Here is a 127,002-nt window from a genome sequence, read left to right on the forward strand (position 1 = left end):
CCACAGGAGGTAGTTGTGGAAGTCAGTTATCTGTGCCTATATGAATATGATAACCCTATACCACAGATAAAAGTAAAGCTTCCAACAGTATGGGGGGTCAGCGGGGAAGGCTTGGGACAATGGGAGTTTTTCACAGCTTAAAGATGCAGCATGTTTTCTTTATTGAGGTGATTTGGATAAAACTGGAGTGATGAATTGCTCATAAAACAATAAACCCCAAGATATGCTAAATGTTTTTGAAAAAGTCCTATTTCAAAACCATTGTTAGATTACTAGGTATCACATGGAAGGAACCCTTGTTTGTTTATGTGGACCAGTAATCAACCTGTGAGTCCTCAAACACATATCTAACAGTTAAGCCAGTTCTTACTATATTGTATCCAAGAATATGCATGTCAAGTTAGATTTTTAGAGTAGGAGGATGTCCCCAAACAATAAGCCATGTACTGTCAAATGATTAGCACTTGGGCTGTCTAGTCAGATTTCTGGGTTCTTCCTTGCTCTGCTACTTACTAGCTGGGTGACCTAGAGCAAGTTATCTGCCTTTATTAATTTTCAGTTTCCTTTTCTCCAGAATGTAATTAATATTAGTACTTAACATCACAGATGTGTGGTGAGACCTGTAAGGACCTCTTTTATATTTTTATATTTTAGCAAGAGGCTTTCATTAAAGTTAAACTGTCCCTGCTCCCCCTCCCCCAGGGGATTCACTTAAAAACAAGTCCCAGAAACCAGCTCCAGGTAACAAAGCCCAGATACAAGGGTGGGTCAGGCCAGGTGGAGACATCGATCAGTGGGGGGCTGCATACTGTCTCCCTAGCTACCAAGGAGTATGGGCCCCTGCCCTTTGAGAGCCTTTTTGGGGCCAGTCCTAATCAAGGTTCAAATATCTACTAGGGTAAATTGTAATTCAATTGGTCACCTAGCATCACTGTGGAGTTTCCTGTGTGTGTTACAATCTCACTGGCCACATGTGCATGGCCAGGCCCGAATGCATGGCCTTTGCCCTTAAAAGCTAGTCTGTGAAACAGAGAAGGGCTGCCCTGTCTTGTAAGAGGTGCGTCCCCGAACGTTCGGTTAGATTCTTGATGCCTGGCACGAAATAAAGCTTTGCTTGACCTTTGCTTTATATCAGTCTCGCTTCTTTAATCACGGACCTATTATTGGGACATAACAAGACCTAAATGAGATAATCGTGTAAAGTTCACAGCACAGTGCCAGCAGAGAATACGTATGTAATACAGATTAGCAGTTATTAATAGCTATTACTTTGGGAGCCCCTTCTGTATCCTTATTACTAACCACTGGAGGATGATGGTGGGAGGGTTATCCAATAGTCCCAGTAGTCCAAGAGTGTTCTCAAAGACCAATGTGTATCATGGGACCTAGAGAGTCAGGTTTGTTCACTGCTTTAATTGTAGGTACCCCAAAGATGCAGCTTCATGAACATCCATGTTCTGGGGTTGGTCTCAAGGTTGGCCATGAGTGAAACTGTGTGGCCATCTCTGATGGTAAGCCCAAGAAAGCTGAACTAAGCTTGCACCAGGCAGAACTCCATGTTCCTCACAGAACTGCTCCAAAATTGCCATAGATTTGAGAAGCACCTCAGTTTTAGGTTTGGAAAGGCATGCAGCAATGTAATGGGAATACATTTCACAGTCATACACATTCATGCATGCAAAATGGAAATAATTTACTTATAATTCAACTTACTTTAGCTCTGGAGTCCTTATTGTACAGATAATGGAAAACCCAACTCTGTAATACAAAGTAATGTTGGTAAATTCTATTTTAAACTCAATCTTTTTTGGACGAATGGTCAAATTAGTATTTTTTCCTTTCATCTTTTTCTGTCACTTTTTAGTAGTCATTTAAGATCTGGATGATCCTATTCCTGGGTAGTCTATCACTCTGACTTTGGGGGAGAGTAATATGTTTTGCAGTCATTAGCAAACCACCCAGTGGCTTCTACTGAAAGGAAAAATCTATTTCCCGTGCAGTGGCTGCCTATTCCCACTATAACCATGCCAAACTGTGTCTCCTTGGCTTATCAGTTATCAGGGCTTCACAAATCACTCTATATCCTGTCCCACTGGCTTGGTTTTCAGTCATTTTGTCTTCCTACTGGGGTCATGAAAATTTTTTCCTCCTTGATTTTTTTTTTCCTTTTTTTTTTACCTCCTTGATTTTTAAAAATTTAAAAATTCTTGGGGTACCTGGGTGGCTCAGTGGGTTAAAGCCTCTGCCTTTGGCTCAAGTCACAATCTCAGGGTCCTGGGATCGAGCCCCGCATCGGGCTCTCTGCTCAGAAGGGAGCCTGCTTCCTCCTCTCTCTCTCTGCCTGCTTCTCTGTCTGCTTCTTTGCCTGCTTCTCTGCCTACTTGTGATCTCTGTCTGTCAAATAAATAAAATCTTTAGGAAAAAAAATTTTTAAATTCTGGTAAAATATATATTACATAAAAATTTCCATTTTAACCACTTTAAAGTGTACAGTTGATTGGCATTATTGTTCATATTCCCATTTTTTAAAAGATTTTACTTATTTATTTAGAGAGTGCAGGGCAAGTGGGAGGAGGGGAAGAGGAAAATAGAGAGAGAGAGACTCTCAAGCAGACTCTGCGCTGAGTGCAGAGCCTGACCTGGTGATCAGTCTCATGACCCTGAGATCATGACCTGAGTAGAAATCAAGAGTCGATGCTTAACCTACTGAGCCACCCAGATGCCCCTCATATTCTCATTTTTCTGCAACTATCACCATAATCCATCTCCAAAACCTTTTCATCATCTTCACTAAAACCCAATACCTACAAAACTGTCCATTCTCCCTTTGTCCAAGCCCCTGGTGATCACTATTCTACTGTCTCTGAATTTGACTATTCTAAATATGCCATACAAATGGAATGATACAGTATTTGTCCTTTGGCATCTTATTTCACTTAACATAATGTTTTATAGGTTCGATCCTATTGTAGCATGCATCAGAACTGTATTCCTTTTTAAGGCTAAATAATATTTCATTGTGTGTATATATAACACATTTCACTTACATGGTCACTTATCAATAGATCTTTGTGTTGCTTCTATCTTCTGGCTATTGAGAGTAATCCCACTATGAACATAATTATAAAAATGCATGTTTGAGTTTCTGCTTTTAATTCTCTGGGGTATAAGCTACAAGTGAAATCGATGGATCAAATGATAAGTGTGTTTGCTTTTTTGAGGAGCTATCATACTCTGACATAGGAACTTTCATAGGTTCTTTCACACTCTGCAGGGGTGTGAAGCTGCCTCAAGCCCAGCTACCTGGTGACCTCACTTAGCAATTGTTCTTCCTCAGTTCAGAGTCTCTAGCTCTCCTAGAGACTAAGTCTTCACTACAAAGTGTGCCATCTCATCAGGCAACATTCTGGGGAGTTTGATACTGGTTCTCCTACTCTGACAGCCCCCTAAATCTCATTGGAATAGCTAGCTGATGAGTTTCTTCAATATCCCTCTTGGGACTCAGTCTAAAAAGTGTTAAGGATAGAAACTACGCCCATAAAGACAAGTTCCTTTCATGTCTTCCCCAATTCTCTTTCTCCTGCCAAGTCCTGGAAATCTTGCTTTCTTTTGGCCAGGAAAACTACTCTTCCAGAATCCTATATTGTTCCAAAATCTGATAATTATGGTATAAACTTTGTATTTGGATTTTGGCTCTTGGTTTTCAAAGACAAGCTTCTGAACTTAAAAATACTTTCACTCTCAAACAGCCCAACTATTGGAATTTAAAAGTCTGTGCTTGCAAGCCTTTTTCTCTGCTATCAATTTCAACAGCCTACTTTAGAATTCAAGGCCAAGAAATTGACTTTTTGTTCTTAACTGTATAGACCAACCCCTCTAGATCAGTACTTTCAGAAGCTTTGCTGCAATAGCTTGTTCAAGAAAGCTAGGAAGAGGGTAGCTTATTCAAGAAAGCACAAGGGCAAAAGGAAAACAATCTTCACTATCTCGAAATATTTGACAGCTGTTCCCTTGGCTGTACCACATGTTGTGGATACAAAGTGTGTTACTTAGTTCCTGGGGTATGACACCAGGCAGCCAGAGAAGAGCCTGAGACGATTTCTCAAAATCAAAGTATAAGAGAACATGAGAGAGCTCTGAATGCCAAAAGCTCAGAATAACAGAATATTCATGCATCCTGGGATGGGGATTCTAACTAGGCAAATGCCAGGATCCTAGGCAAATACCACTGGCATCGAGAGCTGGTTCTGGTGACTGACTGTGACACACTCTCTACGGGTTGGCTAAATCACAAGGGCCAGAAACAGGGTAGTGAACTACGTTATATCCTAAAGTGTTCCTGGTATCTCTATATATAACATCCTAGTTTGAAAGTCCCCCTAAAGGGACTCAGCAGAACATACTTTCGATGTACTTATCCTTTGATTATCTAAAAGTACTTATTAGTAGGTTATTATTTAGGAATGAATTTTCTCAATAGATTGTGTGTGTGTGTGTGTGTGAGAGAGAGAGAGAGAGAGAGAGTGATTGATTGATTGATTGATTGGTTTTAGGCACAATTTGCTTTACTTCTTTATTAAACATACCAAGGAACAACCATAAAGGCCAGTCCTGAATCCCACAGTCACAAGCATAGAAAAGAACCATTGCTAAAGGTTAACAAAAGTTGATTATACAAGGCACTCTGATTTGATTTTCAGGGTTTGCTGAAGTCTAGTCTTTATCCTTGCCCTTACCTTGTTGTGGTGTCGGCTTGGTCACATAGTTTCAGTGTTCAAGTTCCTTCAGTTGCAAAATGAGGTTAATTATAAGGACCAGCCTCACTCCCAAAGTGATTTGTTGTTGTTGCCTATTTCAATTAGCAAGTCTTTTAGCACTAAGAAATATCAATATAAACCATCTATATTCTTTACTGGTAATTGTACGGGTTGGGATGCAAATATCACATATCTGAAGGTTTGACAAAAAGGAACCATGTAAGGGTCATTCTTCTTCAACCAATGCTAGTTCATAAGAAATAAGTGTTTCTGTCTATATACTCTAGATACTTAGATATTTCTCCACGAATGCCCTTCTAGGAAAATAAAAATCTTAAATCTCAGGACCCCAGAAATGCAAATTAAGTTCATTATCTTTATAATTTTAGCCTTTGCCATCCTTGTAATGTCTTCTATGGCTTTGGTGAATCCTACCAGGCTCTTTGTTTCCAAACTCTCCATGTTTGCAGAAAACAGGTCATAGGAACAGGGACTATTTTTTCCAAGCAGATGGAGATACATAATCTTTTTAAAGTTAATGGGCACTCATGTGAATGTCCCATGACATGTGATTTTAGAATAGCCAATTACTCCCTGGCCTTCAGACAATGTTCACTTAGCACCAGTTTTTGTCATCTGAAGGTTCACTGGATAACCAACAAACACAAGAGGGAAAGGACCATTATGTGGCAGCACACTACTAGAGCTTCTATGTACCTGATCTCGTTTATTTACACAATGACCCTACTTTGCTTTTGAAGAATGCAATATTAGAGTTTAAGATTAATATTAGAGTTTAAGAACCTTCTTCCTATGACCACACAACTATGAACTGACAGAACCAGCATTCAGACTCAGACCTGTATGACTCCAAGCCCAGGTTCTTCCTGAGGTAATATATGAAAACTATTCATAACAGTCCCTGATTTATAGTAAGTCCCATGTAAATTCCAGATATTCTTTAAGTCATTATTACAGATTACAGTGTTTCTCAAGAGTGCCCCCTCTTCCTCCTGACAATGATTCCCATGTGCTGGGACAAATGTGGAGATACTACTTGAAGATGACTTCATTCTGTAGGGGAAGAAAATTTTTACCTTCTTCTTTTCTAGGTTCTTTGGATTATCTAATAATTAAATCTATATAAGACAGATTAACAGGAGAAGAAGAAATTTAATTTTGCACATACAGAAGCCCCAGAGATATATAAGACTCAAGGGGGAGTAGAGCAGTTGAGGCTAATATGCTATCCTGAGTGAAGGAATAGGGTAGGGACCTGGGGCTTCAGAGAGAAGGAGGGTAATTCCCAGGAGAATAATAAGATATGTTTGGTAATTAGATGTTTGCCCTGCCCTACAGATAAGTCTTTTAGATAAAAAGTTATCTCTGGTAGAAAGGAACCCTCACAAACCGTCAGTGGGAATGTAAATTGGTGTAGCCATTGTGGAAGCCCGTATGGGCACTTGGCTGGCTCAGTCAGTGGAGCATGCAACTCTTGATCTTGGAGTTGTGGATTCGAGCCCCATGTTGGGTGTAGACATTACTTAAAAATAAGATCACAGTACCTGACTGGCTCAGTCAGTCAAGTATGCAACTCTCAATCCCTAGCTGATGGGTTCAAACCTCATGTTGGACATGGACCCTATTTAAAAATTAAAAGAAAAAAAAATTAAAAATAGAAATATGATACAATCCAGTAATTCCACTACTGAGTATTTACTCAAAGAAAATTAAAATACTAATTCAAAAATACATGCATCCTATGTTTACTGAAGCATTATTTATAATAGCCAAAATATGGAAATAACCTAAGTGCTCACGGACAGATGAATGGATATAGGAGATGTGGAGGAGAGTGAGATCTTGCTGTTTGCAATAACATGGATGGACACAGAGGATATTACATTAAGTGAAGTAAGTCAGAAAAGAAAGACAAAAACCATTTTTCACTTATATGTGGAATCTGCAATACAATAAATTAACAAGTAAAAAATCAGCAACAGACCCATAAATACAAAGAGCAAACTGATGATTGCCAGAGGGGAGAGTTGGGGGAATTGTGCAAAATGGGTAACGGGGAGTGGAAGATAAAAGCTTCCAGTTATGGAATGAATAAGTCACAGAGATGAAAGGTAGAGCACAAGGAATATGGTCAATGATATTTTAATAGTGTTGTATGGGGACAGATGGTGATCATAGTGTATACAGTTGTTGAATCACTATGTTGTACACTTAAAACTAATGTAACATTACATATTCTTCAATTAAAAAAAAAAAAAAGAATACATTAGGAGCACCTGGGCAGCTCAGTGGGTTAAAGCCTCTGCCTTCAGCTCAGGTCATGATCCCAGGGTACTGGGATCAGGCCCCAAATCGGGCTCTCTGCTCATCGGGGAGCCTACTTCCCCATCTCTCTCTGCCTGCCTCTCTGCCTACTTGTGATCTGTCAAATAAATAAATAAAATCTTAAAAAAAAAAAAAAAAGAATATGTTTTTAAAAAAGTTATCTCTGGTAATAGCTCTTTTTCTGGGCCAGTCCCCTTTTCTAAATTCTTTTAGGTATTTGAGAGGCAAAGGTTTTTCTTGAGTCTTCTGGATCTTAGTTGACTTCAGCTCAAAATAATCCACATTTTTATTATTTTGTGGCACATTCTGGTCCCCTTCAATTCCCAGATCCCATTCATACAAGGAACTTGAGAACAAGTATTTGTCCAATTTATAGGCGAGGACACCCCGTTTCCCACCTAAAAAGCCAATTTTTAAAGGTTGTTTGAAAGTACACTTTCCTCTGATCATCTGGCCTCCCTCTGACCTTTCTGTCAGTTTTGAAGTTGAAGACGTTTTTCTGAAGTCCCCAGAGGGCACTGGGCTGGCTGTCACAGGTTTACCTCTTTCTTCAACTTTATGAAAACATGATTATGTCTTGTGACATGCACAGTGTGTACATCTATAGCATTCACCATGGATACACAAATTTATGAATAAGGCAGACTTGTTCTCGCTTTGCTTGGGGGACATATGAAAAGCCATGTGAGTGCCACATAGGATAGACTCAAGAGTACTTTCACCACAAAAAAGAAATGGTGATTATGTGACCCGAGGGAGGGATTAGCTAATGCTTCAGTGTTAATCATATTGCAGTACATAAATCAGCATTTTGTTCACCTTTAACATATATAATAGTATGTCAACTATATCTCAGTTAAAAAAAGAATCAAGAGTACTTTATTAATCTACAAGCTATTCTGCATGAATTTTATGTAATTTTGGATTAACATTCTAATACTGTTGACTTTTTACACATCAAACAGGGGACATAAAGTTCCCTCTCTAAAGGAAAATAGGAAATACAGACTAACCTTTTACATAAATGCTGTACCTCCAGCAGCCATACTGGGAACTCAGAACTTTTGTTGGGACTCAAAACTACATCTGTTTTGCTACTAAGTATAGAGAGCATTTGAAGTTCAACTATGTGTGAAGCTGGTTTTAATATTTTATTCACTTCATATTCTTATAGATAAAAATGAGAAAAGGGGGATGTTAAATTGAAGGAAACATCAGAAAACCTTAATGGAAAGTGGGTTGAGGAAGGAAACTGAGAAAGTAGATACTGAGAGAATTTCTCTAGAACTCCATTATTCACTTGCAAAATCCTGAATATGTTTATACAAAATGTAGTTTAAAATCAGGATGACTGTATTCCTTGGTTTGCCTGGGACAAACTCTCTTTCTGTTGTCATGGTATGGTTATTCATTTGCTTCTTTCATTCTCAAAAGTGTTAGATTTAGACAGTAAATTATGATAACTTTATTTATAATCTAATCTCCCAAGTTCCAGTTTCATGTCAATGTAGTATTTTCTAACTATCGAGGATTACATTTCAACAAGTCAAAATTTGTATTTACGTCTAATCCTTTCTCACACACAGGTGATTACATAAATGCCAGCACCGCTCTGAAGAGTTTCTGGCAAACATTCCTCAATTAGCTGAGTTAGTGGAAGTTAAATAGCTTTGGCAGAACTTGGAGAGTTCTACTAAACATACAGCCCTATTGATGAAATTTTAGAATATAAGCAAGGTCCCAAGCTGACGACCAAAAAAGAATTCTTATGACATCTCTGGTGCAAAAAGGTGACGGGGGACACAGGGACAGGACGCAGGCGCAGGAGAGTTGCTGAAAGAGGGTTGTGAGGGTTGGCTGATTATGTACTACTAGGTTGGGGCAGGTAAGGGAAAAGGGAGGTTTCGAAAGAACTTTCATAGGCCTTGCCCCTGTCAAGTTAAGGTTGTTCCTCCCCTCTAGCAAGGCATTGATATTAAGACAGCTGGGAGATTCCTGGAAGAATGTCTGGCCCGTCCCACCCCAGAGTGGGGGGTGGGGGGAGGTTGCAGGGGATCAGCTTCTGCTTTGTCTTCTGCTAGCCTTCTGTTCCCTCATCACTATCATATAAAATGTTCTGTTTCCTTAGGTAGTCATATGATACCAAAGTCAAATTATGTAGAGGGCTATTTAGAACTGTTTTTCTTTTCCTTTTTAGGTCTTGCCGTCTGTCGTCACACCTCACTGGTTGAGATAGGATGGTATAAAAATTAAGAATATTCTGTGAAATAGATGTGTCTGCTGGAATAGAGTGGTACTAGATCAGAGCTCAATGACACAACATAGCTCTGCAGTAAAAAAAAAAAAAAAAAAAAAACCTCAGTAGTAGTACACAGACTGCTTCAGCAATCCTTACTAGACAAGGCCTACCTGCCTGCCTGGTATCAGCCTCTTAGTGTTATGTGGTCCTTACAAAGCAATTAAATCTTAACAGCATTCACACTTTAATCTAAGGTAGTTTTACCAAATGGCCCGATCAAATTATTGTTGGCTAACAGGAACCTCAGCACATATAAAAAAAATCATGGGGTGATTATATTACAATGTTCTTTAAAGTCTCTCAATTCCGGATTTAGTGGAAGTCTCCATAATTATAGGAAATAAGTAATAGGTCACCTAAAGTCTATAGAAGCATTGTTTTCTTAGTTTTTCATAACCAGGGTTTTGGATTATTTTCAGATTTGGATTATTTCAGAAATTACACAAGGAGTGTGCTGCTAAGATTCTACACTGAATTCTAATACATGGGTTTTTCCCCCACACCTAGCAACTTCTGATACCAGCTGGGTGTCCCACAACTTAATTCTGACACTATCTACCCAGAAGATAGCCTCAGATCCCATACATTAAGGGCTCAATCCTACAAGACTGCTCCCCAACACGTCCCCACCACACCCACTATGGACACCCATCTCAAGTACAGGTGGTCACCTATACTTCTGACCAGCTGGGAGATTCCAAAGTCCTATCTTTAATTTCCATTAATTTGCCAGAGTGGCTCACAGAAGTTAGAGAAACATTTTACTTACTACATGACCAGTTTATTATAAAAGGAAGTAACTCAGCAACAGCCAAATTGAAGAAATGCATAGCGTAAGGTAAGGAAAAAGGGACACTCAGCTTCCATCCTCTCTCTAAACATACCACCCTCCCACAACCCCCATGGGCTCACCAACCTGGAAGCTATCTGAACCCTCTCCTTTGGGGCTTTTATGGAAGGTTCATTACATAGTCATGATTGATTAAATCATCAGCTACCCATGACTGAACTTGACTGCCTGCCCCCTCTCCCCTCCCCAGAGGTGGGGGAGGACTAAACTAAAAGTTCCAACCCTCAAATCACAAGGTTGGTTCAAGGAGCAACCAGCCCTAGCCTTAGGTGCTTTCCAAAAGTTCCCTCATTAACATAATAAAAGACACGATCTCTTTCTCCACAGTTAATTCCGAGGGTTTAAGGAGTCCTATGCTGCAGTGGCTCAGTTTGTTAACCATCGGCTTTGACTCAGGTAATGATCTCAAAGTCCTGGGATCCGAGTTTGGTGTCAGGCTCCTGCTCAGTGGGCTTCTCCCTCTCCCTCAAACCCTCCTCCCTGCTTATGCTCTCTCTCTTCAAATGAATAAATTAAATATTTAAAAAAAAAAAAGAGTCCTAAACCAGGAACCAAAAGGAAGACCAAATATTTATTTCTTATTATAAGTCACAGTATCTCAGTTTCATTCTTTCTGTGATATTTTGCAAGGATATTTAGTATATATTTCCTTTGAGGAGAGATATACTCTTCCCAACTTTCTCTCATCGCAGGCATCATTATATGCACTGACAATCCAATTAATTTTTTTCATTGCATTTTTCAATACTCTCCTTACACTCACAGATGTCTGCACCTTGGTACCACTGATAATTTCCCCAAGGCTGCAATATACTCACTTTGCCACTTAAGTTAGAAGCAACGCATAATTTGTATTAAAAAAATACAGAAAAGAAGAAATGACATGAATATGAACGGGGGGAAGTCAAAAGAAAGAAGATGAGGACCAGGAGTAGGAAAAACACATGTTTTAAGAAGAGGAATAAGAAAAGAAAACATTGGGGAGGAAAGGGGCAAGATGAGAAGCCGGAAAATAAGAGCCTGTCCTCAATAAGATTTGAGGGAATAATGGGGCTCCTGGGTGGCTCAGTCCATTAAGCATCTGCCCTCAGCTCAGGTCATGATCCCAGGGTTTTGGAATAGAGCCCTGGATTGGGCTTCTTGCTCAGGGGGTAGTCTGCTTCTCCCCCCCACCCCCCACCCCCGGCTTCGTGTGCTCTCCCTCTCTCTCTCTTTCTCACTCAAATAAATAAATAAAACCCTTAAAAAAAAAAGTTCTCATCACAAAAAAAAAAAAAAAAAATTTGTGACTCTGTGTGGTGATGGATGTTAACTACACTTACTGAGGTGATTATTTCACAAGGTATACATATATTGAATCATTATGGTGTCTGGCTGAAATGAATATAATATTACATGTCAATTATATAACAATAAGAAATTACAGGTACACAAACCATAAGACCCAGCCATTCACTCCTAGGTGTTTATCCAAGATAAGTGAAAACACACCCACACCAAGACTTGTACACAAACATTCACAGCAGCTTTATTTGCAGTAGTTGCTAAATAACCTAAGTGTGCATCAACAGGTGAGAAAAAATTCTGAGGTATCTTTATTTTTTATTGAGATATAATTGACATGGAGTATTCCATAAGTTTAGGGTGCGCAATGTGTTGATTTGATATGTATATCTTACAACATGATTACCGCCATAGCTTTACTCAAACCTCCATCACATCACATAATTATTATTTCTTTTTTGTATTGAGAACATTATAGATCTAGTCTCTTAGCAGTTTTGAAGTATATAATATAGTACTGTTAACTATAATCACTATGCTATGCATTAGATCTCCAAAATTTATCTACTAGTTGTATTGGTAGCAGACGAAGAAAGCTAGTGAAACAAATGTTAAGTGAATGGACTCATATTTAAATGTTAAGTGAATGGACGCACTCTCTGACTTTGGCCAGCCCTCCCCTCCTCTGGTGGTGTCAGCAGAGCACACTTTCGGGTTGCAGATCCAGGATATGTGCAGATGACAATTCCTTCTTACTCAATTTCATGAGGCTACACAAGAAAGAGTTAACCTCGTTAAGAGCACCCAAAGCAATGTTGCATTAACTAGAAGAAAAAGTACAGAGAACATAATAGGATGCAAATAGATTTGTGAGGAAATTTTATATGTCTTTTGGTTACTTTTTTTTTTTTTTTACTCCATCTATTATAACAGAAATTCGTGGAAGCAAACAAATCAAATTATAAATTAAAGAACAAAGTCCTGCTAAGTTAAATGAGAGCACTCAGGCTAAATATAGTTATTGCAGTTGAAATCTTTTTCTCTAAAATCATAGGCAGCTAAGCTCTAAAGTAAAATATTCTAAGTTAGGTAGCTATTACAGGGGGTATCCTCTATTTCTCTGGCTTCATGTCCCCATGCAGTATTTCAGCTAGAATAATACTCCTGGCCTGTCTCTTCGCCTCTCACATAACCGTAGGAAGAACGACTGACTTGATGAGCACTTTTGACTAGAACATTAATAAACATATTAGCATCTTCTAGACTCCCTAAACAGAAAGTTAACACTAATCTGTTTTTACTATGGGTAAAAAGCTAGCGCCTTCCATAGAGGCCTGAGGTTGCCCAACGTTGCCTATAAAAGGATAAGGAAGTTTGATTTTAAGGTGAAATATTAAAGAAGTCTAGTCTAGACATAAAAACATGCCCTCCAATACAGCTTTCTTTTTTTTTAAGATTTTATTTATTTATTTAAAAGATTTTATTTATTTAATTGACAGATAGAGATCACAAGCAGGCAGAGAGACAGGCAGAGAGAGAGGGGGAAGCTAAGCAGAGAGCCTGATCCGGGCTCCATCCCAGAATCCTGAGATCATGACCTGAGCCAAAGGCAGAGGCTTAACCCACTGAGCCACCCAGGTGCCCCAAGATTTTATTTATTTATTTGACAAACAGAGAGGTCACAAGTAGGCAGAGAAGCAGGCAGAGAGAAAGGGGGAAGCAGGCTCCCCGCTGAGCAGAGAGCGTGACTTGGGGCTGGATCCCAGGACCCTGGAATAATGACCTGAGCCGAAGGCAGAGGCTTTAACCTACTGAGGCACCCACGAACACCTCCAATACAGCTTTCATAGTAATTAGCTAACAATTCTTATTTCCAGTTTTGATCTGTGTATATTTCTCAATGGATTCTTTCAATATTTTATATGTCTGGCTTCCAAAACACAGAAATAAATTGACTCTGTCTCCAGGGTTCACAGTTTGGTGGGGAAGACAAGTTAACTAGCATTTATAGAACAGTATGATAAGTCTGTAATAGAGGTAAATACAAGGTATTATGGCAGTATACAAGGCAGCAGCTTCTTACCCTCAGGTAGGGAGGGGTCAGAGAAAAAGAAACATAAGTAAGCTGAATTGAGTCTTTAAAGAGAGGTAGGAGTTTACCAGATGGAGAAGAAAATGTTCCAGGGAGAGATGATCAAACAAGGTAGTAAAGTGGGATAATATCAGGAGAAAAAAATGCTATGAAATATTTAAAGATTTACTTATTATTTAGATGTAAATCATCAGAGGCTCATGTCTTAATATATCAAATTATCTTTGCATTCCTAAAATAAAATCTATTTCGGTCATGCTAACTTTTAAAATGCTGTTGTATTCAATTTGTTAATGTTTTATTTAGGATTTCTGCATTTATTTCATTATTAATTGGCATATTGCTTTTTTCTTCTGCTATTCCTCACTAATTTGGTTTCATATTTGTTAGCCTTGTATCATGAGTTATAAAGTTTTCCATCTTTTTAAAGTTCTGTAAATAATGTTGTTCCTAAAGTTCTGATAGAATCCATCTTTTAAAACATCTTGACATAGGGGTGCCTGGTGGCTGACTGGGTTAAGCACCCGACTTAACTTCAGCTCAGGTCATGATCTCAGGGTCATGAGACTGAGCCCCACATCCGGCTCCAGGCTCAGTGTAAAGTCTGCTCAAGATTCTCTCTTTCCTTTTCCCTTTGCTCCTCCCCCTGCTCTCTCTCCCTCTCTCAAATAAATAAATAAATAAATAAATAAATAAAATCTTAAGAAAAAAATCTTGACCTGGTGCCTTTTCAGAGGTAAACCTTTGGTTTACATTTCCCATTTCTTCTATTGATCAGTTCGTTTTCTGCCTCTTGTTGTATCGATTTTCATAATTCATACTTATTAAATAATACCCAATGTTGTCAAAATTTTCACTTTATTGATAGGTTAAACTTTGAGTATTGTAATTTTTAAACTTCTTGGATATTTACATGCATCTGTTAATTCCTTTTTTTTCTTTTTTGTATTTTCAGCTGTTTTCTCTTCCCTCAGTTTTGCAAGAGGACTGTTTGTCCTGTTAGCATTTTCTTTTTTAAGATTTTATTTATTTGGGCGCCTGGGTGGCTCAGTGGGTTAAAGCCTCTGCCTTCTGCTCAGGTCATGATCCCAGGGTTCTGGGATGGAGTCCCACATCGGGCTCTCTGCTCAGCAGGGACCCTGCTTCCTCCTCTCTCTCTGCCTGCCTCTCTGCCTACTTGTGATCTTTGTCTGTCAAATAAATAAATAAAATCTTTTAAAAAAAAATATTTTATTTATTTATTTGATAGACAGACACAGCGAGAGAGGGAGCACAAGCAGGGGGAGTAGCAGAGGGAGAAAGAGACTTCCCACTGAGCAGGGAGCCTGATGAGAAGCTTCATGCAGGGCTCCATCCCAGGACTCTGGGATCATGACCTGAGCCACCAAGGTACCCTGTCCTGTTAGTATTTTCAATGGACTAGCTGTTGATCTTATTTATCTTACTTGACCTTTCAAATGCATCATACACACATTTTCTTTTTCATCACTTTTCATCACTCTAAGTGACATAAAATTCTTTAAAAAGAAGTTATAAGAATAGATAGTAATTCACAGGAAAGGGGAGCCCTCTGGAGGTTGAAATTTCAAAGTTTAGTGCTTATTGAGATTGCCCTCCATAATCAAAATTAATAAAATGGCCACCAATAAGAAGAGAGTGGGGGGGAAAAACCCATTTTTAACAACACTACATAAAACACAAATATATTTAATAAGAAACATGTAGTGCATATATATATATATATATATATATATATATATATATATACTATATAATCATGTAATCATAGGTAGTACTCATAGGGCACTTATTACGTGCCAGGTACTGTTTTAAGCACTTTAGATATATTAATCCATTCAATCTTCATGATAACTCTGCAAGGTACCCCATATTATAGAAGGGGGAGGTAAAGAACAAGTACACAAAGGTGAATGAATAGTTTACATGGCTAGTAACAGCATAGGTGAGTTTGGAACCCAGACAGCTGATTCTTGCATATATGAACTAAAGCACTATGCTCTATTAAAGTGTATACACACACACACACACACACACACACACACACACAGAAATTGTAAAATTGGGCACCTGGGTGGCTCAGTTGGATAAGCATCTGCCTTTGGCTCGGGTCATGATTCCAGGGTCCTGGGATCCAGCCCGAGTTGGGCTCCCTGCTCAGTGTGGAGCCTGTTTCCCCCACTCCCTCTGCTGCTCCCCCTCCTTGTGTTCTCTCTGTTAAGTAAATAAATAAAATCTTTGGGGGGAAAAAACCAAACTGGGTGTCTGGGTGGCTCAGTCGGTTAAGTGCCTGCCCTTGGCTCAGGTCATGATACCCTAGTCCCAGAGTCTCTCTCTCTCACAGAAATAAATAAAATCTTTAAAAAATACATATTTTAAAAAGAAATTGTAGGGACACCTGGGTGGCTTGGTTGGTTGAGTGGCTGCCTTCGGCTCGAGTCATGGTTCCAGAGTCCTGGGATCAAGGCCTGAGTCAAGCACCCTGCTTGGCAGAAAGCCTGCTTCTCTCTCTCTGCCTGCCCCTCTGCTTACCTGTGCTCTCTCTGTCAAATAAATAAATAAAATCTTTAAAAAAAAGAAATAATAAAATTATTGGGGAAGATGACAAAAGACTTGAGTAAATGAAAAACCATATTAGGTTCTATGATTCTAAAGATTGTCTATTAAAATCAGTCAATTCTCTCAAATTAATCTATCACTTCTATTTCATCTTAATCAGAATCCCAGTAAAAGAAAATGTGGGATGTTGGCAAAATATTTCCTGTACTTTTTTTAAAGAATAAAACTTAGAGGGGTGCCTGGCTGGCTCAGTCAGAGGAGCAGACAGCTCTTGGTCTCAGGGTCATGAGTTCAAGCCCCACACTGGGTACAGAGACTACTTAAATAAATCCATAAATAAATAAGCTTTTAAAAAACAGAATAAACCCTAAAGGGTAGGCACAAATTGTTTCTTTTTTTTTTTTAAAGGAGAGTAGTGGAGCCACCTGGATGGCTCAGTCAGTTAAGTGTTCAACTCTTTTTTTTTTTTTTAAGATTTTATTTATTTATTTGACAGACAGAGATTACAAGTAGCAGAGAGGCAGGCAGAGAGAGAGAGGGGAAAGCAGGCTCCCTGACGAGCAGAGAGCCCAATGCGGAGCTCGATCTCAGGACCCTGGGATCATGACCTGAGCTGAAGGCAGAGGCTTTAATCCACTGAGCCACCCAGGTGCCCCAAACGTTCAACTCTTGACTTTGGCTTAGGTCATGATCTTGCAGGCATGAGATGAAGTGCCAAGACGGGCTCTCTGTGCTCAGTGTGGAGTCGGCTTGTCCCTCTCCCTCTACTCCTCCTCCCACTTGTTCACTCTCTCTCCCTCAAATAAGTAAACAAAATATTTTTTTAAAAAATTAAAAATAGGGACGCCTGGGTGGCTCAGTGGGTTAAAGCCTCTGCCTTCAGCTCAGGTCATGATCTCAGGGTTCTGGGATCCATCCCCACATCGGGCTCTCTGCTCAGCAGGGAGCCTGCTTCTCCCTTCCCTCTCTGTCTGCCTCTCTGCCTACTTGTGATCTCTGTCAAATAAATAAATAATCTTTTGAAAAAAATTAAAAATAAAAAAAAATAAGAGTAGTGGATGAGACTGCTGCCCAGAAATTAAAACTTTAATCATTAAAAGATTATGGATAAATAAATAAATAAAGCTCAGGAGTAAACCATCAATAGAATAAATTACAAATCTGGAAAGTTTAGTTTCCATATAGAATAATCTGTGTATGGACATATATGTCCATTTTTTTAAAAAAAAATCTTTATAAATAAATAAATTACATCTTTATCATTTTATTTATTTATTTGACAGAGAGAGACACAGCAAGAGAAGGAACACAAACACAGGGTGTGGGAGAGAGAGAGAAGCAGGCTTCCTGCCAAGAAGGGAGCCTGATACAGGGCTCAATCCCAGGACCCCGGCATCATGACCTGAGCAGAAGACAGATGCTTAACCATCTGGGCCACCCAAGTGCCTCTAAGGATGTAATTTAAATCAGAAGGGAAAAATTAATAAATAACTCACTAAACTATGTAAGAAAATATTAAATTATAAACTTATTTTATGCCTTACACACATACATAGAAACACATATGTGAAGAAGCACACACACATGCACAGACACATAATCCCAGAGATTCTAAATGTAAAGAATGACATGATAAAAACAGTAGAAGAATACATATTGGAGTATCTGTAGAGTTCTTGGGATAGAGGTGACTTTTCTAAACATGATCCAAAAAGTAGAGACAATAAGGAAAGAGAATGATCAATTTGGCTATGAAAAATGAAAAACAAAAACTGAAAAATCACTCTCAATTTTCTTCCTACCTACTGATTTTAAATAACATAAAACCTTGTTTGTTGAAGGTGTGTGGCACGGATGTTCTTAAGTGGATAATAATACAGCTTGAACCTAATGTTGCCTAAGATATTTGATCAGAATGGGAGGGTTGTTTTCCTTCTACCTAAATACTATGTGTGAGGATGAGTCACATCCAAAAGTGCTGTTATTCTTGGTGGCCCATGAACCTCTTATGACTTTCAACCTCAAAGAATATGTTCTTAACAGACTTTTACTCATTCATTCAGCTCATATTCAATAACTACTATGACCAAGGTATAGAGCTAGGATATTCTGGGGGACCAAAATTCTGAAGCCCTACATAGTATAGTAGGAAGAACCCTCAATTAGAGACAGAACTCTTGAGTTAGATCTTGGGTCATATTGGAATATTTCTGCCCTTTGGCAGGTCACTTGATTTCCCTGAGCCTCAGTTTTCTTATCTGTTAGTAAAGTAGACTTTGGAGAATTACTATGAAGATTAGAACCAAACAAGCAAACAAACTTGTATTGAGCTCTTGTTTTTTACCAGGTTCTTAACATATTTGCAAGAGTGCTTATAAAATTCTACAGAAAAATATGTTACTATCACAATGAGTTCCCTGTTCTAAAGGAGGTAAAAATAGAGAGAGGGCAAAAAAAAGCATATACAGGGGCGCCTGGGTGGCTCAGTGGGTTAAGCCACTGCCTTCGGCTCAGGTCATGATCTCAGGGTCCTGGGATCGAGTCCTGCATCGGGCTCTCTGCTCAGCAGGGAGCCTGCTTCCTTCTCTCTCTCTGCCTGACTCTCTGCCTACTTGTAATCTCTCTCTGTCAAATAATAAATAAATAAAATCTTAAAAAAAAAAAAGCATATACATGCTTTATAATGTCAACATTTGTAAGTGAGAAAAACACCACTAGGGGAGGGGGGAGGATAAGATCTGAGATTATGGAACTCGGCTGGGAAGCTTGAACTGGGCTTGAAAGTGGTTGGGTATTTGGAACTTACGAGATGTATGAGAAGGATAATATAGAAGGTATGTATGAAAGAGAGCAAAGAGAAGGATAAAAAGCAAAGAGTGTGCACAGAACAGCAGTATTTTAACATGAATATAAAGTGGATGTAGGTTGGCAGTACCTGGAAAAAGTGTGAAGCCAGATCAGAGAGAGACCTGAAGGCCAAACTCGGCAGTCTGGACTCAGTGCCCTGGGGAATAAAGAGTTGTGTAAAATGTACACAAAGATTTTGGCATAAGACTGATTTGGATTTGAATTGGCTCCTCACATCCTAGCTATAGAGTTTTGAGCAAGACACTCAACCTCTCTAAGCCTCAGTTTCTCATCTATATGATGGAGATACTAATACTAACTTAAGTTCCAAGCACTGTATCTTGTGAATAAAAAATGCGTGATGTGACGTAGTCATTGTGATAGGCACTGGTTGACTACTGAAGGACTCTGAAGAGAGTAGCTGACATAAATCCTACAGCACAAAATGCAGACTAGATGAAAGGCTGGGAGAACAGTTAGAAAATTACAGGAGTCCTAGGGGATACAGATAAGTTGAAAAAAACAGAAGGATCAAAATAAGAGTTTTAAAGAATATTATAAGATAGAATATAATTAAGTACTTTTTAGACACAGAGAGAACCCATTGTAGGGGAAAGCATGAAGATACATGAGAGGAAATAACCTGTGAACTAAATTTCTGGAGCTGGTGAGTGGGGATGAGATAAAGAATTCAGAGAAAGCTACTCTCCTGGATTTCTTTTTCTTTTTCTTTTTTAAATTTTATTTATTTATTTGACAGAGAGAGAGAGAGAGGGATCACAAGTAGGCAGAGCAGCAGGCAGAGAGAGGGGGAAGCAGGCTCCTCACTGAGCAGAGAGCCAGATTCAGGGCTCCATCCCAGGACCCTGAGATCATGACCTGAGCCGAAGGCAGAGGCTTAACCCACTGAGCCACCCAGGCACCCTCTCTGCTTGATTTCTTATCTGTTTTATTCTGTGATATAGAATGCATTCTTGTCAGCAGCATAAATAATTTGGAAAATAGGGTAGGGTGTAAATACTGGAAAAGATTAGTCTTGGAAAGAAAGAAGATTATTTATCCACAGAAAGAAGTAAGGAAATGCCAAATGAGACTATATGGACATTTTGATATAAAAAGAGGAAAGTGAAAGAACACAGTTTCTCACTCAAGAAGGCAAAGTCACTTCTGGGGAATGGGTTAAGTTGTATATATATGACTAGAAGAGTGTGAATATAGTTTAGTCTTTAATCACCTAAGATCAGGATTTCTCAGCCTTCATACTATGGATATTTTGGGCTAGATAATTCTTACTTAAGGGTGGTGGTAGACTTTCCTCTTAATTTTAGGATATTCATAGCAGGATCCTGGCCTTTGCTAATTAGATGCCAGTAGCAACACTTCCTTCAGTTATGACAACCAAAAATGTCTCCAGATACGTCCAAATGCCCTCTAAGAGGCAAAATCACCTCAAATGAGAACCACTGGTCTAGCTGTTGGAATATGATAAGGGGCCTAAAGATAGGGACATTGTCTTGAGACTCCTTCCTCTTTCGCACATTCAGAGCATTGCTGGTATATATAAACTCTCTCTCTCTCTCATATATATATATATAATGATTTTATATATATATATATAATGATTTTATATATAAAATGAAGGAAAATAATGATTGACAATCAGCATTGAAGGACTTGCTGAAGTTGCATAACATATATTTGTAGTAGAACCAATAAATCTGATATTATGGTTTTATTGTTTTCTCCCCAAATTACAGAGAGTCCAGGTGCAGAACAGATGGGAGAAATCAGGAAGCTAGAAGCCTAAAGAGAAAGATATTTAAAAGAGAAGGTGCTCTATGGTTGTGATGAGCAATGGGTGTTATATGCAACTAATGAATCATTGAACAATACGTCAAAAACTAATGATGCACTATAAGCTGGCTAACTGAACATAATGACAAATAAATAAAAAGCAGCTTATAAAAATAAATAAATAAAAAGAGAAGGTGCTTGATAGGGTTAGATATTATTGTTTCAGGGTACTTTTTTTCTTTTTTATGGTAAGAGACAATACAAGTTGCTAATCTACTAAGTTTGTACATACCAAGCACATAGTAGGTGCTCAAAAATTATTTTTTAAATTAATTTACATTGTGAGGTATGAGACTGGGTCTAAATTCAAAATATGAAATTGTGAGAATCGTTGTTTATGAAATAACATTAAGACTTCTTTTGGAAAGGGGCGCCTGGGTGGCTCAGCTGATTCAGTGTCTGCCTTTGGCTCAGTTAATGATTCCAGGGTCCTGGGATTCAGTCCCTCACTGGGCTCTCTGAACAGCAGGGAGTCTGCTTTTCCCTCTGTCTCTCCCCTTGCTCGTTCTCTCTATCTCTCTCTAGTAAAAATAAATTTAAAAAATTTTTTTAAAAGATTTCTTTTGGAGAGAAAAAGAGAAATAGTTTTCCCATCTTGTATAAGCATGATATTGGCTACCCTGCATATTGGTGATTTGTTACAACTTACAGTTTGAATATGCAGTTTAGACCTCAGGAAGTTATTTATTTTATAAGTTGGTTCATCTTCCATTAGGTACACAGTGGTGCTGTTATGCTTTTGTGCTTCAAACAGCTAGATTTCCCATAGGTGTGGTTAATCTGATGAAATTCTAAATGAGATATTTATTCATTTATTCTGTATCTCTGCAACTTACTTGTTAAAACAATAAAGCATTATTTCCTTTAAGTTCCCATAACTCTTATGACATTAATTTCCTCAGGGAATAACTAGTTTTTATGTAAGTATCTTATTTCCCCTGCCACATTGACAGAGTAGAATCATTTGCTCTCCTCAACTAGCATAGATCCTTGTGCATAACACGTGCTCAAAAATAATTGATGGATTGGGGCACCTGGATGGCTTAGTCGATGAAGAATCCAACTCTTGATTGCAGTTCAGGTCGTAATTTCAGGGACATGAGATCCAGCCCTGTGTTGGGCTTTACGCTGGGCGTGGAGCCTGCTTAGGATTCTCTCTCTCCCTCTTCCTCTGTCCCACTCCCATAAAGAAATTGATGGATACATCCATGAGTGAACAATTACACCTCACCGGGTGGAAGTCCAAAGACCTATATTCCTATCCCACCTATTAATTTTTGGCAAATGCCTTAATTTCACTGGACCATAAAATATGAGAGGCGTTAGGGTAAATGTTACCCAGGGAAATACTAAAGCATAGAGCTAGCCCTTCCATTTTTCAGAAGGAAAAGGATACAAGTAAAACTGCTTATTCAAGCCTAAGGCTTCTTTAGGGGAACAGAGTCAAGTCTAAACATGGATAATGTTCCTAGCCAGAAGCTTAGCTTAAATGAATTTTTCAATGTGTGTAAAAGATTTTATATATATATATATATATATATATATATATATATATATGGCATGAGATGACTCATAATCAGCAAAATGTGTAGGGGTTCAACATGTGAAAAGAGAAAAATAATCGTGTTTATAGAGACAGATGTTGCAAAAATAGGCTACAATAACATGTGGCTTCTGTATTTGAAAACAAGATAAACTATATAAATAGTATATTTGTGAAAATTTCTTTACATGCTGATGCTACCACAGCTTGTTTCTAGCATTATTATCTAGTTTAATTAGATTAAATATGTTGTGCCAAAATGTTTGCTCTCAATCTATTGATGTAAAATAGTTCGTTACTGATCAAAAGATAGTATGTAAGACTACACCCATAAATTAGACACCACAAGACAAGTTACTTATGCAACACATTTGTGCAATATTATTTCATTCCACATATCCAGATTTTCTGCATAATCTGGTTCAGACGAATCTGCAACTCCGTCTCAAATTGATTATCCATCATATTTATGCCATGTCTTCTTTGGCTGATGTATGTGTATGCATGTGTAATATTTCATACACATTAATTCTTCTGCAAAAACACTGAAAACCTACATTTAATAGAAAATGCAAAAAAGTTTTTGATTATTTCAAAATGACCTAGTGCCAAATTTCAAGGAGTGAATTAAGTATTTATTTTAGAACTTACTCTAGATAAGGTATTGTGCTAGTATATACAAAGTGTGTAAATGTAATTAAGACGTGGTCCATGGCCCCTGATCTCAAGAATACAGGTAGGAGATGAAGGCATGAACAAAACATTATAATGTAAAGCATGAAAACTACCCAAAGTGGGACACTGAGAATGTTAGAGTGCCAAAAATGTGACAACTAATTCTAAGATTATCAGTGGGAAGAGGAAACAATTGAACTGAACCCTGTAGAAAAAACAGGTCTTCAATATGTAATCAGAATACAAATAAAACAGCAGGAACAAAGACTTGGAAGTCGAAGGATCTGGGAGATGTTCAAGGAATGGCTAATGGTTCAGGGTTCCAAAGTAAATGGGGCAAAATAATTGTTCCATGCAAAGAAATTCAGATTTCATCTGATATGTGATAAATTACGAAGTTTGGGCAGGGAAATGATAGTTTCGGTTAGTTGTTTTAGAAATATCATCCTGGCAACAATACACAGAATTGTCTGAAGAAAAGAAAAATGAAAAAGACGAATAACATCAGACTAGGATTCATGAGCTTCTCAAAGGCTAAGATCTGTTTTATTTTTGCATCTTTAGTACCTAATATTGTGCCTGGCACAAAGTATGTTCTCAGTAAACATTAAACATTATTACTCTGTCCTCAACAGCATAGCATGTGAATACAACAATGAAGCTTAATATTATTATAAGGGATTTCCACGAGTATATGGAATTGATCTGGATAGTAGAGGGTTTTTCCAACTTCCTTTATGGCTCCTCAGCTTAGTTTATATTAAAGTGTGTTTAGGGGCACCTGGGTGGCTCAGTTGGTTAAGCACCTGACTTGGTTTTGGCACTGATCATAATCTCAGTGTTGTAAGATCAAGCCCTGCATTGGGCTCTGTACTCAGCATGGAGTCTGTTTGGTTTTCTTTCTCCCTTTTCCTCTGCCCTTCCCCATGTGTGCTCTTTCATTCTATCTCTTTCTCTCTCAAATAAATAAATAAATAAATAAATAAAATCTTTATATTCAAGTGTGTTTAAATTCACTTCTACCTGGATATGAAATAATAATAACAAATAATGGTAAACTAAAATTTATACAGCAAACTAATTGTTCTAAGAGTCTTCTCATATGCATAATTGAGAAATGATGCAGAAACATTATCTACTGAGAAAAAACACAGACGACTTAGATGTACAGGTAAAACTCACTCTAAATATATAAACAAAACTACTTTTAAAAATTTCCAAAGATAATCAGAAGGAAAATCTTTGTAAAAAACATGGCAGACCAAGAACAAATGTTCCTTTTAAACTGTATATGGCCCTTGGGTGCCTGGGTGGCTCAGTGGGTTAAAACCTCTGCTTTCGGCTCAGGTCATGATCTCAGGGTCCTGGGATTGAGCCCCGCATCGGGCTCTCTGCTTGGTGGGGAGCCTGCTTCCTCCTCTCTCTCTGCCTGCCTCTCTGACTACTTGTGATCTCTGTCTGTCAAATAAATAAATAAATAATATAGTTAATAAATAAATAAACTGTATATGGCCCAGCTAAAAGCATGGACTCTGAACCAGACTACCTGGGTTTGCAATATACTTTCTAGCTGTTTAATCTTGGGTAAGACACTTAAGTTCTCAATGGCCCAGTATTCTTACCTATCAACTGGGTTTTATAATATAGTATCTAGTTTATAAGTAGTTGCAAAGTGTTTAGAATAGTGCTTGGCACATAGTAAGTGGTCAATAAAAGTTAGGTATTTTTAAAGTATTATTCTTAAAGTAGCAGAAATATTATATTTCTCAAAGTCTGTTTTTTCCTCCTTATTTTAATAATAGAATCTCCAAGTTGTAACTATGCATATGACTGTCCAGAATAAACAATGAATCTTCTAGGCTTTACTACTGCTGAGACTGACCAGGTGTCTAGGGCCTAACCAATGAGATGTAAGCAGAAGTGTCATGTGGCAGCTAATGAGAACCTTCCTTGAAAGACAGCTAGATACTTACCAGATACTCACAATTAAATAACATGGGGGCGCCTGGGTGGCTCAGTGGGTTAAACCTCTGTCTTTGGCTCGGGTCATTGTCTCAGGGTCCTGGGATTGAGCTCCGCATCACACTCTCTGCTCAGCAGGGAGCCTGCTTCCCTCTCTCGCTCTGCCTGCCTCTCTGCCTACTTGTGATCTCTTTCTGTCAAATAAATAAATAAAATCTGTAAAAAAAAATTTTTTTTTAATTAAATAACACGAAGCTGCTAAGTGTTGGTAAGGACACAAAACAATAGTAATCTAAAACATAGCTGGTGGGAGTGTTAATTAGTACAATCACTTTGGAAAACAGTTTGCCATTATTGAAAAAATGTGATGATATGCATAATCAATAATCCAGAAATTCATTCCTAAAATTATGTTCCAGAAAAATGTACATGTATATTGGGATATATGTACAAGAATATTGATAGAAGCACTATTTGCAATTTGTAATAATCCAAAGGTAGATTTGGATAGAACAGAATGGATAAATAGAATGGATAAATAGAGGTATATTTATACGATGGTGTATTCAGCAATGAAACTGAATTAACATACATACATACAATGTCATTCACTGAATAGAAACAAGAACCAAACTAACACAAACAGCAATATTTAAAAATAAGCAAAACTATATCATTTAGAAAGTATACTTGGGTGAAACTAAACAAAAGCAAAGCAGTGATTACCATAAAGTCAGGATTATAGTAATCTCTAGGTCTAGAGGGAGACTTCCTCAAGGGAGAGTTGTGATTAGAAAAGGAAACACAGCTTCTCAAATTCTGTAATGCTCTGTTTCTTTGAGTGGAGGTTGCATAGATGTTTCTTTAAAATAATTTTTTAAGCTATAGATTGTCTTTAGCATTTTTCTATATGAACATTATATTTCACAATTTTAATTACAGATATATAAAGAAATATTGTGCTCTTGGCCTCTCGTCTTTTTCATTCCTTGCTCCACCTTGCTGCCTGAAACATAAACACTGCCACCTGAGACCAAGGACCACAGCACAGGAATATCAGAGTAATGAGCTTGATAGTTAAGTCCCTGGGGACTCTGTGGGGCACAGCTGCCATATCAGACCTGAATCTTTTACTTCTGTACCTCATTTACAGGACAGAGAAATAAATTTTATATTGCTTGGAAATTTTCTGTTATCTACACAGTCAAATCTGATATTAACTAATGTACCTATATACAAGATCTTCAAGAGACAACCTACTGAATAGAAAAATCACCTGATCTTGTACATACAGACACACAGACACACACACACACAAAATTAGGCAATTAATGGGATTCATGGAAGAAGAAATCCAAAGACCTCAAGGGCATCTAAAAAGTGTTTAGTCTCAGCAGTAATGAGGAAAATGTAAATTAAAACCATAATGAGATGTATTTTTCATGTGTCAGACCAGAAAATAAAAGAAAAAATATTCATTTCTGTTGAGTACTCAAGAAAATGATCCATCTCAGGCACTGTTAACATAAATCACTACAATTTTTTTTAAAGATTTTATTTATTTATTTGACAGACAGAGAACACAAGTAGGCAGAGAGGCAGGCAGTGGGGGGGGAAGCCAGGCTCCCTGCTGAGCAGAAAGCCCGACTCGGGCAATGATCCCAGGACCCTGAGACCATGACCTGAGCCAAAGGCAGAGGCTTAACCTACTGAGACACCCAGGTGCTCCAAATCACTACAAATTTTTGAAAGGTAAATTGGCACTATCAAATTTGAAACACTTTTACCACTTAAGGCAGCAAAGCAACACAAATCTATAACATAGGAATAACAGCAATAATATTCAAAACTCTACGTCTAAGAATTCCTATTGCAGCATTATTTGTCAAGATAAAAAAAAACCCAAAAAACCCTGAAAACAGTCTGCTAAAGCCATCAGTAGCAGAATGTCTACTTCTGCATAAGCAGAATTTATAGCATATTTTCACTATGAAATAATATGCAGCTGTTAAAATTAGTTAAATCTATATATTTTTAACTGGAAGGTTGTTCATGATGTATGTTTAGTGAAGGAGGATGAAAAATAAGTCACCCATTTTTATATAACTGGCCAAACTGTTTTGTGTGTGCATGTCCATATAAATTTGTATGAACGTACAAGAAGGTATGAAAAGATATACCCCTGGGTGGAGGGATGGGGTAACTGAGTGATGGGCATTAAGGAGGGCACTTGATAAAGCGAACACTAGGTGTTACATGCAGCTGATATATCACTAAATAATAATTTAATATATCTGAAATAATATATATATAAAATATAATCTGAAATAATAATTTAATATAATATACGTTAATTAATTGATTTTAAATTTTAAATTTTAATTTAATTTTAAATTAATTTTTAAAAAAATTTTTTAAATTAAAAAACTAATTTTAAAAAATTTTTACTTTTTAAAAGATACACCCAGATTGTTAACATCGGTTATCGGGGAATAAGTTTCATAATAGAGATTACATTTTCTTAATTCATTTTAGAATGGTTTTGCCCATTACAATTAGTATGAGTACAATGAGTGTTACTTTTGTAATTTTTACCAAATTAATTTAAAATTAGTTTTAATAAAAGGTATACATCCAAGGATACATAGCAATGTACCTCAATGACAGATGAACATCTTTATGTTGATTACCGCCAAACATTAAATACGTATCGGTGAAGCAAACTGCACACACCTGCACAAAATTTAATGAAGTCAGTCACTTGGGAGAGTAACGTGGCTTATCCACTGATGTTTCATAATTACTATTTTGTTAGTAATTAACTGGAAAAACACCCATGTGTTACTAAAATAAATAAACGCATGTTACTTCTTGCAATATTCTGGGGAGAAATTTAATGCCAAGTTAGGTCATGGAAAGAAAGACAGGAGTTAAGAAATACAGCGACAATTCTTCCTGGTCAGGTGGGTCTAGTAATTCCTAAATGAGCGTGTTTGTGAAGGGGTGGCTATCAATCAACGTGTACGATCTGCGTGTCCCAATTCTAGCTATCTTGCTGCCCCTCCTCAAATGCTCTTCTGCCATCAAGGCACAGCCAACACCTAGCCAGATACCTGAATCAGGCTGGCCTCCTCCCTTTCCCTTTCTTGTCTCCCTGCATCTGATGCCTCAATCCTGTTTTACGTCAGGAAAGCTTCTGCCCCTGCCTGTCCTCTGCTCCTTTCCCGTTTGGCCAGGATTAGCTTATAACATCAGAAGTCCAGACTCCCCGGCCTGGTCTTCCCTGCCTTTCGTACCGGCTCCTTCCGGGCTTCCCTCCACCTTCTCCGCTGTCACTCGCCACTCGATGCGGCAAAAGTTCCGCTCACCAACTAGGACCCCGACAGCCTAGGCACTGGGCAACCGCAGGCGGAAGTGCTAGGAGCCCGAGGGGCGGGGCCTGGCCAGGCTGGCCAATGCCTGCGCTGAGCCCAGGGCCGGAGGTCACATGCTCAGGAGGCGGGAATTTTCCCAGGCGGAGACGGGTCGGTGGCGATATTCCCTTCAGTAGCAACCCTGAGAGGGTGAAGAGAGGAGAGAGGGAAGGTGTTCTTGAGCAGAGGAGAAGAAAAGGTCAGGATGGGGTTAGAGTATGGCGGCTCCAAAATTTCTGGAAAATACCTTTGTGAGGCACGGTTGATGTGGCTCTGTGAGGACAAGACCCCAGAGCCAGGGCCCACGTAACCTAATGTGGCGAGAATAGAGGTGAAGGGCACAGAAAAGCCAGTGGTATTTCAACCCACTAACAAGTTGTACAGATTAAAAAAATACGAGAAAATGTGTGAACCTTGCCTCCTCTGGGATATTACATGGCTAAAGTGTGGTTTTTAGGTCAAGGAGTGAGGAAAGGAAGACATCTCCGTATGCCTTAGCCCTGTGAGAGGAGACAGAAAGCCAGCCCTACAATTCATATTCACTCGTATATGTCTTAAATAATCTTGGAAATAATATTCCATTATATATACCTACACTTGAAACATGTAAAACTTTCATCTCAATAACACTTCAGTAAAACTCGGTGGAAAAAAATCTTCTGCCTTCCTTCTCTGGTCTTTTGCCTAAGAGCCTAACCTAATTATTGATACGCATTTCCATTTTGGCCCCAGTCAGGAGGTAGCACAAGAGAAATAAAATCTTTAGAAACAGGTAAGGAAAATTATTTCAGGAATTGGAATTCCTGATTGATTGTTTTAATATGTTATTTTATTTTAAAGATTTTATTTATTTATTTGACAGAGAGAGATCACAAGCAGGCAGAGAGGCAGGCAGGGAGAGGGGGAAGCAGGCTCCCCGCTGAGCAGAGAGCCAGATGCGGGGCTTGATCCCAGGACCCTGAGATCATGACCTGAGCCGAAGGCAGAGGCTTAAACTACTGAGCCACCTAGGTGCCCCGAGTGTTTGACTATTTTAAAAATAACTTCTCTTTAGCCATGATGTTGCTTGTTTTCTTCCCTTTGACTTTAGAAATAAGGCCAATTGATCTCTTCCTGTCCATCCACTATTTTAAAATGGAGTCAAATACCTGTAATGCAATGAAGTAAAGTTGAGAGGTGAGAGGAATTCTATGAGTATATATGATGTATAGTATCTTATTTAAGTACTGTAGGTTCAGCATGAATTTAGATGATTAATTTCAATACAGCAGTAATTATTGTTTAAGATAGTTGAGAGTGATGAATCTGAAGCTAGTAGAAATACAGGCTTCACAAGAAAGGAAAATTTAAGATGAACGCTGAGAATGACTGAATGGATTAACTAAGATTGGTTGTTTTAAACTTTTTGAAATGACTTCTAGAATGAAGCACATCAGATAATGTTTTTTTGAAAGCACAATATCAAGAAATGGAAATTCTAAATTAATATTTGCCTCAAAGATCAGTGAACACTGTATGGAAAAGGTATGGAAGTACAGTGAATGGAAAATATTTCCAGAGAAGCAATCACCAGTAAGAAAATGTTATGTTGACATTGTTGAATTAAGAGTGGAAGAGGGCACCCACGCTATGTACTCCCCACATCTGTTGATAAAACATCCGTTGATACCACAGAACCTAATAATACTAAAAATATTTCAGGTATATTAAAAATAATTCAGATAGCTTACTGGGTTTGTTTTAATTGGAAAGCTTATTGTAATATCCACAATGTCTTCTGATTCATTAATCAGATAAAGTAATTATATTCCATAACCAGTTTGCTCTTAGTTTTTTTAATACAGTAATTGAGTAGTTAAGAATGTTCTCTTGATGATAACTGAAAATAGGAATAGATCCATAGCTAATTAATGTAGATGAACTCTTAAGGTCTTCTGGTACTGTACCTTCACCCTAGATAAAGAAACAGGTAAACTTCAAACAAATTTAAAATAATAATGAAACTAAGGCAAAGCCATTCAGATTAAAGTTCATTTCACCTACTAAAAACTTACTGACAAACTACTATATGAAGACTTCTGGCTTACATCTGAATTACCCAAAACATTTTAAGTAATTGATCAAAATGCTAAGAACTACCTGATACACTGATTATATTCTAGAGTGACTCTTATAAGCTGTAATTGCTCTGGTTCTCACATAAATGAGAACCATCTTGGATTCTCAGCATTCTAAAATTTACCTACCGCTTCATTGGATGAATTTGTTTATTTACCAATAATAATGTACCCATTGACCTAGGAATACTATGTCTTAGTGGCTTTATTCCAAATGGGCTATTAGGGAATTCTAACTTCAGCCTTTTAATTAAAAAAACAAATTTTTTTTTTTTTAAGTAAACTCTACTCCCAACAGGGGCTTGAACTCATGACCCCAAGAACAAGAGTCACATGTTCTTCCAACTGAGCCAGTTAGGCACCCCCCTGGGCTTTTTATTTTTTAAAAGACTAAAATTTCCCAGATTCTTCTCCCCTGCTTCAGCACAGTTTTACTTGTGGTTATTCTATTTCAAGACCACTTAAGAAATACGGTTGTCCTGAGAAAACCACTGTACAATTCTTTCAAATTCCTGCCTCTTTTGCAACAAAATGATCACAGAATATGTACTTTAATCCACCAGCCAGAGTTGTGTGGATTAAATAATATATGAACATATATGAAAATTAGATGAATGATTTTATATCAACATACATTATTTTCATATTAGATTTAAATCATAGTAATAACTATTATTTTTATAGTTAGCTTTTTTTAAATCACTCAGTGCCTTCTTAAAAATGAATGAACCAAAGTTTTGTGATTAAGAATGGTTTTCTTCTCCTTGTTTTGCTATTTTACTAACATTTAATTTTGATTTTTATATTTCCAGATCCTGAAATTTGTACCACTTTCAAAGAAAGAAGACATGTTTTCAACATTCAAATATTGTGCAATAGACTATTTATATGAGGTAGCGTGTTACTGAATCACTAACTACTAAGAATTATGATATGAAAAGTACTATCTGCATTCACTACATGATTATGATAATTTTGCAGTCCTTAGATTAATCCTTAATCTAATTACTTTGGGATTTATTTAAAATTTCTTCCCACTTCCAGTATACCTTAAAAATGCCACTTTTGGAAGGAAATTATTGGCAATGTATTGTGAATTGAAGCTGTCAGCAGAAAAAAAAATGGAAATTTGGCATATTTAGGCTGCTTTTGTATCAATATTCTTGAGTGATCGTCCTTGAAAAGAGTGGGGGAGGGGGAAGTAGTCCCGGTTATCTTTATGAGGAAATAACAGTAATAGCATGTATTGACCACTTGCTATGGGCCAGATACTTTGCTCTTTTTTTTTTTTAAAGATTTTATTTATTTATTTGACAGAGAGAGATCACAGTAGGAGAGAGGAAGGGAGGAGATCACAGAGAGAGAGGAAGGGAAGCAGGCCCCCTGCTGAGCAGAGAGCCCGATGCGGGACTTGATCCCAGAACCCTGAGATCATGACCTGAGCCAAAGGCAGTGGCTTAACCCACTGAGCCACCCAGGTGCCCCTACTTTGCTCTTTTGATGGATTATATCTTTTGATCATTTGCTCTCTTAATGGGTTATGCCATTTGATCATCATGACTACTCCAAGAGCTAGATTTTACAATTTTACAGGTTCAGAAACTGATGTCTAGAGATCTTAAACAGCTTATAAAAGCCTGAGGTTCAAGTCTAGTACATTGTTAAGAAACTAATTGGAGTAGTCATCATACAATAAATCATTGTTCTTATAATCTTAATTGAGAAGGTAAATTTTTATTTTCTTTATAACCTTGACCTTTTTACCAGGAAAAAAAATTATTCCAATGTAACTAAAACTGTTACATTTTATAGGAAATAAGAAAGACATTTAGACATCTTCAGGTTTTATTATTTCTTCATAACTGTGGGAGGTAAACGTGTTATTATAACATTTACATGGTAGGGAATCAGAAGTCATTGTTAACCAGATATATTTATGAATATATTGGCCACTTCAAAATTAATCTGTATTCAAACATCCTTAAACTTTTATCCTTGCCTATATTATCTTAGTTTCTCACTGGTGGATCACATCCCATGATATAGTACAAATATGATACTGACTGATGGCATTTCTCACAAAAGTTGTAGAATTCTGTAAAGTTCATGGAAACAGTATTGAGGAGCCACTCAACAGGTAAAGCTACAGTCAAATGAAGACCTTGCAACATTAGATTAGTTACAGAGAAGAGGAAGAGGATGATTTGCATATTAAAGGAGTCAGAGATGCCTTGGAATATTTTGGTTAAATATTTTTTAAAAATATCTTCTTTATAATCAAAGATTAGGCAATGACTAATATCCATATCATTACATAATACAGTTTATGGGAGAATTTTGACAAAAAACCAGTTATGGTTATGAGCTAATTATAACCAAAATTTTATTAGCTACAAAATTCAATTTCTGTAGCTTTGTTTCTTTTTTTTTTTTAGACAAAGTATTAATCAAGCTTTTTTTCTGTTTTGCAATGAACTTTTGGTCCTCATTTTATATAAATTACTTTAACTCTTCTTTCTTTGTACCATTTATTCTTGGATAATTAAGACCTTTTATTTAATATGATTAACACCAAAAAAAAATAATATGATTAACACCTTCAGCAGACAAAGAACTCTTGGGAAGTAATGCAAGAAACTATGATTTGTCCAAATACATAGAATAATGAATTTTGTGGGAAGTTGAGAGTTACTGAGGAAAAGCTTCGTAGCAGAGATATTGCTTAAGATGGGCCTTGAAAGAGAAATAGGATTTTTTTTAAAAAGATTTTATTTATTTATTTGACAGACAGAGATCACAAGTAGGCAGAGAGGCAGGCAGAGAGAGAGGGAGGAAGCAGGCTCCCTGCTGAGCAGAACGACGACGTGGAGCTGGATCCCAGACCCTGGGACCATGACCTGAGCTGATGGCAGAGGCTTTAACCCACTGAGCCACCCAGGTGCCCCAATAAATAGGATTTTTTTGGATAAATAGGATTGTGATAATCTGAGAAGAATAGTGGGACATTTTTCAGAGGCACACCAAAGACGATGAGGTTAAAGAAATAGTTTTATTTGTTGATTTTTTTTCAAGTCAGAAATGTATTTGCTGGTTGTCACTAGTGCAACATAGAAACAAAATTAAGACAGCCATATTATACTGTTAAGAGAAAAAAACATATTGCTAAATGGCATACTGTATAAATGATGTGATCTCATTTGTGTCAAACATACACACACACACACACACACATTTAGCCTAGCCTAGAAAAGGAAGTCTCTGGAAAATATGCCAAACTCTTACTTAAATTACTAGGGATCTTGACTTTCTCAGTTATGTGTTCTGTGTTATTTTATGTTTTATAATGAGTAGGTATTACCTTTAAATAAAAATGATATGAATTTAAAAGAATAAAGAATTTTATTATTTTGAATACTGTTAATTGCATCTGATAAATATTTTTAAAGATTTTATAATCTTACTTTCTTACATAGAATATAGTTAGAAAGAAGTTTTGCAGAGATGCTTTATTGCTTCGAGTCCCTTCATGTTTATATCAAGATGGAAATTATTATGCAGGAGTTATTGATAATAAGTTTAGGAGGCCATGGATGAGAGGTATGTTTTACTTTTAATTCTCAAAAATCTATTTTATTTTTTTATTTTTTATTTTTTTTTAAATTTTTAAAAATATTTATTTATTTATTTATTTGACAGAGAGAGAGATCACAAGTAGGCAGAGAGGCAGGCAGAGAGGAGGAAACAGGCTCCCTGCTGAGCAGAGAGCCCAACGTGGGACTCGATCCCAGGACCCTGAGATCATGACCTGAGCCGAAGGCAGTGGCTTAACCCACTGAGCCACCCAGGCGTCCCTCAAAAATCTATTTTAAAAGTGATGTGAGAGTTTAGCATAGTAAATTAAGAAAATGTGCTTTTTTTAACTAGTAAAACTGCATTGCATTTATTCATATCAGAACTCCAAGGGGTGCCTGGGTAGCTCAGTCAGTTTAAGCTTCTGCCTTTGGCTCATCTCTGGTCATGATCCCGGAGTCCGAGAACTGAGCCCTGCCTTGGGCTCCTTGCTCAGCAGGGAGTCTGCTTTTCTCCCTCTGAGCTTCCCCTTCTTGTGTGTGCGCTTGCACACGCTCTCTCTCTCTCTCAAATAAATAAATAAAATCTTAAAAACAAAAAAGAACTCCAAGAAGGTTAAAAATTAATATTTTTATGACAGAATTTAGGTGACAAAGTAGGGAATTGGGAAGCTTATGCTAGATATGAATAGAACAAATAAAAGATATGTAGATGATGAAGTCTTAAAATATTCTAGCACTGTAAACATTTGTTGTATTGTAATAAGATCTTGCTCAACTGTAGGAGGGCTACTTTAAAATGTTATGATATACTGCATATAAAATTATGTTTAAATGTATATGTACAAAATATTATCTTTTGCTCTTATCATGTTGTAGATTTAAGAAAGAGATAGCTTCAAAGAGAAAGAAAGATAGAAAGAAAGAGGTAGCTTCCATAGAGGATTCAAGTCAGTTAACATTTCTTTAGCATGTATTATGTACCAGGTACTGTTATAGGTGCTAAGGATGGTACTAATAAGACAGAAGTAGTTCCTTCCCTCCATGGGTTTTCAGACTGGTAAAAAGACTGCTGCAAAAAACCCATTAAATGTATAAGCTAATGTCTGGTATTAATAAATGTGTAGAGAAGACACAATAGGGTAATGTGATAAAAGATTTAGTAGGGAGCACTATTTCCTAAGATGCTTAGGGAAGGAGCTGGACATATGAGTTGGCATGATCTGAATGATGAGAAGGCAACAACAATAAGATAATGGAGGAGAAAGCTTTCAAGCAAATGCAGAGTTTCTGACTCTGGAAATGATGAGAAGGCAACAACAATAAGATAATGGAGGAGAAAGCTTTCAAGCAAATGCAGAGTTTCTGACTCTGGAATAAACTTGATGAGTTTTAGGACCAGATAATTAGGCCACCATGACAGGTTAATGAAAGGGGGATATTTAAGAAGTAGGCAACTTATGAAAGATATAAGGCATTGTAGGCCATAATACGGAGTTTATTTGCTTGTTTATATTATGGCTAATGTGGCAAATCATTGGACAGTTTTTAAAAGAGGTGTGACAATCTGATATATGCTTTATAAAAATCATTCTGGTTGGCTGGAGTATGGAAGGGGTAGGGATTGGGAAGAGTAGAGATAAAATCAATCAGAAAGCTATCATATTGGTTCAGAATCTAGACTGCTAAGTGAATGTATACTCTACATAAATGATGATAGTGATTTGGACTAGGCTTATATTAATGGATGTGTGAGGAGTGGTTGAATTGAGATTATATTAGAAGTCCAGCCAACAGTGTGAGGGTTAAAGAAAAAAACAGAACAATAAAGAATTTCTTCTAGGTTTTTGACCTGAGTAACTGGGTGGATGGCAGTGCCCTCTCCTAAGATAACAAAAGGCTCATGGGAAAGCCAGTTGGTGGCTTGAGTCAACTGCTCTGCTTTGGCCAGGTTAAAATGCCTATTTAGGCATCTAAATGAAGACATCAAGGAGGTAATTTATTATATAAATCTTGAGCACTGCTGGAGTTTCAAATTGAAGTAATCATATATGGATTGCACATAAACTTATGGAAGTGGATGCAGTCACTGAGAGCATGAATATGTATAAAACAGAGATCCTAGGACAAAATCCTAAAACACTCCAGCAGTGAAAAGGCAGAACACAAGTGAGATGCTCAGTCCCTTAAGCATCTGCAGTCAACTCAGGTCATGATTTCAGAGTCCTGGGATTGAGCCCTACACTCAGCAAGGAGTCTACTTGAGATTCTTTCCTTCTCCCTCTGCCCTTTTCCCTGTCCACATGTTCATTTTCTCCCTCTCTCTAAAATAAAATAAATAAGTAAATCTTAAAAAAAAGAAGAATGAAAAAGCCGGTTTGGTTAGGAAGGTGTACTATTATCATCTGTCAATATTGGATGCCCATTTGAAATTTATGGTCATAATCAGAAATGAGTTCATTCAGCGTTACTGGATGATCTTTTTCCAATAATTTTCAGCTGTTCTAGTGTATGTACATAAGGTAGAGAGTAGAGGTTTTCCTAAGTTAGTACAAGGGAAAGAGAGGCAAAGAAATTAAGGATCTTTATAAGATAGTGGTTATGGGACTGGCTATGGAAACTGAACTGTGTAAGAAAGGTAGTAAGGATAGTAAGGACATGAGGGAGGAGGAATATTCATTTTACAATGAATATTATAAAAATGGAATGAATCTCAATCAGGTTAGAAGTAAGTTAAAGAATAGCTTTTATTAATCTGCTTATCTAAAAGTATAGAAGGAAAAATAAATAAATGTACAGAAGGAAAAATGAATTTATCATTTTTCCTATTTCTATTTCTCTTTTTAAAAACAATAATAACACTAGTAGCCAAAAAATTTTTTAAAGATTTTATTTATTTATTTGCCAGAGAGAGAGAGAGAGAACAAGCAGGGAGAATGGCAGGCAGAGGGAGAAGCAGCTCCCTGCTGAGCAAGGAACCCAATGTGGGATTCGATTCCAGGACCCTGGGATCATGACCAGAGCTGAGGGCAGACGCTTAATGGACTGAGCCACCCAGGCATCCCATTAATAGCCAAAATTTGTTTACAATATGTAAGGCACTGTCTAAACAATTTATATGTCTGATCACATTTTATCTTCACAACACTAGGAAAAGGCCATTATTATTATTCCTAATTTGTAGATAAGGAATACAGGTACAAAGGGGTTAAGAGGTTTACCCAAGCTCAGACACTTAATAAGTAGCAATACAAGTATTAAAATCTAGTCAGGGCGATTCCAGAACCTGTACTTGTTACCACTAAACTTTTGTATTTTTTTCAATGACACACAGATTCGGATGTTGGGTGATTTGTTCAGGATAACAAAACTAGTTAAGAAGTAACATTGGTAGTAGAATACAGGTCCTTTGACTCTCAACTTCACTCAGTTGCTTTTTCTGAGATTAGTATTTGACATGATCTCTCTCTTAAGGAACCAAGGGTCTAATTTGAGAGACAAGTTATAGACACCTAAAATTTTAAAATATGGCTGTGTATGGTCATGTACCAGAATGAGTGCTACTGACAACTTTGGCCCTTCAAGGAGAATATATCAGAACAAGCTGAAATATAATAAATATTATATATATAATATAATAAATATTATATATGTGTGTTATAAATAATATATAATAATATATATAATAAATAATAAAAATAATAAAACTTTATGAGGAGTAATATGAGCTGTTGAACAGGACTATCTAGGATGGTAGTGCTGTATTAGCAAAAGAGAGGATGTAAAAATGAGGATAGTATGTTCAGGTGATGTTATTCTGACTATAGTTGAACAGTTTTGGGGGGGTGAATTGTAATAATGAGGAAGATTATTTAAATATTTGGAATCTGGTAAAATTTGGGGAAAAATTACATTTGTGAACAAATAAAGATAACATCATAATGTAAAATGTTCAAGTTTGGCTTCTTTGTATTTAGTGAAAAAGAAAATTCCATAAGTTAGTGTTCACCATTCTCCTTTCTAGTTTCAGCTGTTTCGGTGTGGGGAATGACAGATGATATTTCAGTCTTGGATCAATGGAAAGCAAGTCTCTTTGTGGAGGATTTTCTAGAGAAGTATGTATCCTTAACCTCAATTTCCCCTTTACGTCTAGGACAGAAACAGTAAGTTCTCCAGACACCGGCAGAGAGAATATCCTTTCTTTTGTATCCTTACCAATTTTATTCTTTTATCTGAAGAAAAAGCCCTAATTGGAGTCACAAAAGAGAGGTTAATACAGGTGATTTATACCCTTTTTATTTTGGCTTCAGTTATCACATATTAACCGTTCTCTATGCATTTGTGCTATAAAATGCACACAGAAAGCAAATATATTATTATACTTTTAATCAATAAGTAAACTTCTTATAGAATGTGTCTATAGGACACTTTGTATTAAAATTGGTCTTTTTTCTTGTAGTATAAATGCAGATTTAAGGCTATTTTCTAACATTGTCAAAACATTATTTATTATTAGTTCAGTCATTCATCAAATATTTATTATATACAATCCTGTGTACTGGATACAGAATATGCAACTGAATAAGATACACAAAGGACACAAGAAAATAGGGAATAGAGATTTATAAATAAATAATTACAATACAATATAGAAAATATAATGACAGAGATAGGAAGACAGAGCATACATAATACAAGGAAGGACATCTAACCCAACATTGTTAATATAGAAAAAAATTAGAGCTTTCAGTGCAAAGGTAAATAATTTACTCTGTTGCTTCACTTTGTATAAAGGGTGCTGATCAGACCCAGGAAGGATTTAGTTTTTCACATTTTCAGGGTTTAGTAATTTAAGTTTTCCTTAATTATTGGAAATTGCTGGAAAGAAACAAATAACCAATTTAAATGTGTCCAGACTCCAAATGCAAAGAAACCCAATATACCATCTCCATCATCTAAGAATTTAAAAGTCAAGTTAGGAAGATAATATATAGACATCAAAAAAACTAACCATGTAAAAATTGAATGATAGTACAAGATGACCATCAGAAATTCTATCACAACGCATAAGGCCGATACAAAGTGCCTATTGCATGACTAAACTGAGCAATGAGGAAGCAGGAGGGTGTAGTGAAAAGAGCTCTGCTCCATGAGTTTAAAAAAAAATGTGGATTTCAAGTCTTGATTTGAAAAGTCAAGTACTACCTACTTGACAAGTCATCTTCTCTCTCTGACCTTCACTCTCTATCAGTATAATGACACTGGATCAGTGCATCTTAAACTTTAATGTGCATATGAATCACCTGATGATCTTACTAAAAATGGAGATCTTGATTCAGTTGGTCTGTGTTGGGGCTTGTCATTCTGCACTCTTTTTTTTTTTTTTTTTTTTTTTTTTTTAAGTAGACTCCATGCCCAGCATGCTAGAAACCAACACAGGGCTTGAACTCATGATCCTAAGATCAAGACCTGAGCTGAGATCAAGAATTGGATGCCTAACTGACTGAGCCAACCAGGCATCCCAGATTTTGCCCTTCTAATGTGCTCTTAGGTATGATGGTACTGCTGGCCCAAGAACCTACTTAAAGTAACAAGAAACAAGATGATCTCTAAGATCTCATCACTTCATGAGTTAGATGGTAAGGCTGTGCATTTATAGGCAGGAGAGATCAGCTTTACAAAGAAGTAGGAATTGAGCTTGGGGACATTAAAAGAGAAACTAACTTGAGAGAGGTTTTCGGGCAAAGGAAACAGCAAGTCTGAAGGCATAGAGCAAGAATACACAATAAATCCGCAGTGAAAGCAGTTATCTAGCTACTTTGACTCAACCAAGATTCATGTATGGGAGAAATGGGAGGCGCTGAAAGAATGGATGCCTTATCTTATCTCACCTTCCTTTCATTTTGCGGTACCAACATGGAGTCCATGACAAAGAAGGTGGACCTGTGGCATCACCTAGAATCACATTTACATTTCTCAGCCTCTCTGTAACTACACATGGCCATGTGACTAATTTCTTCCCAATAGAATATTAAGCAAAAGAGGCTTATGCGATTTCTGGGGAATGTCCTTAAAAGGAAGCAGCATGGGGCACCGGGTGGCTCAGTGGGTTAAAGCCTTTGCCTTCAGCTCGGGTCATGATCCCAGGGTTCTGGGATCGAGCCCCACATCAGTCTCTCTGCTCAGCGGGGAGCCTGCTTCCTCCTCTCTGCCTACTTGTGATCTTTCTCTCTGTCAAATAAATAAATAAAATATCTTAAAAAAAAAAAAAAAGAAAGCAGCATGTTTTTCTCCTTCACTTTTCTCTTCCCAGTGCTGGAATAGATATGTAATGACTTTTTTTTTTAATCAGAGAGAGAGGGGGGAGAGAACGAGCACAGGCAGACAGAATGGCAGGCTGAGGGAGAAGCAGGCTCCCCGCCGAGCAAGGAGCCTGATGTGGGACTCGATCCCAGGACGCTGGGATCATGACCTGAAGCCGCTCAACCAACTGAGCCACCCAGGACTGATTCCAGCAACCAACTTCGGCTGTATTGGCAAGAACTAAACGTAGGAGTGAAAGAGTAGAACAAAAGGAGCATTAGTCTCTAACACATTACAAACTGTTTTACTGGCCATGAACTTCTAAACTCCACTTTTTATGTGTGTAAGCCATTAATTTCAATTTTGTCTCATACAGTAAGATTTAATTTTTTTTAAAGATTTTATTTATTTATTTGATGGACAGAGATCACAAGTAGGCAGAGAGGCAGGCAGAGAGGAGGAAGCAGACTCCCTGCGGAGCAGAGAGCCGGATGTGGGGCTCGATCCCAGGACCCTGAGATCATGACCTGAGCCAAAGGCAAAGGCTTTAGCCCACTGAGCCATCCAGGTGCCCCAGTAAGATTTAATTTTTAACAGACTTTATTATTAGGGAAGTTTTGGTTCACAGAAGAATTGAGCAGAAAGTATAGATACTTCCCATCTTAAATTTAATTTTAAATAATTCTGCTACTGCAGTTTTGTTACCTATGGATTTTAGAAATAAACATTCTGATCATTAGCACTACCTAGAGTTTCTTTAAATCTTGCTTTTCCTCTTTTTCTTCTCTCTCTTTGTTCCTTGTTTCTATTTTTGTTACTTCTTAATGTTGATTCTAAGGCTCAATTATTTTACTAACTTGTGGTGTACTGTATTTTAACATATTTGGGCATTTTCCACTGTGTATTCCTAAGAAATCTTATGTTCTGTGAAATTACATGCTAAAAATAACAGGACATACAAGAAAATGGGCTTCTGTCATCAAAGCTGCAACTTGCAACAGAGCACTAACAAAAATAATAACTATTTTAATTTTTAGAAAACTACCAGAAAAAAGTATAGTTTAAAAGACATATTAAGCTCCTAATAAATACATACATATTACAGTAAATATAGCACTTTTTTTTAGCCCAAGAGACAGAATAAAGAAGGGGTTGAGGCTATCAAACCATGGTGACAAGGGCAAAATGCAAAAATATCAGGAAGAACCATGCAATAAACTTCTAGCTTCCAGGAGAGAGCAATGGCCAAGTAAAGTAAGAGGAAGAACGTATAACAATATCCCCTAGTCCTCTGTGGCTTTCTGTACTCACATGAATGCAATTGAACACAGGGCAATGCACATAATATTTACTTCCTGTATACCTCATAACTATTATGTGAGGTGGGTGTTACTATCTAAATATTACATATGAGAAACTGTGACTCAGATTAAATAACTTGCCCACAGTCAATAGTTGGAACTATTCAAATGTTCAAACCCTAGTCTATTCAACTTCAAACCCTATACTCTTTGGTTTGGTTAGGTTTATATTAAAGCTTTATTGAAATATGATTCATGTCTGTATAATTCACCCATTTAAAATTCAGTGGTTTTTTCCAATTCAGTGGTTTTTAGTATATTCACAGAGTTGTGCAGTTATCACCACAATCAATTTTGGTGCATTTTCATTTCAAAAAGAAATCTGAAACTTATTAGGATTCATTCCCCATCTTTCCCCCTCCTCTGGATAGGTGACTACTGGTCTACTTTCTGCCTCTCTAGACTTGCCTATTCTGGACATTTCATAAAAATGGAATCAAAGTAAAACCATACACCAATTCCAACATAGGGAGAGGGTGTAGTTTCCCCAAACCAACAAGCAGTGGTCTGATACCAGCTGGGTATCCTACAATTCAACTCAGTTTTACCCAGAGATAATGTCAGATACCACCTGTCGAGGGCTCAGTGGTACAAGCCTGCCTCCCCTCCCCCGCCACTTCAGACTCCACTTGCAAGTCCAGGTTATAACCTGTACTTCTGACTCATAGGGATAAATTGGAGGTTCCAGCAACTTCATCCTTGGATTTGATCAGTTTGCTAGATAGGCTCACAGAATTCATAGAAACATTTTACTTACTGTATTACCAGATTATTATAAAAGGATATAACTCAGGAACAGCCAGATGGGAGAGATGCGTAGAGCAAGGTAGGGGAAAGGGGCACAGAGTTTCCATACCCTCTCCCTTCACACCACTCTCCCAGCATTTCTGTGTGTTCACCAACCCAGAAGCTCTCTGAACCCTATCCTTTTGTGTTCTTACGAAGCCTTCATTGCATACATGTGATTGATTTGATCATAGGCCACTGGCAGTTGATTCAACCTCCAGCCCTTCTCCCTGGAGGTCAGAGGGATGGGGCTGAAATTCCAGCCCTCTGATCACATGGTGGTTTCTCTAGGAAACAGAGAGGTTTTCCAAAAGTCACCTCATTAACATAACCAAATATATCTTTATTGTTCTCAATACTTAGGAAATTCCAAGGCTTTTAGGAGTTCTTTGCCAGAAATGGGGATGAAGACCAAATATACATTTCTTATTATAAAACACAATATGACACATACAATGTGGGATCTTTTGTGACTGGCTTCTTTCATTGAGCATAATGTATTCAAGGTTCATCTGTGTTGTGCATGTATCAGTACCTTTTTTTCAATAGCCAAATAATACTCCATGGTCTAGACATAGCACATTTTATTTATCCATTCATTAGTTGATGGACATTTAGATTGCTTTCTAAAGTTTTCTAGTTTTTTCTAGTTTTTAGCTAGTATGAGTAATGCTGCTATAAATATTTGAGGATAAATTTTTTTGCATACATGATTTCATTTCTCTAGTAGTAGAATTACTAGATCATACAGTAACTCTGTGCTTAACTATACAAAGAATTGCTAAATTATTGTCCATCTTACATTTCTACCAGCAGTGTGTGAAGATTACAATTTATTTACATCCTTGCCAACACTTGTTATTATCTTTTTTATTATAGTCATCCGAATGGATGGCTTATTGTATGTCATTGTAATTTCGATTTGCATTTCCCTCATGGCTAATGATATTTAGCATCTTTTTATGTAATTATTGGCCTTTAGTTTATCTTCTTCAAGAAAATGTTTATTTAAATTCTTCGCCCATTTTTCAGTTGTTTTTTGTCTTTTTAAAATTGAATTTTAAGAGTTTTGCTACACAGTCTAGATACAAGTCCCTTATCAGACACATGATTTACAAATATTTTCTTCTGTGGATTATCTTTCCACTTTCTTAATAGTATCCTTTGAAGCACAGTTTTTAAAAGTTTTTGATGAAGTCCAATTTATCTATTTTTTCTTTTGTCACTTGGGCTTTTGGCATCATATCTGAGAAAGCTTTGCCTAATCCAAAGTCATGAGGATTTACTCCTCTATTTTCTTCTAATAGTTTCCTGGGACTTTTTTTTTAAGACACAAATCAGATCATGAACTATCTCTGTTATAACCTACTGACAGTATCCCATTGCACATAGAATAAAACTCAAAGTTCTTACCAGGTGCTGTAATACCCAACATGATCCGGTCCCTTCCTACCTATCTAACCTTACTCTTTTCCAGTAACCCTAACATTTGTGCTTTTCTGAGACTATACCAACCCTGTTCCACCACTTTAGGCCTTTGTATGGGTCACTTACTACCATTATTCAGGTAGCTGTGGAATTATCAGCTCCTCATCTGGCCGCTCTCCAAAATAGACCTCCTACCAACTCTCTGGCTGTTACTTGGTGTCCTATTTTTTATTTTATTCATAACAGTTGTTTGCCACCTGACATTATGCTATTTGTTTGTCTATCATTCTGTTAACAGGTAAGCTTCATGGGGGTAAGAACTTTGTTTTGCTCTATCACTCCATTCTCAGTGCCTAAAATGGTATTAGCACGCTGTGGACACTCAGTAAATATTTCATTTAAGTTAAAGAATTAGTGAATTGGAGTGGATGAACTTACCCAGATAGAATGATATGGAAAGAAAGCAAACACAATCCAGATTGGAATCCTGATAAATATCAGTACTACAGGTTAGGTAAAAAGGTGACACCAGTGAACAAAGAATAGATAATACTGGACTCAGAAGTAGGAAGAGATCCAGGAATTACTTTTCTTCATAGAAACTTTATATCTAGAGGAAGAGAATTGACTGTTTTTTTTTTTCAAAACTCTAATACCAAGAAATATTACAAAGTACTGACCCTATTAGTAACATTTAAAACAAAAAAAGATAATTGTGGTATAAATGCTAATTTAGAAGTCTATAAAGATTCCCATAGGAATCAATGGTCTCATGAGTAATATGGACCTGGGTAAGTTGAAATATCTTTTCTTGTGCCTTGTATTTTCTTAAAGAGTCAGGGAGAAACTTTAGAGACTTTTCTATATATGATTTGAAGATATGACATACTCATTTTTTTCCAATTACATAGGGAATGATACTGACTTTGGTTCTCTCAGTCTGGGTGGGGAATTATTGAGACTAAAATATTTTAGGATATCAGGGGGAAAGGGGTATATTAGAATGTATAGTTAAATTGCCAATAATATATTTGTCAGAAAAATTCATTAAAAAGTTCTCTTATAAAAGTCCAAATCTCCCAATATTGCAGACAGTGGCAGATATACCTGAATGGATCGGGAAATAGGCAAGGTATGGCAAGGTGGCAAGGTCAAGGGAGCCCCCCCCAAAAAAAGTGCCCCCCAAACAGCAGGAAGTTGTTAACACTCTAAGCTTGTAGGAACAAGGGGACTGAGCAGTAATCAACTACAACTAGCTGTAGGAGAGGGCCTGTCTGACAAGAGATGTAACTCTTGGTAGAATGCAGCCACTTCTAAACTGTGGCCCAGGAGAGAAGCATTTGGGAACAATAATATCCTAACTTGTCTCTCTTCCCAACTTTGATCTCCTGACAATGCTTCCTATTGGCCGAACCCAACCAGAAGCCAGAGAGCAAGGGAACTTAGTTCAGTCATGGAGATAGATGCGCGTCCCAGGATGAAAAACAGAATATAAAAGGTTGGATAATGATGTGGGAAAACAAACATTGAACATCCAATACAAGGGCAACTTAGCAGTGCATGGCAAAGTCTAAAAATCTGTATACATTTAATTTGATCATTTCCATTTTTAGGAAACATATTTTGGAATACAGGCAAGTGCACAAAGATGTTACTTGCATTATAATAGCAAATGATTACAACAAATTTAAATTGCCAACAATAAGAAACTCTTTCAGTAAATTATGGCCTACCACTGCAGTGGGATCCTGTTTATCAAAAATGAAGTGAATGTACATTGATTGACATATAAATGTGCTCATGTTTTATTGTTTACCAGAAAAGGCAGGTTTCATAATACTATGTACATGAATCTACTTTTGTTTAAAAATATCCAAAAGTAATTGAGAAAATACATAATTTTTTTATTCATCTCTTGATTGTTGGGGCTATGGGTAACTTTTCTCTGTATCTGTTGGAATTTTGTAATTTTTCTACAAAGAACATATACTATTTATAAAGATGTTTTAAAATAGTCCTATTTTAAAATAAAATCAATAACTTTATGTCATAGAAAAACAATTACAGGAATGGTGATTCAGATTGACTGTATGTTTGAGGAAGTTGTTCCAAGTTCAAACCCAAACTCCCAAACTGATGTAGAGGAAGCCAGTTTATATACCCGTAAGGACTACACCGAAGTCTTTACACCTGTCAGCGGTTTAGGAAAATGTCCAGCACTTCAAACACAGAATGAAGGTAAACATTTATTATTTCTATTGTTATAAAACATTTCTTAATAACATGCAGATTTTCATTTTTGTGTTTTTCTGTTTTATTGTATTTTTAATTTTCTATTTTATTAAAGGTATCCACCTGCAAAATTATAATTCTAAGCTTTGCCACATTAGGGAAATACTTTCTCTTTCAAATTAGTCCCTTTTTTGTGAATTTGGTTGTTTGGGGGCTTTATGTGTGTTGGGCATTAAAATAGTGTCAGGAATTTGATCATAGTGTGCCCACACCATATTACCATAACCAGACCTGATGACAGAGCAATTTGGTATAACATTAAAACAGCAGATTACTAAATGATGCTGTATTTTATTTTCAAAATATGCTCAAGATTTTGAATCTCATCTGATTGATATGAAACCATAATTCAAAGTAGAGATGGAGTCATTGTAGTATTAGATCAGGAAATTCACCTCATTTTTACAAATTTACCATAATTAATAATTAAAGTACATTTTATCCAAGCTGTATTCCAAATTTTCATCCCTACTAGAGGGTGCTGAATCCTTCCAATTGTATAAAAACTTGCTGAGAACTACCTTTCTTGTATGTACAATAGCCTGTTCCCTTTTAAAATAAAGTTTAAGATATACTATAGCTTGAGCTACAATAATCTAATAGATGTAGAATATATAATAATTTGGTTCTTAAATGTCCATTTTTATGTAAATACATAAATTGTGTTTAAATTTTTAGTGTTGGCAGGTGTGTGTGATAGGTGTGTGATGATGCAGAGTTAGATCCCTCTCAGTTTAAAATGAGAATGAGATTGCATTAAAGAATAAACTTGAACAGTACCTGGAGGGCTCAGTTGGTTAAGCATCTGACTCGATTTCAGATCAGGTTATGATCTTAGGGTTGAGATGGAGCCCCAGGTCTGGCTCTGCATTCAGTGTGGAGTCTGCTTCTCTCCCTCTTCCTCCCCCTCTACCCCTCCCCCTGCTCACTCATGCACACACTCTCTTTCTCTCTAAAAATAAAATCTTTAAGAAAAAATAAAGACTAAACTTGAGAACATGTTATATTAGGAATAATCTGAATTTGATCATAGTCCAAATGAAGATTTGATCATAGTCCAAATTCACTCTTAAAGATTTGGAAGATTTGATTGTAGTCCAAATCTACTTTTAAAATGTGGTACAATTTGAAGACAGTAGCTAAAAATTTTATAGTTTTCAGTTTTCTTCCTTAATTTTTTAAACTTATTCTTCTAATTTCTTATAAAAATGTTTGTGGGGATCAACTAACATATTTGTACATGTAATGAGATAGTTTATAAAAAATAAAAGATATCCAAACATAGCTATTATTATTATTTTTTAATATTTTATTTATTTATTTGACAGAGAGAGATCACAGGTAAGCAGAGAGGCTGGCAGAGAGAGAGAGAGAGAGAGAGAGAGAGGGAAGCAGGCTCCCCGCTGAGCAGAGAGCCCGATGCGGGACTCGATCCCAGGACCCTGAGATCATGACCTGAGCCGAAGGCAGCGGCTTAACCCACTGAGCCACCCAGGTGCCCTCAAACATAGCTATTATTAATGTGGAAAACTGCAAGCTGTTATTGGTAAACTTTATAATATCATCAACCAGAGTCAGAAGCTTCCTTAACTACTATTCATCGAATGAAAATATACTTGGGTTTCTGAAATACATATAAATTGTCCGTATCCTGTATTGCCTGAGGGGTCCTCTGTCATTAGACATCATTCTATAAATTTAGATTTGCAATTTCATTTATTGTCTTTGCAGCTATATTGATTGCTGCCAGATTTATAGATACTTTGGCCTCAGTGTCTAAATCCAAAGGAATGCATTACGTTTTGAAATTCAATTGATACTGTAAATTTTCTGTCTTAAAAGAAATTTAGTCAATTGCTAAATTATAACTTAATTTAAAAACCTATATTTCTTTAAGACATAAAAACAGTGAGTAATTTTCTTTTATTGTGGGGCATCTGGGTGGCTCTGTTGGTTGAATGTCTGCCTTTAGCTCAGGTTATGATCTTGTAGTCCTGGGATTGAACCCTATATGGGGACTCTGCTTCTTCTCCCTCTGCTCCTCCCCCAGGGCTTATGCTCTCTCTTTTGCTCACTCTCTCTCAAATAAATTAATCAAATGTTTTATTGTTTATTGGTTTGTTGATATATACTAATATTTCTACAACATTCACATATTTATTAATAAATGTAATTATTTTATGAATATCCATTCAGATGTCCAACAAATATATAAGCAAATGCAAATGTAGCTTTATTTTTTTATTTTTTATTTAATTTAATTTTTATTATTTTGTAAAGATTTATTTATTTATTTCAGAGAGAGAGAGGAGAGGGGCAGAGAGAGTCTTTTTTTTTTTTTCCCCCAATTTATTTATTTTCAGAAAAACAGTATTCATTATTTTTTCACCACACCCAGTGCTCCATGCAAGCTGTGCCCTCTATAATACCCACCACCTGGTACCCCAACCTCCCACCCCCCGCCACTTCAAACCCCTCAGACTGTTTTTCAGAGTCCATAGTCTCTCATGGTTCATCTCCCCTTCCAATTTACCCAAATTCCCTACTACTCTCTAACGCCCCTTGTCCTCCATGCTATTGGTTATGCTCCACAAATGAGTGAAACCATATGATAATTGACTCTCTCTGCTTGACTGATTTCACTCAGCATAATCTCTTCCAGTCCCGTCCATGTTGCTACAAAAGTTGGATATTCGTCCTTTCTGATGGAGGCATAATACTCCATAGTGTATATGGACCACATCTTCCTTATCCATTCATCCGTTGAAGGGCATCTTGGTTCTTTCCATAGTTTGGCGACTGTGGCCATTGCTGCTATAAACATTGGGGTACAGATGGCCCTTCTTTTCACGACATCTGTGTCTTTGGGGTAAATACCCAGGAGTGCAATTGCAGGGTCATAGGGAAGCTCTATTTTTAATTTCTTGAGGAATCTCCACACTGTTCTCCAAAGAGGCTGCACCAACTTGCATTCCCACCAACAGTGGAAGAGGGTTCCCCTTTCTCCACATCCTCTCCAACACATGTTGTTTCCTGTTTTGTTAATTTTGGCCATTCTAACTGGTGTAAGGTGATATCTCAATGTGGTTTTAATTTGAATCTCCCTGAGGGCTAATGATGATGAGCATTTTTTCATGTGTCTGATAGCCATTTGTATGTCTTGATTGGAGAAGTGTCTGTTCATATCTTCTGCCCATTTTTTGATGTGTTTGTCTGTTTCGTGTGGGTTGAGTTTGAGGAGTTCATTATAGATCCTGGATATCAACCTTTTGTCTGTACTGTCATTTGCAAATATCTTCTCCCATTCCGTGGGTTGCCTCTTTGTTTTTTTGACTGTTTCCTTTGCTGTGCAGAAGCTTTTGATTTTGATGAAGTCCCAGAAGTTTATTTTCGCTTTTGTTTCCTTTGCCTTTGGAGACGTATCTTGAAAGAAGTTGCTGTGGCTGATATCAAAGAGATTACTGCCTATGTTCTCCTCTAAGATTCTGATAGATTCCTGTCTCACATTGAGGTCTTTTATCCATTTTGAGTTGATCTTTGTGTACGGTGTAAGAGAATGGTCGAGTTTCATTCTTCTACATATAGCTGTCCAGTTTTCCCAGCACCATTTATTGAAGAGACTGTCTTTTTTCCACTGTATATTTTTTCCTGTTTTGTCGAAGATTAATTGACCATAGAGTTGAGGGTCCATATCAGGGCTCTCTACTCTGTTCCACAGGTCTATGTGTCTGTTTTTATGCCAGTACCGTGCTGTCTTGGTGATCACAGCTTTGTAATAAAGCTTGAAATCAGGTAAGGTGATGCCGCCAGCTTTATTTTTGTTTTTCAACATTTCCTTAGCGATTCGGGGTCTCTTCTGATTCCATACAAATTTTAGGATTATTTGCTCCAGCTCTTTGAAGAATGCCGGTGGAATTTTGATCGGAATGGCATTAAAAGTATAGATTGCTCTAGGCAGTATAGACATTTTAACAATGTTTATTCTTCCGATCCAAGAGCATGGAATGGTCTTCCATCTTTTTGTGTCTTCTTCAATTTCTTTCATGAGTGTTCTATAGTTCCTCAAGTATAGATCCTTTACCTCTTTAGTTAGGTTTATTCCCAGGTATCTTATGGTTCTTGGTGCTATAGTAAATGGAATCGATTCTCTAATTTCCCTTTCTGTATTTTCATTGTTAGTGTATAAGAAAGCCACTGATTTCTGCACATTGACTTTGTATCCTGCCACGCTGCTGAATTGCTCTATGAGTTCTAGTAGTTTGGGGGTGGAGTCTTTTGGGTTTTCCATATAAAGAATCATGTCATGGCAGAGAGAGTCTTAAGCAAACTCTGCGATGAGCACAGAACCCATCACAAGGCTCGATCCCACCACCCTGAGATCATGAAATGAGCTGAAATGAGTTGGATGCTTAACTGACTGCCCCACCCAGGCATCCCTTTATTTTTAATTTAGAAAAAAATTGTACATGCAGATAGTTTCGAGTATCAAATAGTTACTCAAAATTTATAATAAAAAGTAGCAGTCCTCTGACTTCAACTACCCATATTTTTTCCTTTTTTAAAATATATTTAAGGTGTGCAATGTGGTGGCTTAACACATGTATATATTGTAAAAGATTTCCATTATTGAATTAACACATCCATCACTTCACATATTTACCTTCTTTTTTCTTTTTCTTTTTGGTAAGAACACTTAAGTTCTATTTTCTTAGCAAATTTCAGTTATGTAGTATCAACTGTAATTACCATTTTATACATCAGATCCTCATACTTTACTTACCTTATAACTGGAGGTTTGTACTGTTTTACCAGACTCTCCCTATTCCCCACAGCCCAGCCTCAGTCCCTGGCAACCACCATTCTACTCTCTGTTTACATTAGTTCCACTTTTTTTTTTTTTTTAAATTCTATGTAGGGGCGCCTGGGTGGCTCAGTGGGTTAAGCCTCTGCCTTTGGTTCAGGTCATGATCCCAGGGCCCTGGGATCAAGTCCTGCATTGAGCTGTCTGCTCAGCAGGGAGCCTGCTTCCACCTCTCGCTGTGCCTGCCTCTCTGCCCACTTGTGATCTATGCCTGTCAAATAAATAAATAAATAATAAAAATAAAAAATAAATAAAGATTCCACGTACAAGTAATACCATGCAGTATTTGTTGTTCTCTGCCTGGTTTATTTCACTTAGCAAAATGTCCTCCGTGTTCACCCATATTGCAAATGGCAGAATTTCCTTCTTTTTCAAGGTTGAACAATATTTTCTTGTGTCTGTGTGTATAAAACCCATTTTCCTTAAAACACTTTTTTTTTATCCATTCATCTGTGGACAGACACTTACATGGTTTCCACACCTTGGCTGTTGTGAGTACTCTGCAGTGGGAGTACAGATACCTCTTTAAGACAGTGATTTTGTTGACCATCTGTTTCTTCCTTCACAACATTTATATCTTTTGTGTGTGTGTGTTATTGTGCTTACTAGGATCTACAGTACATTGTTTAATAGAAGCAGCGATGTTGTCATCCTCGTCTTGTTCTTGACACTAAAGGAAATACTTTAAAATTTCATCATTAAAGATGATGTAAATATCATTTCAGTGGTGAATCATTTACAATGTTTATGTCAGTTTCAGTGGTTAAATGTTGGAAGAATTTATTGGATTGAGGAAGCTCTTTCTGTTCCAAGTTCACTGAGAGTTTTTGATCATGAATGAGAACTGATTTTTATTAATGTTTTCTACATCTATTAAGATATCTACATCCTAAATATGTAGAATGTCCCTTTATTAAAAACTTTCAAGCCTATAATCTAAACATAAGTCATTTTGCTATTGGGATCATATTGTATCTGCATTATATTATTTTTAAATGTTAACATTATCTTGGGAACATCTCACCATATACTTGTCTTCAAAAGGATGTTTTTTAGTGACTGCAGTTTTAAATCTTATGTATGTATCATTCATTCCCAATTTGAGAACACTAATGTTGTTTTTAATTTCAAGTATGGACATAAATATATGCTTCCATTTCCACTTCTTTCCATAGAGTAAATTCATGGAAATGGAATTATTTGATATAAGTATTTCTTTTAGCTATACGTCCACAAGCATGATATGAGAATATCCTGTTCATACCAGCCTTATCGTCATTGGATATATTACTACTGATATTGTATTAATACATTTTAACGAATGTGATGGACAAAAATTGTTTTTACTTAGACTTTACAAATTATTCATGTTTGGGATGCTTGGGTCGTTCAGTTGGTTGAGCGTCTAACTCTTAATTTTGGCATGGCTCATGATCTCAAGGTCATGGGACCAAGCCCTGAATGGGGCTCCATGCTGGGTAAGGGAGTCTGTAAGAGATTCTCTCCCTCTCCCTCTCAGCCCTCCCCACCTCCTTGCATTTGTGTGCCTTGCACACATGCTCTGTCTCTAAGTAATAAATAAAACTTATAAAAAATCATTCATGTTTACTAGCCATTTACATATTTTTATGTGTGAAGTGATTCTTTTATGTATTTTTCTATTCTTATATTTTATCTGTGTATGTCAAAGAGATATTTAATACATCTTTAAAACTAACCAGTCCCATCAGTGTTTCCCTTTAAGGTTTCTTTCATTGCTTTTATACTTAGAAAATTCTTCCTTGGGGCGCCTGGGTGGCTCAGTGGGTTAAGCCGCTGCCTTCAGCTCAGGTCATGATCTCAGGGTCCTGGGATCGAGTCCCGCATCGGGCTCTCTGCTCAGCGGGGAGCCTGCTTCTCTCTCTCTCTCTGCCTGCCTCTCCATCTACTTGTGATTTCTCTCTGTCAAATAAATAAATAAAATCTTTAAAAAAAAATTCTTCCTTAAATTAGATGAATATTTATTCATATTTTCTTTAAGGTATTCCTTAATATTTTGGTATATGTTTAAAAGTAAGGGTTAAAAGTATTTTTTTCCAAATGTTTTGGCAGTCATCTCAGTATCACTTATGGAATAGTCTTTCCTCTCTCTACTGATTGGAAAAGCCACTTAGAAAATATGTTAAATCCTTGCCCACATTAGAGTGTGTCTGGATTTTCTATTTTGTTCTATTGATTTGTCTATTATTGTATCATACAGTTCTATTTAATATGTAATTATAACACGTATTAATAGTCTCTTCTTTTTTGTTATTTTTTCCTAGACTCACATTTTTATTCTTCTAGATTTACTTTCAGTAAATCAGTTTTTCAAGTTCCAAAACAGATCTCTTGAGAAATTGAAATGTCATTGTGTTTTTTCACTTTTTTTTTTTTAACCATAGTCTTACTAGCCAGGAAAATGGTTTATCTTGCCTTTTATTCAACTTTTTAAGTGGTTCTCATTAAAATTTTGTGGTTTCCTGCATATACTCTCTGTACATTTTATTATGCTGATTCCTTGATGTTTGTATACTTGTTACCATTATGAATGAATTTTCCATTAATTTGGGGGTTTTTTATGTATGCCTGAAAACCAAATATTTTACGGTTCTTTCTTATCAGACACCTAGTGAACTCCTTTTTTTGTTTTCATTTAGTTAGCTTGGGTTTTCTAGGTAGAGCAATCTTCTGCCAAGTAGACATCTATTTTCTGTTTCTTTTCATAGTTAACTAGCTAAAATTTTGATTCTTTGTGACAATTTAACACTTCTTTACAATAAAGAAGAACCGTCTCCTCATATTTGTGTTGGTAACAGAAGAGCTGTAATAAAGTAAGAACACCAAGAAAAGTATAACCTTAAGAATATAAGGAAGTAGCACCCTCCTAAAACAACTTTTGTGTAGTGACTAAAAACATTGGTTGTGATGTGATGCTGCCCTCAAGTGGCTCTGTCAAATATGGGTGGTTGGAAAACAAGATCTCATAACTGATAGATGTTTCTTTTCTTGGACTTGCAGAAATACTAGGATGAGCCTGTACGAATGGAAGATGGAGAGAGGGATATAAGTAAATGCTGTTTGGGTTTTTACTATTAACATGACTTCATTAATACTTTCAGAGTGGATGTACAAATGAACCATCTTTAATTATCTCACCTAAGCCCTGTTTAGATATGGAATTGATTTGCTTGCTCTCTTTGGTATATAAAAGAACTATGCCAGATTTGTCATGGGAAGCTCTTAGCTACAAAATTATCAGGAACTTAGCAGGTTCAGATAAGTAATCTCTTAAGAGGCTTGTTAATGGAACAACTTCTTTTTTGGCATTTCAAGGCGGCACTAGGCAAAGGGGTGTTTCGTGGTTGCTTGTTTAACACCACATATTTATTAAACATATGCATACCAATGATTGGTCATGGGAGACATCATTCCAGGCTATTCCTCTCTCATGTTATTCTAAATTTACCTAACTGAAAGGTCACTACCCAGAACAAGAAATTTTTGCTCTCTCTTCAATGAAGCTTTTGCTTTGGGGAGTCTGGCTTTCTGAACATTTCTTCATCTGAACTTATATTTTCCTTTTCTTCTTTCCACTCGGGAGCTTATTAAAGAATGGGAGCAGGTTTTATGATCCCTTCCTTGGCTCAGAAACTGTTAAAGCACTGACACAGTTGGCTAAGATTTTAAAGTAACCTGAATATAGTAGTTTGGGGATAGGAGAAATTTATTCCAGCAATTAACTGTTAGCAGTAATGTTTTCTAATACATAAAATGTATCACACTTCTCAAGTAGATATTTTGCCATGTAACCTTAATTGTAATAAATTTTACAGTGAAAATTTTATTTCTATTTTACAATAGAAAGGTTTTTTGTCATTGCAATGATAGAGTCCAAAGGATCTCATTTATAGGTTTTGTAGACCATCTCTTCCCCTACATCTCAGAGCCTCTAGGGACGAATTAGAGACTTTAAGAGGTAAAATGATGCAGAGAAAAGACTAGGTTCCACAAAAGTCAAATGCTTTTATTTCTTTATGACTTTGCTTAGGCTACCCCTGACTGTTTTCAAACATAAGGCTGCAAGATATTTTCCTCCATTGATTAAACTAATCCTCGTTTAAAAGAAAATGAACATTACAACTCTTTCAGGATATTTGGTTACTAGTCAGTGTACTAAGAAATAACTAAAATTTATTGAGCTTTTAGCTATATGCTAATCCTATGCTGTATGCTTTATATGCACAATACAATGAAGAACTAAAAAATTAAAGTGTGTGTGAATGTCTGACTGCAGTAACTAGCTAGATCCCTTTGTATAACTTTTAGATTTTTTTTCTTATTCCTTTATATTTCTTTTTTCAGATTTGTCTATTGATGAAGAAATAATTTTTTTAAATAACTTGATGACCTATAAAAGTCAGCTACCAACTTTGCATACTTTGTTGAGTAGGCTAAAACTATTTTTAGTAAAGGACCCCATTTTAGATTTCAAAGGACAGATCTTCACAGAAGCTAATTTCTTCAGGTACTTAATTGATATAAATGTTTTTAAAGGAGAAAATACTCTTTGTATGCTCTTAAGTCTAGACATTATCAATAATAAATTATCATTGCTTTACATAGATTCCAGTTTTAATCATTGTATTAAATTATTATTTAATTTGATTGGCTACATTTGGTATGTACCTTGTTTTTAGTTAAACACTAATGTCTTTCTGTTGTTGTTAAGGGAATGTTTCTCTTTTCAAGAAGATTTGAAGGGTCTAGTGAAAGAAGATTTTTACATGGATAAAGAGAACTTTTGTCAGGAAAAGCTAGAAGATACAGTAGGTTTACATAAAACTGTAATACTTGTTTAAAGTAATATTTTTATAAAAGTAAAGCACACTTATTTTTTTTACTTTTTTAAAATTTAAAGCACACTTTTATAATTTTAGTAATATACATTGACCATCTACTAATGTCAAGTTAAAAAAGACTTGGTAATGGGTTAAATATATCAATAATGAAGTCAAATTTACTTTAAGATAGTGGTTCTAAACCTTGTCTACACATTGGTATTACTTGGAGAGTTTTAATAAAATACTGAAGCCTGGGTCCTACTCAGATGTATTCTGATTGATCTGGTCTGTTGTGCAGCCCAGATATAGTGAATTTAAAAATGTCTCTTAATGATATTAATAAATCTACCTGGTGTAGGACATTAAGTGGTCATATTCTAGTTAAAAAATTGGAAACCAGAGCTAAAAATGTTGATTTTGATTTGTGAGTTATACACAAAATAGGACTTACACTATGTAAGAAAAGGGATCTCATTGAAGTAGTAAGAGTAAAGATGTTCTGAGACTTCATTTTAGATGCTGCCAGTGGTTAATAAAGAACATAGCATCTTTGCATATTAAAGATCAAATGCCTGGGTGGCTCAGTGGCTTAAGCCGCTGCCTTCGGCTCAGGTCATGATCTCAGGGTCCTGGGATCGAGTCCCGCATCGGGCTCTCTGCTCAGCAGGGAGCCTGCTTCCCTCTCTCTCTCTCTGCCTGCCTCTCCATCTCCTTTGATTTCTCTCTGTCAAATAAATAAATAAAATCTTTAAAAAAAAAAAAGATCAAATGATCTCTCTCTGTCAAATAAATAAAAAAATCTAAAAAAAAAATTTTTTTTAAATAAAAAAATTTAAAAAAAGATCAAATGTCTCAAAGGCAACCCCTCTTTTTTAATATACAGTTCCAAAGCACACAAAATTGTTATTGTGATACTAATATGTAAAGAATTTTAGCAGTTGAGAGTGCAAATAACTTTTTGCAGTTTAACAAACTCAAAAACCTAGGCCCACATAAAATAGATGCATTTACAGAGTTACCTTAAACATTTTTTTGAGACAACTGAATATATTGTGAATGTGAAAATATTTCACATTTGGGGTTTTTCTTAAAACATTCAAAGGTGGGGCGCCTGGGTGGCTCAGTGGGTTAAGCCACTGCCTTCGGCTCAGGTCATGATCTCAGGGTCCTGGGATCGAGTCCTGCATCGGGCTCTCTGCTCAGCAGGGAGCCTGCTTCCCTCTCTCTCTCTCTCTCTGTCTGCTTGTGATTTCTCTCTGTCAAATAAATAAATAAAATCTTTAAAAAAAAATTCAAAGGAGATAGATATAGCTGTAGATACAGATATAGATATCTCAAGGCATTTAAAGAGTCTCCTTACAGTTAAAAATTTTAACACACATGGTAAAAAAACAAAAATCACACACATGGTGACAATATTAATTCACTTAATATCCCCTTTTCCCTCTTCCCCCTCTCCCTCACTCGTTAGTTCTGAGAATTGTGCACATAGATTCTAGTTCTGTAGGAATGAAAGAGAAACATATTTAATGGAGTGTAGTGAAGATCCATTCCATTTCATCTACCCTTTTTTTTTTTTAAAGATTTTATTTATTTATTTGACAGAGAAAGATCACAAGTAGGCAGAGAGAGAGAGAGGGAAGCAGGCTCCCCACTGAGCGGAGAGCCCGATGCGGGACTTGATCCCAGGACCCTGAGATCATGACCTGAGCCGAAGGCAGCGGCTTAACCCACTGAGCCACCCAGGCGCCCCTCATCTACCCTTTTTATTTCTCCCCATTCACCATCTCTCATCTACTGCAGTGATTATTTTTAATTCATAAGTTTAAAAATTTGTTATTAGCCCAAAAGAAGATATTTCTGCATCCAGGATACTGTACATCACTAGTATAATCAGTGGCCATAAAGGATGATACTCAGAACATTGCTTGTAATATATTTTTTTGCTATTATACCTTTTTTTTTTCAAGATTTTATTTATTTGACAGACAGAGATCACAAGTAGGCAGAGAGGCAGGCAGAGAGAGGGGGGAAGCAGGCTCCCCACTGAGCAAAGAGCCTGAAGCGGGGCTCGATCCCAGGACCCTGAGATCATGACCTGAGCGGAAGGCAGAGGCTTTAACCCACTGAGCCGCCCAGGCACCCCATACCTTTTTTTTTTTTTAATGTTTTCATAACATTAAAAATTTTGAATGTTTAATAAAATTTGATACAATTCAACAATTACATATGTTTATGAGTCTAGAAATATTTATCTGGAAAACCTCCCTAAAAGCCTCTTTTACTTATACTATTTCAGCCATCAAGTTTGCCTGAGTGTGAATTCTTAATACCTACAAGCCTCAAACAAGATGTTGATATTCTGTCACTCTCCGAACTAAAGGAATCCTTAAACTTAGTGCCAGAAATAATAAATTATGCAGATGAAAATGAAAAGCTTTTCAAAATAGGTGAGAACAAATTTAAAAATCTATTACTTATGAAATCCACTTAATGATGTTTGTTATAAAAATATATTGATTAAATTGTTTTCTGAACCTCCAGATTTTTAAGAACTGCTCTTTAGCTTACATGGTGAAATCTCAGAATTATTGTTGGTGAGACTCTTTTCTCATTGTCTTTCTCTTTATATCTTAACGTATATATATGTATATATAAGTTAACTTACATAACTACAGACTTAAAATGTCTCTGAAATTAACCAGTTCAAGATAATTATACAAATAAAGCTAAATCACATATGACTTTACTAATTTTTTAAAGTTGTTTTCTTATAAACAGTGACAAAGCACTAACAACTTCTATGCTGACTCTCATTAGATGTGCAGAAAATCAGAATAAGGTTTTGATTTCATGGAGTCAGATGACTGGGAGAATCATAACCTAAAATATAGATGCTTCTTTTATCCCAGTTAGATTTAGTAAATATTGTTGAATTCTTTCTAATGACAATTTAACCCCAAATATTTAACTATCCTTTTATAAATTCCAGTTGAAATCATCAAAGATATAGAGGGAGGAGTGAAGGGAGATTTATGATATCCATTGAGAACAGGGGAACGGACAACATTACAAAAAAAAAACTGTTACAGAAGTACTTATGCTGATAGTAGACTTTCTTACTTTTCAGATCTTACTACTAAGCATGGAATTGACATTGAGGATATAAAATGCAGCTCCACAGAGATTTTGGCCATTCAAAAACATTGTGAACCAGAGTACAGTGAACCAGGTAGAAATTTTGGAGAGATCATTGAGTTTATCAGCAGTTACCTATATCTGATGTGAAAGTACAGTACATTCACATGTGAGGTCTACTGTGAGACAGCTTTCATGTTTAAAATTTGATTATTGCAATCCAGCTTGTCATTTTATTTCTCTTATCTGTCTATTTATATTTGTTACTGTCATTAACTCATTATCCTTCTGGTATCAAAACTGAATAATGTACAGAGTTACAAAGATTGAGGAAGAGGAATGGAAGAAATAGCATTAATATTAAAATCAGAAATCTTATGATATTATAGTTCAGTAAATAAAATTTTCTATTTAATCTCAGTATTAGTAATCTTGTTGACTCTTAAATTTACTTTTGTAAATTTAACTTTTTAATCACCCAAAGCAATCCTATCATTAATATTACTATTATTATCATACCAGATTTGGACTCTGAATCATCTTTTGTTCCACTTTAATGCAACTTGTGTTGCTTCTTAACATGTTGATGATACTATTATTTAGTTACATGTATTTTATTTATTTATTTATTTTAGTTGGGGGTGGGGGAAGGTAGGCAAAGAGAGAGAGAGAGAGAGATTGAGAATCTTACAGGTTCCAACACCCAGTGTGTGGCCTAATCTCACAACGCTGAGATCATGACCTGAGCCAAAATCAAGGGTCTGACGCTTAACCGACTGAGCCAGCCCAATGCTCCTTTAGTTACATTTATAATTGAATCATATTAATCATCTCTTTGGAAGTTTTTTGCTCTATTTATGAAAGTGATAGAAACACACTGACTACTTATGAACAAATGAATTTCAGTTTCTCAAGGCCACCCTATGTATGAACATAGTAGGTTCATTTAGTATGAACATAAAAATAGTACTGGCTCCTAAGTACATAACAACATAAGTTGTCAGAATGGAAAACATTATTAAACATAAAACTCTTAGAATTTATCTCATAGAGTGAACAATAAAGTTTAGTTGTTAATATATTTTTTTAAAAGCACCATCAGAAAGGATGAATACCCAACTTTTGTAGCAACATGGACGGGACTGGAAGAGATTATGCTGAGTGAAATAAGTCAAGCAGAGAAAGTCAATTATCATATGGTTTCACTTATTTGTGGAGCATAACAAATAGCATGGAGGACAAGGGGCGTTAGAGAGGAGTAGGGAATTTGGGTAAATTGGAAGGGGAGGTGAACCATGAGAGACTATGGACTCTGAAAAACAGTCTGAGGGGTTTGAAGTGGCGGGGGGGTGGGAGGTCGGGGTACCAGGTGGTGGGTATTATAGAGGGCACGGCTTGCATGGAGCACTGGGTGTGGTGAAAAAATAATGAATACTGTTTTTCTGAAAATAAATAAATTGGAAAAAAAAAAAAGCACCACTGCCACTGTTGAGATAGCATGTGATACATGTGTAATTCCTTATGATGGAAATTTAAAACTGTTATTTTGTATTTTAAGTAACCCAAGTGTCTTTTTATTGAAAAATTTGTTGTAGCAGAATGATCAACATAATAGTTGCTTACAAAAAGTTCTAAATTATACTTAATTTTATACCATGTTTATGTAATTAATTGTTTTTTAAACTTTTTGTATTCTAGTTGAGTTAGAAATGCCATTAACTCATCTACATCTAACAAACCAACATTCTTCCATGACTTCATTATGTACAGGACTTCAGACATTTCCATTTTCTCCTATTTGTAAAATGTAAGTAAAGATTATAGCTAGAACTCAAATTGCAATTCAGAATAACCAGTCCTTTTTTTTTTTTTAAGATTTTATTTATTTATTTATTTGACAGACAGAGATCACAAGTAGGCAGAGAGGCAGGCAGAGAGAGAGGGGTAAACAGGCTCCCTGCTGAGCAGAGAGCCCAATGTGGGGCTCTATCCCAGGACCCTGAGATCATGACCTGAGCCGAAGGCAGAGGCTTAACCCACTGAGCCACCCAGGTGCCCCCATAATAACCAGTTCTTAATCAAATCCCTCCATATAAAGGTAATTTACAAGATACCTCTGTGAAAAAAATGTAAGAGAGGACAGTATCTATAGTAGGCAAATAGAATGTATGAATATATATGTACATACTTTTTAAAATTTCTTGATACTATTTTTAAAATTTAAATTCAATTAATTAACATATCACATATTATTAGTTTCAGAGATAGAGGTCAGTGATTCATCAGTCTTATATAATATACAGTGCTCATTACATCATGTGCCCTCTTTAATGTTCAGCACCCAGCCATCCCATTCCTTCATGCCCTGCCCCTCCAGCAACACTCAGTTTGTTTCCTATGATTGAAAGTTTCTTGTGGTTTGTCTGTCTCTCTGATTTCATCTTGTTTTATTTTTCCCTCCCTTCCCCTATGCTCCTCTGTTTTGTTTTTTAAATTCCACATAGGAGTAAAATCATATGATAATTGTCTTTCTCTGACTGACTTATTTCATTTAGAATAATGCCCTCTAGCTCCATCCATGTCATTGCAAATAAGATTTCAATTTTTTGATGGCTGAGTAGTATTCTATCATATATATATACCACATCTTCTTTATCTGTTCAACTGTCAGTGGACATCTGGGCTCTTTCCATAGTTTGGCTATTGTGGACATTGCTGCTTTAAACATGGGTGCAGGTGCCCCTTCAGATCACTACAGTTGTATCTTTAGGGTAAATACCCAGTGGTGCAATTGCTGGGTTGTAGGGTAGCTCTATTTTCAACTTTTTTTTTTTTTAAGATTTTACTTATTTATTTGACAGAGAGAAATCACAAGTAGACGGAGAGGCAGGCAGAGAGAGAGAGGGAAGCGGGCTCCCTGCTGAGCAGAGAGCCCGATGCGGGACTCGATCCCAGGACCCTGAGATCATGACCTGAGCCGAAGGCAGCGGCTTAACCCACTGAGCCACCCAGGCGCCCTATTTTCAACTTTTTAAGGAACCTCCATACTGTTTTCCAGAATGGCTGTACCAGCTTGCATTTCCACCAACAGTATAGGAGGGTTCCCCTTTCTCCACATCCTTGCCAACATCTGTTGTTATTAATTTTAGCCATTCTAACCAGTGTGAGGTGATATTTTGTTATGGTTTTGATTTGTATTTCCCTGATGCTGAGTAATGTTGAACATTTTTTCATGTGTCTGTGGCCATTTGTACATCCTTGATTTTGTATTTATAGAATATCTTTAGAAAGACACACAAGAATCAGGTAGCTTCGGTTGTGTCTGGAAGGGACCTGGGTAACCTGGCAATTCGGGAGCTAGTAAGTGATAGAGCCAGGTTCTTTTACATTTTTAGTATTTTGAATGTGAACATATTACCATTAAAAATAGACAAGTTGAAAGATTGTAAAGATTCTGGCACTAGAACAGTTTGCTTAGGATATTGCCATTGGATACCTGCCAGTGGTACTGCCTCTATTGGCACTCACTGCTATGAAAGATAGTGTAGTGTATATTCATTTGCTCAGGCTGCCTTAACAAATACCAGAGACAATGGCCTAAATACCCAATCTATGGTAAATAAATTTAAATTTATTTATTCACAGTCTGGAGACTAGAAGTCTAAGATTAAGATATTAGCGGGGTTGGATTCATCATGAGATGTCTTTTCTTGGCTTCATCTTGGGTAGCTGTCTTATACCTTTTTCTTTTTTCTTTTTTTTTTAAGATTTTGCTGGTTTATTTACTTGAGCTTTTTTTTTCCTTTTTAATATTTTATTTATTTGAGAGAGAGACAGTGAGAGAGAGCATGAGAGAGGAGAAGGTCAGAGGGAGAAGCAGACTCCCCATGGAGCTGGGAGCCCAGTCCGGGACTCAATCCTGGTACTACGGGATCATGACCTGAGCTGAAGGCAGCCACTTAACCAACTGAGCCACCCAGGCGTCATAACTCTCTGACCAGGAATAGACAAGGATCACAGGGCAGTGTGGATAAGGGTCAATAAATAGATTTGTCTATCAAATTACTTTCCTAGGAGTACTAGGGATCATATCCCATCTTTAACAGAAGGCATCCACTGACCTTGTTTATCTTTGTTGATGTGGTATTGGTTTTGGAAAACTAGACATGTAGAACCAAGTATTGACCCACAAATCTGTTCAATACCCGATTGCTGCTGCACAGAGTGGTCTGTAATCTCAGAACTGACATTGCAGGGCTGGATCATTGTATTCTAGTTTGAGCCAAAATTGTATAGCTTACTGGCCCAGCATATTTGCCCTCCAGTGGAGTCTGAGATAGCTTGGGTTGCTAACTTCTACCATGTGGCATACATGTAACTTAATGTGTTCTAAGTTAGATTAGTCTGCTGTCTTGGAATTGACACTCTATTCCCCTGCTCTTACACCAGTTACGAAACTAGGAGCATAACCAGTATAGCCTCTTTCTTTCCCACTGTAGTCCTGAAACCAAATGAGTCCAAAAATGATACATTTCAGGAAAATTACAGGAAAGTCTACAAGTCTCTAATGAATTGTTCCCAGAATGAATGCTGTGGGAGGTGAGTTACTGAGTTTTTAGGGTTTTTTGTTTTGTTTTGTTTTTGTTTTTTTAAAGATTATTTATTTATTTGAAAGATAGAAATCACAAGTAGGCAAAGAGGCAGGCAGAGAGAGAGGAGGAAGCAGTCTCCCCACTGAGCAGAGAGCACCATGCGGGACTCAATCCCACGACCCTGAGATCATGACCCGAGCCGAAGGCAGAGGTCTAACCCACTGAGCCACCCAGGCGCCCCTGAGTTTTTAGTTTTAGCTGTGGTCTGTCAAAGGAGAATTCTGTTGTGTATTTGGGAGCAATTGGAACAACTCATCACTAGCTGCTCAGGTTTCTATTAATGATCTCAGGAAGGTATCACAGCACACAATGGAGGAGCCTGGTACTGAAGGCTCCAATTACCTTCCTCTTCTTGCAAAGAATAGTGTCATTTGGGGGATAAATCTGTGACATACAAAACTCTGCCATGAACTGGAACTGCCCATATCAGAAATGAACTCTTAAAAATCTCATGGAACAAGTACAGAAACTACTTACACTTTGCTTAAATACTTTTAGTCCCTTTGCTGAGGTGCAGATGTTTATTCACAGGACCTATACCATCTTTTTTTAGTGCTCTTTTACTCCACATATCTGAATCCATGTGTTAAGGCAGATTGGCAATCAGAAACAGAAACTAGAAGAAATTAGTACAATCTTGAATTTCAATCTAATATTAAAAGCATTTACTTAATTGTCATAAATTCCTGTTAATCACGCAAGTTATATATCTACTTATTGTTGTAACTCAACTACATAGATGAAACTTAAGTCTCATCTATGTTTTATGATTTGCCCAAGTTAGAGCATGAAAGGATTTTTAAAATTAGCCAAAAGTTCTAGGCCAAAGTTGTTCTATTTGAAACAACTTAAAGAGGTCATCTCATCACTGCTATTTTCATTAGCGAGAGGTAAATCACTTCCATTTGGTTTATGAATATTAAAAACCTTAAAATTCCTATTTTAAAAATGGATTTTCACCTCATCTGTGAATCTAAAAAAGAAAAAAGTGTTTAAAAAAAACAGAAGGGAAAGATAATGTGTAATGTTACTGTACTCTTAATTTGCTTTTATGTCCCCAGTTACTTTTATTTCAGAACACAACATTTTGGCTGGAAATATATCCAGTTAACAAATATTTTGGGAGCTTACCACATGTCAGACTCTCTTGCTAGACTTTATGGAGCTAAAAAGAAAAGTCTGTGTAGCACCAGATTTTATTTCCACACTGATTACTGAATTGTGAACATATTTTTATTTATAATAAAATAATATATTTATATTATAAACAATATATCAAATTCAGACATATCTTCAGAAAGTTCCATTAAGAGTGGGAATATTTATTTACATTATGACCTTCTGTTGGGCTTGGCTTACCTTCCCTTTTCTTTAAAGTAATTGCCTATAATCTGAGCTGTTTGTCAAAGAGATCTTGGTAAGGTTCAAGAAATTATCTAGAATCTCAGTTTGTCACCTCATCCTGGATTTTGGATTATGTAGGTAAATTGGATAGCTTAGACATAAAACAGCTTTCTGCTGCCCAGGACTGTCAACTCAACTAGCAGTATAATTGTATTATAATTAGAGTGCTCACATATGTCCCATATGAGCAGAGAACCAGAATACAATCAGTTCTTAACTCGGAGTGAGAGGTTTGGGAGCATAGATTAGGGGGTTTGTGAGTTAATATTATCTTCCCTACCAAGGCTAGTACTTTCATAGCTACTGATAAGCTGTGATTTACACTAATTGTCATCCATCTTTCTTCCTTTCTCTTCCTAGTACTCCTAAACTCCTAGTACTCCTAGACATACATCACTCATTCACACACCCGTCAAGATTAAAGGACCTGACCTAAACTTCTCCACTAAACTTTCACCTTCTCCCCCTCCCCCGCCAAAAAAAACCCTTTTACCTTCCTGAGAAGGTAGAGCAGGCAGAACATTTTCATAATTCTGACCCTCAACTAGTAGAGGCTCCAGATTTGTTTAGAATGGACTTGGGGACAACAATTTTGTAAAAAATTTGTGTTAAAACTACTTTTTTGTATGGAAAGCACAGTAATTTTACTTAAATTATATTTTTAATTTGGGTGGCTTATAGGGTTAGTGCTGGTACACTTCATGGAAGGAAGTGCTAAAACCCTCCTAAGTCAGCCTCCTTTGTCTCCAAGTTTCATTGAGGGAGACAGAGGAGTTAAGGTAGGCAAGCAGGAGCAATTAAGAGCTAACAAATTGTCAAAACTTCCAAGGGGAGGAAAAGTAAGTATATGAAATTTGTTCTATGAAAATCTCTATTTCAGTTTACACATTTATAGAGTAAGTTTTTCACTTGCTTTTTTTTTTGTTTTTAAAGATTTTATTTATTTATTTGACAGAGATCACAAGTAGGCAGAGAGGTAGACAGAGAGAGGAGGAAGCAGGCTCCCCACTGAGCAGAGAGCCCGATGCGGGACTCGATCCCAGGACCCTGAGATCATGACCCGAGCCAAAGGCAGCGGCTCAACCCACTGAGCCACCCAGGCGCCCTTCACTTGCTTTTGGATGTAAAAGAATACTTAGAAAATTAATTTTCTTAAAATAAAATTTTATTACATGATGATGAGCACTGGGTGTTATATGCAACTAATGGATCATTGAATACTACATCAAAAACTAATACCAGGTGGTGGGTATTACAGAGGGCACGGATTGCATGGAGCACTGGGTGTGGTGAAAAAAATAATGAATTCTGTTTTTCTGAAAATAAATTAATTTTTAAAAAACTAATGATGTACTACTATATATTGGCTAATTGAATTTAAATCTAAAAAAGGAAAAATAAAATTTTATTATACAAAAATGCTCAATATTATTAATATATTAGGCTCTAACTCTTCTTTTTCAGTAGTTTGCTTACTGCTGAAGAATCAGCTAACAAAAACCACATGATGTGGCAGTTAGAAAGCTGCAGAAGCTCACTGAAGCCATTTCTGCTTACAGGTAAAGATTACTTGATTTTGAATGCTAAACAAAAAGTAAAGGTGAGAAGATATAGTTAGTAGAAGTGTAATGTCAGCTTTATTTTTTTTTTTTAGTATTGTTACTGTCATTATTAAAAAAACACAGATCCAAAATTGGGATTTCAAAATTTTTCATCTTAATTTTGGGTTGATGCGTGTAGTGTAGATAATAATTTAAGTAGTTATGCTACTTCAGTTCCTCCATACATTATGATTTGTTATTACTAGGTTAAAAGTAATGATGTGGAAAGCTCTGTGCCACAGTATCTAAGATGATAGTCATCATAAAATCTGATCAAATATATCTTCTAGTTTAGGATTGTTATAATAAAATAGAATTTCAAATTTAGTAAATCTTACTTTAATTCCTCAGAATGTTATCAAATGTGTTAATTTAGTAATTACTAAAATGTTCAAACAAAATAATGGTACTATCTCCTAGTATGTGTTAGAATAATTTTAACTTTATGATATTTCCACGGATTAAAATAAATCCCTATGTGACTTCTATTGCTATAATATTTTGGACTTTTAGTATCTTGAAGACAAAATACTAGCTATGTAACTCCAGGTTTCACTTTTTTTCCCCAATGTGTGAAAATATATTTCATAAGCAATTTTCAGTGTGGTGCTATTTATTGTGTTTTTCATCTCTTTTGCCCTATGAACTATTTCTATTTTCGGTTTGTTATTGTTTTTTAAGTGCCAAGAACTGAAGAGCCCAACAGTCAATATTCAGTTATGGATTTGAAAAAGATATTTTCTATTGAGGAAGAAAGCCTGGTAGTTAATCTTGTGAGCACAGAGTTGGGGGAAAAGGGACAACTGAATCTGAAAGAGGCAGAAGTTTTGGAACATCCAAATATGTATTTGTGTCATGATAACCTATCATCTGATGATACTAAAATGGAGATATTTTTGCCAACAAAAGAGCCTCAGTTAGAATGTAAGTACACAATAGTAAATATCCACTCTGTGAATTTTTCAGAATGAGAAAATGTTAGATGCTGGCTTTCCACTAGGTGATTGAGAAAATAAAACTAAATTCCAGCATTCAGTATTAGCCCTGGCTCTGCCAGAATTTATCATTTTGAGCTCCACTAAGCCCCATTCTTTTCCTTGAAAAAAATAAGGAAGTTTGACTTGCTCATCCTGAAGTCCTTTGTTGCCCTAAAATTGTATAGTCTGTTTTTAAATTTCTGGCCATTTTCAATTAATGTGACTTTGTTTCTTTTTATATTGATTAATTGCTAGCGCAGTGTTTATTTACATCAGACTAGACTCAAAGCAGGACTGTTATTCTTTGATCTGACAGGTAAACTCTGCGTGTTCAATAATATCTAGTAATCTTTCTTTAACAGTAGATAATCTTCCTTTGTTTCTAAAGAGTTTACCCAGTTAACTTTTTTAATTATTTAATTTAAGGTGGCAGAAATGTCTTTTAAGTATCTTTTGAGTTATTTTGGCTGTTATGTATGCCGTTGTAATAAATGGAACATACTTAGTCTGAATTACACCTTTTTGAAGTATATAGGGATTGTTTTTAAATCAGTTTGTGCAGTAGCTTTAGATCTTAAAGAAGTTGGGAAAGTTCACTTTTAGTTTATTATAGAGTAAGTAAATATATTTAAAAATGCATTTTAGAAATTATTGTGTATATTGGGAGACTGCTCTAAGGAAATAGGAACTAGAGCAAGAATTGTTGTCACTAAGAGATGTTTCAAAGACAGAAAACGGAGGGCTTTGCTAGAAAGGAAAATAGACTATGTCAAGGAAATGTACACCATTCGATCTATCCTAAGGCATTGGTGGGTACTCAGGGTAGAAGAAGAATTTTATTTTTTTTAAGATTTATTTATTCATTTATTTGACAGACCAAGATCAAAAGTAGGCAGAGAGGCAGGCAGAGACAGAGGAGGAAGCAGGCTCTACACCAAGCGGAGAGCCTGATGTGGGGCTCGATCCCAGGACCCTGGGATCAAGACGTGAGCCGAAGAAAATATATACACACATATATTAGCTTTATTGAAATACAATTCACATACCATACAATTATCCATTTAAGTATGCCATTCAGTGGTTTTAGTGTATTCAGAGAGTTGTAATCGTCACCACAATTAATTTTAGAACATTTTTCTCATCCCCCAGAAGAAATCCTGTACCCATTGGCAGTCACTCTCCATTTTTCCCTATTTTCCCAGCTGTGGAACCACTAATCTATCTTCTGTTTCTATAGATTTGTTGACTCTGGATGTTTCATGTAAATGGAATCATACAATATGTGGTCTTTTGTGATTGGCTTCTTTCATTTAGAATGTTGTGAAGATTCATCCATGTTATAGCATGTACATATCTTATGTATTGTTTAAATATTTTTTAAATATTTTGTCAAATTTTAAGTTGGCTTTCTTTTTAAATATTAAGCTACAAGAGTTCTCTGGATATATACAGTCCTTTTTCAAGTGTATGTATTGCAAGTATATTCTGTTGTTCTGTGGATTGCTTGGTACCTAAGATTTTGACCTTTAGACTTAATTGCAAGCCTGTTAGCAATAGGGCTTTTCTGGAATTCTTTCTTTGCTTGGTAACCAAGCTCCAAGATTAAGAATAAGAGGTGCTGAATTTTTGCACTTTAAAAAAAAATTATTTTATTCAGGCCAAAATTGATTTTCAAAGCAAGAGACAAAGTACTTCTAAGGATCAAATATATTAATAAGAACTTACAAATAAAAGTTATTTTAATACCCTAGTAAAAACACTCATTTATGCATGAAAGTCATTTAGGTATTTTTATTTTCTGTTTTCAGCATGGCTAGAGCAAAAAAGTTGTTCTTCACCTATTGTACTTATTAATGAGACATCTACAAATGATCATTTATTACTTCCACAAAAGATTTCATCTCTGGCAGAAGTATCAGACCTGTGTTTTTCTGATGACAATTTATCTGTTAAACAACCAACAAAAGAAGAAAAACCAAAGAATGATCTAGAACTAGTTGATAGAATAAGCCAAAATAAAGAAAATGAAGATTACTTAGAACTTGACTGCACAGTACCATCTGTTGAACCATCTTCCTCTCCAAAAATTGATAAAGCATCTTTTAAACATGGTAAAAAATGGGAGAATGATTTGGACCTTTTGAGTGACTTTATTACACTGCGAAATAAATACAAGACTTGTATGTCAAAGACTGAAGTCACAGGCAGTAAAGAAAATTCTGGTGGGTAATTTAGTAATATTTTGGCATAGATATAATAGCTTTAAGGACTAAATGTATAATTTACTAGAGAAGGTAAAATTTAAAGATCTTTTGAACAGAATATATTCTTTTTCAAAGTCAAAATGACATTCATTCATGATACTTATTGAGTATGGAGATAGATGTGGCTATTTAGGTATAGATGTGGATACGTATTTTCCAAAAAATTTTTAAGTGCTTTTGAACTTGTAAGAAAAGCCACTATTTGTAAAACTTGCTTTCTGCAACTTGGCCACACAGAGTCAGTATTTCTAACTTTTATTGATCATTCTGCCATTCTTTTTTCTCTTTTAGCTGACAGTTCTCAGTATTACATTTTAATGTGTACTTAAAAACACTTTCCCCATTTGATTGCTTATTACTCTTTTAAATTTACTGAAGAGTTCTGTGTAAGTTCTAATTATTTTACGTTCACTGCTTATGACCATGTCAAAGGTAGTATGGGTCGTATCATTTCATTTCTGGTAAAGAAACAGTAAGTATTCTAGAATATATTTGACATATGTTACCCAGAAGAATTAAGTACAAAAATATTTATGTGTGAGAATTACAGCATAGTTAGGTCTTATGGTCTCACATATTATTAACATTCAATTCTGCTGTTTAGTTAGTAAGCCCACTTGATTCTCAAACTAAGTTCCTTTCTCTAGCTTAAACTTTATTAGTAAAAGAGGTAATATTTTGGTATTTTACTTCTTGCCTTATTTTATAGTTAATTCAGGGGCAAGAAAGAATGTTACAACTTTCTGGGCCCCCTCAAAAACTCTAGTAATTCATATAATTTAATCCTAGCTATTCCAGTTATTTATAGTTAATTAAAAGCAAACTTGAAAATAATAGCATAATCTAGTTAGGGTAATTTACTCCATTGATTTTCACCATGTATTTAAAACTCATATGTTAAAATCTTTTAAGATGGTTTTGTGTTTTTAAAATTACCCTGTAATTGTATTATTAACAGATAACATTACTATCTAGTTATATATACATTAACATATATATAAAACTATAAATAATTAGTGTGTGTATGTATATATATATATAATCCTACAATACTCTATAATACCTAGGAAAGAAGGAAGAAAAGCGACATTTGTTGAGTGTTGTATGCCAGGCACTAAAATACATATTAGAGATAAAGATGATACCATTGCTAACCTCGAGAAGCTTGCAATATAGTAGAGTAGGGTTATAGAAAAATTCCTGAGAGCTGAAAGGTGAGTGGTTAAGAATTGACCTAATTAAGAAAGGACAGAGCCAGGAAGGACTTGGGGCATAGGAGAGAATTAGTAACAGAAGGAGGGGGTATGTAGAAAGTCATAGATAAATGATATTGAGCTCTTTGTGCATTTTGGGTGTCAGGAACTGTACTTGGTGTTTAATCTTTATAACAATATTAAAAATAAGTATATTTATCTATATATTACATATGGGGACACTGAAGCTAGTGTCAGAACTGAGATTGAAACAGTGATTCAATGTCAAGATTCTTTCTGCTGTTGCCATTCAGCACTGTGTTATATCTGTCGACCTGAATAGTTGTTCAATTTAATCCTGATGTGTTTCAAGGAAAAGCTTTAACAATTGTGATACTATTACATGGAAGCATTTTAAGTAAAACAATGTTAAGTTTCCCTGAATAATGCAAATTAACATTTTTATTAGGATTTCAAGATAAAGAACATTGTTTGACTCTTCAGGAAGAAAGTCCTCCTGTTTGTACTAATAAAGCTCTAGAGAAAATAAATCAGGAAAGGATAGTGGATAATGTCATTGAAATTCAAGCATCAGGTATGCTGTATGCTTTTATGCTGTATGTTTTTAAAATGCATTTTAAGTAAGTAAATTTGAAAGCCCTTTCCTGAGTATGAATCAGGCCATACTTGATTTTCCATGTAATTTTTTTCACTTGTTTCAGATGTTTCTTCCTTCTATTCCTACTTTTAAGATATTCCCACACCTGAACACCCCATTCACTGCCTCTTCTTCTTTCCATTTCCCTACTCCAGTCCACTCACTGTTATTTCTTTCATTTAAATTGCTGCTTCCCTACATTCTTCAGACAACAGCAAACTGCTGCTGCTGAGACGCTTGTGCCCAGTCAGAAGAATGAACTGCAGAGGCTTACTCCCTCTGTTCTCTTACCCACCATCAGGGTGATGTTAAAGAAGCTATTATTGTTTCCTATACTGATTAAAATTTTTGCCTCTGATGTGAAGAATATCCCTTTTCTCCTAAAGAATAGTCTGCTTAAGAACATCATGCTCATTATTAAAATCAATAAGGAAATATGACACTAGTTTCTAGTATCTTTTCAATTCTTTGGTTCAGTTTTATTTATGACCTTTAGATGATAATGCAAATCTTAAAGTATTGCTATTCTAGTGAAAACTAGAAACAATTTGTCATTGTGGTAACTTTGTTCAGCTTAAGGTTGTAAGCTAATTGTGGAGGGAAAAGAAAAAAAATGTAATTCTCTTTATATGGCTCCTCATGCTTACCATGCCAAACTAGTTACTGAACACACATTTAATAGGCAGAATAACCATTAAATTGTGCAAATTTTACAGAAGGTTTTTGTTTTATTTTGTTGTTATAAGTTTATTTAGAATAAATACCCTAAATGAACCTCTGTACAGTCTCATGATTTTTTTTCTAATTTATTTATTTTCAGAAAAACATTATTCATTATTTTTTCACCACACCAGTCTCATGATTTTTAACTCAGAAAATAATTTGGAAGTAGTTCAGTTTTCCATCAAGTGACATGTTTAATTGGTTTGTCAAAAGGAGCATGCCATCCTTTTTTTTTTTTTTTTTTAATTTACTTGACAGAGATCACAAGCATGCAGAGAGGCAGGCAGAGAGAGAGAGGAGGAAACAGACTCCCCACGGAGCAGAGAGCCTGATGTGGGGCTCGATCCCAGGACCCTAGGATCATGACCTGAGCCGAAGGCAGAGGCTTTAACCCACGGAGCCACCCAGGCGCCCCCCCCACTTTTTTTTTTTTTTTAAGATTGTATTTATTTGAGTGAGAGAGAATGAGAGAGAGCATGAGAAGGAGAGGGTCAGAAAGAGAAGCAAACTCCCTGCTGAGCAGGGAGCTTGATGCAGGACTTGATCCTGAGACTTCAGGATCATGACCTGAGCCAAAGGCAGTTGCTTAACCAACTGAGCCACCCAGGTGCCCAGAATGCCACCCTTATAAAATACTATCTTTAATGCTTTTATTTTCACAGATAGCCAGTGCCAAGCATTCTGTCTTCTAGAAGCAGCAGCTACTCCTATTTTAAAAAAACTTGTATGCCTCTGTACTCTCCCTGCCGCTAATTGGACATTTGCCACTGTCATTTTTGACCAAACAAGATTCCTCCTAAAGGAACAAGAAAAAGTAATAAGTGATGCTATTCAGCAAGGTGAGTACAAATAAAACCATGTTATTTAAAGGAAAAAAACATATGGGTTATTGTATCAAATGAGTAAAAATTGAATATAGAAGGTATAGAAATTAGTCATGGATGAAGGCATCACTTTAATTCAGAATATGACACTATAAACTAATACTGGAGGGTGAGCTAAGTAAGAGAAAAAGGTAACAAATACCATCTGGCATTGCTTCTCAGTAATGCTTCTAATTGACATATATTACTTGACAGATTCCTATTGCAAAAACTAAATTAACTCTCTATTATGAACATCTGAACCACCTCTTCCCTCCTAAGGTAGGGGGGAGGTTAAAAAATAGATTAATTAAAGTCAATCCTGGACTTTTCTTCTGGCCAAGAATGGAGTTTTCAGGAAAAAAAAAGAAAAAACAAAGGCAAAATACATGAAACCAGTTTTTAAGACCCTAGACATCAGGCAGTGAAGAACAGTGATTTCTGAGATATGGAAAACAAGTAATGTGAGCCCTACTATTGCCCTAGCTTACTCCCTTAAAAAAGTCACCAGACCATAGCACAAGGACAGATAGTAGGAACAGAACCCAGTGGACATTCTGTGTTGAAGCAACAGAATTGACTCTGATCTTGATCTCAGTGTCCTGGAATTGAACCCAGGGTCCAGCTCTGCAGTTAGCTGGGAGTCTGCTTGAGGGTTCCCCCTCCCCCTCTCCTGTGGTTCCTCCCTGCCACACTATCTTTCTCTCTTAAATAAATAAATCTTTAAAAAATAAAATGAAATACTGAAAGAAAAAAATTCCAGTGTAGAACTAGGCAAACATACATTATGAAAGCAAAGGTGAGGGGCACCTGGGTGGCTCAGTTGGTTAAGCCTCTGCCTTCAGCTGAGGTCATGATCTCAGGGTTCTGGGATCAAGTCCTGTGTCAGGCTCCCTGATGACCTACTTCCCCATCTCTCTCTGCCTGCCTCTCTGCCTACTTGTGATCTCTTTGTGTCAAATAAATAAATTAAATCTTTAAAAAAAAAAGCAAAGGTAAAATAAAGATGTTTCATACATACAGAAACTAAAAGAATTCATCAGCTGCAAATCTGTACTCTAAGAGATGTTCAAGAAATACTCTCCTAAAGAAGAAAAATGATACCAAATCTGGTTTCTCACCCTGTTCTCATCCCTTCCAGGTCATCTTGTTTCCACAAGTCCTTATAGGGACTGGATATACTACTCTCCTGTTGCCTCTTGGTTCCCAGTGACTACTTCATATTTGCCTTGATCTTTATTGATAGATTAGATAAGCACTTTTCAAACTTTTTAGCAGAACTTTTTATACAAATAAATATTTCATGGGATCCCACTATATAAAACAGAAAAGTAGAGCTTTTCTGGTTGAATTGGGGAAGTGGCCTAGATTCCTTATCTTTTTGGTTTCACTTTTGCACACAGTAAAATCCAATCTATCGTCTTCAAAAACCTCTAAAACTACATGGAACACATTAAGTAGACAATTGGCCTGTCCCTGTGAATACATCTCTTGCTCAAGTCATATCTTTGGACAGTTATTATTCCCAGGTATCTCTGCCTCCATTTCAAGGTATTGCTTTATGTTAGGATTACCTAGCTTTATCTTCACCAGTTGGCAAGTTACAAGTTTAATTTTCTTCTTGTAACTGGGAATCACTGATCTTTTTTCCTACCAAAAGCGGGAAAGCAACAAGAGTATGACCACTAAGGTTAGTCATCTGGGTTTGAATGCCAGCTCCACCATTTATTCACATGTTGGCCTTGGACAGTTACTAAACCTTGTTCGGACTGTTTTCTCATCCAAAAAATGAGGTTCGCAATAAACTTGTCTGACACACCTAATAAAGAATGTTAGCTATTATTGTTAAGCATTCTGATGCATATTCTGAAATTCTGATGTGTATCTTATGTTTTTAAATATGTTTCTGCTTGCTTAGGTACAAATGATGAAAAAGAAGTGACGTTCAAGCATGCCGCTCTCTTACATCTTCTGGTAACAATTAGAGATGTCCTTTTAACATGTAGCTTGGACACAGCATTGGGTTAGTGGGGAAAATTTTTATTTCCCCTTTTCTTCCTATTGAAATATTTCATCTGAAATAACTTACTTTTCTGAAAAAGATACACCTTATAAGAAATTATGTAGCTTCTTTTACTTGCACATTAAACTTTATATACATTTTGACATAATTATAATAGAATATATGTTTTATTCTGCCTGTATTCTTTTTTTTTTAATTTTTTTTTTAAGATTTTATTTATTTATTTGTCAGAGAGAGAGACGAGCGAGAGTGAGCACAAGTAGCCAGAGAGGCAGGCAGAGGCAGAGAGAGAAGCAGGCTCCCTGCTGAGCAAGGAGCCCAATGTGGGACTCGATCCCAGGACGCTGGGATCATGACCTGAGCCAAAGGCAGCTGCCTAACCAACTGAGCCACCCAGGCATCCCTATTCTGCCTGTATTCTTAAAAGAAACAATTTGTAATAAATATCATCACTTAGAAAAATAGGTTTAGGATTCTCTAATTTAGGCCTGAATTACTGAGTCATAATGCCTTAAACAGATTTGATTGTATAATCATTGTCATATACTACTTTTTAATGTAAGATATTTTGCCATGTACATTTTAGGTCTTCATTGAATTGGCTTTGAATTTTTGCTATATATACTATATGTATATATAGTTATATATAATATATGTTACATACATATGTAATAATATATATAATATATATACTATAACCAAATTATTAATAGTAGATATTTTGTAATTTCTTTTTTTAGTTTTTTCTGTAAATTAGGATATGAATTACTGGAGGAATAAAAATCAAGCTATTTTGGGGCGCCTGGGTGGCTCAGTGGGTTGAGCCGCTGCCTTTGGCTCAGGTCATGATCTCAAGGTCCTGGGATCGAGTCCCGCATCGGGCTCTCTGCTCGGCAGGGAGCCTGCTTCCTCCTCTCTCTCTCTCTGCCTGCTTCTCTGCCTACTTGTGATCTCTCTCTGTCAAATAAATAAAGAATCTAAAAAAAATTTTAAAAATTTTAAAAAATCAAGCTATTTTGAATACATTGGAAAATTTAAAGATTTTAGAAATTTTTTCTAAACTATCAAAATCAGGGGCACCTGGGTGGCTCAGTGGATTAAGCCACTGCCTTTGGCTCAGGTCATGATCTCAGTGTCCTGGGACTGAGCCCCGCATGGGGCTCTTTGCTCAGTGGGGAGCCTGCTTCTCTCTCTCTCTCTCTCTCTCTCTCGCTCTCGCTCTCGCTCTCGCTCTCTCTGCCTGACTCTCTGCCTACTTGTGATTTCTCTCTCTCTGTCAAATAAATAAATAAAATCTTTAAAAAAAAATTAAAAATAAACTATCAAAATCATTTAAATATCTCTCTCAAAACCCTACTGCTTGAGACTCCTTATTGCAGGATTATTTAGACTTGTTTAGTAACGGTATACTTATAGAATTGTTTTATAGTTTAGAATTTCTAGAACTTACTTGAAATATAAAGTGAAAATAATTTTACTATGATCTGTGACCCAGACAAGAATTTTCTAATCCAAGGTTTTGGTAAGTACTGAGCAGCAGTGAATTACAACTGTACTCCCTCAGCAGCACTGGGAGTTATAATATTTGGCCAAGTATCATATTAGTATTATCTGGCCAAGTATTAAAACTGAATTACAGTTATTTTTGGAAAGCCCAATGTGGTGCTTTTCCTCCAATTAAACCATTTGGGTGTTGATGCTGGATTTGGTTGTTTTATCTCCATCCCCAGACAAGTATGGATTGGGGACTCTCACCCTAGTTTACAGTACCTGAAATTGGTATAAATGCGTAGGTTTACTTGCCCCTCTGTTTAGTCACCTGTCTTCATTATACTTTTCAGCTTCCGTAAAAGATCATCAGTTCTTTCAAAAGCTAGGCTGATTGTTAAAGCATAACATAAGGCAGAATGTCAGAATCTAGAGTATCTGAGCTCCCAGTGCTGTAAAGAGAGTGCAATTTTGACTCACTATTGCTCAATACTTATTAGTATTAGAGAGCTAGAATTGGAGAAGTAATATTTATGGAGGATTACTTGAGATATATTCATGTTTAAGTACTTTGTACTTTCACAATCTACTCCAGGATTAGGTGAGACCATTAAGAACTATGTACTTAAGTTGAATTATTTTTATTCCTTAAAGGAATACTTTCACCAAATCAAACTTGAGAATTGCTGTTTGGCTACCTTGAGGAATACTATGAAAGTAAAATCCTTGTTGGAAAACAAACCAAGTCATAAGGAATAACCTAGCCAGCTTGGACATTTTTAGTGGAGAGCTGTCTCACTCCTCTAAACCTCTCTTAGATTGTCCTCTTTTTTCTTTTTCTCTGCATAGTGGCAGAGAAAGAAAGATCCATGGGGGTTTGGCTGTCTGCCTGCTGCCTTCCAGAATTCTGTATTTTTCTCCTAGCTTCTGGTTTTCTACCTCTCCCAAGCTAGGAAGTTAATGAGTTTCAAGACTAAGGGTATAAAGTTTCACTCCCAAGATTTAACCCAGAAATAAATTCAGTATTGTGTAATGGGTATTAGAGCAGCAATATGTACTAATGGCACAAAGGATCAAGACTGTTACTCTTAAAGCTGAATATTTGTTTAAAAACAAGTAGGAGTTTGCCAAGAAAAGAAAGGATGAAAGGGTATTATAGGCAGAATTGAGAGCCCAGAAGAATGACCCAGTGGGTGTGCTGCATGTAGCTAAATCGAAGAGAATAAGGTAGAAAGGAATAGGAACTCAGCCTGAAGACATAACAAAGAAACAAATCATGAATAGCCTTTTAGGCTGCACAAAAGAGTTCAGACCTTATCCTGTAGATGATAGTGAGCCATTGAAACTGGATGCTACTGGCTGGGACTTCTCTTTCAGAAGATGAGGTCTAGAGAAGCAGGAAGAGCTTTTAGGCAGAAATCCCTGAGAAAGAGTGTAGATTTACTGAATATGAACTTTCAGGGATTGGTCTCAGCATTCTCTTAGAAACTGCTTTAGTGAGTCTGAATTTAGGCTCTGCTCTTTTAGCTGCTCTATAAATGAATTATGCATAAGTATCATGGATTATATCCCAGGAGTTTATAGACTAATGAGATTGTCATATACATACATAAGAAATCAAGTACAAAAACTCTATAGATAAAATACCAAGAAAATTCCAATGAAGTGACATTTCCATAGGACTTGCATGTAAGTGTAGACCAAGCCAGAAGGCAGGAAAAGATGGGGTATATTCAGAGGATATATAGAGTATGTCATTACGTAGCTTAAAAGAAGATATTTGGTATTATTTTTCAGCTTCACTCAGTTTTAAGGTTTTCATTAGTCAATATGTTTGATCAAAATCGGCAAAAGATTAAAGGAAATTTAAACTCTGTTATGACGCGTGGCTTTTCTCAAAGAACAAAAAGATATGCCTTCGCGCATTCCCCCTACTTTTGTTTTTAACAGGATATTTGTCAAATGCAAAAGATATCTACAAAAACATTTTAGGCTCCTATTTAGATGACATTTGCAGACAGCTGGAGATTGTACAGTTTATTAGGGAAAAAAAGCCTGAAACCAACTACAAGATACAAGAACTACAGTGTCAGATACTAAATTGGATGCAAAGTGGACAACAGATTAAGGTAAGTGCTGGAATAAAGCAGATGACAGTAATCGGCGTAAACAAGAATTGAATGTCAGATAAAATTTTGCATTTAACTCTGAAATTATGAAATAATCTAGACTATTTCTAGAGAAAACCTTGATAGCTTTCTCCTTAAGTAAGTTAACAAAACAGAATTAGACCCAGAGAAAGGATGATTTGCATCACTGTTCATGTATCTTGAATTTAAAAATACTTTCATTTTTATTATATGCAGTTTTCTATGAATTGGTTCTCCAAATCTCAAAACTGTTGTCTGGTATGTCTAAATTCATGAACATATACCAAATAACAGAACTACAATAATTAATTTTAGATATTGAGCCAGAAGCTTATCTTATGTGATTCTATTAAAAAAGCATTAACTTGTGTTTTGGATCATATTGGAAATTTTCGTCCACCCTACCTCAAGCATATGAAGGTTTCATTGATAAAGACTTACGAGGAAAGACTTTCTTAAATGCTTTCAAGCTGAAAAACATTTCAAATGCTTTACGCTAAATCTGGATAAATTTGGCCTTTTTCTTCCTTTTTTTTTCTTTGTCCCTCCTGTGTCTTTGTCTCCAGCTCTGTGGTTACTTAGATAACTTGCTTGTCATTAAAATAAAGTAAAATAATCAGTAAGAAACTTAAAAATTGTAATTTATTTGTTGTACTCTCCCCGTACTCAACCAAAAAAAAAAAAAAAAAACCTATAATGATAACTAGGAAAGTATAGCAATAAATCATTGTTTTTTTCCCACTAGCTCAAACTTGTTTGGTTTGAATTTAACACAAACAGTGCTGGTAAAAACAATTTATGTATACAGTCACCCTAATGGGAGTATATGAATGCTAAGAATGCCCACTCCAGAATATTTTTTAATTGATATTTGATCTTACCAGAATTTATTCCTTTGCATTTAAGCACTGATATCTTTTACAGCACAAATATTTACTTGGTAATCTTTTTATCAATAGTTTCATGTAAGCATTGAAACTTGTTATTTTATCACAGTAGCAAAAATATGAAAAAGAATAATTATTCAGATATATATGAAATTCTTGTTTTTGATCAGGTGCTGATTATAATAAGAATGGACTCAGATGGTGAAAAACATTTACTCATTAAAATCCTTAACAAAATGGAAGGTAGGGTGTTTTAAATTATGCCTCATTTGATAACAGATGTTTGAAACATATGAAAATGTAGTGATCTAAGTTTTTAAATTAAGATATAATAACATAAAATTCATTCTTTAAAAGTATATAACTCAATGGAATCTAACCAGTTTTTAAATAAATCTGGACTTTAAGTCTGCAATATAAATATACTATAATGTACTTATATGTACATGATATATACTTTTGTGTTTATTACTATTATCAGTTGATACCTTTTATTGATTGTCCAATAGTTGCTAAACAATTCTGTATACTTACAATGACTGTGTAAATCAGTTTTACAAAGAAAAAAGCTAAAGTTCATAGAGGTAACATGCCGCACATCACTTACATATCTTACACATACACACATATCTTATATATACACACACACATATATACATATATACACACACACGTATATATATCATATATAAGAGGGAGAGAATTATCAGCTTCTATATGTATACACACACACACACATATATACACATACATACATACCAATCATAGGATTGAAAGGGCCATTTCTTGCTTTCCATTATCCTTTCCAAAACATTATTTCTCAGGGCACCTGGGTGGCTCTGTCATTAAGCATCTGCCTTCGCCTCAGGTCATGATCCCAGGGTTCTGGGATCAAGCACCTCATTGGGCTCCCTGCTCAGTGGGAAGCCTGCTTCTCCCTCTCCCACTCCTCCTGTTGTGCTCTCTCTCTCTTTCTCTCTCAAATAAATACATAAAACCTTGAAAAAAAACCAACAACATTATTTCTCTATCATCTGAGGCTATGCCATATTACCACAGCATTGTCTTGCTATCATCTAGTAATGACCCACACATTCCCGGACAGTTGCACACCTGGTTCATGGTATTCTTTCCACTCCTAGTCCTGCCATTATCCTAGGTGTCTTTAATGTGAATGGCTCATTCAACACCTTGTTGTTTGTACAAGGTCAACACCTTGACCTTGTAGTTTCATTGACCTCCACAGGAGTAATAGTATTCAACTTTTGGTTATGCCATCAACCTTTAATAATGCAGAATTCTGAACTTTAAATTCTGATACATTGCTCTCTGTCCACAACTATCTTACCTCTTCCATGATGTTCAGCAACTTAGAGCTCTGTAATCAGTCAACTCCTTTCTTGTAATCAATTAACTCCTCAGCATTTTTCTCTTTCCAGACTTGGTGATGTGCCCATGACTTTAATCAATCTTGTCCTTCTGCTGTACCTTCCGTTTACTCTCAGCTCTGAATCCATCAAGATATTTAACCCCCTGCTCCTATACACGAGTTCCTGAGCATTATCAGAGAAAATCAGATAGTTTAATACCACTACAGACTTAACTTCTCTGATATTTAATGGTCTCTTAATACTTAATAACCTTTCATCTTACAACCTACCATCTACAAACTTACCTTCATTTCTTCTATTCTTTTATCTTTTCCTTTCTTTGTAAAGGAGGTGAACATCCTCCTTTTGAAAACCAGTTTTTCACTTTTGCTTTGGATCCCATGGCTTCTTGCATCAGTGTTCCTCCATCAGTTATTTTCTTGCCCAACCTTCCTCTCCAAAGACTCTTCCTTAATCTTTAAGCCCTCCAGTATTAAAAATAAAATACCAGGGATGCCTGGGTGGCTTTGAGCGTCTGCCTTCAGCTCGGGTCATGATCCCACGATCCTAGGATCGAGCTCTGCTTCAGGTTCCCTGCTTGGTGGGAAGCCTGCTTCTCCCTATCCCTATCTCCCTATCCCTCTGCTGGTGTTCCCTCTCTCCCTGTGTGTCTCTCTCTGTCAAATAAATAAATAAAATCTTAAAATAAAATAAAATACCACCCTCAACCTATGTCACCCTTTATTTACTAAAGTAACCTTTATTTACTATTTCTCTGCCACCCTTTATTTACTATTTCTCTGCCCTCCATACCATCTCCAAATATACCTTTGCTGTAACCCTACTGTTATGCCCAAGTTTTCGTGTCCGAGAGACCACCAAGGAGCCAACACCGATGCAATCACACGAGGTTTTATTTGACAAGCTTAAGCTTGGGCCCAAGTATACCCGACACAGGAGAGTAGGGACTTGGACCCCGGACGGGATTACAGTCAGAGGTTTTTAAAGGCAGAGTGGGGGTGGACTTGGCAGTAGATAATTGGGCCATGACTGCTGGCTCAGCAGTAGGTGAGGACAAAGGGGATGTTCAGAAGGTCTATCAGGGTAAAAAAGACTGTCAGGGTATTGGAGGCCTGGTTATTATCAAGTTAAGGCAGTTTCTCCCTTTGATGAGGCACTAACATGACAACAATTGGGAGTTTCCTGGTGGAATGTCACATTTCTCCTATCAAGCGTTCTTGTTAGTGAGATTTAGGTTTAACTTTGCATTTTCTTCCGCTTCAGCCTCCTTCAGTTTTATGGAGGGGAGGGCGATGTTAGGGCTAGACTGGAGGTGGATACAGCCTTGTTTTTCTTGGCCTCCACACCTACCAAGCTGTTTATCATGCTGTTTCCTATATTATGCTTCCTGTTCCTGCTATCAGAATGTTCTTCTCCCTTCTTTAGCAGCTAACTCCTACACAACCTTTAAAAATTAGTTAAAACATTTGTTCAGGAAGCCTTGATTTAAATGCTTTCCCCTGTGCTCTTAGTGAATTATGTGCAATTTTTAAGGCACTACTTGCCATTCTAGGCTATAACAACTGATTCTATTTTCTCTTCCTTACTAGCATGTCACCTTCTGGAGGGTAAGGACCATGCCCTAATTTGTATTCCCAGCACCCACAGAAATGTCTGGAATATAGAAGGAACTTAATAAAAATGAATTGAATAACTGAACTAATGAATGCCTCTCTATATACATAGTAGACTGAGACTAGTGAAAAAAATTGAACTGAATTATATACAAATATTATAAATGTCAGCTTATCAGTGCTCTTGGTAAAATTAACTTTTAAATTATAGTAATATAAGAATGGAAGTCTCTTTCCAATAGAACTTTATAAGGTGCTATTTCTAGAGTCCAAATTTGCAAGCTTGGGTCTTATTATTTCATCCAGGTTTCCTGTCCTGGGAAGATGAGGTCTTACCCACCAAATTCACAATATTTTACTAGTACCAAAAATGTTAAAAGTAGTAGTTGACAGTTGGTGAGGCTTGAACTTGACACACGTGTCTGGAATCGGGGTAACTGAAAACATTTTTTTTAATTAGGAAAGTGCTAAGCAATGTAGCATTATGAAACAAAGGGATTTAGGTTACTGAAGTAATACTTTTGTAAAGAGTCTGAGGAAATATTCCTGCCCCATAGAGAAGATTACTTAAACCTACTTAATGGGGCACCTTTTCTTTTGGTGTACTTAAGACACATGGACAAACTATTATTGTATGTATCACTTCTTTACTAATAGGCTGTTATTGGGCTATTAATAGGCTATTAATAGTATTAATAATATCAGTAATAGAAATTATTGTGTTTCTTTTGGCTTTGGGGATTATATCATCACTACTCTGCTATTTTTTTCAAAAAGGTTTACTGACACAAAAATATTTTACTCCTTAAGCTGAAAAAATGTTTTTTCTATCTTTTTAATGAGCAGCTATCCTCTATGTCTAGGAGTGAGGCCTTCTTTTTCTGTCTAGTGTTAGCAAGTAGAAATGTGGTTTCATCTTCTCTGTGCTTGCAAGATCCTAGAAATGCTTTTAGCAAGTAATCTGCTTTAAGATTATAGCTAAGACAAATCAGCTAAAGAGATTAGGTTTTAAATAGTTTGAGTTTGGGGTGTCTGGCTGGCTCAGTGGGTGGACCATGCAACTCTTGATCTCAACATTGTGAGTTTGAACCCCACGTTGGTTGTAGAGACTGCCTAAAAATAAAATCTTTTAAAATAATAATAACAGGGGCGCCTGGGTGGCTCAGTGGGTTAAGCTGCTGCCTTCGGCTCAGGTCATGATCTCAGGGTCCTGGGATCGAGTCCTGCATCAGGCTCTCTGCTCAGCAGGGAGCCTGCTTCTCTCTCTCTCTGCCTGCCTCTCCATCTACTTGTGATTTCTCTCTGTCAAATAAATAAATAAAATCTTTAAAAAAAAAATAAAAATAAAAATAAAAAAAATAAAATAATAATAACAATATGACTTTTTAAAATTTATATAAAAAGAGAAGTACTACTCATCCTCTTCTTATTGCTACCAAAACTATTGACATATCAAGCCAAGTAAACATAAAATTATTAAGTATTACTCTGTCATTATTATCACATCATGCCTTTGTCAACCTTACAACTGACAAAAATACACCAATAGAGTGTAAAATTTACTTTAACTAGAATTAGCTATTCTTAAACCAATGATGTCTACCAAAAATAAACTGTATTGTGGCTACAGAATTTTTAAAAATTCATTTTATTTTGCTAAAAAATCAGTAACATAAGAAACTTAAATTATGATTAAGAAACAGAAGTAAGGGGTGGCTGGGTTGCTCAGTGGGTTAAGCCTCTGCCTTTGGCTCTGGTCATAGTCCCGGGGTCCTGGGATCGAGCCCCGAGTTGGGCTCTCTGCTCAACAGGATGCCTGCTTCCCTCCCTCTCTCTCTGCCTACTTGTGATCTCTCTCTCTGTCAAATAAATAAATAATCGTAAAAAAAAAGAAGAAGAAGCAGAAGCAGAAGTGAATCTAAGGAGCAGATGGCACCCAATAGGACTTCTGCTTCTTATACAGAAAAAAGGGAAAAGGGACATCAAAATTAGTCTCTTGCTATTTAGTTACATACTTAAATTTTTGACTAGAGAAAGATGGTAAAATCAACCAGGGTTTTTAGCAAAGTAAAATGCACAAAATGAATGAGTGTTTAATTTGGCTACTTTAAAATTAAGACTTTGATACATTTTATTATTTTACATAATAAACTCAGAATTTCATGCTTGTACGTAAAAAACATACACACACAACAGAAATATTGCCCAAGCTTCAAACTTTCTGATACCCACAGACAGAAGAATAATTCAACAAATTGTATTTTAAGCATTCTCCTTGTTCAAGGCCTTTATCTCATTTTTTATAGTAATGAGATATATAACAGCTAAAAATTATATATGAACAAAACACTGAAAAACACTTTTATTACTTTTTTTTCCCCCAACAGGTTTAACATTGACTGTCTTACATTCAAACAACAAAAGGAAAGATTTTCTGGAATCTGAAGGTGTTTTAAATGGGTAAAAATGTATTTCTTCACCTATGGGGAATAAGCATACCAGTTCCATAGGAAAAGCACAATTTCTCCTGGAATTTAACTTTTTAAAAGGTTCAAAATCAGTGTGTCTCTCCTCTTCCTGAAAAGTGTTTTACATTAGAATACTTCAACTCCGGTCATTGCTTTGTGTGTTATATATTATTGTTGTCCAGAATTTTAGTTTAATCTTGCTTTAATGTTCCCCACTTATCATTATCAGTGTTACTGTTAGTACAGGAAGTACCGGTTTAGATCATGTTTATACCAGTTTGGGGGGGTTTGCTTAGCATTGTTTCTTTTTTTTCTAAGTTTGCATAGCATTGTTTCTTTTATCTTCTTCCTTTCTTTTTTTTCTAAGTTTGCTTAGCATTGTTTCTTTTATCTTCTTCCTTTCTTTTGAGTTCTCCTTCTTCCTAAAGTACATTCTTTAGAAATTCTCTTGGTGAAAGCATGCTAATAATAATATTTAGTGTTGACTTATCTAAAAATATTTTTATTTTGCCTTATTTTATGTAGAAATTTTTATTGCTAATATTGGGAGCCAGATAACAAAAAGAGAAGTTGTAAGTCAAATAGAAGCCCATAAAAAATTTAACTTGGGTCTGCTATCTATCTAGATTGCTTTACATAGAAAGCAACAGTAGAGAATTTTCATTACAATAAGTGCTATTATATGGAATTTGAAGATAGGAAAGATAAAGTTATGATATTTAAGTATCTGTTTTTTGTCATTGCTAAATCACCTATGAAGCTCATTAAGAAAAAGAAAAATCATTTCAAAGTTGTCAGGTAATATTCTATTATGTAGATCCTCAAAGATGAAACCTTACATGTATAAAAAATGGATTCTCATAGAGTGACTTGTCTGTTATTGGTAGGACTCAGTTAATAAAATTAGGATCCTTTGCATTTGAGAATGTGAAATAGTCAACAGTTTTTTAGGTCCGGTTTTTTAAAGAAATGTATGCCCATAGGGGCACCTGGCTGGCTCAGTTGAAAGAGCACACAACTCCTGATCTCAGGGTTGTGAGTTTGAGCCCCACATTGGGTGTAGAGATTACTTAAAAAATAAAATCTTAAAAGGGGCACCTGGGGGCTTATTCAGTTAAACAGCTGCCTTTGGCTCAGTCATAATTCCAGGGTCCTGGGATCAAATTCCACGTCATCATCATCATTGTCATCATCATCTTTATCATCATCATACTCATTGTAGGGCTCCCTGGTCAGTGAGGAGCCTGCTTCTCCCTCTGTCCCTCCCCCACTTGGGCTGCTCTAGCTCTAGAATAAATAAATAAAATCTTTTTTTAAATCTTTAAACTTTAATTTAAAAAAAAATATGTATGACCATCAATAAGAAAGATAAAAAGGAATTAGCACAACTGGAGAACAAATCAACAGAAAATACACCAGTGCCTTTCCAGCATAAGCAAGTATAAACTAGAGAAGAATAAAATAGCCAAAACAATCATCTTTTGACCTTTCAAGTAAATAATGACACGAGTATAATTCCATTTTCTTGGCTTTATTTTGTCTTCAGTAAAAGTTCCTGTGTAGTTGTGCATAATCAATATATTGGATCAGATTTCCCTTGGAGTAACTTCTCATTTGTGGTGGAATATAATTTTGTAGAAAACTCCTGTTGGACTAAACACTGCAAGAAATTGAATATTCCTCACAAGGTCTTCAAAGTGATTCTTCCAGACACAGTTTTACAGAGTAAGGATATAAACTAAAATCCTTTTGTTGTAGTAGAATGGAAATGGTCTGTTTTCTGCTTCTGGTCTGTGGAAAGAGAATGAGCAATGGCATTAGGGAACTTGAGTTCAAGCTCTAACCTCAGCACTCCATGTGACCTTGGGCCAGTTCCTTACCCCTTACCCTATTTTGCTCATTTGTAAAGTAAGCTTTACTGGTTATATTTGTCATCATCCCTTTACCTGCTAAATTTTACTTATTATAGCACAACTTATTACAATTATATCTAATCTCCAACTGATACTTCTATGCAATAGTATTTTTTTATTGACTTTTAAGGGAAAATTCTGTTGTAGTAGATTGGCTGATTCAGAAAACTTAATGTGTAAAAAAAAGATTATACACAAACACTTCAAAAAGAATTTAAATCTCTTTTGGCTTCTTTGTATTTCTCAGCAACATTTCATATGACTCAGGTTGTGAATTCTCACATCCATTAAATTAAAAGCCTATACAAATTTAGGCCCAGTGCAAGCCTTTCAATACTTGCCATAAGTTATTTTCTGTTCACCTCAAGTCTGAGTGGGAAGTTTGAATTCTGAGATACTCCATTTCAATGCTAAAAGTAGAGTCACCATAATGATTACTTTGGAATCTTTGATATATAGAATTAAATGTTGGGGCGCCTGGGTGGCTCAGTCGTTAAGCGACTGCCTTCGGCTCAGGTCATGATCTCAGGGTCCTGGGGTCGAGCCCCCGCATCGGTCTCTCTGCTCAGTGGGGAGCCCGCTTCCCCCTCTCTCTCTGCCTGCTGCTCTGCCTGCTTGTGATCTCTCTCTGTCCTGTCAAATAAATAAAATCTTTAAAAAAAATTAAATGTTAAATTGATTAAGTGAGGGCCCCCAAAAAGATAAAAGATAAATATCCTAGTTTATATGTAGAGACTTCTTCCATTCTCTCAAAGATGAACTTAATTGATTCAACCAATTCCTTATTTGGAGCATTTATAAATCTTCAATTTTCAACTATTATACTATAAGATTTATAGTAGCTTATATATTTTATTTATTTTTATATACTTGTTCTAAGAAGTAAAATGAGTTGCCAGGTCAAAGGTATATACACATTTATATATTGCCAAATAGCCTTCCAGAAATGCTATCTCAATTCATATTTGTACAGAAAGTATAAGAGAATCCTTTCCCCAGTATCTTTACTGTAAGTAGGTATTATTATTCTTTTGAATCTTTGACAGAATTATAGGCATAAAATATTATATTATATATGTTATATATAATATATATGTTATATTATAGTTAATTAATTACAGATGATGCCTTTGATTATCCATGTCTTTTCAGATGTGACTTGATCTTGTATAGCCATTCTTTTGTAAATTGCCTATTAATGTTCTTTGTCCATTTATCCGTTGATGTATTTATATTTTCCTGTTAATGTATCATATAGTAGTTTTAGTAAATTCTGTTAATACTGTTTTATTTTTAGGTAGTAGGATAACATGTGGTTTTTATTTTATTCTTCAGACCTTTCTTTATTCTGATTTCTGATTTTTTACAATGACTATGTTTTATTTTTGTACTACTCCTTGAACATACACTTGCTATTCTCATGTTAAGTAAAAAAGAGAAAGAGATGAAGGATGAGAAAAAAGAGAAGTATTTATAAACTTTCTCTTATTCAGGAAGCACCTTGCTGGATAGTTTTGGTGGATTTCTTCTGGAAATTCAGATTCCTTATGTGTTTTTTGCATCTGAAGGACTTCTTAATACTCAAGAAATACTTCAGTTGCTAGAATCCAAGTAAGTTATTGACTTCATAACTTTAACAAAGGTATATATATCCTAAATGGCTAAACACTGCTATATATGTGACATATTTCTCCCTGATTGAAGTTGCAATTATATCACATAGAAATAGTTTTCCAGAGAGTTTATGTCAAGTCACACTTCTCTCCCTGTAGTATATATCATAGTTACTGAATATTATCTGTTTTAGCAATATATATCAATCTTGTGAAAAAAATATTTCATTATTGTCTAAATTTATATCTTAATTTAATTCTTTTGTTATCAGCAAATATGAACACTTTATGTGTTTTTTCCCCTGAAAATTTTATGATCATATCTTTTGGTCATTGATAATACTGAAAATGAGTATTCCTATTTAGAGGGCTTTAAATATTGCATGGGAAATAGAACTATGATGTTCTAAATGAAGTACATAAGGCAATGCACATCTCAACTAATTTGTCACATATACTGAATAAATCTTAATTTTATTCCTCAAATTTGTAAAGTGGAATAAATTGATGTATGAAAAAGCACAGAAGTTCAAATAATTTAGTATGCAGGGGGACAATACAACTTTTCTTAAAGAATTTTTCGGGACGCCTGGGTGGCTCAGTTGGTTGAGCAGCTGCCTTCGGCCCAGGTCGTGATCCTGGAGTCCTGGGATGGAGTCCCACATCGGGCTCCTTGCTCGGCAGGGAGCCTGCTTCTCCCTCTGCCTCTGCCTGCCTCTCTGCCTGTGCTCGCTCTCTCTCCCTCTCTCTCTGACAAATAAATAAATAAAATCTTTAAAAAAAAAAAAAAAAAGAATTTTTCTTAGCCATTTTATTATGTCACCCCAAAATATGGATTTTTACAGGTATAATATCACACTAGTGGAGAGATGCTGCAGTGAGTCATTGAAACTCTTTGGAGGTACAGAGTGTTATGTAGTGGTGACAGTTGATGAACACACTGCCATAATTTTGCAGGTAAAATTATACAGTAAAAAGCATAAATTAAATATAGTACAGCGTATTTGACCATGTAATTTAGTATTAGCTTTACTATAGAGAGCTTAACTATAATCCATTAGTGTTTTCTTCCAAAAGTTTGCAAATGGACAAGTATTAAAATCATCACTATGGAAAATGACTATTATCAAGCTTGTTTAATGTCTTACAATTTTTAGCATACTTTAAGAAGACAAAGCAAATATGGAATCTTTAATGTTATATATTGACCTATTTTAAAATATATTTATAAAATAATTACAGTGTTGAAAACCTTAAAAGTCAAATCCTAGCCACTATGTTTCTTAAAAGGTGGCAGTAAATTAGTGCATGTTTAGTAATACGGGATTTCCTCTAAGGTAAGTGGGGATTGTTTGCAAGTAAGCCAGTTTGAAAAAAAAAGAAAAAAGAATTCTCTTTAAAAAAAAATCCCTATAGTTTAGAATTTAAGATGTGCAAATTCTTGACTAAATCTCCCTGATATGTTTGCTTGATTGGAGTACAAATTACAAAGAAATTCAGTAGGGTGGAAATGGGGAGCAGAAACCAAGTTTGAAGGGATGGAATATAAATTAAGGCAAATATGGTAAGGTAGAAGTCTGGTCATGAACAAATGTTAACAGTATAAGAATTATATAATAGAAACACAAAGCTCTGTTAGAGGGTTACTTAAGAGTTACTATGTCTTGTATATTTAAAGCTTTTTAAAAAGATTTTATTTATTTGAGAGAGAGAAGGTGGGAACGAGAGAGCACAAGCAGGGGGGCATCAGAGGGAGAGGGAGAAGCAGGTGTCTGCCTGAGCAGGGAGCCCAATATGGGGCCCTGTCCCAGGACCTGGGATCATGACCTGAGCCAAAGGCAGATGCTTAACCGGGTAAGTTACCCAGGTGCCCCTAAAGTTTTTTTAAAAAACAATTATTTAGGGCAAAATATCATTTGGGAAACTTTTAATTTTATTTTATTATTTTTTTAAAGATTTTATTTATTTATTTGTCAGAGCAAGAGAGAGTACGTGCACAAGCAGGCAGAGAAGCAGGCTCCCTGCTGAGCAAGGAGCCTGATTCGAGACTGGATCCTAGGATGCTGGGATCATGACCTGAGCCCAAGGCAGAGGCTCAACTGACTGAGCCACCCAGGCATCCCGAAAATTTTAATTTTAGTTCATAGTTACATGATTTAATGTTAGAGTAAGACACTTCCTGAATCATTCACTCTATCAAAAATTAATTGTATCGGGGCGCCTGGGTGGCTCAGTGGGTTAAGCCACTGCCTTCGGCTCAGGTCATGGTCTCGGGGTCCCGGGATTGAGTCCTGCATCGGGCTCTCTGCTCAGCAGGGAGCCTGCTTCCTCCTCTCTCTCTCTCTGCCTCTCTGCCTACTTGTGATCTCTGTCTATCAAATAAATAAATAAAATCTTTAAAAAAAATTAATTGTATCAAGTGTGTAAACCTGGTGATTCACAGACCTGTACCCTTGGGCTAATAATGCATTGTATGTTAGTAAAAAATAAAAAATTAAAAAATAATTGATTGTAGACCCAAGTTAGGCTCCATGCAGCCTGCTTAAGGTTTGCTAAGATTGGGGCACATGGGTGCCCCAATATAGTGATATATATATATATATATATATAATTTAATATATATTAGATTATTGAAATATGGTAATAATAATTTCATAACAACTGTTCAACCTAGTGAATCTTTTAATTTTATTTATTTTCTGGTAGGACCTAGAAGAATTGAACTGTGAGAAGGCATCAGATAATATCATTATGAGATTGATGGCATTATCATTCCAGTACAGCTATTGTTGGATAATCTTGTATAACAAAAAAACATTAAACGCAGAGTAAGTAAACATTTTTTCATCCACAGTCACATTTTATTTCTTAAGTTATTTGGTCCTCCTCTTTGAATAAAAGTAGCTATGCAAATTTTCCACTTGCTTATCTAGTTTGCATTGAGTCAGGGATCTTCGAGGTGGAGGTGTGCCCATAGGGAAACAAATCAGGGGAAAAAATGAAAGGAAAACAAATCAGAACTTTGGAGATGATATATTTCTGGGGGACATTCTGTACAAATCATCCTCCTCTAGTTCACTAAGAGTTGCTGCTTTAAGTGTTTCACTTTTTATTACTTTTAGTTCTGACTTGTCTGTTAAAAAATGCCATTCTTAAATCACTTCTCTCTAAATGCTTATTAAGTTTACCAACTAAATAGCACCTTGCTATTCTTTCTTTCATTGACATGCTTAACTTAAAAATTACAAAAAATCCATGCCAAGACACTGGCTCAAGTTATCATTATATGTCCCTTCTTTCATTCATCTCAAAATTTTATGAACTCACAGCTTCACCTCCTTTTTTTATTCTCTGCAGTCCGGCTTTTTTCCTACGTCTATACTAATCTGTCTCTCAGTGTCACTTCCACCTCCAAAAGTATTTTTATCTTTCTCTGCTTTACAGTATTGAAGACTGTTGTCAGTGCTTCCTTATCTGAAGCTCTTCAGTCTTATGACACTTCAGTTTTGATCTTCTCTTTAACCACTTTCTCTATCTTTACCTCTTCTTCTTCCTTGTCCCAGTCTCCACAGATATATCTGAATTCTCTTCTTTCTTCTATTCAATCCATTAGAAACCTTATTCATTGCCATAGCTTCAATTAGCATTTTTCTGCCTATAATAATTATATTTATATCTGCAGCTGCAGTCTCTCTTTGAAATTGCTGACATCTCTCTAATTTTCTATTAAATATTTCCACCCTAATATTTTATAGATTCTCAAACTTAACATGTTCCAGGGTGAGTTCATTATATTTTCTATCCCTTCTGAAGCAGTATCTCCTCTTTTTTGCCCTTTGACTATTTATGACTTGTCTTTCTTTTAGTCACCTAAGTTAGAAAACATATCTTATGGATGTAACCAATAGTCTCTTTTTTATCTATCCCCTCTCTCCATTTATATTACCAGCATCTTGGTTCAGATCTTATGTGGACTGTTAACACAGACTACCAACTGTTTTCCCACCTCATAGCTCTCTATGTTACTCTCCATAATCTGTCTTACATTTGATTACTATTTCAAAAATCAAGCTCTTATTATTTCACTCTGATAAGAAGCCTTCACTGACTTCCCTATTATCTACTGAATACATACATACTATTCACCCTAATATTCAAAATCTTCAAAATATAATCCTGACCTATATTTTCAGGCTTAATTTTCACTGTTTTCCATTTCAACCAGAAGGATTGCTTATTGGTTCAAAAATATGGTCCTTTGTTGCTTCTACTTTTGCTGATATATTTCTCTCTTTCTACAATATTCTCTATCTCCTCCAACTATTTCATCTGGTAAATCATGCCTATTTTTCAAAACCTATCCCCAAATACCACTTTTTCTATTCTATCTTTCTTTAATACCCCCATCTCATGCACACAAATAGATAGTTAATTGTGACCTCTCCATCCTTTGGACTCCTTAGCTCTCTATCTTTTCCTCATCTTTGATATTTATCACATTTTGCTTTGTATTACCATTTTGGAGTACTTGCCCCATGGCACTGCACATTGTTTCATATAGTAGATACTTGGTAAATATTCCTTGACCAAATGAATGGATCTTTCCTACTAAATTGCAAACTGGTCCCCCCCCCTTTTTTTTAACATCTCTACAGTATTTCATTACACCCACCACATCACTCATGGTATAAGTTTTTAAAATATTATTTATTCTGCCATGCCTTGGTGGCACAGCTGGTTAAGCTTCTTCCTTCGGCTCAGATCACCATCCTGAGGTCCTGCAATCAAGCCCTGTGTCATGCTCCCTGCTCCGCATGGAGTCTGCTTCTCCCTCTCCCTCTGTCCCTCCTCCTGCTTGTGCTCTCTCTCTCTCTCTCAAAATAAAGTCTTTAAGAATATATTATTTAGTTAGAAGGTATAGAAAAAGAAGGTATAGAGATAGGTATAGAGAAGGTATAGAGATCTTTCCTTATTTGACATTGCATTTGTGATTTCTTTTCCTTTACTGACTTTCCAATCAGTACACAGCTCCAATATACAAGCTCTTTGTATACAATTATTATTATGGGGGGAGCATAACTACAAATTAAAATTTAAGAATCCAAACACCTTGGTTCTTATTTCTTTTTCTAATAACAATAACATCTAGCAAATCATTTAACCTTGCTTTTCTTACTACCAAAATTGAAAAATAAAAATAATAATTTAGGTCTAAAAATCTTCATTTTGAATATTAGTAAAGGCTGTATAGCATTTTAAGCTTGGAACTTACTTGTGAAGCATTTAACTTTTTCAAGATCTTGGAAGTATCTTATAGATAAAACTGTTTAGGAAAAAAATTTAGGTTGTTTTTAGATTGCTAGTCACTTATATTCCAGAGGTATAATTGAAGTACAGACAAAAAGAGGGTTCACACTTATTTTTACCCAGATTTTCATGGGAAAAAAACCCAGTTATGTAACAGTCTGAGATAGTTTGATGTTCAGGATATGAAGAGTTATTTATTTACAATAAGATATTATTATAAAATGTAGCTATTTTCAGACTTCTAGGTTTCTCAGTTCCATATTTTTAGATATATAAAATGTTTAAGAAATATCTTAATCAACTGACCAAATGAGGAAAATTCAACATACAAAATAAAATTGCTTGAATTACCTTCGTAGTTCATGCCATTTGTTCTTGTTTAAGAAAATGTGTTAGGAGTCCCCAAGACTATCCCCATTTTTGATGATTTGGTAAAAGGATTCACTGGACTCAGCCTTACTTGTACTCATGACTATGATTTATTATAATAAATTGTTACCAAACAAAATCAGCAAAGGGAAAAAGTGCATGGAACAAAATCCAGAGGAAGCCAGGACGCTTCCAGGAATCTTCTCCTAGTAGAATCACACAGAATATGCTTAATTTCCACAGGAAAGAGTTGTGACAACACTTGTAAAGTGTTGCGTACCAGGGAAACTCACTAGACACTCAAACCCCAGGGCTTTCGCTAAGGATTGATCATGTAGACACTCTCTGCCTAGCACATATTAAAATTCTAGACTCCCAAGAAGAAAAGCAGGTGTTTAGCAGAAACCACATTGTTTGTACAAACAGTTTAAGCACAGTAAGCCACGCTAGTCAGCCACTCTTATGGAAAAAGCTAACCCGAGGAAAAAAACCAGCAGGGGAAAGGAGAGCCAAGAAATTAAGGAGACCTTGTCTTGATGACATCGTTTGAGTCCCTGGATCCAATAATGTCTTCTCCTGGACTTCCTAGTAATGTGAACCAATAAATTTCCTTTTTGCTGCTTAGGGTACTTAAAGTAGATAAAGTGAGTAGCTCAAGGCAGATAGCTCAAGACTCACATATGATCTGCTTAATACCCAAAGGGGGGAAAAAGGAGTGTTCTTTTCATTGATACGATTGACATACCAGATTGTGTAAGTTTAAGGTCTACAACATGCTGATTTGATACATTTATGTATTATAATATGATTATCATTGTAGGTTTAGCTAACACCTCTATCACATCACATAATGATCATTTTAAAAAGTGTTTTTTCGAACAGTTCAAGGAAAAGACCCAGGAAGGATTCTAGTTATCCTGCTTCTGGTCACGTGTTCCTATCTGAACCTGTTCCTTTAGCCAGGGAGATAAAGTATTTTAGTTGGGGTCAGACAGATAAACATCCCTGGAGCCAGTAAGGGTATGAGTTAAACTTCTCCCCTCAAACACACTCTCAGCATCCCCTAGATTCAACTGGATTGTTAAAGAATGGAGGTGGAAACATCTTCTTAAAAGAGTGCTGAGTCTGCCACAAAGTTTTACCTTAGTCACATTATTCTTATAACATGAAATGTGGAAAGTGAATTGAACTTCTAATAGGTACAATCAGATATCAAATGAGTATAAGTATAGTAATATAAATTTTTTTAGGTACCATCTTACAGAAAAAACACTTCATCATCTAGCACTGATTTATGCAGCTTTGGTATCATTTGGGCTAAAATCAGAAGAACTGGATGTAAAGGTATTCTTTTTTTAAATGTTTGTTTATAAGTATTTTTCGTCAACCAAAATTATACTCAAATTCAAGTGCCCAGTGCAAAGAAACATTAAAATAAACTAAAAGGTTAATATTCTTTCCATTTAAACTTCTGTTCTAGAAGAAGGGTCCCTTGGGGCACCTGGGTGGCTCAGTTGGTTGAGCATCCTGCCTTTGGTTCTGGTCATGATCCAAGGGTCCTGGGTTCAAGGCGTGTGTGGCCTCCTTGCTCAGCGGGGAGCCTGCTTCTCTTCCCTCTGTTGCTTCCCCTGCTTGTGCTCTCTCTCTCTCAATAAAATAAAATAAAATAAAATAAAATAATAAATATTAAAGCCCTTAAAAAATTTAAAGTCATATTTTATCTCTTAGTTGCTGCTTGGCAGTATATGAATAAAAGTAAAAATGCATTGATCAAATATGTTCACTTAAGAAACATATACTTTTTTTTATCTGCTGTAGTGATCCCTAATCAGTGTCCTTTCTTGGTTCTTTTTTCAATGTCCCATTATGAAATTTAGATAATCCTCCAAATTCAGGGCTCAGTCCTCTTCTGTTACCACTTTAACTCTTTCCTTAATAAATTCAAAATTCCCACAAATTTAGCTTTCATTTCTGAGTATAATCCTTAAAAATTTCTTGACTTTTTTTAAGGTCTGCACCGATATTCTGGCATTCTACTGGAAATCTCTACATGAATATCCGACAGGTGCCTCAAACAATATTATGTCCAAAACACAACTTCTCATTCTCCCCAAACTTAGTTTATGGCATTAGTACTATAACTTAATCTGTAGCTTCAATGTCTCTAGAATATGTGTCTCCATTCTACTCCTACTGCTTTTCCCCAAATTCAGACCTTCATCTCTCTTTTAGAGTTTTAAAGCAACTTCCTGACTAATCAATCTCCTTATTTCTAGTTGTCCTCCTTTGGTGCATAATATAGATTCACACCAATTACATTTCTGAAATAAAGCTGTGAACATTTCACTTCCTGAACTGTAAACTCCTGAAAGAAAGGAAACATGTTTATTTGTTTTCATGTTCCTGGCACCCAGCACAGCACCAAGTATCTAGTAGACTCTTGATAATATGTGTTATTAAATCAGATTTTCTTGCTCAAAAGACATTTTGTAGCTCCCTAATTCATTCAAAATAGAGATCAAACTCAGCTGGATTCAAACTTCATAATTTGGCCCCTAGTAATTCTTCCTTTAGCATCATTCTACTCACTATTTCCTGCATATGTCCACACTATCACAGTCAGCCAGTCCACAAACATGTCATCACACGCTGTCTCCCCCTTCCTCCTACTGCTAGCCTTTGGAGTTATATCTTTTGTTGCCCAGCTCAAACACTACCTCCATTAAGAAATGTGTCCCAAGTATGCCCTCTCAAGATAAATCTCTCCTCCCGTTCTCTTCACTTCATATCTTTATTTTAGCATGATGTATTCATTCATATGCCTTCCACTCTGGAGGGAAGAACCTTTTTGTTTGAAAATGTATAGCATCCAGCACAGTACTTTGTACCCAGTAAAAATGTTCAACAAACATCTACTGAATAGAATTAAATCAAAGCACAACCTGTTAAGAAAATTAACAAATTATCTATTTGAAATAGAATCCTAATCATTTTGACCCTGTGATGCATATTAAACATTGAAATAAATTTCTTAGAAAAGTTATCAGTGAATGGCAAATGTAAGTATATTTCCCTTACCCATTCAAGTGGGGTTTCACCACTTAACCAGCCTCTTTTCAGCTAATGGTAAGCAGTTATTTGCAAAATATACTTAAGGGAATCATTTTATTCCTCTATATATGGTTATATGATACTAGTGAGCAATACTATGTTCAGGTACAGTGACATGGCCCATAGAGGACATGTTCCAAGGAAAGCATTTATTGATGACACAGGAAGTATGCCCAGGCACAATCCATTCCAAACAAAAGTCTGCTCCCACCTGGATCAAACTATTCCAAGAGCTTTTCAAGTTATACATAATAATCTTAAAAGTAGATCGGTTTTTCCATAGAATTTAAGAAACAAATACCAGTTTGTTCTATTATCAGTATGTCACCAGTACTCAAGCCTCCTATTCTCCTGACTTGATGACATTACCACATTAAAGGGGTGCCTGGCTCAAGTGGTTAAGCAACAGCCTTCTGCTCAGGTCATGATCCCAGGGTCCTAGGATAGAGCCCCGCATCCAGCTCCCTGCTCAGGGGGAGCCTGCTTCTCCCTCTCCCTTTGCTGCTCTGCCTGCTTGTGCTCTCTTACTCTCCGTCAAATAAATAAATAAAATCTTAAAAATAAATTTAAAAAAATACAGGGGGTTCCCTAGACTCATATTATTTTAGAGTATATTGTTGCTTTAGTTTACTGAATTTAGTAATATGGCTTTGGGCCTGTTAGAACACATCAATATGGATTTAAAAAATTTTTTTCAGGCATCTGAAGACCTAGCCATTAAGGAAACATTAAGAAGTTTAACTACATTTTCTTAAGCTAAAAGAAAATACTGCTAGTAGTGTTATGCTGTATTTTATTCTAATGTCAAAAAGCTCTGAAAATTTGTTATTAGCTCCTTTTACAGAAAAATACATAGATAAACATATATGCAAAATTTTGAAAATAATGTTGAGGTTCCTGAATCTCCCAAAGTCTAGCCATGAACTCCAGAATTCTTGCCTAATAAATTAAGGTATTATTCATTATCATCACCATAAAATTGTGCCTTTTTATATTTAAATAAAAGCATCAGACCTTCTTAAAATATCCAAAACTGCAATAAAATTAATTTGGAGGGGCACCTGGATGGCTCAGTAGGTTAAAGCCCCTGCGTTCAACTCAGTTCATGATCCCAGGGTCCTAGGATCGAGCCCCACATCGGGCTTTCTGCTCGAATAAATCTTTTTTAAAAATTAATTTGGAATCAAACACTCTTATGTCTGTGCACTCTATACATATTTGGAGTGCATGGGTGACTCAGTCAGTTAAGCAACCGACTTGATTTTACCTCAAGTGTAAGAGCCTGAGTTGAGGCCTAGTCAGGCTCCCAAGTCCACGGCAGATGGAGCCTGCTTAAGATTCTCTCTTTCCCTCTCACTCTGCCCCTCCTCCTCTCCCCTCAACTGCTTACTCTCCCTCTCTCTCTCAAAAAAAAAAAAAAAAATTATACCTACTTAATATAATTTAAAGAAAATCCTTCCTTAGAATACATATACTCCCCAGTTTTATGTACTAACAGTTTTTTTATTTGTTATCTTGTGAAAGAAAATATTGTCATAATTATTTTATGAGGTTTGTACAGTCTTTGTTTCTTGAATTTTCACTACAGGACAGGAGGTTTATATTTCTAAGATATGGTTATTTAGGGCAGTGTTTCCTATTCACATTAAACTGCTAACCCATGGACTAGGGTGCCTGGGTGGTAGTTAGTTGAGCCACTGACCCTTGGTTTGGGCTCCACTCATGATCTCGGGGTCTTGAGACTGAGCCTTCTGTTGGGCTCTTTGCTTAGCACAGAGTCTGCTTAAGACTCTCTCTCCCTCTCCCTCTTTCCCAACCTCCTCTCTCTGTAAATTAAATAAATAAATCTTTTTTTTTAAAAAAGCCTGCTAACCCATGGACTATTTTTACTTCAACTGAATCTAAAAGATGAAGAAGTTAAAAATAGAACTGAAGGGGCGCCTGGGTGGCTCAGTGGGTTAAAGCCTCTGCCTTCGGCTCAGGTCATGATCCCAGGGTTCTGGGATCGAGCCCCACATCAGGCTGTCTGCTCAGCGGGGAGCCTGCTTCCTCCTTCTCTCTCTCTGCCTGCCTCTCAGCCTACTTGTAATCTCTGCCTGTCAAATAAATAAAAAAAAAAATTAAAAAAAAATCTAAAAAAAAAAAGGAACTGAAAGCAGACGAAAAAGGCTGGCATTTCGAAAGAAAGGCATGGAGGAAACACACAAGTGACAGGAAGTAGGAGATATTAAGAAATTTTCTTTAGAGTTAGGTTTAACACACACAGAGCTTAGCATTAAATAAGCCAGTATTGGATGGAACAATTCCCAAAATATTCTAAATCAAAACTTTTTCTTTTTTGGGGTGCCTGGGTGGCTCCATTGGTTAAGCATCTACCTTCGGCTCAGGTCATGATCCCAGGGTCCTGGGATAGAGCCCTGCATCGGACTCCCTGCTTCTCCCTTGCCCTCTGCCTGCCACTCCCCTTGCTTGTGCTGTCAAATAAATAAAATCTTTTTAAAAATAATGTTTTTCATTAGCATCAAATACAGCATCAAATTCATCTGTAAATATCTTTTATCTTTTTTTTTTTTAGATTTTTATTTATTTGACACAAAGAGAGATCACAAGTAGGCAGAGAGGCAGACAGAGAGAGAGGAGGAAGCAGGCTCCCTGCTGAGCAGAGAGCCCGATGCAGGGCTCGATCCCAGGACCCTGAGATCATGACCTGAGCCGAAGACAGAGGCTTAACCCGCTGAGTCCCCCAGGTGCCCCTATCCTTTATCTTCTAATATCATTTTGAAAAATCTTATCTTTTTAAAAAATAAATTAGTTATTTTATTTATTTATTTTTAAAGATTTTATTTATTTATTTATTTAACAGAGAGAGAGATCACAAGTAGGCAGAGAGGCAGGCTGAGAAAGTGGGAAGCAGGCTCCCTGCTAAGCAGAGAGTCTGACATGGGGCTCTATCCCAGGATCCTGGGATCATGACCTCACCCGAAGGCAGAGGCCTAACCCACTGAGCCATCCAAGCACCCCAATTCTTTTTTTTTTTTTTTAAGATTTTATTTATTTATTTGACAAAGAGCAAGCTAGCACAAGCACGGGGAGCAGCTGGCAGAGCGAGAGGGAGAAGCAGACTCCCCATGGATCAGGGAGCCCAATGTCGAACTTGATCCCAGGATCCCAGGATCATGACCTAAGCTGGAGGCAAACACCTAACCAACAGAGCCATCCAGGTGCCCCTTAAATTCTTATTTTTGAGAACTGCTAGATTTAACTTGGAAAAAACAAAAATAGTAAATATTATAAACGGCATCCAAATTTTTAATAAATTTATTAATAAATACAAAATGGAAATGGAGGAATTTAGCTCCAAAAATTGGAAAACTATAAGGATATCATATTTAAAGAAGGAAAGAAAACTGCTTATCCTCACAAAATATGCTGGCTCTCACATATTTTGGTAATTATATCTAAAATTATATTCAAATATTGAAATCTGCTGGGCTTTTTTTCTTCTAATTACAAACAATTTCTGAATTATATATTTTGCTTCCTAAAATTTCCTATAATCTAATATATAAAAAATATATTTTAGCTTATAATTGCGCCAGGAGTGGAAGAGGCTGCACTGATAATTCGGCAAATTGCTGATCACAATTTAATGACCTCAAAGAGAGATCCTCGTGAATGGTTGGATAAATCCTGGCTTGAAGTTTCACCATCTAAGGTTCATTTCCTAAATATGTAAATTAGACATTTACAAGGCAAATATAAATACATGTACTGGAATTCTCTTTTTGGTAGCTTATTTTTGTCCATTAATGTTTGCATGAGCATATATAGCAGTAACCATAATGTACAACATTTATTTAGATCATTTTCTAGAATCATGGGTATTTTTCAACTTCACAGAAGTATTTTAATGAGATCTTTTATAATGAACTTTCAAATCAAGTGTATTATAGTGTGATATAATGACTTTAATGTCTAATATTTTCAAAAGATAACTTTTCCTAGTTCCTAAATTTAAACATTTAAGAGTAGTAAATATGAGTACAGCAAAATTCCATCCTTCCATTTTGTCAGTAATTTAGTTACATAATTGAAACTGAAAGTAGAGTTTTGAAATATTTTTAAGATTGATTAGTTAATTTTTAGAAATTCCTTTTGTTTAAGCATAAATATTTTCAAGTTCTCATACCAACCTAGTATCTTTGTTACCTTTTTTTTAATATAGTCAAATCATGAAAATGTAAAAAAAGAATAATGGAGTTTTTTACATACTAATATGGAATGATCTTCAAGATATATTACATGAAAAATGAAGTTGCAGCATAGAGCTTGTATACTACCGCTTGTATAAAACAAAGGAAATTAATATTTATAAGTGTTTGTAAATGAATAAAACATCTCTGCAAGGATATCAAGAAATGATAACATTAGTTATCTCCAGAGAGAACTGGGAAAATGGGTTAGGATGAGAGTTTTTACTGCACATCTTTTAGTACCTTTTGAATTTTGAACCATGTGACTATTTTACCTATTTAAAAAATAAAATTATAAAGCAAATAAATTCAATAAAATATTAATGTATTCATATACATTCATCAAACATTCATATTTATTAAATTATAGAATTTTTATATGCCTAAGCAGAAAATAGTACTATCAGCATGTATGGGTATAATTAATTATGGATGTATGTATGTCTGTGCAGGTTCCCTCTCACCAAGGCATGTCTAATCTACTCACATGTCTGTCATTTGATAAAATCAAAGAGGGTGCAAAAAGCCAGTGTAATGCAGAAAGAAAACGAAATGCAGTAATAGTAAAACATGGCTTCTATATTTCTAGACTTTTATGAGCTCTCTCTGAAAACACATATTTTTAGACCATTAAGGTCAGTTATGGTCAACACAAGTTCTTCCTATGCTCTTCACAGCAAGGCTTTCCTGAAAGTGTCATAAACATGGTTTCTCATAAATATGGTTCATCTTAATCAAATAGTGATAGTAGTTTATGGCCTACAAAGGGATAGCTAAAGAAATCTTGAGTTATAAAAGTCCCCTAAAACATTTCTCATTAGAAAATCTACCATTAGGTAAAACAATTGTCATTCAAAGGAGATGAACTGTAATAAAATTTTTTGGATGAGTGATTTAATGAATGAACTTTAAGATCTTTCTTAATTCTGAGAACGTATGAATCTTAACTGCCAAAGAAGTTCCTTTCCCTAGTAGCCATACTTATTTCCCAGACATCTCAAATTGAGGAGAGATGCAATGACAAAAAATTTAATATGCTAGATTGAGCAGAATAAAATGGGTCATTTGCAAATGACTAGTGGCTGATTATTCCTTTAAACTCTTTTCTAGGAAGAAATGTACTTACTTGATTTTCCATGTATTAACCCATTGGTGGCTCAGCTCATGTTAAATAAAGGACCTTCACTGCACTGGATATTATTAGCAACTCTGTGTCAACTTCAGGAGCTTTTACCTGAAGTTCCAGAAAAAGTATTAAAGGTTAGTTATTTGAATTCCATAGTCTTACATGAGTTTATTTCCTTTCCACTTACCATAACAGTTTTCAAAATGAAAGTATCCAAGATTAATTGTTTTGGACTTCGTGTAGCAAAGAAATAATTTACTTGAACTAAATTTCACATAGAATTCTCAAGCTATCCTATAAAAATAATTCAGTACAGTTTATCACACTTTAAATTATTTTGAAATGTTATTGTGCCCACAAGTATGTGATCACACACTCTACTCATATGTGCTTACAATCCTGATGCCCTTCATTATAGTTTAGTAAAGAAAACTTTAGCCTTATTGGTAAAAATTTTCAATTTTTATCAAGCAGATGGTATTCTTGTATAACTTGTATAACTCAAAACTCTATTAAATTGTGATTAGAAAATGGGTTAAAAATTGGATTAGAAAATGGATTTTCTAATTACAATAAGTTTTTCTTTTAATGGAGCCTAATTATGTTCTTATGACATGGATCATTATAATACCCTACTTATTTATATTTTGCTTTCTTTACATATAGATAAGCATTGTTATTTATATTTACTTGACTAATGTTTATGTTGTTTTTTATATTACTTGACTGATGTTTATGTTGTATTTGTATTATATTAATTAATTTTTAAAATTTTTTAGCATTTTTGTAGCATCACTTCCTTATTCAAGATTAGTTCTTCTTCCATAACAAACTCATCTCAAAGTCCATCACCTCAGGAAAATGGAAATCAGACTAGTACCTTCACCTCCCAGAGTTCAGCTTCTGGCTCTTCAAACTCTGTCCTTCAAGGACATAATGAAAATTACCACTTTTCAGATATAGGAGAGGCAATGCACGGAGACACAAACAGCTCTTCAAACTGTAACTCTTCCCTTATGGAACTAAGAGAAATGCCATGCGTTTTACCACCTGTGACTTCTTACAATCAGGCCAGCTACTGGAAAGACTCCAATTGCAACCCTAACATAGTGCATAATCCTTTCCTGATTAATACAGAATCAAGGAATGTAGCTGGTGACTCCTTTCAAAACCAAAATGATTCAGAGTCAGATGTCTTTTGTTTGGATCTAACACAAATAAACTATGAAAACATAGTATCACCAATTGACACTCAGAAGAGAGTTGCCCCTAATTTTATAAATTACCAGAAAAAGGGAACACATGATGCAAAAGGACATATAAATAAAGAAGTGTCTGCCCCTAGCTTTTCACTAGAAGCCTCCCAATCTCCTCTTCACTGGAACTTTAAGAAAGATGTATGGGAAAAACAGAATCACTCATTCAACTTAAAATATGGTGCAAAGCAAACTGCATGTGACAAATGGTACTCTCAGGAAAATAATTTATTCACTAATCAGCAAAAATGTTTATCTGATGAGTTAGAAGACTTCATATGTGAAAGGTCAAATGCTGGGACTAAAAGGACTTCCTGGAAAGAATTACCATCTGCCCCCAGTTTGGATTTATTTTGTGCTTCTGATTCTAATGTAAATCAAAAAGAATTCAACAGTCTTTATTTCCACCAAAGAGCTGGGAAATGTTTAGGACAGAAGAGGCACTCTGACTCCTCATCTAACTCAGGAGACAAGAAATCATTACCAGGTAACACTACCTAATGTTAATAAAACTACTCAGAGATGTAATTTTTTTTTAAGTTTATTTATTCTTTTTCCAATATCTACACCCAGTGTGGGACCCAAACTCACGATCCCAAGATCAAGAGTCACATACCATCCCAACATAAGCCAGCCAGGTACCCCTTACAGATGTAATATTAAAAGATAGAACCATCTCTAAATTTAAAAAAAAAAAGTTTTCTTTAATTAATATACTTAAAGAATCTTCAAAAACTTTGGAGTCAAAAAGAAAATCAAAATTCTAATTATAGACATCTAAGAAAATAAATGCAAACAAAATATGTCAAATTCTTATAGCTTTAGATGAACTAAGCATTCAATTTAAGAAGTTAAAAATAAAACCTTAGAACAAGTCTAAGTAAAGCTGAAGAGTATAAAATTAGCAAAGATTAAACAGAGAAATCAATGAATCAGAAAATTAACTTCTTTGTTGGGCAGGAATATTTAATGGGATAACCTTTATTAAGAGCTTATTATAGGCCAGGTGTCCTTCTAGGCCTTTTATACAGATTACTGAATTCTAAGAATACTATTAAATAGATATCAGATAAATACTACTATTAGCTCTACATTTGATGCTTCTGAACATTTAATCATATCAAATTTTTTTTTTTTTGACAGAGATCACAAGTAGGCAGAGAGACAGGCAGAGAGAGAGGAAGGGAAGCAGTCTTCCTGCTGAGCAGAGGGGATGAAGGGCTTGATCCCAGGGATCATGACCTGAGCAGAAAGCAGAGGCTTTAACCCACTGAGCCACCCAGGCGCCCCTAATCATGTCAGTTTTTAAAAGGACAGTTTTCTCTTTCCTCGTAACGATACCTCTTGTACCTTTATTTTCTATGTCATTTATTACATTGGCTTGAACATCTAGAACAAAATATATAAGTTCTAATGACCATATAAATGTAGCCTTACCACGATAGGAAAAAAATAAATAAAAAGGGGAGAAGCTTAAACTTCAAAGCTCCTTTTTTGCAGAGGCCCTTTTGTGAGGCTTGAGAGACTCCCAGAAAATCTGGTATTCTTTGTTTTGTTAAAAGAGGACCTCCCCAAGTACCATATGATCTCACCCATATGTGGAATTTAAGAAACAAAACAAAGGAACAAGAAAAAAAAGACAAACCAAGAACCATACCCTTAACTATAGAGTACAAACTGATGTCACCAGAGAGGAGGTGGGTGGATGGGTGAAATAGGGGATGGGGATTAAAGAGTTCACTTGCCATGACGAGCACTGAGTAATATATGAGTTTGGATAAATCACTATATTGTACACCTGAAACTAATATAACACTGTATGTTAACTATACTGGGATTAAATAATAATAATAAAAAATAAGTAAAGAATAAAATAAAATAAAGAGGACCTCCCAACCTGTACAGTTGACCCCTGAAAAACACAGGTTTGAACTGCGTGGGTCCACTTACACACGGAGTTTTTGACAAATACAATACGGTACTATAAATATATTTTCCTTAAGATTTCTTTATAACATTTCTTTTCTCTAGCTTACTTCCTTGTAAGCATACAGTATATAATACATATAACATACAAAATATGTGTTAATTGACTGTGTTATCAGTAAGGCTTCCAGTCCACAGTAGGCTCTTAGTAGTTCAAGTATTAGAGAAGTCAAAAGTTACTTATAGAATTTTGGGGTGCCTTGCTGGCTCAGTCAGTAGAGCATGTGACTATTGATCTCAGGATCATGAGTTTGAGCCCCATGTTGGATGCAGAGATTACTTTAAAAGAAAGCTATATTTAGATTTTTGAGTAGGGAGAGACAGCATCCCTAACACCCTCATTGTTCAAGGATCAACTGTATAAATGCCAGGACTCACAAAACTTGGATTTGATGCTATTTAATAATCATAATTTGTTTTGTTCCTGATCTTCTCCTTTTTATTTTTTAAAGATTTTATTTATTTATTTGACAGAGAGAAATCACAAGTAGATGGAGAGGCAGGCAGAGAGAGAGAGAGGGAAGCAGGCTCCCTGCTGAGCAGAGAGCCTGATGCAGGACTCCATCCCAGGACCCTGAGATCATGACCTGAGCCGAAGGCAGCGGCTTAACCCACTGAGCCACCCAGGCGTCCCCCCCCTTTTTTTTTTAAATTTATTTGACAGACAGAGATCACAAGTAGGCAGAGAGGCAGGCAGAGAGAGAGGAAGGAAAGCAGGCTCCCTGCTGAGCAGAGAGTCCAATGTGGGGCTCAATCCCAGGACCCTGGGATCATGACCTGAGCCAAAAGGAGAGGCTTTAACCCACTGAGCCACCCAGGGACCCCTGTTTTGTTCCTGATCTTAATGGGAACTATTCTATCCCAGTTTTATGATCTTCTGTGAGGAATAGATTCCGAATTTTATCCAAATATTTTTTGGATATTTATCCAAATATTTTTATCCAAATATTTTTTGCCTATTGGGGAAAATCAAATATGTTTTCTCCTTTCATCCATTAAAGTCAAGGATTATAATAGGTCTACTAATATTAAATCATTCTTATTCTATAATAAACTTAATTGGCTTTGGAAGAGTGATTCTTTCAATTTGTTGTTGAATATGGTTACTAATACTTATTTTTGACTTTCATATCTATATTCATAATGCAATTAACCTATTGTGCTCTTTACTTGTACTGTCACATTTTTGACATGAAGTTTATTCCAGCTTCATAAATGAACTGAATTAAAAATTCCATTTTTTTCCCATCTTGAACCAAATCAAGCATGTGAATTACTATATGTTCTTGAACTTAGGTCATCCCAATGTATAGGAAAACCTTCCCATTTTCTCGATGAGAAGATCTCAGAAATTATTTCTAATAACTTTTATATTTAAGCTTTTGGGGATATGGATGGAATAGTCAAATGTCTACTTATATTTTAATTCACTAACTTAATTATAAATATATTTTAAAATCATATATTAGATAAATAATTTTGTTTAGAAATATTGCTTTTTTCCACTTTCAAACTTCTTCCATAAAATAATTTTATTCAAACAGTTTACATGAATCTTTGATACTACTATCATTATCACTATGGAAACTTTTGACTTTTTTACTGTGGTTTCCCATAGCACATCATTACCTTCACTGTTTAAGGTATAAACACTGTTTATAAGGTATAAAACCTTCACTATTTAAGATATAAACTTTTAGAATTCATATTAATTCAGGCCTAGACAATTTATCCAAAGCCATTGGCATAATCTCAAGGTAATTTTCCATCTGTCTTATAGATGTGTATTTGTGATCTCTATGATAAAAATTACCTATTATGCTGCTTTTTAAATTTCCTTATAATGGCATCCAACTCTTCTAATTATGAGATTACATTCCCAGGAATAATTACTAAAATAGTTTTAAAATATTTTAGCCTCCTTTTTAACAGATTTAATTAATTAACTCTATAAGAATCCAAATCTGGGATATTTCAGGCTAAAGTGTCATATATAATACAATCATAGAAGGTGAGTCCATACATGATCACCACCTATCATATATCAGAGCTCAGGATAAATTCTACAACATTACAGATAGGAGGTAATTAATGAGGGAAAACTAAAATGAAAGGGTCTTAAATCCAGGGAGATTTAATTGTTTGTGCAAAGTATGAGCATACAAATATGTGTACATGATACTAATTAGTATTGGGCTATTAGATACAGGTGCATTTTTTTTTAAGATTTTATTTATTTATTTGACAGAGATCACAAGTAGGCAGAGAGGCAGGCAGAGAGGAGGAAGCAGGCCCCCCGCTGAGCAGAGAGCTGCATGTGAGGCTTGATCCAAGGACTCTGGGATCATGACCTGAGCCAAGGCAGAGGCTTAATCCGCTGAGCCACTCAGGCACCCCTACAGATGAATTTCTGATAAAAATGTAATTTTTTATAGTCATTTTAGCTCAGTTTGGAAATTTTAACACTTTGTAGATAGATGAAGAGATAGGATGCATCAGAATAGCTAGAAAAATAGCTATACTTTATTACTGTCAGAAATAAAATGGTTTTCCTTTTTCCCCTTTTAACAGATTTCATGTGCTCACAACTACCACAATTCAAAAAACGGCGTCTAGTGTATGAAAAAGTCCCTGGTAGAGCTGATGGACAAACTCGTCTGAGGTTTTTTTGAAGGAAAGGATAATATTCTGTGCCACATTCCTTTGTTTTTGATGAAAATCTGGTAACAAAATGATTTAGATTTGCTCATTCATTAAATAAAATACATTTGTTACATGTTCTTGGTTCTTCCATATTAAAATTTCAAAATATATATTCTGCCCTATTGTTTGCATCTTTGTATGTTAAATATTCTGATTGGCATAATTGTCGTAAGATCCAATTATCTTCTAGATTCACCTGAACACTGCAAGCCTTCTTTTTTTTTTTTAGAGCAGTAGGTACAATATATACATCTAGAGCAACAGCAGTATATACAGTATTGTATCTATATATAAAAGGGTAATTTAGTTGTCTTCCGAATGGCTCACTGCTTCCCACCTTTCCTCCAGCAAGCCTTTTTTTTTTTTTAAGATTTTATTTATTTATTTGACAGAGAGAGATCACAAATAGGCAGAGAGGGGAAGCAGGCTCCCCGCTGAGCTGAGAGCCCCATGGCTCGATCCCAGAACCCTGAGATCATGTCCTGAGCGGAAGACAGAGGCTTAACCCACTGAGCCACCTAGGCACCCCTCCAGCAAGCTTTTTAAAATGAGCCTCCATTTCAGGCAGACCTTTTAAGTCAAGAAGTGAAGATCACCAGAGTCAACCCTACATTACCAAGAAAGTTAAAATCTAGGCAAAGTTGAAGTTAGAGAACTTCCCACTTTTTTTTTTTTTAATATTTATTTATTTGAGAGAGAAGAAGAGGGAGAGTGCACAAAGGGAGAAGGAGCGGGAGAAGCCAACCCCCCACTGAGCAGAGAGACCAGTGTGGGACTTAATCCCAGGACCTTGAGATTCTGACCTGAGCCAAAGACAGACCCTTAATTTACTGAGCCACCCAGGCATCAGAGAACTTCCCATTTAAAGTGTTGCCTTCAGGGATGCCTGCCTCACTCAGTCAGAGGACTGGGCAATTCCTGATTCCAGCGTCATTAGTTTGAGCCTCACACTGGGTGTAGAGATTACTTAAATAAATACTTAAAAAATATATAAAGTGTTGTCTTCATAAAAATTTAAAACAAATCACTAAGAAAATATTTGCAACCTACATAATAAAAAAGATATATATTCCTAATATACAAAGAATCCTACAAATTGGTAGGAAAAAAGACAACTTAATAGAACAGTGTGCAAAATATATGGGTAGATAGAAAAAAAGATAGAAAAAAATATATGGATAGATATTACACTGAAGAAACAAAAGTAGCCAATAAACATTTTAAATTATATGTAGCTTTATTACTCATCAGGCAAATGCAAAAGAAAACAGATCACCTATCAGATTGGCAAAATCTTTGAAAATTAATAATATTCAGTGTCAGCATATTGGAGAAAGAACACTTTCCTATGCTGTTGGTACAACATTTTTGGAGGATAGTTTGTTTTTTAATGGATGATTTTTTAATGGATGATTATAGGTTTCTTATTGCTCTGGTATTTATATTCCATTGAGTATTTTTTTTAAAGATGTATTAATTTTATTTTCAAGTATCAGGATTTCTAATAAAGTTATATTCTTTGCAACTGTTCGGTAATTAACAAAACTTTTATATGTCATCTCTAAAATGGAGGTAATGGGTTTTTGACATTATTATAGGTGGTACACCAGCAAAAATGTTTGAAGACCACAAGCATACTCTCTTTCCTAGCTTCTGAAATTATCACCCTATTACTACCAAAATTGACCTCTACCTTCTCAGATCCAAGAGACATGCAGACATCACCTTAGTTGACCTCTCTTCAGCGTTTGCTACTATTAATCATGTCCTCCTTTTTGAAACGGGCTTAACATCACCTCTTACTTTCCTCCTACTCTCCTCTTGCTATTACACTTTTCTTTATAGGATGTTTGGTTTTGCTTAGGTATGTAGGGGGTAAAGACTTTAAAGAGAAACTGTTTCTGGAAATGTAATTGGAATTGCTATTCTACTTAAAGTTTTGGCAGGATAGCTTCTAAACTAATGTAAGGCTAAGGCTTCTCAGCTTGCAGATCACCTTTATACTGCCTTTAATCGGCTTCCGGAGGAGAGGAGTTTCTGCATAGGCCATCAACTGCTGCAAGCCTTGAGGCTAGGCAATCAACACTCATGTCTTGCTTCCTCACCAAATGGAGTCTAAGTATTTGAGTCCTCCTGTGGGCATTTCTCAATGGCACTTGCTGTTTAAGGACAGATTCTGCCCGGGCATGGAACTGAGATGCCTAAATTATAACCATAACCGCTATTTCTGCTTCTGTACCTTCCATGCTAACCCATGAGGAGATGGAAAATTACCAGCAGACTTTCTATAGGCACTCTGTAACCACACAACCCCCGACCAGAATCGAACCTAGCAGAGTGGCCGCTCCTGGACCCCCACCCGGCTCTGGGCCGAGAGATAACAGCCATCTGGCGCCAGAGAAACCCCCACCCAGAATTGGACGTGACAAAGTGACTGCCCCCGGACCCCCCACCCAGCTTTGGGTACAGGAGATAATAACCATCTGGCTCCCCATGGCTTGACAGGGAGACCTCGGCCAATCCTGAGGGGGCACGTATCCTAGCAGCGCCAACTAAGCAGTTTAAAGAATGACAGTCCTTTGATCTAACCAATAATCTATTCTCAGCTTTTTCCTGCTCTGTAGCGCACCAGTCATATTATAGAGTTGCTGTTTGATTTTCCCCCGGTATGTAGTGATTTGTTACAAGATACTATGTTGTATGCTAAGTCCCTGCATCCCCAAATAGTGTATAAAAAGTGCTGTGATCCTGAGCTCAGGACCTCTTAGTGTCACCGGCAACGAGTGCGTGGAGGTCCGGGTTCGAACTCGTAATAAACGACCCTTGCTGTTTGGCTTTGACTCTGGACTCTGGTGGTCGTCTTTGGGGGGCTCTCAGAATTTGGGCACAACAGAACAGCCTCTGTCAGAGGTATTGGGAAGCAAGTCTTGTCTTAGGAGTCTGGTGACTCCTAAAGTGAGCTCTGCTTTAGCAGAGCACTCCCTGGGAGCCATTGTCACATGACAGGTTGGGCTGATCAATAGAAGCCTGAAGGGTCTGGTTGGGCCCTTGCTGGGGGACCCAAAGTGTCAGTCTGGCCTCCCAATATCATCTTCCAAACAACCCATCAGAAAGAATTGTTTGGAATAGCCCCAACTTCTCAGGCTGGCTCTTGGCATGGAACTTTGATTTTTTTTTTTTTCCCTCTGAGAGTATTTCCCTGTGAGGTTTTCATGTTCCAAAAAGTTACTTGCCCTGAGATCCATTGCTAGTAATAGGGCTGCTCACTTTTGAGAGGTTTGGGGAGACCTTACTCCAAGGTCCTATGTCCAGCTCTAAGTTTGAGGCCTCACGAGAACATCAGCCGCCCCCTCCAACTGTGGATGGACATAGATACTCCTTCCTTTGCCACTGAGATACAGGGCCCAAATGGGAATCAACACCAGGGCATCCCACCCCTTGCCACTCACAGTAAATAGGTTGGTTTTTCTCCCCCACATAGTAAGCTGATCCTCAAACAAGAGATCAAATAATTTTAATAGGGACGCCTGGGTGGCGCAGTTGGTTAAACGACTGCCTCCGGCTCAGGGCGTGATCCTGGAGTCCCGGGATCGAGTCCCACATCAGGCTCCCAGCTCCATGGGGAGTCTGCTTCGCTCTCTGACCTTCTCCTCGCTCATTCTCTCTCTCACTGTCTCTCTCTCTCAAATAAATAAAATAAAATCTTAAAAAAAAAAAATAATAATTTTAATAAATAGAGCAACCTGGGTTAGATGGGGTGGGAATGCCAAGAGCAATCCCAAATGAGGACTAAAAAAGTACACATTTTTGTCTTTTGCCTTTATATTCAGTTTATGATTTTATCATACAACAGGTTTTAACTTAATACTTATTTAAATTATTTATTTAAATTAAATTTTAGGAAGGTATCCACATCTTTTCTTTTTGATTTCCTGGTTTCCTGCCTTGCTTAGGAAGACCCTTTTAAACTTTTTATTTCAGTTATACAACTATTCCCTTAATTTTTCTTCCAATACATTTGTATTCTTTCTTTACCCGATGTGCATTTATTACATAATACAAGTCCAATTTTATTTCCTTCCAAGTGGACAACCAGTAATGCCAGCACCATTTATTAGTAAACCATACTTTCCTACCAAATAGAAAAGTCCATTTCTGAACTGTTATGATCCAATCATTTATTTGCCTATTCCTATATCACAGTAATTTTGTTTTTTTAAAAAAATATTTTCAAGGATTTATTTATTTGACAGAGCAAGAGATCACAAGTAGACAGAGTAGTAGGTGGGAGGGAGTGGGGGAATGGGGAGCAGGCTCCCTGCTGAGCAGAGAGCCTGATCTGGGGGTCGATCCCAGGACCCTGAGATCATGACCTAAGCCAATGGCAGAGGTTTAACCCACTGAGCCACCCACATGCTGTTCTTTGTAATTAAAAAAAAAAAAAAAAATCATAGTTTTAGGGGTGCCAGGGTAGCTGTCGGTGAAGCATCTGCCTTTGGCTCAGGTCATGATCCCAGGGTCCTGGGACTGAGCCCTGCATCACGTTCCCCACTCAGCGGGGAGCCTGCTGTTCACCTGCTTGTGCTCTCTCTGTGTCAAGTAAATACATAAAATCTAAATAAATAAATAAATAAAGGGGCACCTAGATGGCTCAGTCAGTTAAGTGTCTGCTTTCAGCTCAGGTCACGATCCTGAGTCCTAAGATCAAGTCTGCCATTTTGCTCCCTGGTCCCTACCCCCTGTTCATGCTTTCTCTCTCAAATAAATAATTAAAATCTTAAAAATAAATAAATAAATAAAGGAACACCTGGGTGGCTCAGTCAGTTGAACATCATCCCAGGGTCTTCGGCTCAGGTTATTATCCCAGGGTCCTGTAATGTAATGAAATACATGGATAGATTTTCTTTTATCAAAGTAATTTTGTCACGTTGTATCTTCTCTTGATACACTAGTGAATTTGATTTGCTTTTATTTAGGACACATATTTATACTCATAAGTGAGAAATCTATAGCTTCTTGTATTATCTTACCAAGTTTTTGCCAAAGAAGAAATCAGAATCAAGAAAAGAGTTTTTTCTTTTTGACATACAAAAGTCTGTACATAATAATGTATACAATTTAAGGACTTTGGAGGTGAGTATATACCTCTGAAACCATCATCAAAATCTACACCATAAACTTATCCATCATGTCCAAAAGTTTCTTCTCCCACCCTCTTATTACTTTTTATAGTAACACCTAACATAAGATCAACCCTCTTACTAAATTTTTCAGTACATAATACAATATGCTACCCATGGCACTATGCTGTAGAGTAGATCTCTAGGACTTACTTACCTTTTATAAATGAAAATGAGTTTTTTAATGGAGATTTTAAAAAATGCTTATTGTTGTTAAGATGGAGATTGGCACATGTTTAATGTTGACAGAAAGGATCCAATAAAGTAGTTGAAGATAAAGTATGATTTCAAAGAAGGTAAAACATTAAAACAGATCCAGAGAACAAATAGCAGGGTTAGAAAAGGGACACCTAAAAAAAAAAAAAAAAACCATCTCTGCCACTAAGGAAAAAAAAAAAAAAAAAGAAAAGAAAAAGAAGAAAAGGGACACCTGAATTTTGATTGAATGGAGGGAGAGATTCAGATAACTTAGATTTGGAAGTTTAGTGGCCAGAGATTAAGGGAGTTTCCATATGATGGCTTCTATTTTCTCTACTTGGTAACACTAATTATGCTAAAAGATATTTTCATTTATTTATGGATTTATACATAACTATTTCAAAGTGCAATGTTGCCAGAAATTGAGATGTTTCTGCTCATTTTATATACATATATAATTTTTTTTACAAAGTTCTACAAGAACTTATAAGCAAAAATCTCACTTCCCACTTCTAGCACTCAATTTCACAAGGAAACAAAAATTCATGACACCTTAAAACAAAATCTGACACAAAACGTTGCTATCATAGAAAATGATGAATTAAGCAGAAATTTTATTTCCAAGCTCATCAAAGATTTTTACAAACACAAAATATCCTTTTAAAAGTGTTTCAAATTAAATCAAAGGCACATCATCAAAATAAAACACTTGTGACATGAAGAATTTATGTAGGTTGTAGTATTTTCACATGATTTTGTTTTTACTCATTTGTAATGTTCGAAAGAACACATTTTTTTAAAGACATGAAATAATGTAGTTTTTTTTTTGTTTTAAGTATAACTACAACTATAAAGTAGAGGAACTTAAGAAAACAAAAACCAAATCTGCTTCATACACTGGATGGGGCAATCTAATACAAAACACAACAGGAATCTTTCCAAACAAGTTTGCTAAGAAACAGTTCCTATGTTTAGTGTTACAAATCAAAGAATCTTCTCATTTAGAAAAATCAAGACAGCATTTGATTAACAAAGTCTACTCTTCCCCCAGTTTTATACTTGCTTGTCTTCATTTAGAAACTGTAAATTCAGGAGAAAAGATCAAGTTTTGTTATGGTATAAAAATCTTAGGAACAACAAATTACAAATATTCAATTTTTTAACAAACAAAAATGTTTGCCTTCCCAAAATGTAAACGTCCAGTAAATAAAACAAACAATATTCCAGGAATAGAAACACCAGTAATTTGCTTATGGAAGAGGTGTATTTGGTGGTAACATTTTTGTTTGTCTTAAATATAAAAGCACTTTACCAAAAGAGTCTGGCCATTATTATCTAAAGTTTTCCCCCTCACCCAGTTTCCTTATCTGAGTAGAAACTCATCAATTTCTATAAAATTTTGGCTATAGGACCAGGCCAAGGAAAGGTCTGAAATATATAAGAGTCATTTGGCTGGAGAAAAGTGTTTTCTTGAGACTTGGAGGCAGTTAGTTATTCATCACTTCGCACTTAAAAGCATTCCTCAATGAACTTCTTCCTTACTGAAAAGAGAATGAGGTAGGTTTTCACGTTAGTAAGATTTATACATATAATTAGTCATCAATTCAGGTCACTTTAGTGTTCTCAAAGTAGAAAGTAACAATATAAAAAATATCTAAGCTACATTATGGAATGAATAACACCCATTAAGCTGCTTTGTAAAAAGGAAAATGCTATGCCAGCACATGACTATTACTTTAATACCATAAATGTAGACATTTTCCATTAAAAGGTGTAATAGTACCTGACAGCATAATTACTTCTTTCTGTTAATATGAGTAATTCCCTTTTGCAAATATATGAAAAAGGACCTAAGATGTTTACTTAAGTCTTATGAAAATCCCTCAGAACACAGAATTTGAACTATATTGGGCCCAAAAGACTACAGTAATCTATGCCCTGCCCTCTTCCCAAAAAGGTGGGGGAGGTGAAAATGTGAATGAAGGAAACGCAACACGTTAGGACCCATGAAATTCCCAGTATGCCACCAAACAGGTGTTTTCATTTCACTAATCAATTTGTAAAGCTCTTTTTTTTTTATTTAAGATTTTGTTTATTTGACAGAGAGAGAGATTGCAAGTAGGCAGAGAGGCAGGCAGAGAGAGAGGGGGAAGCAGGCTCACCATCGAGCTGAGAGCCCGATGCGGGGCTCAATCCCAGGACCCTGGAATCATGACCGGAGCTGAAGGCAGAGGCTTTAACCCACTGAGCCACCCAGGTGCCCCTGTAAAGCTCTTTTAACTCTACCCATGATTTTCTCCAGTAACTACACTTCTTCCTCTATTAAACATATATTCTGGGGGCACCGGAGTGGCTCAGTGGGTTAAAGCCTCTGCCTTCAGCTCAGGTCATGATCTCAGGGTCCTGGGATCGAGCCCCACATCGGCCTCTCTGCTGGATGGGGAGCCCGCTTCCCTCTCTCTCTCTCTACCTGCCTCTCTGCCTACTTGTGATCTCTGTCTGTCAAATAAATAAATAAATAATCTTTAAAAAACAAAAAAACAAAAACCCAGATATTCTGAAAGCCTCCAGGAAAGAAATCATAGCTGGTGGTAGGAACAAGTCTCCTCTGGGGAGTCCTTGGTCCAGAGAGCAGCAAGTCTACTGATAACACCAAGCAGCAAATCACAGCACTGGAATGGTGTTAGGACAGAGATGGTGGGATTAAGGTCATGAAATGACTACCAGCCAACTCAGTTAAAGACCTCAAGTACATAAGGATATTAACATCTCATGAGTTAGTGCCCAAGAGGATTGAAACTCACTTAATGAGATGTATTCCACAGACATGCTGACTAGAGTCACCCCTCAGGTGCATTTTACTGTTTTTTATTTTAATTTCCCCCAAAATAGTGGATATTCAAAGCTCAGTTGCCCGATCCCTTGGGAAGCCCTGTGATAATGCCATGGCCCAAAGACAGCACAGTGTATCATTACTCACCAGTCTTTAGAATAAAGCACAGGATCTGGGCTCCCGGAAAGGGTTGCTTCCAGCTGGAACACCTACCAGCAGGGCATCCTTGCAAGCATTCTGCATGCAGTACTGCTGAAGCTCTGCAGCTGCCTGGGAGACCTGAAACAAAGGGACACCAGCTTGAAGTGCTGCTCACAGCCGAGCCATCTGATACTCTGAAAAATGATCCTACAGCCTGATAAAGGTCCCACATCTTGTGATCTCTAAAAGTCTCTTATTTGCTGAAAGTTCATGTTACAGTTTCCATGATTTAGGGTATTTTTAAAAATTCCGTTGCTTCTTCAATAAAAGAAAAATAAAGCTGGTATCTTTGATCCATTTAGAATCCTAGTTGTGAGACTGACCTGGTAAAGAAATAGCTCATTCTAGTACTTCCTTTACAAATTTTCACTTATAAAGCGTGCGCTAATATAGTCAGGTTTGCCATGTGAGCAGACTTTTTTTTTTTAAAGATTTTATTTATTAATTTATTTGACACAGAGAGAGATCACAAGCAAGTAGAGAGGCAGGCAGAGAGAGAGAGGGAAGCAGGCTCCCCGCTGAGCAGAGAGCCCTGAGATCATGACCTGAGCCAAAGGCAGAGGCTTAACCCACTGAGCCACCCAGGCACCCGAGCAGACTGTTTTAATGCTTACACGGCTGAAGCCTTATCCAGTCTGCCCAAAACAAAGTGACACGTTTTCTTCAAGCTTTTGAGTCAGGATAGCTTATTGGGTAAAAATGCAGCCTCTGGAACCAAAATGCCTGGACTCAAATTCAGCTCCATCATTACCTGTATGATCTTGAACAAGTTAACTTAATTTCTCAGTTTTTGTTTCCTCATCTGTGAAATGTATTTTGTAACGGTATGTGAGTCAGTGAGTTGATGAGACAATTAAATGAGCTAAATGCATGTAAAACACTCAGAACAGTTTGACACATGGTCAGCATACATTTGTGGCAGACTACAAGAACAGTCACAGTATTTTACAGCTCCTCTCACCAACAAGAGTCTTTCCCTAACACCGCTTGAATCTGGGTTAGCCTTGTGACCTGGTTTGACCAGGAAAATGTGGTAGAAATAACGGACACGTTCTAGGTTGTAGGTCTGAAGAGTCTTTGCAGCTACCTCTCTTGCTGTGGTTGGAACTGTAAGACCATCTAATGAGCCGAGGCTAGCCTGCTGGAGATCCTGTGGAGAATCATCAGTGAGCCAGCTCCTGCCATCTGCCTCCCAACTCCCAGACATGTACGTGAGGCCATCCTCAATCCTCCAGCTACCAACCAACCCTCCAACTGACTGCAGATGCGTGGAAGAGCCCAGCAAAGATCAGCAGAACTACACAGCTGAGCCCAGCTCAAAATGTTGACCTAAGAACTGCGAATTAATAAATGTTGCTTTAAGTGACTAAGTTTTGGAGTTTATTAGGTAGCACTGATAAATATTATTCTGCCTTTCTTCTTAGCCTCCATTTGATGCAGGTTTGTACATTGAGGCTTTCCTCCCATTCCATTTTATGTGCATTGAGAAGGTGTTTTGTATAAAATCTCACTCCTATCATAAAAAAATTGGTTCCAAGTGCTGTTCAAGTATCACTACTAGTTTGTGTTAATTTTCCAAGCTTCTAAATACCTGGAAAATCAACTCCTTATGTTATAGTTACCAACCAGTTCCTAGAATGCCTTACAAATTTTGGTTTCATTAATGTTATAACAGTTTTTATTATATAAATATAAAGACATAAAATAATATTATCAAACTAATGGTTAAACTTCCTTTTCCCTCAAAAGAAGTTCTGACATGTTCATGTTGATTATTATTGGAATTAATGGTTATATATAGCAGCTATTAATTCACAAGGAATTTAGAACCAATTATGCTCATGCTTACTATTGCTCCATCAGAGGGAACAGATGAATTCACACATGATGGGTAAGAGGGAGACTAACCTCCAGGACCCCTGGAGAAACTGGACTAACTGGACTCTACCTAAAGAACATGGACAAAAAGTTAAGCTGAGTGGATACGCAGAGAAAATAAGAGAAGAATAAAAGTGGCCAGCATTTCTCTAGCACTTTTACAGGAAAAAGACTTTGGGGGTGGGGTGGGGGTGGAATACAAGCTCAAACAATTAGAAGCTGTTATTTGCCATGGGAGGTAGGATACCCAAATTATATGGCTTTCCTTGGATTGAGTCCATGCTCGCCCAGCAACTTCTCAGAGATTTCTCCAAAACAGAGAAGGGGCCCTTGGAAGAATATTAAGCATTCCAATCACTGGCAAGAGATGTCCTCCATTATATGCTAGAAAACTGGTGTTCTGGTTTATTTACTAGTTAGCAAGTCTGCTAATGAGAAGGCATCTGTGGATGTGCTGAGAGCATCCATTCGTTACTGAGTCCTGCAATAAGATCCTGGAATGTTGTGACTCCCTAGGGTGCTGCCTGAGAGAAGCCCACCAAACACCTGAAACCATACTACACATGAGAACACCCCACAAATAAAGTTATTATCTGTGTGACTTTGAGCAATTCACTCGAATTCTCTGCGTCTGTTTTATCACACAAAATTATTTTTTATATGTAGAAAATACCTCGCCTAGCTACTCCACAGGGTAGGCAGGCAACTGGCTCCCAGCTCTCCTTTCCCTCTCAGGTGCCAGCATCATCCTGACCATTTTCAACAACCCTAGTTTCAGTTCCCTGACCTCCTTTCCTCAGACAGCCTTCTCCTCAGTGCCAACAGTTACAGCCAACACCTCTAACTGCTCCACATCTGAAATTTTACACTTTAACTTCCTACATTCTGATCACAATCTCTCCTACCCATCCAGAATGCTACTTCTCACTACATCCTTTCTTTGACCTCAAGAGAATGCCTCCTCCCCCTTTGCCAAGCCCATCACCAGGAGGCTGGCTCAGTTCCCTCTCTATCCAGTCTGCGTTCAGCCTCCTTCTAGCCAGGCCCTCAAGCTCCTTGCCCTTTGCCCCCACTTCCATCTTTGTGTTATACCTCCTCTGCTAACTCACTACTTGGATCAACTACCATTCACCTTGGATACTCACGATTCCTGGATGACTAAGTGCTAGTGGAGGAAAAATAAACAAACAACAAACCCCACAAGTAGGGCAATCAGTCTCCAATCTCAAAGTAGCTCGGTCTTCAGAGTCACAAGGTGCCTATGATTGTGCCTGGTAGGGGCTCCTCTCCCATTCCCAACAACCCTCTCCTCCATCCTCACTCTTGTGACTCCATTTGCTCCCTCCCCTCAGCCCTAGAAGAAAACTTGGCCTTCTACTTTACAAAGAAAAATGTCATCATACAAGTCCTTAAGTCCACACATCTAGAAACATCTATCTTCACACATGTCCTGATCTCCTTTCTTCGTATCTCAAAAGTTGCCCCTCCAATCCATGTCCCTACAGGCAGACTGCCTGTCTTCTCTACCTCCAATTCTCCTTCTCTATTTGGTCCCCCTCAATCTAAAAATAGTTTGTTCCTTTCCCTCAACCTCGAAATAAAGCTTTGCATTTCCTAAATTAAAAGAAATAAGGGTGCCTGGGTGGCTCAGTTGGTTAAGCGACTGCCTTCGGCTCAGGTCATTATCCTGGAGTCCTCGGATCGAGTCCCACAACCGGCTCTCTGCTCAGCAGGGAGTTCTGCTTCTCCCTCTGACATTCCCCCTCTCATGCTCTCTCTCAAATAAATAAATAAAATCTTAAAAAAAAAAAAAGAAAGAATAAAGTTGTTTCCTCTTTAAAACCAGATTTCTTTTTTTTTAATTTATTTTTTATTTTCAGCATAACAGTATTCATTATTTTTGCACCACACCCAGTGCTCCATGAATCCGTGCCCTCTATAATACCCACCACCTGGTACCCCAACCTCCCACTCCCCCCCCCCCCCCGCCCTTTCAAAACCCTCAGATTGTTTTTCAGAGTCCATAGTCTCTCATGGTTCACCTCCCCTTCCAATTTCCCCCAACTCCCTTTTCCTATCTCCCCATGTCCTCTGTGCTATTTGTTATGCTCCACAAATAAGTGAAACCATATGATAATTGACTCTCTGCTTGACTTATTTCACTCAGCATAATCACTTCCAGTCCCGTCCATGTTGCTACAAAAGTTGGATATTCAGGGCGCCTGGGTGGCTCAGTGGGTTAAGCCGCTGCCTTCGGCTCAGGTCATGATCTCAGGGTCCTGGGATCGAGTCCCGCATCGGGCTCTCTGCTCAGCAGGAAGCCTGCTTCCTCTTCTCTCTCTCTGCCTGCCCCTCTGCCTACTTGTGATTTCTCTCTGACAAATAAATAAATTTAAAAAAAAAAAAAAAAAAAAAGTTGGATATTCATCCTTTCTGATGGAGGCATAATACTCCATAGTGTATATGGACCACATCTTCCTTATCCATTCGTCCATTGAAGGGCATCTTGGTTCTTTCCACAGTTTGGCGACCGTGGGTGGCCACTGCTGCTATAAACATTGGGGTACAGATGACAGATTTCTTTTTTAAAAAGGCCTGCCTACCCTTTTACAATCCAGATTCTTCTATCACTACCTCTGTTACCAAAACCTCTTCTGCATGCCATAACTCTCTTGATCTTGTTTTATAACCTTCACTTACGGTCTGAAGTTCTTTTACTCATGTGTTTATTGATCTCTGCCACTATGATCACCACATTCTCAGTACCTAGAATAGCGCCAACTACAGAGAGAAAGCACTATGGAAGTACACGGAATATCACAGCAGTGGTCACTCACACACACGAACATACATTCTACAAATAATGCGACCCTAGTTGCTCAACACAATATACAACAGATGCTTTTCAATCAACTGACTAAACACTAGACATAATAACTAAGCCTCCAATTTTTGAAAGCCCCTCCTTCCTTGCTTTCTCTTGGTTCTCCTCTCCTCTCAGCCATCTTTCGGCTGGCGCAGGGGTCCACACTCTGGTCTTTTCGTTAACACACATTTTTTACCCCCATACATTCCTAGGACTTCTTTCAGCCTTGTCCTCTGAGCCTCCAGCCCAACCTGGATATCTCGGCAAAGTCCACACGTCCAGCACCGAAGTGCTCATTCCGCGAAGCCGCTCTCCCTCTTCCCGGCGGGGACTAAGGGCAGCGCCCGACGCCCAGTCACCACGCCAGAAACCTGAGCCCCGTCTTCGCCCGCGCTCGTCCCCTGAATCCTTCAGGAAGGCCGGTCCTCGTCTACTCCGCACGCCCGGAGCGCACACTCCCGCAAGAGCCCAGCCAGGCCGGCCGCGCGCCGCCCGCATCCCTGGGCTGCGCGCGTGCGCCCCGCTCCGCCGCCCCCACCCCACCCCCACCCCGAGGCCGGGTCCTTCCCGCTGACTGGGAAACTCCCCCAGCGCACTCGGCCGGGGCCCCGCTCGGGAAGACTCGCCGGTCTCCGCGGGCCCGGCAGGCCCGGCCTCCTCTCACCGGCCGCATCCCCGCCGAGGCCGGGAAGCTGGCCAGGACCCGGCTGCCGTCCTCACGGCCGCCCACCACGACCCAGCCGCGGCGAGGGGCAGCCAGCTTCTCCCCTCACGTCTCCCCGGCGGGAGCGCGCCATCACCGCGCCGCGAGGAAAGGGCGCCGCCACCCGTCTCACCTTGATCCTCTCCACGCCGGCCTCCAGCTTTAGCTGCTCCACCAGGCGCTGCAGGGCGTTCACACTGGCCCCGGAAGACATGGCGGCGGCGCTGGGCTCCGAAGGCCGAAGGCGGGGGAACCGGGCCGCGGGAGCCGCGAGGCCCCGTGCGCGAGCACCGCCCCGGGGCGGGGAAGCCGCTGCGCCCGCCCCGCCGCCGCTGCCCCGCCTCTCCCGGGGGCCGTCTCCAGAGCGACAGAAGCCGCAGGTAAGCGACCGTGTGGGTTCCCGAGTCGCCTGGCACTTAACTCTCTCTGCTCTCTAAACGTGGATAGCAGCCGCACCTGCGCCTGGCGCGGAGCCGCGCGGCGGACCCATCTCCTCAGCGCGGTGGCGCTTCTGGAGGAGCGGGCGCGACCTGCGGGGGTCGGGGGCTCTGGGGCTCGGGAAGGTGGAGACGCACTCTTGAGAAATCGGAACTGGGACTCGGGGTGGCTGGAGCCCCCGTGGCAAAGGAGTTGAAGTAAGCTCTTGGAGGCTACCGGGCCTAGCTGTAATGGGAATGGGGGGAGAAGGAGGAGGGCTGGTAGAGGAGCCCCATGAGACGGTAACCAGAGTGTGAGTCACCTGTTCCCGTGTCGTGGGAGTCCCGTCAGTTGAGTCGGTAGGTCAGTAAGGTAAGCAGGGCTCAAATCCCAGGCCTCGACATCTCTGCGGAACCTGTAGAAGAAAATGAAATCCAGCCTCCCACCCCTACCCGTCCCATCTCACCATTTAACTATAATGTTGTTTCTGTTGTGCTGCATTTTTTAAAAACGTTTTTATTTTATCGGAGAAAGAAAGAGAGCAGGAGGAGGGGGAGAGGGAGAGAATCTCAAGCAGACTCCCCCAAGACGGGGGCTGGATCCCAGGATCCTGAGATCATGACCTGAGCGGAAGACAGACTCTTAACCGACTGAGCCACCTCTTTTTTTTTTTTTTTTAAACTGTGTACATTAGTTTGTTTTACAAAACTGGCATCATTGCTATATGTAAAATGTATGTTTTGTGTTAATTTTTTTCACTTTGTTATTGTACACCATTGTACAACAGTAGATCTTTAAGCAACACGGGTTTGAACTGTGTAGGTCAACTTATACTTGTTGGGTGGGGTTTTTGTTGTTGTTTTTTTTTCCAGTACAGTACTCAAAAGATTTTCTCTTATGATTTTCTTTTTTTATTTTTTTTTTAAGATTTATTTACTTATTTATGAGAGAGGGAGAGAGAGTGGAGGGACAGAAGGAGAGTGAGAAGGAGAGTAGCAGATTCCCCATGAAGCATGGAGCCCAACTTGGGGCTGGATATCAGCACCCTGAGATCTTGATGAGAGCCAAAACCAAGAATCAACTGACCCACCCAGGCATCTCTTCCTTGTGATTTTTTTTAAAGATTTTATTTATTTATTTGACAGAGACCACAAGAGAGGGAATAGAAGCAGGGGGATTGGGAGAGGGAGAAGCAGGCTTCCTGGTGAGCAAGGAGCCGAACCTGGGGCTCCATCATAGGACCCTGGGATCGTGACCTGAGCGAGGGCAGCGGCTTAATGATTGAGCCACCCAGGCACCCCTCTAATTTATGATTTGCTTAACATTTTCTTTTCTCTGGCTTTACTAGAATAGTACAGTAAAAATTACATACAGCATACAAAATGTGTTAATCTGCTGTTCATGTTATTGGTAAGGCTTCTAGTCAACAGTAGGCTATTAGTAATTAAGTTTTGGGGGAGTCAAAATTTATATGTGGATTTTTGACTGCATGGGGTCAATGCTCCTATCCCCTGTTGTTCAAGGGTCACCTGTTACGTCAGAACTCATTTAAATTGAGTAATGCAAAAAGGTAATATATTAGCTTACATAACTGAAAAGCCAAGGACTTAAAGTAGTGGATTTAATTGCCCAAAAAAGTAGGTTGGGGGATCTCTGTCTTTTGACTCTGCTTTTTCTGGGTATTGGCCTCATTTTCTTCAGTGGTAAATAGACTCTAAGAGGTTCGTTGCATGCTTTCATTTGTGCATGTTTGGTTTTGGGGATGGGGGTTTGGATGCCATTCCTAAAAATAGAATTGATGGACTAAAAATATAAAGTTTCTTCCACTTTTCCCAACTTGATCCTCCAGAAGGTGATAGCAGCCAATTGCTATTCCCACCAGAAGACTGCTTCTTTCTCTGCACCTTTACAATTCTATGTTATGGTTCTTTATCTTTACAAACCTCATAGATGAAATATGGCATCTCACATCTTTTAAGTATCTTACGTGTTGAAACTGAATATTTTATTTTGTGAGCTACGTGTTCAGTCTTTGTGGCATTAAAGTTTTTCTTATGACGAGCAGATTTGCAAATGTTAACGCCCTCTCTAGTGACAAGTTTCCTTACCACAAAGAACTTAAATTACATTCTAGTCAAAAGATGAAACTCCATGTTGGAAACATTACTAGATTGATAAGTAAGACATAGTAGAACGGTCATGTGAGGTGTTGCAAAGAGCTCAGAGTAAAGATACTGACTGGAGGTTAGGGAAAGCTCCTCATAAATGGCAGGACCAAGACCTTGAAAATATGAGTCCTGCACAAGGGACAGAGGACAAGGGAAAGCATTCCAATGAAGGGAGCGCAGGCCATGTATACACAGAATGAATGAATGAATTAAATGGAGAAGGCTCTAGGGAGCAATAAAAGATACAAGGCTGGTAAGACTCAAAGTCACAGAAAATCTCAAAAGAAACAGGAAAATCTGTGGCAAACAGTGGCATAGCCATATGGTAACGTATTTTAGGAATATTCATCTGGGATGAGGATAGGAAATGAACTGAAAGTCAGATACAAAATAACTTCAATAATGATTTTGTCTTTTTGGTGGAGAGATCTGGCTGAGGTAGGACTATGAAAGTAGGACAGAGAATAAATTCAAAAGACTAAATCAGGTATATTCCATGGTGGTTATAAAATGCAAAGGAAAGGGGGTAAAAATTCTGAAGCAGAGAACAGGCTAGAATTGGTGCCTGTGACAGATGTTAGGAAGCAGGCCTGAGTTTGAAGGGAGGAATAAAGAACAAAGATGAGTTTGGTTTAGGAGAAACCAAGTCTTCAGCTATAATGCTATATGCCTCTAGGCTGTTAGAAATATTAAGCAGCAAGATGTTGATGTGAGAGACATCTGCACAGCACAATGACTGCTGAAGCAGTGAGATTATCTCCAATTAGAAAAGGCAACTTTGGGACTGCCCACAGTGAGGGGACACATGATGTAATACTTCCGTGTCAGCCACAGGTAGCAGAAAATGTTCAGAGGTGTGTCCTATCTGTCTCTTTCATGCTGTACACACCCACGATTTCTGCCCACTTCCATATGATTGATTTTGCTACTCTTGGAGAGGAGTGGTCTGACTTGGAAAGAAACAACAAGGTTCTAGCATAGATCCTCCCACAATGATCCATGGACAGGCAAGCTTGATGCCACTGACCCATATGTGTTTTGCTTTATACTTTACCAGAATGTCTTCTCATCCATTATTTTTGCATCATGGAACTTCAGAGTGAAGAGACCTTCATATAATGTAATCCATCCCAATTTTAGAGATGAGGAAACTAAGAGCCACTAAGGAAAGTGATTGATGTAGTATCTCACAAAGTGGGAGTAGGGAAAGAACTTTCATTTTAGCTTCCAAGAGAAGTCACTGCTCATTTGGAATCTATTCCCACAGATGTAGTTATTTCTAGAGCTCTAAAAGTGGGTGAGGCCAGGGACAGAGAATTCCTTCCTCCTTACCCCAGCTAAAATGCACAG

At 36.8% G+C, this 127,002-nt stretch overlaps 2 protein-coding genes across 2 annotated transcripts; one reads left to right on the forward strand and one right to left on the reverse strand.

Moving 5' to 3' along the window:
• Window positions 1-31,464: 31,464 nt before the first annotated feature.
• SHOC1 (shortage in chiasmata 1) lies at window positions 31,465-109,365 on the forward strand. Its single transcript, XM_044264258.1, has 27 exons — window positions 31,465-31,509; window positions 34,090-34,213; window positions 38,210-38,300; window positions 46,117-46,301; window positions 55,600-55,762; window positions 55,967-56,081; window positions 58,378-58,528; window positions 59,209-59,310; window positions 60,915-61,023; window positions 66,737-66,831; window positions 67,555-67,797; window positions 69,659-70,072; window positions 71,786-71,902; window positions 73,351-73,527; window positions 75,470-75,574; window positions 79,013-79,191; window positions 80,270-80,342; window positions 85,491-85,563; window positions 87,118-87,296; window positions 88,978-89,095; window positions 89,943-90,054; window positions 91,804-91,925; window positions 96,024-96,117; window positions 101,468-101,599; window positions 103,248-103,397; window positions 104,043-105,006; window positions 109,077-109,365. Exons 1-27 carry the CDS (start codon window positions 31,465-31,467, stop codon window positions 109,175-109,177), a joined length of 4,533 nt encoding a protein of 1,510 aa, XP_044120193.1. The 3' UTR covers window positions 109,178-109,365.
• Window positions 109,366-115,168: 5,803 nt separating this feature from the next.
• Window positions 115,169-123,347, reverse strand: GNG10 (G protein subunit gamma 10). The gene is made up of 3 exons (XM_044265140.1): window positions 123,201-123,347; window positions 117,567-117,698; window positions 115,169-116,127 (listed from the first exon to the last, which is right to left on the reverse strand). The coding sequence occupies exons 1-2, from the start codon at window positions 123,279-123,281 to the stop codon at window positions 117,573-117,575; spliced, it is 207 nt and encodes a 68-aa protein (XP_044121075.1). The 5' UTR covers window positions 123,282-123,347; the 3' UTR covers window positions 115,169-116,127; window positions 117,567-117,572.
• Window positions 123,348-127,002: the final 3,655 nt, after the last annotated feature.

The sequence above is a fragment of the Neovison vison genome, chromosome 9 (assembly GCF_020171115.1).
Source record: "Neovison vison isolate M4711 chromosome 9, ASM_NN_V1, whole genome shotgun sequence".
NCBI classification, from domain to species: Eukaryota; Metazoa; Chordata; class Mammalia; order Carnivora; family Mustelidae; genus Neogale; species Neogale vison.

Coding starts and splice junctions, on each gene's coding strand:
- GNG10 (XM_044265140.1), bottom strand. CDS start 123,281: ATGTCTTCCGGGGCCAGTGTGAACGCCCTGCAGCGCCTGGTGGAGCAG. Junction 117,699..123,200: donor CCGGCGTGGAGAGGATCAAG/GTGAGACGGGTG, acceptor CCTTTGTTTCAG/GTCTCCCAGGCAGCTGCAGA.
- SHOC1 (XM_044264258.1), top strand. CDS start 31,465: ATGTTTTCAACATTCAAATATTGTGCAATAGACTATTTATATGAG. Junction 31,510..34,089: donor CAATAGACTATTTATATGAG/GTAGCGTGTTAC, acceptor TTTCTTACATAG/AATATAGTTAGAAAGAAGTT. Junction 85,564..87,117: donor TCTGAAGGTGTTTTAAATGG/GTAAAAATGTAT, acceptor TTTTGTCTTCAG/TAAAAGTTCCTGTGTAGTTG.